Source organism: Lissotriton helveticus, chromosome 6 (genome assembly GCF_964261635.1).
Source record: "Lissotriton helveticus chromosome 6, aLisHel1.1, whole genome shotgun sequence".
NCBI classification, from domain to species: Eukaryota; Metazoa; Chordata; class Amphibia; order Caudata; family Salamandridae; genus Lissotriton; species Lissotriton helveticus.
In genome coordinates this window covers 2050865381-2051009559 of record NC_136067.1, presented here as the reverse complement: position 1 = coordinate 2051009559, position 144179 = coordinate 2050865381, and the positions used below count along the sequence as shown (strand labels likewise).

The 144179-nt window shown below is 46.3% G+C and overlaps 1 protein-coding gene across 2 annotated transcripts; it reads left to right on the top strand.

Moving 5' to 3' along the window:
* Positions 1–30120: 30120 nt before the first annotated feature.
* EIF2B4 (eukaryotic translation initiation factor 2B subunit delta) lies at positions 30121–123850 on the top strand. Of its 2 annotated transcripts, none has more exons than XM_078650101.1 (13): positions 30121–30343; positions 63496–63536; positions 66232–66382; positions 68876–69079; positions 74030–74112; positions 78470–78561; positions 84231–84345; positions 85118–85194; positions 107613–107715; positions 112415–112542; positions 113102–113279; positions 122530–122710; positions 123584–123850. In XM_078650101.1, the coding sequence occupies exons 1-13, from the start codon at positions 30277–30279 to the stop codon at positions 123781–123783; spliced, it is 1620 nt and encodes a 539-aa protein (XP_078506227.1). In that variant the 5' UTR covers positions 30121–30276; the 3' UTR covers positions 123784–123850. The 2 variants fall into 2 exon arrangements, with proteins under 2 accessions (XP_078506227.1, XP_078506228.1); XM_078650102.1 differs by having other exon boundaries at positions 30166–30343; positions 66238–66382.
* The last annotated feature ends 20329 nt before the right edge of the window (positions 123851–144179 follow it).

Below are 144179 nucleotides of genomic sequence, written 5' to 3'. Positions count from 1 at the left end.
TTAATAACACATATAGCCTCTCGTATAGCTAATGATCAACACATGCAGCAGTTTACAGAACAACAGACATAATGATGCACAAATTAAGACAGTTTAGTCACTAACCCATGCATTCAGTGAGACACATTTAATCACTCACTCATACAGTCAGTCATGCACCTACTAAATCCTTCATCCAGACACTTATACATCCACTCAAGACATATTTTAACTTTACAGAAAAATACAGTCACTGGATGTTGTCATCAGTGATGTCATCAGTGATGTCATTTGAGATGTCATCAGTGATGTCATCAGTGATGTCACTGACCATGTCATGAATGATGTAATATGTGACATGATCAGCAGTGGATTGCGGGTGCGCGATATATAGTTAGTGCAACTAACTATATATGGAATTTCAATGGTTTTGTGTGAGTAAAATAAGGTTTTTTAAATGCTAATTCCTAACTATATATGGTCTATAACCTATGGTTTTTTCAGTGAATTTTCAAGGTTTTGTAAATGCTAATTCCTAACTATATATGGTCTATAACCTATGGTTTTTTCAGTGAATATATATATATATATACACATATCTATATTAGTATATATGTATGTAATATATATATGTATACACATACATATGTATATGTCTATATATAACTATATATATATAGACATATATGTATCTGTATATAAATTATTTTTTTCACTGAAATAATCAAAGGTTAAACTAACGTTATAAGTAGGTGTGAGAAAAATATTGGTTAAAAAAAAAAAACTTAGCAGTTCACTGAAAATGCCAACGATTAAAGTAACTTTATAGCTAGGTGAATATATCAGTGACAACATTAATGTTTTGAACTAAACAAAACACAGATATTTACCATAATTAGCATAACTTACGCCCGCCATGCACTGCTTATGACTGCACGTATTAGATTACTCATGACATGTTCTATAACATCATTGATTACATCACTGATGACATCATCCAATGAGTGTGTTAATTTGTTTTATAGATTACATAGTGGCGGGTAACAAACCATATTACTTTTCTACCTAATTTTCTACAGCCTGTGGGCAGCTAATGGGTGTAAGTGTTACCAAAACCCATGTGCTCCTAATGCACCATAAGTGTGTAGAGGTGTTGACCGCGTTGTAAATCTTTGTACTGAAGAGTAACTCTGTGTGCAGTTGACACTTGATGACATGTGTTCATTATCATTCACACACGTTTTTTTGTACTGCAGAAAATGTTTCCAGCATGGCCAACATTCTACGCATGACATACTAAGTATTGTAAGCAACCTTGAGCTATTAGAGAGAATCGCCTCAGCATGGTAGAATTTCTACCTGACATAGAAGACTGTGTGCGCCAGGTACTAACCTATGACATGTGCTGGTTTTGCACAATGAAAAAATTCCCTCGCAACCTACATTTCTTTTTTACAATTCAAATTTGGATTCAACATAGGCTGTCCATACAATTAAACCATAACCAAATCCAAAAACAAATACAAAAAGTTTTTTTTTCTTAGCTCTGTTTATTGATTTTCTTTCTTTTATCAAAATTACTTTTCTATTATTTTTTAACAAATGGACATCTCAAATAATTTATTATAAGCATATCTACATGACTTAACAATATAATAAAATCATCACGTCTCAACATCAAATACCCCCAGGTAAAGAAACACCCACAAAATAGCATTCCAACAGGCTCTCATACATTCATACCTTCTCAACTACATTTATACTCCATTCGCAACTACATAACTCTGGAAAGTCAGAGACATACACATGATTACAATCTCCTTGACCACTTAAAGCAACTGCATATAGCAGGATCTAAATAGCATTGGTCAACGCGTTTCGGTGGTTTGAAGAACGGGTGAGCACCACCTTCATCAGGATCCGCCAGATAACAACCAGAGTCTCTTTACCCAGGGGATACTATCACTACTTCTTCAGTATTAAATATACAATTGTATTAACCGACCCTTTAAATACTGACTACTGTTGCGTTCTCCTCAGTATTTGTGATGTGCATTACCCTTGATACAACTGCAGGTTTTGTCGTTAGAGAGATACTCCTTATGTATTCGCTTTGATGGGACCGCAAGTCCTATGTGCTGGTTTTGCTTCAGAAGATGGTTTATTTGTAAAGGTTTCACCACAGTATGAAGGCTGCAGGTACTATGATCTTTAGCACGCTGAGATCTTGGTTATTTTAAGTAAATAGTAACTCTATGGACAAGTTTTGAGTAGAGTGTACACAGTTCTTAGTAGATACTTTTTAATACTCTGTGGTATATTTCTCATGAGAGTTTAACTGTCTGCAAACAGTGTGTGCTACAGAGTAAACTCTCTCCAAAAAGTAAACACAGTTAAGAGAACCAACTTTTCTACTCATATCCACTTCATTTCTCAATGTAGGTTCAGAGACTTTCATGGGGTTTGGTACAGTTAAAGACTGTCCATAGTAGGGCATTGTAAGGTTACAGGGCTTGAGTATCTGGAGGAACTTGTTAGTCCCTGAACAGCTGTATACAGATTGAACACTGTGTGCAGGATAGGTTATCCTTTCATCTGTGGTTCATAGTCAACATGAACTTGGTTACCCATGAAGCGTATGGGGTCAATATTGCACTTAACCCAAGTGTGCTTTACCTATGGGGGTTGTATGTAGAACAGCAGTAAAAATGCTTTATATTATTCCGAGCTATTTTCCACTTACTTTCATAGCTCTAATGCTATACCTGCTTATAGAACAAAGTGCACAAAAGAAGCTTGTATGATGTCATCAGTGATGTCATAAATGATGTCATAGAACATGTCATGAGTGATGTAATATGTGTGGTCATAAGCGGTGCATGGTGGGGCGCAGGTTACAGTTAGCTCTGCTCATAATAACTGTTGAATTTCTAAGGATTTTTTTTAGTTCAAAACTTTAATATTGTCACTGACATATTCCCCTAACTATAATGTTAATTTAACCTTTGTTTTTTTCAGTGCATTTCTAGGGTTTTAAAAAAAGATCTTTTTATCACACCTAGTTATAACGTTAACTTAACCTATGTTTTTTCTGTGAATTTCTAGGTTTTTTTTGGATGGAAATTAAAATAGTATTACCATACTTACAGCCAATCCCCTGCCAGGCATGGCAGAGGAGGGGCACCTGCCCCCCCCCCCAGCCTTATTAGGCTCTGAGGACTCCATCCCCCAGGGATCTTTATTTAATTCATGGGGAGGGGCCGCATGTCCTCTGAGCCTGATTCGGCCCTGGGAAACCCATCCCCTGGGGGCATTTTTTAAAATTGAAGGGTAGGGGGGCCCTAGGGACCTCATCCCCTGGGACCTGCATTTCTTAAAGGTGGGTGCCCTGCTGCCCACCCAGAGCATCCATCATATAGTCATTGGGGGCTGCAGGGTGAGGCCCAAGGCCCCTGCGGCACCAGACAGCTCCCTGCATCCCTGGAACAAAAATCTTTAACAAACAACAAATTAGGCCATTTTTCTTTAGCCTTCCATTGATGCGCATGACCTGGATTTGTTAGAAGAATTGGTTGATCAATTTTTTTGTTCTGGGAATTTGAAGGACTTGTGTATATGAAGTTCTTGGGAGTGGTGTATGAGTGTGGGATAGCGTTTGGTGAGTGGGGTGATCTAAGATTATATTATATTGTTGCGTACTGAACTGTCATGACTTTGTATTTATTGCAGTGTTGTCTGTGAATCAATAGATACATTTTAAGCATTGTATTTTTGAGAAAATTCACGTAAAAATGAAAACAAGAAATTGTCCCAACAATATTATGCAAAATTAAATAAAAATTAGAATACATTCTTTTGATGTCTCTTCAAATAGAATTAAGTCCATTGATGAATGTAGATAGGTTAAGCGGGAAGTGTTATTATTGACTGCCGGTGGGTATATCCTTTGCAACGGCGATCCACAGCGGCCCTTAAAATGGACAATGGCTGCGCTAAACCAGAAGATCCTGTAGCACTGCTGGTCTCTGAGGCAAAACTCTTGCCTAACCAATGGAAGACTCTATGTCTTGATGCCCCCACAGCTGCAGAATAATATAGCAACAAAGTAAGTGGCTTACTGGCATGTCCTCAGGCTATCCATCCCTTATTCAGAACACACTGAAACCAGATTGTTTGCTATCTATGATGTTGCCGAAGGCTATAATGTATTGGCACGATTATTCCTACTTGTTTTTTCCATGCAGTTTCAACTAAGGCGTCAGTCCATTGTTGCTGAAATGTTGTTCAGTCTCCTTAGTAGTGATAAAACCCAGCCACAACCACCCGTAGTCAGCAGCACACAGAGTTCTGCTCTAAAAAGCTGAGTCCCTCAGATCGGGCGCCAGAAAATGTCAAGCATCACTATGAGCTCTTTTAATTACTCAGAGTCACTCAGGGCTTTGCTCCCAGTGAAAACCAGACGCAACCAGTCACTGTTCCTGATTATCCAGAAGCTCAGTCAGAGCTGTTCATTATACCAGAACTATCTCAAAGTTTGCTGTCAATAAGAGGAAAAACTCACACAGAAATCTGCTTAAATCTTTTATGGATATTGTCAAAACAAGCAGGACAGCCACCTGCCCTTCTGATCCTTGTCTGCCACAAATCTTCGAGACCACTCTTTTAACTACCTCTGCTGCCGCTCCAGTAAGAACAATCATCAATAATTCTTTAACAACAGGAGTCTTTCTAGAAGACTTAAAAAAGGCATACAGACATACATTCTCAACGAAAACAAACCTGGACCCACATGACCCAAACAACTACAGGCCGATTACAAATGGACCTTTTCAGGGCACACTGATAGAAAGAACAGCATTTACCCAGATGTCACAATTCATTGAAAATAAATCCATACATTCCGACTTTCAAACAAGATTCTGTCCAGGAAGAATCGCAGAATCTGCCCTCATCACCATCTGGGATTACCGTAAAAATACATTTGACCACAACAGGGTCGCAGCACTACCGCTCCCAGACCTTTCTCCTCCGACACAGTTCATCGGGACAGTGTAATCCAAAGACTTCAAGAAGTCAGCATAGAGCAGACTGAGCTAGACTGGATCACATCTTACCTTCAAAACAAAACAAATGTCATCCATGCCTTCCCTTTATCATCCAAACCGTACTTCGCAAAAGCAGGAGTCATTCAAGGCTCTATCATCTCACTGTGCTTTTCAACATCTACATGAAGTCATTACCAGCAATGATCAATGCCTTTCAGCTCACATGCGATAACTATGCAGCTGACACACACATTCTTCTTAAACTTGAAAGCCCCAAAGACCATGGAAACTCACAAATATTCAGTTGCCTCCGGGCGGTTGAGCAGTGGATGACATGGAGCCATCTCAAATTGATTGTGTCCAAAACTGAAATACTAAGAATTGGCAATTGGAAAAATAATAACCCACTGTGCACCTGTCTGACGATCTGGGACCACCTTCTAAAGTATCCTAGGAAGTAATAAACCTTGGAATTATCATGGACTCCAAGCTATCAACGAATGCCCCGGAGGATAAGTTAGCAAGATCAAGCTTCATTACTGTGAAAACTCTATGACGCATCTTCCCGCACCTAGCATTTCCACACAAGGTCCAAGTTAGTATCTCTTTTGTACAGTCTCAACTTGATTATGCCAATTGCCTCTACCACGGATCATCCTAACAACTATGAAAAGACTATTACAAATTCATAACTCAGCTGCCAGACTACTCCACATGTAAAGCCACAAGTCCACATCTCCTCTTCCTTTATGGCCGTACATTGGTTACCCATTGCCAGACGATCCACATTCAAGCTGCTTTCTATCACACACAAAGCAATACATGGAACAGGACCACTTTTCATCAGGAATAAAATCACCAAATACATACAACAAAGGAACCTCCTCTCTAGATTGGTACCCCACCTCAAAACACTAGCATAGAATTAAAACCACAGGTGGTACTTCTTTCTCTGATCAAACAGCCAAACTATGGAATTCATTACCCCCAAACAAAAGATCCACAGATAACTATCTTATCTTCAGATGACTACTCAAGAGTTGGCTCTTTTTTATATGATCACCATACTCAGAACACAAATGTACAGCATATGCTTGTGCATGTCAACATGTATAATTTGATAACATGTATATATTTAGATATTTGCATTTTGTTGCACAAATGTATATACTACTTATGGTTTACATATACATAGATATTCTTATAGGACTGCTTAACAAATGTATATAATACATATAGTTAAATATATACATATGTACACATATACATATTATTTTACGCTTAACATATATATAACTCACTACATAGTTAACATATAGGTTATTTGATTATATGCTCATGGGTCTCTGTTTTTAATTTCTTTTATCTATCAGGATGTGTAATAAGTTATATAAGTTGTTTGATTATATGCTTATGTGTTCCTGTTTTATTTTATTTTATCTATCACAATGTGTTAATACGATCATAACAAATGTATCTGTAAGTGCTTCACTATTGAAATATTGTGTAAAAATTTAAAATAAATATGAATAAATGTAAATAAGTAAACACATTTTTAACAAACATAAAATTACCGAAAATAAATAAATAAATAAGCGTTATGTACAGCAACATTTGAAAGGCTGAGTTACTAGTTATTTATCCATACATGTACATATGGGATTTTATATAATACAACTTTATATCTCTTTATTATTTTCCATATACTTGTATACCTTTTTATGTACTTATGTATCTATATACTTATTACTTTAATCCCACAGTAGAAAAAACCCCAAAAAAAACATTCAACTCTCCTCAACTCACTACTCTGTCTCATCCTTTACCTCTTTCAATATATCCTCTACCTCCACTCCCTGACTCATCCCATACCTCATCTTACTACTTTGATCTCCCAAATAACACCATCTAGACCCTTCTCTCTTCTATCCCTCCTTTATCCTATTCAGTCCAACTAACAGACTCACATGCCCACTGCTCCAATTCACAATTTATAGTCCCCTATACTAACCCACCACTAATCCACTTTGTGTTCCGGAGTAGCGTGAAAAACGCTTCAATCCCTCATCGGGGGTAGTAAGCTCTATATGAATACAATAATGACAATCATATTGATTCACTTCTGGCTCTGATCTGTAAAATGCCAAGATTCATTCAAACCCATGCAACTGTTAATAAACAGATTAGTTCATAGGCCTACAAATGCATGGAAACACCAATGCTTCTCTAAAGATTTGCATAGCTGTGTGAATTCTTTATGTTGTCAAACTAATGCTACTGTTGTTATAATTGTTGTTTAAGCATACGTTGTAGAATCAGCCGACACATGTTTCGCTCAGGTCTGTTAACCCTTACACGTTTCCTAGGTAGTATAATAAAGTTCAAATGTTTTTAATAAGCCTAAGGAGTGTGTGAGAAGTACTTCATAGAGACATACAGATATAGAAGCGTTGTCAGTGCAGTTTAAATGCTGCACTGTGTGGTCCTTACGCGGCCATAGATCTTTAATGTTGTATGAGGGCCCTACTCCGAAGCTTGTATTATCATGCTTGCAATGCTTCAGGCCACGTTCGCGAGAAATACAGCCAGCTTGCATATGTTGGATGAGAGCGACATCTAGTGACACAAAAGAGTACTGCACGTTGTGGTGTGTTTCACTGTGTCGCGGAGAGCGAGAGCTTTGCAGTTCATAGAACAAGTGACACATGACAGGATGGCGTCACGTAAGCTATATCACATACCCATAACAGATTATTAACGAGTAATGCTTGACCCAAACATGGTTTCCCTTGTTTGTATTCAATCGTCACAGCGTTTAGAAATAAGTTACAACTGATGCGTACAATAAAACAATTGAATATAATATACTTGAAGGGGGTATTCTATTTTAGCTGCATTTGAAGCATAAAACCACGCGTGGCTGAACCCAGCAGGATGGCTTATTTTGATTCTGCCCGCACACTTCAGTGGTTGTGGGTGCCAGCCCTGTAGATCTGGCATCCTAGCTCAGACCGAGACTGGTCCTCACCACCTTGCATCGTCACCTGTGCCAGTAGGAATCAAAAAAATGCCGTAAAGAGCCCATTCTCAACAAAAAACTAGCTGGCAGATGCATCAACGTAGCCTTTTGCTGTTCCTAAATAGCGATTTTTAAGGAATCGCTATTTAGGAATAGCAAAAGCCTATGCATGTAGGAATCGCTATTAAAATACCGATTCCTTAACATTCCTTAGTTGCTACTCGCAAATTAATTTTCGGGGTGAGGAATAACACTCCCGTAGAGAATTAGACCGCCCGCAGTCTCTTTTCAAGTATAGCGTGGCGGCGTATGAGGGCATCCGTGCCTTGTTTCAAAAGTGCATGGATACAAGAGCCAGGAGTGCCACGTTAATATAAACGCGTCGTATTCCGGCCGTTTTTTAGAATCAATAACGCTTCACTATCGTTGGCTTGTCCTGCAATGTAATCAAAGAAGACATTATATGCGACCAGGAATTACCCAATAGATTTACCATAATTTGTGGGAAATTATATTTTAATCCTGAGGAAGGTGCTGGCTTTTAATGAAGTTGCCAAAACCGAAACGCGTCGATGCTATTCTAGAATTGTGACACATAGAGTCATTGGACCAAATAACTTTCTCCACCTAAGATATTTGTACAATTTGGAGTTGGAGTTGATTATGTCTGACCATTGTGTCATTTTCTCTTTTAATTAGAATAATTTTTTATGTTTTCATTCCCACTGTGTTAGAATTTTTAATGTAATTATTTCATTGTGTTGGTAAACATGCAAAATCATTTTACTGTAATTTCTTTTTCATGTATGTTGTAATAAATTGTACACGTTTTTAATTTCAACTATTTGCATCATCCTTGCTCTTGCTGTGCTGTAGGGATTGTATCAATTATGTTTGTAATGTTGAGTTTGAAAGTGTAGTATTTGATGTATAATTCTACCCAAAGGGGACACTTTATTTGACTTACAGTCTTTTGGAACCCTACCCCTTTGGTTGTTGGGGTCCCTCTCTTTTATTAGAGAAATGAGCGAGCCTTACCATAATAAGAGGGTTTCAGGGATAATTCTGACCCTGGAAAATTTTTAGAAAGAAGAGGGCAAATAGTGCATTTTCAAGCAAATTTGAGAACCCCAAGAAGGTTTATAAAGAAATATTGAAACACATAAAAATACTCCATATGTTATTGAATTAAAATTGTTCAATGGTTAGTGTATTTTGTAAATTCAAATTGCACAGTACGACAAGCAACGTTTGTACTTATCTTACCTGGACACAGGTTTGTCTTCGCACTGCATCTGGTTGGTAATTAAAACTGAGAATCATTTGCTCACCATACATCGATAAATTAAACAGTCTGTAGCGGTTACAGAGACAGTCACATTGTGCGATCGACATTTGACCAATTTACAGTGTTACATCACAGTCGGGTGATTTGTTCATAGTTACATCTTTAAATAGCAGATAGTCAATGTATTCATCATTTATATTACAGCAGATCTATTGAAGGGCCCAGCACCGTTTGTGTAGTTGTCCTCATCCCAAGTCCAGTGCACAATATGTTTGCCAAGGTATCCATATTTTTTCCTATATTTTAATGCAGCCCCTACTGCGATATACTATTTCATCCGCCCTCTGGCACCAGTCTAGGTCCTTCTTACAGTCAGCCACCGGTGATATGAGCCTTGATCCCATTTCCGTGCAATATTCCTTTTATATATCCCCCCGGCCAATGCCAACAGTATTCAAGCATGTCTGGGCCAGTCTTCTTCCCCTTGTATCAACAGCAGCAAGCCCTTTGCTTCAAGCAGGACCTCCACTGAGAGTACCCGCGACATGGTAGAAGTTACTGCCTCCCAATATCCGCAAATCAGCGGACATTCCCAGAGGATGTGGAAAAAAAGCCCTCCTACCCGCACCCCCCCAAGCACAGAGGGTCTCCTGCCCTTCCCATTTTGTGTATTAGACTGCGCGAATAATATATTCTGTGGAGAATCTTACGTTGTGTGAATAATAAATCGCGCATGGATCGCTATTCCTCTGGGACCCTGAAGGGCTTCCATCCATTCCTCGTCCGTAATGTCTCCTAGGTCCTCAGTCCACTTCGCCTTCAGAGGTCCCAGTGGGTCCAGTGAGTTGTTTAGCAATTTTTTATATATCACTGAGACTCCCTGCTTTTGGACAGGGTCTAGTAGTACATGATCTTCCAGGGTCGAGTTGGGGAGAATGCTTCTCTCCTGGATGTGCACCCTGAGTGCGTGACCCAGCCTGTAATAATGAAGTGTTTGAGACTTTGCCAGATCAAACTCTTGCTTTAGGGACTTCAAGGAAATGAAGGCTCCACTTCTCCACACATCCCCCAAACGCTCAATGGCTATTTTTGTCCATCCATAGAAGCCAGTCCAGTTTGAGACTTTTGTCAATCTATCACTATGCCAGAGGGGAGTCGTAGCTGTCAATATATCACGGCTTCCTACATGGGTCTCAGCTTCTGTCCAGCACTGGACCACAGCAGCCATGTGAATGAGAGGAGTCCCTTTCTTCTTCCGGTTGTACAAAATGGCTTCATAGTTTTTACCTCTCTTTAAAACCCTATAGACAGGTTCATCTCAGTCGGAGTACACTCACTAATTCACTGATTACAAACATCTGTGAAGCCCAGTAATATAATTTAATGTTTGGTACCGCAAGACCCCATCATAGACTCCTCTCTGTAGCTTCTTTAAGGCGATCTGTGGGGTACCTCCGCTCCATGGCAGCGTTCAGAGCTCTTGGCTAAACAAGGTCGGGGGGACAGGGTACGGGGTGTTTTGTAGCACATACAGAAGTCTTGGGAGGGACATCATCTTGTTTAGGGCTGCCCCGACCATTAAAGGTAAAGGGGGATCTACAGATGCACCACATCCGACCTGAGTCGTTCTATTTGAGGAGCAAGTAGACATTTCGGAAACAATGGTTGATACCTAGTATGACGGGGCGGGCCATACACCCGAGGGACCTGACATAATAAGGGAATGGTGGTCCGCCGTTCCCCTCTCACCCGCTTCTGTCCCCTTTCAACAGCAGTCTGACCCTCACCGAAGCGCTGAATGGTTTCCTGACGATCAACCTTTATGGAGTTGGGAGGAAGGAAAAGACCCCGGCGCCTTTAACTGGGGATATCAGCCGGACGAGACTCCTCCCAGCTTTGCTGATGTCACGCAGGACCCGTCAAAAGAGGACGGAATCAGGAAGAAGACGGACGGCGTTTCCCTGGAGGCGGAGGAAGGGCAAGAACAGAGGAGAGCGGATCGAGAGAGAGCGGAGGAAGAAGCAGACGAGTTAGCCAAAGGCCGGAACAACAGTGGCACTGACGGCAAGCCAGGAGGCCAACGACTCCACGCGTCGCCCCGCCACGTTCCCACGGGAGGAGCATGGCTTCAACAGGTACGGGCAAGGTAGCGGGTTGGGTGGGACAGCATTACCCTCCTGCTCCTTAAGCACGCCTGTTCGAGATACATACTTTGTACATAGTTGTACATAGTTCCTAAGAGTCCGCACGCCCCCCTCACGAGCACGTATCGCACTTCCTCTATAAAGTATAGACACCAGTGCACTCGGTTTCCTTCACTCCCGGCCCCTTTTGAGACTTAAAACCCGGTCGACCGTCCTAATACCTGTGTTTGTTCCTTTTGTTTTTCTCTTCTCTGGTTCCTGGCACCATCCGCTGTGGGAGAATCCTGCTTCTCCGGAGAACTTATACTTGGGGGCTTAAATTGTCCAAAACGGTCACAGACTGGATCCCTTAAAGAACATCAAAACTGACCCAGCGGCATTCGCCAGAGAGAGACTTACAAGCCGACAGAAAAGAGTTTTTATGAAAATAAAGCCTTCACTTAAAAGCACACTTAAGGGCTCGGTGTCAGTTCCTCTTGCCCCTCCCCCTGTCCCGCCTACCCCGCAACACCTAGTCACAAATATGCCCAGGTTTTTGAAGCCCACTAGTTCGATTGGAGCTGCACACTGTGATGGCAATCTTGGGGGGATGGACCCGACATGGGAAAAACCACTCATTTGGTCCAGTTGATTCTGTAGCCCAAGTAACTACCAAACAGCTTGAAAATGTGTAGTATCCGAGCCACTGAATTGTACGGCCTTGATACATATAATATGATGTCATCAACGTATAGAGAAAAACGTTCTTCCCAATCGTCGCTTAAGGGGATTCCCCATATCATCGGGTCGGCCCTGATCTAGGCCCCCAGCGGCTCCAGTACAAGGGCAAAGATAAGGGGAGACCATGGGCATCCCTTCCTAGTGCCTCGTCCGAGCGGGAAGGGCTCTGATAATGCTCCATTCATCCTCACTCTTGTCAACAGGTCTTTATATAGGAGCTTTACCCAGGTACAGAACCGTGGCCCAAAGCCCAGTCTAGCCAAGACAGTGAATAAGTATGGCCATTCAATACTGTTGAATGCCATAGAGGCACCCTGTGCCATCAGTGCTGTTTGTGCCATATGTGGCTGGGTCGTCACGTGTGGCACTCCGAATAGCCTCCTCAAGTTGTAGCAAGTGCTTCTGCCTGGCATGAACCCTGATTGATCAAAATGAATAAGTGAAGCTAGAGCCTGCGTCAGTCTTGCCGCCAGTACTTTAGCGAGTACTTTTGCTTCCATATTAAGCAGGGAAATAGGCCTATATGAGTTACACTCCTCAGGAGGCTTGCCCAATTTGTGAATTACAACAATAGTGGCTGTGTGCTGGCCGACTGGCAACTGTCCTGACTCTCTTGCTGTCTCGAACATTTCCAGCATTGGCCGGGTCACTGTCTCAGTTATGCTTTTAAAAAGTTGAACCGGCAAACCATTCGGTCCCACCGCTTTCCCTGACTGTAGAGCATGGAGGGCCGCTGATATTTCGTTCACTGTCAGATCTGCCTCGAGGGCCTCCAACGCATCGGTGTGAAGGGTCCGGAGGGTGAAATCTTTTAAGAATTTGTCACAGTTTGTTCCTGTTCTGGTCCTGTGTGTATAGGGTCGGTCAGTAAGTGGCAAACGTAGTGGCTATGTCAGCATTTGTGATCCGCAGTGCCCCAGTTTTGTCTCTAATCCTGACCACCCATGCCCTATGTCCAGCTCTCTTTTCTAGCCAGGCCAGGAGTTTGGACGCCTTATCCACCACATCGTAGTGGCAACAGTGGGTCGCCAGGGTATGGGATCTTGCTGAGCTCTCGGCTAGGGATCTCAGCTCCTGTTGGCCCAGTCGTAGCCTATGTCGTGTTTCTGAGCTTCCTCCGCTCCCTACCTCATTTTTTTTCAAGGGCCAAAATGTCCCTGTCAATATCTTTGCACTCCTGTGAAGTATCTCTCCTTCCCCCCCACCAAGGCCTGGACTTGTCCCCTTATCACGGTCTTAATGCTTACCACAATATGATTGGGGATGAAACCAAGCCCTGATTCTCCTCAAAGTACTGTTGTGCGGCTGTACATAGTTTATCTCTTAATTCCTCATCTCGAAGACGCCAGGGATCTAGTCTTGGAAAGGTCAATTGGTTAGCATTTGGGCCCACAACAGGACTCCTATTGGTGAATGATCCGATATCCCTGTGGCATAATGCTTAGCATCCATGAAGTAGCCCACTTGACCCTGAGAGGCAAACAGGTAGTCCAGACATGACATGGAGAAGTGAGTGGCATATAAGAATGTATATTGGGTGCGACTGGGACTGTGGAGTCTCCACAGGTCCACCGTTCCCATTGCTTGGTCAGTTTAATAACTTGGTCCTCTATTCTTTTTGTTTTGGATTGTAAGCTACCTATATTTATATTAGCCAGGGCTACTTTCTCTGCCATTCCCAGAAAATACTCCTGTAGGAGGTTCACTTCCTCAGTGACCGCATCCAGCTTGGGTTCCAGCGTACTCTTCAAGTCTCTGATTGCTTTCATTACATCCCTGAGAGTAGGGTCTTGTGCTGGGGTCATTCACCCAGGGGGCCTCGACTGTCCAGGGGCTTCCGCTACCTCTTCCACTGATGCAAAAACAACAGGTGATGGACAGAATGTAGAAAAATGTCATACATTCACCCCAGTACAGAGATCTGGGCCTAAATCCATCGTTTTTTTGCTCACCATGCCATTCCAGTTTGAACCCAGCCATATGCAAATCAGTCTTGACCCTGTGCCTCATGGGAACAGTCAAGTGGCATGGAGGCAAAGGGTCAAGACTGATTTGCATATGGCCAGGTCTAAACTGTGGTGACATGGTGAGCAAAAGAATGATGGATTTAACCCAGATCTTTTGACTGGGGGTGAATGTTTTGATTTGTTCTGCATTACGTCCATCAATTGTGTGTCTTTTGACCTCTTCCACTGAGCCCAGAGATACAGTGTACTTGTCTTTTTGGTTAGACTGTCCAGGGTGGGGGCCCTTTGTGGGTATCATAGTTATCTAAAGTGAGGGATTAGATGTAGGGTATATCGTGTGTGGTTCACAGAATTCTCCAGACCTCCTTTGTGGTCGTGAACTATATTCTTGATTTATAAATCCAGCCTCTTCGCGCCGCAGTATGCCCGACTTTCTCTCCTTCTGTTTGAGTAGGATTTTGACAGCCTCTGAGTTTGGAGCTGGCCCCCGTGCTTTGAAAGATTTTCGGAGGGATTTTAGGGACAATGTTCCTTTGTGCTGCCCGTCAAGCAGCGCACCGGGGCCACGCACACTACACACAGCAGAGGATCCCCAGAGCTCTAAGCTCCTTCATGGCTCATCAGTAGAGTAATTCTAACCTGTCTCACGATAGTCTAAACCCAGGTCACGTTCCCTATTAGGGGGTGAACAATCCAACGCTTGGTGAATTCTGCTTCACAATGATAGGAAGAGACGACATCTAAGGATCAAAAAGCGACGTCGCCATGAACACTTGCCAGCCACAAGCCAGTTATCCGTGTAGTAACTTTTCTGACACCTCCTGCTTGAAACCCAAAAAGTCAGAAGGATCGTGAGACCCCGCTTTCAAAGTCTGTATTCATACTAAAAACCGAGATCAAGTGAGCATTTGCCTTTCTGCTCTGCTGGAGGTTTCTGTCATGCCTGAGCTCTCCTTAGGACACCTATGTTATCGTTTTACAGGTTTACCACCCAAGTCATATTCCCCACCAGCCACTGTCCTCGGATGGGGACGCGATGGCAGGCACCGGGCCCTTGGAGCCAGAAGAGAGTGCCCAATGGGGCTCGCCCCCCCTGTCTCACCGAGTAAGTGAAAACACAATGAGTAGTGGTATTTCACCAGCGGCCCGAGGGCCTCCCACTTATCCTACACCTCTCATGTCTCCTCATAATGCCAGACTAAAGTCAAGCTCAACTGAATCGGCAAAGCCCGTTCCGTTGGCTGTGGTTTCGCTAGATAGTGGGTAGGGACAGTGGGAATCTCATTCATCCATTCTTCCGCATCACTAATTAGATGACGAGGCATTTGGCTACCTTAAGTTTACAGATATTTTGTTTACACAAAATAAAGATGTTAATGTACAGGCTTGCCTATAGCTGCACTGAAAATACAGACCTATAATCAAAAGTATCAATTATGCATTATTTTACTGTTTATGCCTTTTATGTTCAACTTTTTCAATACCTTATTCATTCTGTAAGTCTCTTCATAACACTGTTGTTTAAGGGAACAACTCAATTGAAGGCTGGAGCTGCTGACTGTGGAAATAGGGAGACAGGTTTGAGTCTTGTGTTGATTCAACATCCCGTGACTCTGGAGAAATCACAATCTCCATGTACCTTAAAAAAATAATATTGAATATGTATCTGGTGATCATATAAAGACCACCTTTGGGTTGAGTTTACACATATAAAATTACAAAAAAAGTCCCTGTTGTTATAGCTCAAAAGACTGCTTTGATGGGATTTGCTTTACAAAATTGCACAGACAAAGTTTACCCAACTATTACCAAACACTTTCCTCACATTTTTATATTGCTGTTCCATATTTAATAACAGGTAGACCTATTGGCTTTGACAATGTATCTTTTGTTGTTGCAGTTTTAGGTAGCAGAACTGTACCCAAAGGTATTGGAGCGCATGAAATTAGCACTAGCAGTCCTGCCAAGTAGCACTATTCAGGAGTTAGACTTACGCATTTTAGTGTGGGTGTCTGCATCAGCGCACTAAATTGCTTAGTCACGCATTATAGCGCCTCCTTGCAGAGCCAAGGGGCGCTATAGAAGTAGCACACAGCAGCCCAGGCTGCCTGCTGGCTGCTTTGGCAGAGTGTGTGAGGTACTGCGGTAGTACTGGACACTGTGCAGTGCTGCCGCTATGTTAAATTTAAAGTTTACATAATCTAGGTAGGTAGGTTAGGTTGCAGCCTGGAGTGTGGGTTCGGTCACACCGGCCAGGCCACCTGGTGGCTCAGCTGCGTTTGCTAGATGCAGCATTTACAGCCATTACATGGCGTCATGTGACTGCAACAATATACAATGTGTCAATTTGTCGAGAGTGGAGACAGGAAGTAGTCACTTGTGAGGCAGGCCATGGCACGAAAGAGTGGCAGTTATGCTCCTTTACTTTGTGTGCCGCTACTCACATTGCTGGCTGTGCCGCCCGTTAATTGGTGCCTCATCATGCTGCAGCGACTGGACCAATGAGAGGTTCCACAGTTTAGATCACATAGAGACTGTACAAACAGTCTTCATCACAGAGAGACTGCCGGAGACTCATCATGGCCGTGGCTCACTCAGGTCTGTATTACTTATTGAAAATATCATTAAATACACAACCTGACTGAGCCTGTAACTCTGCTCACTGGCTGCTCTCATCAGGCTGGGGCCATGGCGGGCCGAGCTCTGCCATTTAAATAGCACTGGCTAATTGAAAATATTTATTTTACTGCCCTCACTGAGCCTGTATAGCTTGCTGCTCTCGGTCCCCTAAGGCTTGTAAAGAAATCTAAAATGTTATGTATTAAAACGGAAATCCCAAATATAAATTGTATTGATAATGGTTATGCATCAGAGGGGGCACAGCGGAAAGAGGCACACTGGAGCCGACTACGACATGTTCAAGCCCTGGTATGATCATGTGAGGTGTAGCTGGCGCTGCCTTTGTTCTGCCCCAAGTATCTGTTGCTAGCACGTCTTTCTCACTTAGTGGTATGATTCATGCTCAGCTGTGTTTGGATTTGGGCCCCGCTTCTACTAGGATGTCACCTATGTCCACAAGTGTAAGTTGCTCCTCGGTCCAAGCGATGCAGTCCATCAAAAGGTGTGTGGGCTGATTTGTTTGGGCTGCCCTACCAATTTTAGTGACAAACAGATGTGACGATGCACTTTCTGTAAGCAGGAACCACTTGTGAGGCCATATGAGGGGAACAAGTATTTATTATATGAAATATATCCAGCAGGAGAGTTCCGGGCATCCGGTGCTCTTCGAGTTTCCCCCCCGACTAGCGCTCGCGCTGCGAGCCCCCAAAATGGCCGCCACGCATGCTACGTCATGACGTAGCACGCATCAACTAGAGCGCGACTCTACATATCTCCTCCTTTTTGCTTAACAACAGAAAACCTACAGTCTCAATGTGAGGTAATTTATTTTGCTGCTCCAAGTTCAAAGTCTCGAAAATGAGTAGGCTCTACCTGCTCGTGTGCGCCTTACCGGAGTAGAGGGAACTTCGCTGGGACTGTTCTCTGCTGGGCTCACCACCTTATCCCCTTGAGTACCGGGCTTTTCTCTCCTCGGAGTCTCTCTCCTCTCCTTGATGTTCTCCTGCCCAGGGGATGCCACTGTCTCCCAACTCCTCACTGCGTCCACCTGCTCCAGGATTTCCTTCTTTTTCTGGGGCGATTTCTTCATTCTCCTGTGGCGTCTAGTCTTGTGATGTCTTCTCACTTTCTTCATGGGACCATTGTAGAATCTTACTACATTTGGACATGCGGTCTTGGGACCACACATTTCCATCGGTGAGCAGCGCCGCTTTGTCGTATACTTCCTTTACTTGTAGAGGTTGGCTGTATTTGCTGTCCCTTCTCCGCAGCACCGCCAGTTTGACTCTGACCCATTCCCCTCTCTCCAAGGCCGTTTCTTTCACGTTCCTTCTCCTGTTATAATGCTCAGCGTATATCCTTTGGGCTTTCTCTAGATTATGCTGCACCACCGCTGGAGACCACTTGCTTGTTACTGTCTTCTCCTTCCACGCCAGGTTGTCTTTGGTGAAGGGGTCTCTTCCTCTCAAAATCTGGAAGGGGTTGTACCGCGTGCTCGTGGGGGTGATGCGGTAGACCCACATCACACTTTGAACCTCCTTCTCCCAATCCTTGCCCATCGTGATGGCAGCTTGGATGGATCCCATTATGGCCCTATTAAACCGCTCCACCTGACCATTTCCGGCGGGATGGTATATGGAGGTGTGTTTGGTTTTGATGCCGTTCCTCTCCATGTACTTGTACCACTTCTCCGAGGTGAACTGTGGTCCATTGTCGCTCAGTATGGATCTGGGAATACCTTCTCTGAGGAAGAAGGATGTAAGGAATCTGAGCACTGTTTCGGTGTCTATTTCTTCCTGAATGTGCACTTCTGGCCACTTTGAGTAACTGTCGACGAGGACGTATAGGTATTTTGGCGTGCCCTGGGTATCTAGTACAGGTCCCAGAATGTTATGGACACCTCCTCCCAGGGATTTATCGGGCTGGCAAATTTCCCTAAAGCTGGTCTAAGGGTTGTCAGGGTCTTGTCAGCCCTTTGACACTGATTGCAGTCCCTCACGTGTCTTTCTACTTGGATGTCCATTCCTGGCCACCAGTACATTTGCTTTGTTCTCATCTTAGTCTTTACGATTCCCAGGTGCCCCTCGTGTAGTACTGCTAACAGGTGGGGTACCAGCGTTGTCGGCGGGACTACTTTGTCTCCTCTGTACAAAGATATGCCTTTATCGTCTATGGACAGTTCCTCTCGCACCTCATAAAACTTCCTAAGTTCTGTCCGTAAACGTTTCTTTTCTGGCCATCCTTGCAGGATACATTCTTTGACCTCTGCGATGTCCCGGTATTCTCCATACGCTTCGGTCCACTCCTGGTTGCTTATCACTTTCTCTGGGTTTTCCGTTAAGGCCACCATCTCTTAACTCTCTCCCGCACTGCCGGAGGCTTCTTCCATTGCTAAAGCTCTACTAAGGTAGTCCGCTACCTTATTTCTAGTTCTTGGGATGTACTCTACAACGCACCTGTACTCGGGCAGTTTCAGCGTCATCTTGGCGATGCGTGGCGTGACGCTCGCATGTCCACTCGATGTGAGGACCTTGACTAGGGGTTTGTGGTCTGTCTTGAGTTGTAACCTCGTGCCCCATAGGAACTGGCGGAACTTCCCCATGGCCCACACTACCGCCAGCATCTCCTTCTCTATTACACTAAATTTTTGTTCTGTGGGAGATAAAGCCCTTGACGCGAAGCTGAGGGTTTCCATTGTTCCATCCTTCCTTTCCTGCATGAGGACTACTCCCAGTCCTTTTTCGCTGGCGTCCGTTGTCAACACTGACCGCCCTTGGGGGTCATAGCCTTGCAGAGGTATAGCTTGGCTGATGTCGTTTTTTAGGGCATTAAATTCCTTTTATGTCTCCTCTGTCCATGTGAATACTGTTTTGTCCCTAATGAGTTGCCTCAGATGGTGCGTCTTGGTGGCAAAATGTTGTACGAATTTGCTGTAGTATTCAGCCATCCCTAAAAAGAATCTCACCTCTTCTTTGCTGTTTGGTGCCGGGGCGTCACAGATCGCCTTCACGTTGGCCCTTTTAGGCGTAATGCCGTGTTCTCCAATCTCATGTCCCAGGTATGTGACAGAGGTCATTCCGAGACGCCATTTCTCGCACTCCGCTGTTAGGCCGTTACCTTCCAGGACTCGAAGCACCTTGTCCAGTTTCTTATCATGGTCCTTTAGATCCTTTCCCATCACCAATATATCGTCTTGGAAGTACTGCACACCTTCAATGTCTTTGATTAGGCGGTGCATTAATTTCTGGAATACTGCCGCTGTCGACGCAAGACCGAAGGGCATGCGGCGGAATTGGTAACATCCGAAGGAAGTTATAAACAATGTCAATTTCCGGCTCGCGGGGTGCAGAGAGCTATTTGGTGATATGCTGACGTAAGATCGATAGTGGAGAACCACTTTACTCCTTTAGTCTTCGCTAACATCTCTTCAATGCGTGGTAGCGGGAATTTTTCCACAACTATGCATTTATTCAGTTCCCTGAAAACCACACAGAGGCGGACCTTTCCGTTAGGTTTCATTGCTACCACCAGGGGCGCCAATTTATTGGTTTGACAATTCAATTTTACTCCAATCCGTGCAACTCCTGCTGTACTGCTTCTCTTACTGCTATAGGTATGTTCCTTACTTTGTGGCAAATTGGTTTGGAGTTCTCCTTGAGGTCTATCCGGTGTGTGAGTTTTTCTAATTTGCCAACCTTCCCGTCGAATACCTTGGGGAAGTCACTCTTCATCCTCTCAAAGTCCGGCCAACGCTCTGAGGCTGTCATTAGCACTTGCGTGTCTCCTCCTGGGTCCAACTGTATGCCTAAGTCACCTTGGTCCATCCATCCCAGGACCGACGGCCCCTTCTCTGCTACCTACAATTTGCACTCGGCACTCCGCCCTTTGAACTCAAAGGTTAAGACTCTGTACCCGACCATCGGGATGGGTTCTCCTGTGTACGTGACTGGTCTCATATCCGGTGGTTCTAGTCGTGGGCCTAGGCTGGGTCTGAAATTCTCATTCCACACTGCTCTTTGGACGATAGTATACAGGGAACACGGATGTGAGAAAGTGACTGAAATAAGACAGAACCATACCTTTTCCAAACATCAAGGCGGCCTACAACAACCACGATCCTCTGCTGTTTTTCCTCAGACCCTCGAACGCGGTGGAAAGAATGACCCGGAAGTACAGGAGGAATCACCCGGAAACAGCAATGCAGGACGAATAGGAGACGCCTACAAAGAGGCAAGGGCGGGACAAACAGTGGTGCACGCGGAAGACGGAGGAAGGACTTTTTCGGCAGAGACGGAGAGAGAAGACGCGGGACCCGTTGAAGAGGCAGGAGCCCTTGGAGATTACGCGGACCCGGTGCAGGAAGACGCGGGACCCGTTGAAGAGTTCCAGCCAGCCCACGAACCGGACCTCGACGAAGACAGCTGGTGTGAGGACTGGTGGTGTCCGGTGGATGCTGGAGAGCGGCCGAGACTCTGGGAAGAGTTACGGCAGGGTCGGTGAGTGCATCGACTCTAGGGAAACTGAACGGGTAGCGGGTGGGAAACTGAGCGGGTAGCGGGTGGGAGGAGGGACTGTTTAGAGCGGGTGTATGTTGCTTTGTTGTGGGTTCACAGTGCTAGAGCGTGATAAATATAGCGGGACACACTCGAAACAGGTCTGCGCAGCGCACTGTTCTTTGCATTGGGCAATAGGCGAACACCCGTAATACCTCCTCTTAAGCACATGGTGAGCACTCTGTTTGTTCGACCCCAGGCACCATAAACCAAGTCCTAAAATCTACTGTAAAAGTTCTCTATTAGTGCATGCTCCAACACCCTTCTAATGACTGATAGTGACACAAAGGTGTGGTGAAGGGACACGACGTCTCTCCGAATTCATTACAGTTATTCTCACGGACCCCTCGTTTGTTCCTTCTTTCTCTTATGAGCCACCGGGGAGACCTACCACGTCCAGAAGACAAGGAGAAGACCACACGGGACCCCTCATCACCTGACACTTCCCCAGACACCTCAGAAGAAGAAGACCATTTCGAAGAAACCTTCAAAGTTCCTATCACACCATCCTTTTCTTTAAATAAACCTTCTTCCTTTAAACCACCACTACCACCTCCACGCCTGTTTATCAGACCCGCCCTCTTACAACGAGTCAACTACAATTTTAATCTGCACTCCTCCAATCACCATGTCACATTGTGGTTTGCAGGAGCGTCTGCAATCAATACCCAGTACTTGAACGTCCACACACAGCACGTTGTCTTCTTCGTCTTGTTCTCTATCTTCTTTCTCCTCCTGATCTTGCGCCACGTACTTCACCGTGGGTCTTCTCATCTTTCGGCGGCATACCTTCTCGTAGTGTCCTACTATGCCATAGAACATGCACTTCGCTCGGATCGCCAGACACCTTTTGTCGTGGGCCGGGTGGGACTGGCTTCCACATCGGTAGCACGTGGTCGTGCTTTCCCTGTTCTGCTTCCTTTGCTGTACGGGTTTTCCTGTCCATCTGTTTGGTCCTTTACTTTCTGCCGTCATGGCTTTGTTCCTTCCTGTTGGTTCTGCATCATCTACTTTGTTCACCATGGGCCTCAGGACAGTTTCTCTTTTTGCTGCGCCGGCGCACCTTTTTGACAGTTCGGCCTTTTTCACCATGGCTATCATCTCCTTAAGCGTGGCGTCTCCATTTGCCCATAATTTGTCTTGGACAGTCTTATTGGTGGTGTGCATGACTATCTTGTCCTTTATCAATTTGTTGTGTAAGACGCCGAATTTACACGTTATCGCCAGCTTTCTTAGCGCGGCGACGTAGTCGTCTATCGATTCGCCAGCCTCCTGTTTCCTCTGCTGGAAATTGTATCTATCAATGGACCTGCACGCTGCTGGTCGATAGTGGTTGTTCAGGTCTTCTATTGCGTGTCTGAATAGGTCGTCGTCTGCGGCTTGCCTGGGCGTGGGCACCAGATTCTGGAATACCCTGATCCCTTCCGGGCCTAAGTTGTGCAGAAGTATCCTCCTCTTCCTTATACTGGGGAAGGCTTCTCCATTCTCGTCTTCTAGAGCTTCTATGTAGTTCATGAAGTACTCTCTCCAGTCCTCCCATTTCATCAGAGACTCTCCTGGTTTGGGCAAGAACGGAATCGGCGTCGTAAGTGACGATGCCTGCGCACTCATTTCGGCGCGTCTTACTGGTTCCGCCCCTTGACGTCTCGGGCTGCCCGGCGCGCTTGCTCCCTCTCCGTGCGCTTGGTTCGGCTGGGGTCGTTCTTCGCCCCCTACTCCGCTCTTCACTGACTCCGCCAGGGCCTCAATCTTGTAGGATGCTTCTCCTGGATTAGCCTCCCCTATGGTGTCCCTTCCTCTGACTATTTCCCTTGTGCTGCAGGGTTCACGGTAGGGTCAATTCCTGATTCCCTTCTCAGGTCTCCTTCTGTCCCCTGTACCTGGTACTAATGTGTTCCTTCTGCTGTTCTTCTTCGTGGCCCTGTGCCTCTGCCACGCTCTCCTGCTGCTTCCCGTGTGTTGGTTCCTCCTTGCCCCTTCTGTACTCCTGTGGTGGTCCTCTAGCATCTGTGTGCTCCAATCCTTCTTGTGCTGGGTTCTTTTCTAATGGGTGTTCTTTGTTTTTCCTTATTTCCTCTTCCTTTGGCCTCCCGGCCTCGTCGCCACTGTAAAGATGCACTTTCTGTAAGCAGGAACCACTCGTGAGGCCATATGAGGGAATCAAGTATTTATTATATGAAATATATACAGCCGGAGAGCGCCGGGCGTCCGGTGCTCTCCGAGTTTTCCCCCGACAAGCGCTCGCGCTGCGAGCCCCCAAAATGGCCACCACGCGTGCTACGTCATGACGTAGCGCGCATCAACTAGAGCGCGACTCTACAACAGAGGCATGTTTTTTCTTAATTTCATTACATTTTCCAGTTCACTGGTTTCTAAAGTTTACTCGGTGACTGTGGCACAGTATCTATTCAGGATAGATGTTTTGTCAGGCTAAACATAGAAAGAGATTGTAGGTCAGAACCTTCCATTTCAGGGGTATTGCTTTAGTTTTATGGGATTTTCGAGTTTCCCATTGCTCAAAAACTTGTAATTTCTGCTATTAAGCTTCTTTTCAAAGCACTTCATTGCTTGGTCTTTCTGGTGAGAAAGTGTTGCTCTAAGTGTCATACTTTTGGCACTTCTTAGATTCTTGTTGCTCAAATGGGTGTTATTTTTGATATTTATAAGTTCCCCATGTCCTCATTTCTTGATTTTTCTCGCGAGAATTTGTAAAGATGCGAGTTCCACACCGTGAGATAAGTTTGGGAATCTTTATTAGGAGCGCCGGGGCTGTGCTCTGTCTTTGCGGTCGGCGCCAGCAACAATCATGGCCGCCTTCCGCTTCCTGCCTAACTGCTTCCTGTTCCTGTATCGGAACAACTAGAACGCTACCACATATCTCCCCCCTTTATGCACCCAACAATATTTACAAAAAGTCTTACTTCTAGTCCATTACAAAGTCTTTGAATCTCTCCGGTACCTTGATCCTTCTTCCTACTCGAGTCTCCATTCCCTCGTTCCTTCTCTCTCCTTCTGTAGTCTTGTCTTCCTTACGCTCTCTCGCACTCTCCCCTTCTCTGATCTTCATTCTCCTTTCACTGCAATCTTCACTTCCATTTCTTCCTTCTGTTGATCTCCTCCGTTCTCTTTCTTCACCTTCTATTCGCCTTTCTGCGCTCTCGACGTTCTCTCCTTGTCTCTCTCCACTGCCTCCAACACTTTCTTCTTGCCTTTCTCTTCCTTCTGATTCTTCTTCCTCGACAACCTGCTCCACGCCTTCTTCTACTTCCTCTTCCCACTTTACAATCTTGCTGCACCTTGCCATTCTGTCCATCGACCATACCTTTCCATCGCTCAGCAGGGCAGACCGGGCATAGGGCTCCACTACCTTGAGGGGTGGGGAGAACTTGCTTTCCCCCTTTCTTTTCCTGATGGCGAGCTTCACCCTCACCCAATCTCCCTTGTCTAATTCCGTACTGCGGGTGTCCCTTCTTTTGTCGTAATGAGCCGTGTAGACATCTTGTGCTCTCTCCAGATTCTTTCTGACCACCGCCGGGGACCACCTGCTCTGTACAATCAACTTCCTCCAGGCTGCATTGTCCTTGGTGAATGCTTCCCTACCTCTCAAGATCTTAAAGGGGCTGTAGCCAGTGCTCCCTGGTGTGATGCGGTATGCCCAAATCATCTTTTCTAGCTCTCTTTCCCAATCTAGACCGTCTTCAATGGCTGCTTGTATGGTGCCCATTATTACACGGTTGAAGCGTTCCACCTGTCCATTGCCTGCCGGGTGGTAGATCGGGGTGTGCTTCACCTCAATGCCGTTCCTGTTGGTAAATGCGACCCACTTCTCAGACGTGAATTGAGGACCATTGTCGCAGATGATGATCCTTGGGATGCCTTCACTGACGAATGTGGTGCGCAAGAAACGTATTACTGCCTCCGTGTCCACTTGTTCCAAAACTTGCAACTCCGGCCATTTGGAATACTTGTCAATTGCCACCACCACATACTTCGCAATGCCCTCCTTGTCGAGGACTGGCCCCATTATGTCCACAGACAACATTTCCCATGGACCATCCGGAACAGGGAATCTCCCTAATGGCGGCCTAAGCATACTCTGGGATTTGTCCGACTTTGCACATGACTCGCAGGCACGCACGTGCCGTTCGACTTGTGCATCAATGGCCGGCCACCAGTAAGCCTGCCTGGCCAAAGCTTTCGTTTTCGTGATCCCTTGGTGCCCTTCATGGAGTAAGGACATCAGCCGCTCCAAGATGCTCTGTGGTGGAACTACCTTGTCTCCACGGAGTAAGAACACTGGGTTGTCCGCTATTGACAGCTCCTCCCTGACTTCCCAGTACCTTTTCAGCTCTTCCTTCAGATGCCTTTTTTCAGGCCAGCCGTGGATGACGTATCCTTTCACTGCATCCAGATCTGTGTCTTCCTTGTAGGCACACTCCCAGTCTTGGGCACTTATCACTCCCTCGGTGTCCTGGATGGTGGCTACCACATAGCCTTCCCACTCGTGCTTCTCTTCGTCCTTTGCCTCCTCCATTGCTGCCGCCCTGCTAAGAAAGTCAGCCACTTTGTTCTGCGGCCCCGGAATGTGCTCAACTTCATAGACAAAGTCCAATAGCCGAAGGGTCATCTTGGCAATACGGGGTGTGGCATGATCATGCCCGCTCGACGTCAGGACACGGACCAAAGGCTTGTGATCCGTTTTGACTAGGAACTTGGCTCCCCACAGATATTGCCTGAATTTCTCTACCGCCCAGACCACCGCCAGCATCTCTTTCTCCACCACGCTGAACTTCTCTTCATTGGGAGCCAACGAGCGAGAGGCAAAGCTGACGGTAGATATCTCTCCGGACTCCTCTCTCTGCATCAGGACCGCCCCTAGGCCGCGGTCACTTGCATCAGTGGTGAGGATGGACTCGGCTCTTGGGTCGAAACCTTTGAGGGGGATGGCCGTGCTCATTTCTTGCTTGAGTGCATCAAATTCTGTCTGTTCCTCCTTTCCCCATTGGAATTTATTTCTTTCCTTGAGTAGTTGTCTAATGAAGTGTGTCTTTGTCGCGAAGTGAGGAATGAATTTGCTGTAATACTCGGCCATTCCTAGGAATGACCGGACATCCTCCTTCCTTTCTGGAGTGGGTGCTTCCACGATGGCTCTCATGTTCGACTTCTTAGGCGTTATACCCTGCCCACTCACTTCATGGCCGAGGTAAGTAACCGACTGGACTCCTAAGTTGCATTTGGTCCATTCAGCGGTTAGCCCATTGTCTTGCAGTCTTTGCAGCACCTTGTGGAGCTTCACATTGTGATCTTGTCTTGACTTCCCCATCACCAAGATGTCATCCTGGAAGAAGAGTACGTCCTTCAGATCCTTCAAGAGTTTGTGCATGATCTTCTGGAACACAGCCGCTGCCGAAGCAAGGCCGAACGGCATCCTCACAAACTCATAGCACCCGAATGGAGTGATGAACGAGGTGAGGTGGGTGCATGAAGGGTGAAGTTTCACTTGGTGGTAGGCCGATGATAGGTCCACCGTGGAAAACCATGTGACATCTTTGGTTTTAGCCAACATTTCACTGATGCGCGGTAGGGGGAATTTATCTATGACAATGTTTTTGTTTAATTCCCTCAGGTCCACGCAGAGACGGACTTTACCGTTGGGCTTTTGGGCCACGACCAGGGGAGACAGCCACTCCGCGCTCTCGATCGCCCTGATGACTCCCTCCTTTTCTAGTCTTTCCAGTTCTATTTGCACCGCCTCTCTGCTGCGGAACGGGATGTTCCTCACTTTGTGCACCACTGGCACCGCTCCGTCTTTAAGCTTGATCAGGTGAGTGTATTTACTCAATTCACCAATTTGCCCGTTGAATACTCTCGGATACGTTGTCTGCCACAGCTGTACATTTTCTTTGACTTCCATGTCCATGAGAAGAACTTTCTCGATGCCTCCTGGGTTGAGCTGGATCCCCAATGCTCCTTGGTCCTTCCAACTCAGTACGGACGGGCCTTTTTCCGCGACATACAGTTTGCACTGCGCGTGTCGTCCTCTGAATTCAAACATGAGCGGGCAGTACCCTAACATGGGAATCTTCTGTCCTGTGTACGTCACCGGCCTCACGTCCATGGGTAGCAGAGAATCTTTGATTCTAGTCGCGAAGTTGTCTTCCCACACTTTTCTCTGAACGATGGATATGGGCGCTCCACTGTCCGCAATCATCTCCAAGGGTACTCCACCTATGTGCATGTCTAACCTGGGTCTGTCCGAGCTGGATCTATCCATCGCCAATATCTGTACGTCAATGTACAGAAATTCCTCCTCTTCCACCGTATCTTCCTGGTCGCTGGAGTCGTCTCGTTGCTCCTGGTCCACCAACCTCACCATGGCGTTTTTGGGCTTCCTGCGACATACCTTCTCATAGTGTCCAAAGATGTTGCAGTAGGAGCATTTGGCTCTGAAGGCGGGGCATGCCTTGTCGTTTCCTAGATGACTGCTGCTGCCACACCGGTAGCATTGTGTTTTCCCTGCTTTGTGTGACTTACTGTCCACCTGTGGTCTGGACGCGAAATCAGCTCTATCTCCACCTTGGTTCCTCCGCGACTCGTTCTGTTTCCATCGGTCATTTCTATTTGCCGTCATCACTCTGCATACCGTTTGCGACTCCTGGGCATCTCTCTTCGCTGCTTGCGCACACCTCTTCGATAGCTCGGCCTTCTTGACCATCGCCCAGATCTCTTTGAGAGGGGCGTCGCCGTTAACCCACAACTTCTCCTGTATGTGAGAGCTGGAGGTATGCATAATGATTTGGTCCCTGATGAGTTCATCGTGCAAGCCTCCAAACTTGCACGTGAGGGCCAACTTCTTCAGCGCAACCACGTACTCATCTACTGACTCGCCGTTTTTCTGCTTCCTCTGAAAGAAGTTGAACCTGTCAATGGCGACACACACCACCGGTCTGTAATGTGCGTCCAGGTCCTCGATGGCATGATCAAACACTTCAGGGTCTCCCGCGTTCCTCTCACCTTTAACGATGGTGTCATATATCCTGAGCCCTTCTGGGCCTAAGTTGTGGAGCAAAATTTTCTTTTTTCTTTTGCTAGTGAACGGGGTGTCTCCCTCCTCTTCTTAATTTACAACAAGAGGTGGTGATGGACAGAGTCTCTGAATTAAGCAGAGTACTCTCACCCAGTCAAGAGATCAGGGCTAGATCCAACACCGTTTTTTAGCTTGTCTCCTTTCTGGTGAAGAATTGGCTTGGTAGTTTGGTCTGCCCTGTTCCCATGATGCACTGGGCCAGGGACAGACTAATTTGCATATAGCCAGGTTCTGAGCTGGGATGGGGCAGTGAGATAAATAACGGTGATGGATCAAGCCCTGATCTTTGGACTGGGTAAGAGTGGTCTGCTTAATTCAGACACTCTGTTCATCACCACCCCCTTTTCTGAATCCCTCCTCTTCTAGCGCCTCCAAGTAATTAAGAAAGTACCTCTTCCAGTCTTCCCATTTTCTTTCTGGTTCTCCGCTCTTCGTCAGGAAAGGTACCAGCTGGGTGAGAGACGTGCTTTGGTTTGCCATGGCTGGTGTTTTCCTCCTGACTGTGGCTGTGGTAGTTGGCTGTCTGGCCGGACTGCCTGGAGCGTCCTGTTCCTCTCCGCCGTCTTCCTTGTTCTCTCCTTCACTGTCTTCTTCTTGAGTGCTCCTAACGAGGACGGCTGTCGCCTGCGGCGCTCCTCCTGTACCTGGACGCGATGGTCCTGCTGTCTCCGCCAGTTTGCGCCTCACCGCCTGGTGCCAGGACCCAGTGTGAGGTCCCTAAGGTTTGCACTGAGTTTGTGTGCCTTTCTGTCCCACTGGATTGTCCTTCTCTGCCCTTCTGTTCCCTCTGCGCTGTGTGGGCGTGATACTTGCTGGGCAGGGTGGTTTATGGGGCTCTGGTGGCTTACTTGGCTTTATTTGGCTGGGGGACGCAATGTGTATATTTTCGCGCCAAAACGCTGCTTGTTCCAGCTCCTCTGCCGCGCTCCGGTGATTCTGCTGTCTCTCACGCGTAATGCGGGTGTTCGCGCATACGTCGCGCGTGTGTACGGGTCTTTATGGATCCCGACTCGTCGCCATTGTAAAGATGCGAGTTCCACACCGTGAGATAAGTTTGGGAATCTTTATTAGGAGCGCCGGGGCTGTGCTCTGTCTTTGCGGTCGGCGCCAGCAACAATCATGGCCGCCTTCCGCTTCCTGCCTAACTGCTTCCTGTTCCTGTATCGGAACAACTAGAACGCTACCACAGAATTAAGTGTCACTCATGGTTGTTGAATCTCTCTCATAATTAATAAATAAATAAAAATAAGCAATCTAAACCCTTGGCAGCTATGCACTAGTTACATTATCCAAGGAACACGTTAATTATTTTATTAGACAGGGAGAGATTACGTTATTTGCTCAGACTCAGAGGATGTTTAGGTGACGCTGAGACTCCAACCTGATTTCTCAGGTCCAACATCGGTGGCTCTGGCCGTTACGCCACATCCCTCTGTTTATTTCCGAGTGCGCTTCCACGAGGCTGGCTAATGATGCAAACGTTTCATTCGCTTGTTAAATGGCTCCCCAGTTTGCATGATAAAATACGGTAATTTCACTTCACTAAGCAATGTTAAAACAAAGAAAGTGTTTCTAAAGCTCTGCCCTTCTTAAAGATGGCGACCGGTAGTCACTCGCTGTCCTGTGCCCGGACTAGAAATGGCAGGCGGAAATCACCTGCAGCGCCATGCCTGGACTAGCAATGGCGACCTGCGGCGCCGTGCCTGGACTAGCAATGGCGGGCAGCAGTCGCCCCGCTGCAGTGTTCCCCTCCAGCCGCCGGGGGTCGCTGTAGCGGTGACTGTGGTGGTTCCTGACAGCTCCCCCTGGAGTCGGGGGCCGGCTCCTCCTCGGTACCGGCATCAGGACCAGCAGCATGGCGGAAACAGGAGCGGCGGAGGGGGCCGGAGGCAGCACCCCCGGGCGGGCAGCGTCATCCCGCGGTGAGAGAGAGGGCCGCACGTGCTGGGAGAGGAGGGCCCAGGGAGGGAGAGGCAGGCATGGGGGGGCAGGAGGGCTGACAGCTGGGAGCAGGGGCAGCACAGGCAGACAGCCCTGAGGGGGACAGGCAGGTGGAGGAAGAATGGAGGGTTAGAGGAACACAAAGGGGAGCCAGGGGGAGGCAGGGAGTGGAGAGCAGGAGATACCGGGAGAGCCTGGAGGAAAGAAAGCATGAGACTGGGGCCAGGGAAAGGGGGCAACCAGGGAGACAGTGAAGCAGGGATCCAGGGATAACATAGCATATTAGTTACTAACTAATATGCTATGTTATCCCTGGCTCCCTCCATGACATGCTTCTCCCTCTCAGTGCTCTGTGGCTCCCTCAGTGACATGTTGGTGCCCTGCTTCTCTGTCTATACCTTTATGCAAGTGCCACACTTTCCTCACTACTGCAACTTCCATGGTGAGTGATGCTGAAAGAGTGACCACACTCCATAAAGGTTTGATCTGCGCTTCGGAGTAACATTGAGAAAATGCCATGCCATCACAATTTCAAATGACACAGAATATGCAATATGCTACAGATCTGTGAGCTCCAGTGTTTGGTGCTGGGATCTGGAAGTCAAGAAGGCAACTGCTAATTCTGGAACCATTTAAGTATAATTTCAACTCTTGTGGTTCTGGGTGAATTGCAGTTTTAAATTATGATTGCACTGTAAACGTGTAGTCCAGTTCCCACTTTGAATTGTGGACGCATTTGGGTACAGTGGGTGCCCACAGTCCCATCGGTACCCCATTCATTTGCAAATGTTGATTGATTTTATTTTCCTTTTCCGGTTACTCCCCCTAAAGTTTATAACCCCCCCCCCCCCCCACCATAGGATAGGAAAGTTAGACCAGTTTGTCATTCATTTGTCTTCTTAACAGGTAGCACATTTGAGCTGGAAACAGACTCCTGGAACCTTAAAAACGTAACCATTTACTTTTAATTTGGTCTGCCCCTTCTTTGAATAGTGGGTTTAGGGGACAAAAAATGTCCCGTCCCTCTCCCTCCAATTAATTAATTTTTTTTACAATTTATTACTTGAAATGAAGCAGTTGGTGATTTGGTCTACTCAGTTGTGCAAATTTGCCGGTATGGTTTTTTAACCTGACAAGGGAATCCATATATTAAAGGTTTAAGCAATATCCCCTAATTGGTTATAACTCACTCAACACCAACACGTCACACCACCCCACCAAGGCATCTCTTGCACTCATCAAACGACATAAACCAAAGATCTCTGCTAAAGTGACCCTTCGGGGGACCCATAGGGCATTGCAGCGCCAGCCCGACAAGGAGCAACTGACAAGGAGCAACTGCCCTATTATGAATCATGTAACAAACAACAGGAGCGTGACCCGTCAACCTTGTTGGGATTGGGGTGAAATGTAATACAAACAAAGGATATCCCAACTGGTATGATTCATAGGCGATTATTAAGGATATGCATGCAACATTATCCACAAGGAAAACAAGGAGACTCCATTTAGTTATAGTATGTGCTCTTGGCATCATTTATATAAGCAATTTGAGGTAAAATTGGGAAGGAAACAAATAAATAATACAGTTGTAACAGCACTGTAATACATAAATGAAAATAATTGGTTTAACCCAAGTGGCACATGGTGCTCGTGGTTTGTGAGTGAAAACCAAGGTAGCAGCTCAAGTGACAGTGTGAACAGCGTGGGCGGTGCAAGGTGACTAGTGTAGAAACATATACAGTGAATAGTTGTCACAGTATGGTTCCGAGTAACTGAGAGAGTATGTTTCTACTTCAATTCAATTTCATTGTTCGTGAACCACTATGTGAAAAAGCGCCTATGGTTGCGCTGGTGTGTCGACGGCGTTTCGATCCACAAAAATCGGGATCATCTTCAGGACGAGGATGGGTTGAAGACAGTGACAGTGAGGATCCGCTGTGGCTACCGGTGACAGCGAGGAATTCGCTGTAATAAGGCCGGTGCAGATGTCAGGAACCTGTCAGGCCATAGTTGCCGGACGGAGCGGTTGAAGTAATTGCGGTCCGTTGGTTACAGTAGGCCGATCTCGAAGGCGTAGAGCTCGATCACGGCTGGCATTTCCTGCACGCCAGCCGTGATCGAGCTCTTCGCCGATCCCACGCTCCAGAGAGATCCTTTCCCTCAAGACCGACCACTTCGAGATCGGCCTCGATTTTTGTGGATCGAAACGCTGTCGACACACCAGCGCAACCATAGGCGCTTTTTCACATAGTGGTTCACGAACAATGACATTGAATTGAAGTAGAAACGTACTCTCTGTTACTCGGAACTATACTGTGACAACTATTCACTGTATATATTTCTACACTAGTCACCTTGCGCCACCCACGCTGTTCACACTGTCACTTGAGCTGCTACCTTGGTTTTCACTCACAAACCACGAGCACCATGTGCCATTGGGTTAAACCAATTATTTTCATTTATGTATTAAAGTGCTGTTACAACTGTATTATTTATTTGTTTCCTTCCCAATTTTACCTCAAATTGCTTATATAAATGATGCCAAGAGCACATACTATAACTAAATAGAGTCTCCTTGTTTTCCTTGTGGATAATGTTGCATGCATATCCTTAATAATTGCCTATGAATCATACCAGTTGGGATATCCTTTGTTTGTATTACTATTGTGAATCATGACATCCTTCGGGATGTGCGATGGCAACATGAAACCGTCTTGACTGTCCCTCACAGTCTGCCCAACTCTTAGATACTCCTTCTTTCCTTTCTCTGCTCAAGAACCCTGCCCTATAAATTGACAGCACCAGTATGGATCAGAGTTATTTAAAAATCAATTTCTGAAACTTTATAGAAATGTTCCCAGTTAGATCTCGCCCCAGAACATGCAAAAAACACAAGCTATTGGCTTTGCACATGTAAAAGTAATACGGCGGCAAAACAACTTGCATTTTTTTAAATTCACTTTTGTAACAATGGTGACACGCTGCGATGCGTACTGCCATTACTACAAAAGTCAATAAATTAAAAAGAAAGTACATTTTGAAAAAACTATTTGCCCACTGTATTACTTTTCCATTTCCAAAGCCAATAGGTCTGCATTTAACTGATGTAAGACCTATTACATTGCAAATGCTTATACTGGAAACAATGCATGCTCGGGAGGCTGCGCACAGGCTGTGAGTTGAGTGGGAGAAGAGGAGCTGTGGGAGGGAGAAGGGGCATGAGGGAAACGGAGAGTAGGAGCAGGCAGCGGAAGTCGGACAAGGAGAGAAAATAAGCAAAAAAATAAATAAATACCTTATCTCGGCCGGCCGCTAGTGCTGTCTTCTCTCCGGCACTGATATCGGGAGAAGCTTTCAAGTTGACAATAGAGCGTGCGAGCAGGTGTCAGGAAACAAAAAAATGCGAGTGTTGCCATTATAGCTCAGACGTGGCTCGTCAAATTCTCCCTCCCCCCAATATTTTATGCTTTTAGAAAGCAGCGCTGTATGCTGCCCGTGCTGCTTATTAAAAACATAAAATATTGAAAAAATAGAGCTTGGTGAGCGGCGCCTTTCGCTGGAGTGGTGCGAGGTGGGGCTTGCAGAATACCCAACCAGAGTTTGTTGAGCAGCGTGAAAGAAAATAAAGGTACAGCTTGCCAAACTTTCGTTGGATTGGGTCATTGCTTACAGAGACGAAAAGAAAGATGAAAGACACACTTTTGCTGCCCCCCCAAAGAAAATAATGGTGCAAAAATAGGGTTGGGCGAACTGCGCACAAAACAAAAGTCGCACTACCGCCATTGCTAAAGTCTGAGCATGCTTCATTACAAAAAAAAATAAAAAATTAGATTGCGGGAGCCGGCAGCAGCAGGCAAGCAAAAGGGCATGTAAGAAAATAGTGCTAACAGACTGTAAATAAAGCATACGGAGTAACAGCACATGTAAAAGGGCCAGTCCTTCTGGGAGGTAACAAAAGAAGACAGAAAGGCACTAAGGCAATACTAACAAGCTTATTAACATATCAAAAGCCAACATTTACAAAGGACAGTGACAGCAGCCAATTAAAAAGATGGCCGGAGAGTGTGCGCAACTTCAAGCCCATACCTGAAAACCGCATGTCTCGTAGAGACGGCGCAAGCGCTGCCTAGTCGTGACCTAAAAATCCCAGTCTTCAGAAAGTTTGTGTTATTTTACTGTGTCATGCTCTATGTGAGTTTCTGAGCCTGCTGTACTGCTCATCTTTTCCACTGCTGAAGAGTTGAGCAAGTTTGCTATTGACTTGGATAGTGATAGTTCCCTGAGACATCTGTCGGAAGTACATTACCCATGGAGGATGCTGGCAATAACATTTGACTGCCCAGAACCCAAAGAAAATGGTAAATGGACACATACAAAAGTCCCATATATGATGATAGGCAAGCACCCCTGTTACAGGGGACTGGGTAAAACTGTACAGTGTCGGAGGAGTAAACTGCCTACCCACCAACCACAACTGCCAATCACCTCATAGCCTGGTAAGATGGGGTAGTAGTCACCCTTACTATGTCGTATACCTTCTTTTAACAGAGCTTGGAAAAAAGTGGAGTTTCTCCAATGGGCACACTGAAGTTTGAACACAAAGTAGGTCATAAGAAAATGGTTAGGTCTGATGGTGCGGGTCTACAAGCCATGGAGACGTGTTTATTTTTATTAACAGTTTTTACTAAGCATTCCAAGTGTTATAAAACTATCAACATAGCATTAAATAACCCTTCTTTTGTCATAATCAAAGTGTGAATATACAGAAGCCATGGAGACGTCTTCTGTTACAGTACCATGTGATAGGTCTTCAAGGTGTACAGTTTTGGGGAATCAGTGTTTCAGGATCGCTGTTTCTGAAGATGGATACTTAGAGTTGTAGGGCATAACGAAGCCAGCCTATTGTTGTAAAAGAAAGCCGCCCATTCCTTCGCCCCTTTTGGCTTGTGATCTTTGCTTGAAAATGAATCTCTTTATTTTTTTCTTCAACACTCTTCACCCATCAGCTTCCTGTCTTTCCCTAATTCCAACTCCAGCATTTTTTTAAATTCACACTTTGCACTCCACATTTGTTCGGTCTGTAAAGAGGACACAAAATGGCAGCAATGTACTCCATTGCTCTTCGGTTTCCACTTAATGTTGGTGGAGTCATTTGGCAGTCACTGATTCGGAGAAGAAAGGGAGAGTTTCAGGAGAAGAAGATGCAGTGGTATGGAGCTTAAAAGGACTCTGGGAGAAAACAGGTGAGAGTGGGATGCTAAAGTAAAGAGTTGTGGGAGGAGGAGACAAGTGTCAAAGTGGCAAGGGATAGCAGCTGCTGCTCAGGCAGTGCACCGGGACCCAAAACGGAAAGCTTTTTCACCACAGAAGATTGAAATTCGAAAAATGAAGTGCTCTACACCTCTGGGCTAGAATAGTGTTTTCAACAGTTCTCTAGGAAAAGGGAACGGTAACACATGGTAGCCGTGTGTGATGGGCAGTACTTTTGGAAGGCAGCATTCCAGGCAGGATTAGAGACACTGGTGAGGCTGAATGTACTAGGCTGAAAATGTGTGGGAGCCAGACGCACTAGGACTTGGTTTTGTCCAAAAACCAATCATGGATTCACTTGTGGTATTATGGGGAAGATACTGAGAACTTTAATATGTCGCTAAAAGCGTGTACATGGCAAGAGAGGACTCCAGAATTGGTTCACTTGTACTGTGGAGAATTAGTTCTAGAAAAAGCGATAGATCTTTCATTCTCTTGATACACATCGAAACTGTACATATGTGAACATTGTGAACTTTATTCTACTTCAGAGATAAAACGTGTATGTGTGTGTGTGTGTATATATATATATATATATATATATGTGTGTGTGTGTGTATATATTATTTGGATGGTGCAGTGGTATACAAACATAAACATATTACACAGGAAACGCTGAAATATAAACAATATGTCATGGTTCTCTGTAAAAAACAAAACAAAAAAACCTTTTTGATCATCATTATGACAACCCCCAAGCCACTCTGTAGAACTCTCCAATTGTCAGGACTACTAGGACTATTCGGCATGGAGGTCCGAAATATGTGGCAAAATTATCTAAATTGGCAAAATTATGTGGAACATTGGCAGTATTATTTGGGTACAGTTTATGCTTTACAATATAGAGCTAATATGAAAGGTTGTATTTTAGAACACTGACGATAAAAGGCCGAAGTATTTTACCTTCCTGGACTTCTTTGGACGGTAAAGAGTGGAACGAGTACGAAGAAGCAGTTCCGCAATCTTGAACAGCATTTTTCATCACAAAATAGCATAATTGGTTTTTTTTTCTCCCCGAGAACAACGCACGGACTGGAGTGTGAAATCCTGTTTCACTTCACTTGGGATGTTGGTATCATCTTGTGAATTTGAGATTTCACTAAGCAGTTGATTAGGAATTAGTTGTTGTTATAATACATTATTAGTATGTTATTATAATTTTAAAAAAATCAGGAGAAGCTCTCTTCCTTGTAGAAATAATTGACCGTAGAATAAGACATTTGCGTACTTAGTATAGAATCACCCCTAGAAGAGGCAGGAACTCTTTGCAAAATGCAAACTGGCTCCTTGCTCTTGTCAAGTCAAGCTCAGTGGCATAGCAAGGGGGGTGAGATCCGCCCTGGGCAACATGAGTTTTGGGGATGTCACCCCGATCTTACCTGCAGCCTTCGAGGGGTGGCAAACGGATGCAGGAATCGCCAGCAGCCCCCCACCCCACTTCTAACCCGTGGCCGCCGGGCGGCATAGGGTCTAGCTACGCCACTGGTCAAGCTACAGCCAGAGGCCTTCAAACTGGGGGCCGGGATCCTCTGGGGAGAGGGCTCAATTGATCTGGGGGGAGGGGGTGGTATGCTTGGCAATTGTGCATTTGATTGCATTTTTAAAAGGAGAACTGAATTTGACTGCACTGTTTAAATATGCTTAGACATATTTAAACATTGCCAATTTGTTAGAATACTTGTGAAAACGTCTGGGGAAGGCCAGATGTGGTTTTTTTTTACCCTATGTTTGGGGTCGCAGCGTTAAAAAGTTGAAAGCCCACTCACCTACACCAATTGTAAATCTTTCAATACAGAAAGGAAGGACAGTAATAGGTCACTATTGTAGAATATGAACTGTGATAATTGTTACTGATGTGAGTCTTATCAGCCTTTGGCTCTGTTTAAGAAATCACGTAGCCATTTTGCTAGGGTATGCCTGATCATCAGTTGAAAAGCCAATGACAGTGCTGTGTCGTCTGATCAAAATTATTTACTAAGCAATCTACAAAGTCATGTTCTGAAGGTCAATAATGCCCGGACACATTTTTCTAAAGATGCACTTAACCCCTTCGACGATTGTAACGGAACGGTTCCGTCACGAGCGTCGGTTGAGCTGTGCTGGTGACGGAACCGTTCTGTCACGACCACGCCCGTTTTAGAATCTTCAGCACAGCGCGAAAATTCGCGCCGCGCTGAAGCGGTTAAGGGTAAAGTGTTTGGAGACCTACAACTTGATCTTATTGATTCAGTTGCACACATCATAATAATTTTTAACAACACGTTGGTGCAAATGAGATGTTATAAGAATGTGATGCCAGAATAGAAGTGTAGAAAGGAACCTAAATAGATGTCAGTGGTTTCTTGGGTCTACTATTTCTTTCAAGGGATCAGGGATTTCTGGAAAGTTTATGTGGCATTTAACAGCAAAAAAAGTATTGGTTGGACACACCGGGGAATGCTTGACATTATGCTGTTACTTGGGAAAAATACAAGCCATTAGAAAGCTCTAGGAGTTATTTGATGGTGGTCTCCAAAGAATGTGTGTCACGTCTTTTATATGCTGTTAGAATTTTCAGAGTGGTTAGGAAAAGTGAGGTTTCAACAGTGTTGTTCTCAGTTGATAATTTGATTGCCAGGCATAAGGACACTTTTTAAGATGTGTTGGGGATGCTGCAAGATTTTGAATTCACTGTTAAGCTGAGAATTACCCTTTTTCCTATTGATCACAAGATGAGGACAACATTCCTTTTAGGGTCAGGTAGGAGCTTGAAAACACGAGTCAAAGGGCTTTATTAGAGGCCTAGATAGTCCATTGTGGTTATCCCCTATTGGTATAGTGCACAAAAGGAATAAGGAGTTCAGGCTGTGTGTTGATTTACACTTGCTTAGTCAGGCCATCTGGGCCAATGCTCCTCCGCTAAGCAAAATTGATAATCTTTTCATCCATGTCAGTGGAGCTAAATTGTTATGCATACTTGCTTTACATTCTGTCTACCATCCAAGTGTTTATACCCTACATTATCTCACCCCTTATGGTTCTTGCCACCCCAGATGATGTTTACCTTTAAGGACCTGTTCCATTCATGCTGGCATCTGCCTCTGCTGTTTTTCAATGCACAAATCATTGTTTCAGCGTCTGATGGAAATCCTGGCGTTCAGGTCGACTTTCTCATGTTTGGCAGAAATTCAGGAGAGCAAAATGTTATGGGGTGTTGTCATCTGGTTATGTCACTGTTGTCATTGTGCCCAGGAATGTGATGATGTATTGGAATCCTGGACACCGGCAACAGTGACAGTTGGAACGGGTAGGCAGGGAAGCCTCACCAATGTAGCTGGACTCAAATAAGACTTGCAAATTACAGAAAAGTATCATGTATATTTATTAGCAAAACAGTAGACTTGGCATGATGTTGCATTACTCTAAGTGAGTTGTTTACTCCTTCGAGTTGATATTTGCCTGTTTGTCAAAAAGCACATAGGGTGTTTAGGTCATGTAAACACTGCATGTGGAATTAAACCCATGCCTGGTTTAGTAAGAATGGCGGTAGATGCTTCATCTCCTCCTAAGGATAAGGAAAACATTTTTTTTTCTCAGCCACTGTGACGTTCATTTTAAATGTAGTCCCAATTTCGCAATTTAACAAAACACGCTTACTAGATTACTAAAGAAGAGAGTTGTATTTAAAGGGAAAAAGAGCAAGGCGAGGATTAAAAAAAATCAAAATGGAGTTGGCTAATGCTCCATTCCTTCTACCTTTTCCCGCTGGTTTGATTGTGTGTTTACTGTGAATACTAAAGAATATGATTTGGGGGCTATTTTTACTTAAGAGTACAATCGTTGAATATATTGTTGCTTTTGCTTGTCTTATTCTCAAGGAGGTAGAATAGCGATACTCTCGATGAGGAGGAGATGCTGACCTGCCACATGGGTCATTTAAGAAGTCAGAATGTTAGTACACTCTTAAAGCGGATTGCAAACCTATGTTCTACATGCTAGAAACTCCTGGATATCCGTGAAGCAGAACTACGGCTACGTTGTCTAGATTGGGAACAAAGTTGCTGGAGCACAATTTTGATCTGATGCATATTCCGGCGGAAGCAAAATGAAAGTACATCATTTTTTATCAAGGCTTCTAGTGGCCGGTTTTGAGGGATCTGAGACTTATTAAAACAACCTGGAATTTTTGATGGCAGCCATCAATGTTGAGGGAAGGAAATATGACTCAGAGGTACAATGGAAATGCAGGCAGTTTCTGTGCTCCAGAGAATCTTTAAGTTTGCGAGAGAGGGTTGGCATAAAGAAAGACATTTGAGTAGGTGTTTGCAACGTTTCACAAAAGTTGCTCCTGAATTGTCTATTGAATATGGTATCCTTTCAGGAGGTTAAAAATGTGTTCCTCCAACAGAGTTGACAAGCAAATTGGAGGATCTGGCTCCTATTGGTCATATAGGCATCATCTTGAACAAGAGAATATATTTGCGAGAATGTTTTCGAAGGATGTCAAGTGATGTGAAACAGATGTGTGACGTGCAGTCCCATTTGAAATTCCATGAAAGATATGAGTGATTTTTATTTATTTATTTTTGAAAACCTTTATTGGCATCAACAGGATATGCATGCGTGGGCCCACAACCAATCCGGCCGGCCACAAGTCAATTAAATGATCAAAAGTCAGAATAGGCGACACAGGCCAGCTGGCAGGCAGGCAAACATATTTAAAACAGTGCTAAGGAAAGGACAAGCAACATTAACGGCCCAATATCAGGAACAATGAGGTCCATTTTATAATAAGGGGACAAGGCTTATGGCAGACACATAAAAATACGGAAAAAACCAATAAACAGAAATATACCCACACAAAAATGGGAAGAGGGGGGGGGGGGAGGATGTGAAGACACGAGTCGATCGCAGCACAAAACAAACGCAAAATACATTAGATAAGCATACAAGTACTACCAACATCTCATGCCCCCCACCCAATAACACGCTAACAAATGCAAGGGGAGCGGATAAACTGCACGATTCAAACCTACTCTCCATACTAGCCTGGGGGAAAAAAAGGGGGGGGGGAAGGAGAGGGAGGAGGGAAAAAGGGGGACAAATAGGGGGGAAACTGAGGGAAGGAAACCAATAAGGGCAAAAACAGGGAAAGGGGAAGAAGGAGGAACAAAGAAAGGAAATATAAAAGGAGAAACACAATCGTGCAAGAAGGGCGCCACCCCGGGCCAAGCATCCCGCGGCTAGTAATATAGAAGAAAGTAGAAAACTGGCGAGGAGAAGGGTATGGCAGTCTGGACGGAAACACCGAAACTGAGAAAAGTGGCATAGCAACAGACCCCAACCCACTCATGCCAGAGAAGCGAGGACAGAAGCGGCACCTCTATAAAGGGATAGAAAAGGGCCATAGAACCAAAAAAGAAACATCTGAAAGACCCCGCCCACCCGTCCCACCCCGCACCCCTGCAGAAGGCTACGGCCTACCCTCCAAACAGCGTGCCTGTCGCCCTAATCCGAAACCCGAAATATAGTAAAGAAAGAAAGTAGAATAGGGAGACAAAAAGGAGGAGGAGAGGGAATATGAAACAGAAATAAGATGAGAGGGAGGAGCCAGAGGATACGAGCAAACACACTCGGCTGCGACCCTCCCCCGACCATCAAATGAATAACCATCAAATCAGTACTACACCTTCACATACAGCAATAACCGCAGGGGGGGGGAGGGGGAAAATTTAAACGTTTCACAATGTCGAGAATGTAAACATCAGTGCAACGGACAGGTAAACCAGCAGTCTATCAGTGTTGTGCAACTTACCCCCAGCCCTTCCTAACCACGAAACCAACCCAATAAAGGATAACATGAAGCGGACCACCCAGCTCAGAATAATCTGGATGTTGACTAGGGTTACGGCAGTGATGAAGATTAGGGAGAGCCACCAAACTAATGGAATACAAAAAGTCAGTGAAGCAAGTCAATTGTAGTAGCAACGACAGGGCAAGCAAAAGCAAGCCGGAGTCCAGTGTCACAGTTCGACAATGCAAAGGTACCCCTCCAGGACAAAAGCTCAGATCCATCGAAGCGGGAGCAAACAGCGGTCCACCATAGTTCCCAGTTGTCCGGGAAGAAGCAGATCTCCGCGTCGTGTGCAAGTCATCGAAGCCCGGATGGGGAAAAACCGGAGGTTCAAAAGCCACCGGCCCATCAAGCGACAGAAGAACAGCGGCAGCAACTCCTGGCGCAGCCGAAGGGGGCAAAGCAATGGAGGCATCAGGACGATAGGGGTGCATGAAAGAGCGGCGACCCAAAATGGCGGCGGGCCGCATGGGGTCGGTAGAAGCACCGGGGTCCAAGACAGCATGTAAGGACATCAAGGCGTCCAGGACATCTCCGAGCGTGGGCGCTCGAGCACACGCCCAGGCCCCCGCGCAATCCGGCCAGCAAGGTCCGCCGACACAGAGCGGAGCACCCCCCACGTTGTTGGCAGCCATTTTGTGAGTTTCGCCGCCCCGCACTCCACCGCGGGCCCCCAAACAGATCCCAAACGTAGGACTTTACAGACCTCCAGAGGTTCCCAACAACGGCCTCACCGGCACAGAACGGGCAGGCGCTCGATTGGGGGGGGGGGCCCCACCGAACAGCGGCGGGCCCCACATGCGAGAGCTAGGCGCGGGGTCCAGGGCCGCCGGACAGAACAAAGGCGAAGGGACCCCTTCACACAGTCAGCCCCCAACACATCTCGTCCCCCTCCAGCCGCACGGTCCACAAATCGGGGCCGGTTCAGGATCTCCGGGGCACACACACAACGGCTCCCACCAGTGGCTCTCTCTCGCAGCCGGGGCCGGCAATCTCAGCACCGCCGGTCTGGTCCCACCGGCGAGGTCCCGGTCTCGAGCGCCCGGAGGCCAAAACTTTCCGAGGGCACAACTGCGGACCCACAGCACGCAGGAGCCTCCGGACCAGATGGTGAGTAAGAGTGGGTCGTTAAATTCCAAAATCTGTAGTGAAGTATCGTCGCAGTGCAGGATAAATTACAGGATAGTCGAGGTTGGCCGGAGGGCCGACGGAGCCAAGCTAAAAGGCGGCCATTACGCTCTCGGGCTAGGCTCCTCCCTATGAGTGATTTTTTAACGTAAATTCTGAGAGAAATTTGAAATTTCAGGAAAGCTCAGAGAGAAGTTTTCCATTGGCCTTTTCACGGCTTACAAGTTAATCTTGGATTTCCTATGACTGTGGTTTATTACCAATCTATATGGGCAGAAGTTAAATTTGTAAGACAGCCCGATATCCAGGACGTTATTCATTTTCTAAGAGAAGTGTTTGTGCTTGAAGGACATGAGGTTTTGAAGGATACTGGGACAGAACGTTGGAAAAAAATTATGCAGCATCCCTATGAAATTGGCGTTTTGGAAAGGGCCAATGGATTGATAGGTGGTTGTGTCAGATAATCTTTGGGAAGGAGGTTCTCAGTTTCTAAAGTCATTCAAGAAATGCTGTGGTCCTGTCTTTCAACTTCGCACTACCACTGGCGTTGCTCGCAACGGTTGAATCCCGTTAGAGCCCGAGTGGTTCAATCTCAATGTCAGGAAACCTGGGGGCGATGTCTGCAAAGATTTGGTAGTTGATTCCGGGTGGGCCCAAGTCTGATCCCAATATGATGCCTTGTATGGGGTTAAGAGAAGCCATTTTAAGTCACGTTGAGTAGTTTGGGTGAAGCATCCTCAAGGCATTTGAAAAGCTAATAGAAGAGGTCATGGAAGAGGTGCCCGAGTCTGCCGTGTGTCTGTTCGAGGGAAAGTGGTCTTTATTTGTGCACTCTAGCTGTTTTCTCAAAGTTGGGTTTCATTTGTTGTGTAGCTCAGTTTTGTGTGCCTGTTGGTGGTCTGTTCAAGAGTGCAATTTGTCCTCTCTGTCTCCTGTTGTGTCTGTCCCTCTGTCTCATGTGCTGATGTCTCCAGCCTTGTGGTCACTTCGAATGTTGCTCCAGCTTGTGGACAGCTGAGATGAGCTCTTGAAGGAGGTGGATGCCTTTCTCCTTTCCTGCCACAGTGGAATGGAATAGGCCCTCTTGACATGTTAGTGTCTTTGTAACATTTACTTGCCTAGTTCAGGTTGTCGTCAGCAATCGGGTGACTCTAGTGAGCAGGTGGTTGCTATTTCATCAGGTAACAAGGAGCTCTGTGGGTCGGGGCAGCGTATCCCAGAAGAGAGGGGGATGGAGGGTACTTGTGCGGCATCTGCTTGTCTTGGGTGAGAACGGCTCCACCTCTTGTGATTCCCTCAGTCACCGGGGGAAGTGTGTTGAACCAAGGAGAGAACGAGCCCTGCTCATGGCACCTGTGCTCCCTCCAGCTGTCTCTCTGGTGACCTTGGGATGGTGTGTACACAAGGCGCCTGAAGCACGGGTGCTCCCTCCGACTGTCTCTCTGGTGACCTTGGGATGGTGTGCACCCACTACACCTGTGCTCCCTCTGTATGTCTCTCTGGTGACCTCTTGAGTTGATGTGCACTCTTTGTACCAGAAGCACCTGTGCTCCCTCCGGCCATCTGTATGGTGACCTCTTGAGGTGCCGTACACCCAAAGTATGGGTCTCTGTGCTCCCTCCGGCTGTTTCGCTTGAGACTTCTTGAGGTGGTGTGCATGCCACTAGTGTCATGAGTTAGACTTTACAAGATAATTACTGTTGGCTGGTCTGTGCTTCGCCTTAGAGTGGCTCATGGGCTCTGTACTTTACCAGAGAGCAGGAGCACACTGCTCTGCATGCACCCACCACTCCCATAGGGAGGAGGGAGGGCTGTATGTGTGTCAGAGATGTTGAGCTTTATCTGTTCTGCTCACTCCAGTCCAGCGAGCTCTAATTCTGGAGCTGATGCAACGAGGGCTCAGGAATTGCATCATGTCAGCAGCTCTGCAGCAGACTGCAGTGGACACGCTGTTGTTTTCTGCGAGTGTTCATTCTGGCCCAGTGTTTCGGCTAAGCTTTGTTATGTGTAGCAAGCCCAGGGTTGGGTATGCCAGTGTTCCATGGGGCACTAACTTGCTCTCCTTTGGGCAGATTAAAGTCACATGAGACAAACATAACCCACTGAAATATTGTTGAGAATGCAGACATTAGAGGCAAGCAATGCCCATTTGATGTGCAAGTAATCTAAGCCTATCCTTTGTATTCGCTTCATACCCTGGTGCACCTCCAACAAACCCTTGCAACCTTTGTCTCCAGCTTTACATTGGTCTTCCCTCAAACAGCCCTTTAGTGTGTTTCTTTGCTGCTCTGAGTTTCTCCTACTGCCCCCTGTCGACAGAGGCCATTTTGGAGTAGATTTTCCAGCGATGTGCCACCAAATGTGTGTAATCTCCTTGCGGCAGGTTATCTGTGTCATGTGGGTTTATTAGCTTCATATTCAAAGGGAGGAGACCATATATCCGGAAAACCTAGACTGTGCCTAGTGTGTAGGATAGCTGATCCCCAACCTAGAGAGGTTCAGAAGCTACTATTGTAGTGTCGCTTCACCAAAGAATCTTAACATATCCTTGTAATCGTGCCTCAGTGACCTGATGGTATTGACTGACATTTTCTTCATGTTCACTGACCATAAAAAGGCACAAGAACTATAAATAGCAAATTGGCAATAAGAGTAAGAGTACTAAGATTAATTTGCCAAATATGAACTCCGGATATATTTGTGTTCATCCTGAATCGTTTTATTCTGTTTATTGGATGCTGGGGTTTCGGGAATTTTATATCGCCCAGTTGATAGTGGATATATCATGCGATGTTGAAAATAAGTCCCAGCTGCACCACGAGTACTGCTAAGCCTAAATATGCTCTGGCAAATTTGTATTAAAAGCAAATGATGATGTTGTGTGGCCATGCACATTAAGATAGACGCGATTGCTTTTCTACCCCCAAAGGAAGCGGCATGATCTGATATAGTATATGTGGGTAGAGCAGGTATATGGCATCCATTGATCGGAGAAGAGGTAATCCTCCTCAGTGGTCGCACACATATTCCTTGCACTTTTGTGACACTGGAGGAGCGAATGGCCAGACACTCTTCGTAAGCCTTGTATTTAGGCAGTAACTGACTGTGCACACATCCAGGTCCTCATCAACACCCAGGCAGGCTGATTTGGGGTCTCGCACGGGCATGAGTCCCATCTGAGTAGAGTCCGGCACATCTTTGGAAGCAGGTGTCGGAACGTTGTATAGCATATGTGATCTAGTTGTCCAGTTTTATCTCTTAGTGCTTTGTCAGTGTCTAATTATATCTCTTGGCACTTTGAGGTCCAGGTATTTCTTTGGTGCTTTGCCAACATGTGTTTCAAGGCCTGTGTCACTTTCTCGGGACAAATGTCATCTGTGAACTATAATAAACAAAAGTGGTTGTGCTCAACTTGTGAATGCTTCTGTTCTCACTTTACCTCTTGGCATTGGTCGGTAGCACTGGAATGGAACACAAATTGTATTCTAATTTGAGTTTGATAGATTGATATTTTTCAATGGAGTACAAGAATTAATACTATTTTATAATTACAGAGTCCTAATTACAGAAGACATTCATGAACAACAGAAGGTCGTTTAGCATTAGCCAACTTTAAAAAGAAAGAACCCTGTTCTTGCTCTTGTTCCGCCACTTTGTGTAAATGCTTCTCAACAGAGGTGCTTCTTCCTGGGTGTTTCAGCGCCTCTTGAACCCTCGAATTGGGCCTCCCAAGTTCTCGGCTCTACCTTTCATCATTGTAAGGATAATGTTGAGCACATGCAGCTCCCACTAGGGATCAGTGACCGGTCCAAGGCACCACCAAAGAATTCCTTTATGAGCCTTTAATCTGGTTTAAGGCAGCCCTCGCTCTCCTAGTCTGAAGTGTGTTTGCGTCAACTTAAACAGCCCTTTAGAGCTGTGGGCTTCTGCACGTAAGTTCCTTATAATTACTACATTGTCACTGGTATCTTGGTTCCATGTACCTCTTTGAATAAAGAGGCGGCATCTGGCTTCGGGTGGACACCACACCATGTGATGTCTTTGCAGTTCTGACCTCTCCTTAGTGGCTTCTGCCTAACAAAGGTTAGGCAAATGTGGCTGGTGAAAGTCAACAAGTGTCTGTGAACGGGGAAGGCTGCAAAGTGACTTTAGAATTAGGAGAGGAAGGAGTCTTACAGGTTTTATTTATTTACTTTGGAAGCACCACTATAACATTAGCTCAGACATGTTTTACAGCGGTGTTAGTAAACATGCCGAATGTCTGGTATGTGGTGGGTGACAGTAATCCAAAGACTACATTTGACAATGGATTGCCGGCTTGCATCCGTAGCATAGGCAAAACCGAGGCGACTCCACACGTGTTCTGCCTCTACAAGTGGGTATACAAATATGCAATGTATTTATTTACAGGGCTGTGAAGTGAACAGAGCAGCACTCGCTCTTCTTTCAAGGTGCAAAAGATGGCCCTTCAATTTTTTCTTGAACTCTTGAAGAGAGAGAGGGGATTGCCCAGATGTAGAACTATGAAAAAGTGAAAGGTTTTATGCTACTTTAACAAATTCGCTCCCTGTTGCTGTGCATGCTGACATGGATGGGGGAATAACAGTGCTTTAATGGTAAAATAGCTGTATTGAATCAAGAAGTGTGCTTCATTTGAATACGCTGAGCTGTCTGGGTCCAGAACAAGTTCGCTCGGTGAGGACTTTTTCCTGGGTCCAGATGCTGTCCCTGATCACCATGGGGCGCCCTCTGAGACGACTGTCATTTACAACCTGTGTATGAGACAAACGTATCTTCCAAATGGATGACCAAATAACTCCTTTTTGGCAATTGACTGAGTAGCGAGGGCCAGCAGGAAAGACTTATGCAAGAGCTGGAGAGGTCAGAGACTTATATGATATATTCAAATATCTCAATGATATCAATGGCCAATCATTGCTTTGCTTTAGATTTCTTTTTTCTCTTTAAATTAGCAAGTAAGTATTATAAGTTAAAATGTACATATAAAATCAAAAGTTGTGAGCACCTTCTCAGACTGCGATAGTGCTAGAGATCGCGGGTCACCCGACCAATAATTTCGCCACTTCCGGCTTCGGGCCCATATATTTCAAATCACCAGATACATTGATCGGATGACGTCACAATCTACTACCAATAATTGTGAGTTCCTTTCGATTATTTCTAGTGTACCCAACTTACCATCCACCGCTACGGGTACCTATGACCACAATGGATCAGGGAGCTAGCTGTAAAAGGAAAGGCAGCAAAAATAATATACTCTTCTATAAATGACTTTACTTTTCATAAAATGACCACGGACAACTAGAAGTTTTATAAAGTTTATATAAAGTTCAAATCAGTGTGAAAATCCAACTTACATTGAGCAGATAGTCAGTAAGCAAAAACACATTGGGATTCAAGAGAAATGCGACTGGGAACCTGCTAAGCTAGAAAACTAACCATGACAGAGTGAACACGGGAGATGAAGAAATAACTAGGGCAAGAATCATTTATGCTATGGAATGGGAAAACTTAGAAATCTAAACAGTTCGGTTAACGTGGAAAATAGGACACGCTATAACTGAAAATCTCTTCATTCAGTTTAGTGAGAAAATGTATAGAACCCATTAAACAAGTTATAAAACTGTAAACAGGAAAAATGATTTTGTAAAAGGAAGGGTAACATAGGAACACGCTATGAAAATAAGTGCATACGTTTCATGAGATGCAATGAGTTGCGGAAAGCATGGAAAAACTTATCATATGCAAAGGTGTGTCTTTATTGAAGCAAAGACAGAAAATAGAAAGGTGCAGTTTCAAGAGATTTAGAGCGATATTTACCTAGACTGGTGTGAAAAACCAAACCCTGGCCACGGGTCAGTTAAGGACAGGAAACCCTCAAGGAAGGATACCCCTCAATGGACAGCAGGTGCAGAATGGACACCCAGGACAGGACAGGAAACCCTCAGATTAGGAATCAGGACAGGACCACCAGGACACGACCAGCACCCGCAGTTTGGAAGCAATGCCTGCGCTCCACCCTCTCTGCAGCTTATCGATCAGAACCCCGATTGGGTCAGCGAAACTCCCAGCAAAGTGCTCCGCCAGCACTTTTAAGGTTTAGTAAAACCTTAGTCTATGGTCAATTTCGGACAGAGTGCTCCGCAGCGCTCTGTATCAAGTCACCTATTGAGTGCGTTGGGTCAGTGACAGGTCAGCTATTCAGACAAGTCGGACAATTTCCCTAGGTGAACCCAGGGTAGATATACTGTTTTGGGACAGGGTACCACCTCCCAATGTTGCAAAGTGTCAGAATCCCCAAATTTTGATTGGTCCTAAGGTAGGATTTGGTTAACACACCAATCAGAACAGACTATTGTGAGCCCTACTTAGCATCCTAAGGTGCCGCCTAGCAAGATTGGGGTTCCCATGAGAAAGTCGCACAGAATACAATTCAAATGACTACAATTGTATCAGACTAGGAACATTGGCTCCATCCTCCTGGGTCAGAGGTAGCGCTCTCAGGAGCCTCTTGACTGTGGCTGCCAGCTGGCTGTATTCCACGGTCCATGGTCGACTCTGGCCTTGCATCTGGAGCATGCGCAGAAAGGACCTTCAAAATGGCTCACGACCCACTCAGACCCCCATTTCCCGTGATACATGAAAAGTAAGCGAAAACAAATTGATACATAGAAATAAATGGATGTATTACATGTCGTGACTTTGTACTTCAGTTTTATCATAATAAAAATATACTATGCAATTAGACATTAGTAATATATACACTAACACGAGAGCAATTGCACGAGCATCACCATGTTATCACGAAAGCTGCGTATTACGCATGCACCCCCTTTCCCTCCAGAACTACCTCTACGTAGAGTCACGTGAGTGTGACTAACGCATGCGCAAAAGCGAAAAGGCAAGCAGCGGCCATTTTTAGGGACACGGATTAATCGTATTAGTAAAACACATAGGCAAGCTTCTATACTTTTCACGCGTATCCAAAATAAAGATATTAATAATAACGTACGTTGGTTATGAGGTTATGACAAAATCGAGGTTCATGAATCGAGCAAGTCGCGATGCGAAATCTTGCTCTATCAATAGGACCCCCCAATGTTATAGCGTCTTAGGCAAATATCATCACAAACATAGCTTCTAACCTTGACAGCCACTGTTACGTATCGGGGAGGGGGGTTTGTTCTGATCTGCTTGGGCTTTTTGGAAGCTTTTGGGTTCTGCTTTAGAAACCGCTAAATATTTGCAAAAGGGTCTAAAAGGTGGGTAAGGGCTATTAATGTAGGAACTGAGGACCCAACTGTGGCCTGGGCCAGCCCTGGCTACCACACTGTTACAAGTGCTGGTATAAAAAGCTGCCACCCCTAAAAACAGGATGGGCCTGGAGTGAAGAAGTATCACCCCAATAATATATATATCCCAAAAACCAGTCACTCCCCCACTCGCTTACGTTTCAGGACCCACAGGAGTCAGTGACCCAACCACCGCCACAGCATCATCTGCATTCCACTGGAGGCTAAAAAGATGGGTCAAATGGCTGCACGATTAGGATGACCACCTCCACCGAGCGGAGCTCATCCTGCAGAATGGTGAGAGGACTGACTACCTGCTGTTCCTTTGTCCAGAATCCAAAGTAAGACCACTGTTTTCTAGTGGAGGTGTATTGGTCTCAGACTGAGGCCCACACCTGCTCCCACTTCCAAGGGAGACGAGCACCAAACAGAAAATGGGGGATGTTTCATCTTCGCTAGGCAAAGTAACGTGCTGGATACCTTCCTTAACCATCAGGCATACAAAGATGTGTGACGGACTGGAAAGGTGAATATAGCACAAGAAAGTTGGGTTGTCAGAGATGGCAATCACCAACTCAAATACAATGGAGACCACAAGCTTATGCAGCGCACTTGGGGTCCAAATGCAGCCTCTTCACACATCGCAGGCCCGACGGGCATAAGGGAATCCACTTTTTGGTATGGAACGGACCTATACTTGTGAAAACTAGCAGGCAGACTCCACATTGTGGGTACGCGCAGAGAGGCTTTTGTCTTGGGACATGATCTTTATTGTCTGTCACAGCATAGCTAAGGATGAGGGGTCAGGGCACACACACATTTTGAAAGAGGGTACAATTTTGGTTCCCTCTGTCATCAGACAATAGCTCTGATTTATGTGAACAAATTCCCAAAAACAATGTGGAGTGCGTCTGGTGGGCTCACATGATGCTCAGGTCACTGACAAAACCGAGGGAGCATCTGAAAAACAAGGATAAGCATGTTTCTACAGCATTTTCAAGCCAGGCAGAGGGCTGTCGTCATCACACTCATTTCCTGGTTTTGTATGCTTCCATCCTGTATCCTGCCATACCTGGCATTGCCTCTATTCTCTCTCCTGTTAACCTTTTTGTTCTCCTTCTTCTACCCTGTGGCCTTTTTAGGTCTTACCTACTCGGTGCGCGCATTGTGCTGCGAAGGGTATGGTTTACAATTCAGTGGGCTTACAATCCGCCCACAGCATTCCATCATTTGTTATCATTATCACTCTTATTTCAAGTATTTCAGTTGCTTAGCTCTCAGATGCTTCACTTCCATTCTTGTGTTAGCTCCTCTCTGGAGTATCTACCAAGTACATGTTCTTCCTGGACCAAGTAGTTCTTCATCGTCTTTGTTCTTCCTCGTCTTTTTGTAACACACTTTTCGTCTTTTCTATTGAAGCTTTAGTTGCTTACAACCACAATTGTACTACTCTACCCCACAACATTCTACACCACTCTACTATAATCCACTCCACCGTACTCCACGTCGGTTCAGTCCACGTCACTCTATTCTATGCCACACCACTCCACTCCACTCCACACCATTCTACGCTACTCCTCTACTGTACACCACAAACTCTGAGCTACTCCACTCTGCGCCGTTCCATTCCACACATTGTGTGAGAAGTTGGCCTGATAGGTGATGTTTCCAATTCTGGAACCACCTTGTATCAGACCAAACAATCCCTTATGGTGTCTGGTTGTAAGTCAACCTTATTAGACAAGCTATCCTAGGGGTAGCATGGACTAAGCAGCCTAAAGGCTTAACTTAAGAGGTCGTGTTAAGCGAGCTGTTTTACCACATACAATCCTGTAATATCAAATGAAAGGACACCACACAAGTATATATTATAAAAATATATGTATTTATTACTCACAATATCCCCAGTACTCTTTATGAATAAAGGGGCACAAGCGTTAAATCAAAAGCACAGTTTAAACATATAAAGTTGCACAAATATGGATGAGGGCGGAGGGCCACTCAAACCATATACTAAACAAGTGGTATAAGAGATACCAATCGAACAGTGGTTAGGCCTAGGGCCTAGGGAATCGCTGGGAGCAGTCGGGACAAGCAATGCTGAAGTCTGGAGCGGCCCACGGGATTCGGGAGCAGTGCGGAAAGCGCACGCATGCACCAATGTTAACCAATGGTGCGTAAAAGTTGTAAAGTTAAAGTTTAAGGACACTTCCGCTGAACCTAGAGGAACAAAACTTAAGACACAGACCCTAGAGATGTGTACCAGTGTGGGAACACCGGCGGAGCAAAGTTACCTCACCCACAGGACGCGGGTGCACAGGGTCGAAGTTGAGTCGGGTTTCGTCACGCAGGCTCTTGGTGCTTGAAGCTGAAAGGGCTGCAGGCGGTGTGAAAGAGAAGTGTCCGGTGGAGTTCAAGGGTGGACTCAAGTCGAAAAGTACCTGAAAGCAGAGCGGACAGAGTCTGGGTCACTCAGCAGTGACCAGGGTGGAACCAGGACGGAACCAGGCAATGTCGGGCGCAATCAGGTGGTCGTCGAGGAGCTTCTCTCCGCTGTCACGTGGGCTCTGGGGCATCTACGACATCCAGGAGCAGGTCACGATCTGTCCCACGCAGGCTCTCGCCGTCGGCGCTGTCGGCTTCAAGATTGGAGCAAACAACACTTGGCAAAAGCAATCCACGCGGAACCGGGAGATTGCTTCTCACTCGAACCAGGAGGGTCAGAGTGGGGGCTCCTTTTCAGGGGAGCTGGAGCAAATCTGGAGCAACCAGAATCGCAGGTCGAATTTCAAGTTTCGTCGGCACAGGGGCCACAAGCCGGCTGGCAAGTGACCGGGCCAACGCGTTGAGCCAAAAGAAGCAGAAGGGCCCCACGCAGCACTCGTCGAGTGTGGACGGCTGAACTTCGGTGCAAGTGTGGCTCAGGGTTGGGGCTTCTCAAACCCCGGTGTACAGCTTCGAGGGTCACTCGTGGGCTGCACGGTCAGCGTCTCGTGGTCTTTCCAAGATGGCGTGCCCCACGCTTCCGGTCGCCTCCACGGGTCTCAGCTCTGCAGGGACTGTGGATCGGGCTGTTAGAAGGCAGGCAAGCTTGATCTCGTCGATCTCTGTCGCTCGAGTTCCGGCGGGAACTGCGACAAAGCAGACGTCGATGGCTGGATGGTGCCTGTTTGCACAGGGTGGTCACTCCTTGACCACAAGGGAGATTCTTCGGGCTTCTACGTCGAGTAGGATGGCGAAGGGTCCAGAGTTTCGTTTCTTATGTTTCATCAGGATAATCTGCAGTGCATTGGCACTGCTCCCAGTCTTATACTAATTTTGGGGGCTGGATTACCTGCTAGGTCCCCTCCTATGGGTGGGACCCAGGAAGTGGGTGGATACACCCCCTTCCTTTGATCCAGGCCGCCCTGGCACGAGGGCTGGAGTGCCCCAGAACCGGTTTGGCCGGATTATGCAAGGGGCAGCCTTGTGCGCCCCAAGCAGTGTCTGGTTTCTTTCAAACCTCCCTGCTACAATCCACTATCTCCTGTCTGGGGGGGGGTAACACCTCCCTGCGACAGGAAACCCTTTGTCCAGGCCCCATTTGGCTGAGCTTCGGTCAGCTTCAGGGGGTCAGACTCGTGTCTGTGGCAGAGGCATCCATTTTGTGGATCCAAGGTCCTTTTTGAAATTAACCGCATTTAAGTAAAGTAACATGTCTTACCCCTCTAGAGGGGTGGAATGCTATCCCCGTCGCCAGAACTGGCGAGGGGATAGTATTCCAAATCGTATGACACCTTACACGACATGTTTTGATAAAGCCAAACCAAAGTTACTATATAACCGCGAGGATTATAATGCACTTAAGAGTATATGGTATGGCATTATCCTGAAACAGCTTAGGGAGTTGTTCCCGACAGCTGCAGACAGGCTCAGCTCATGCTAGAGCTCCATCTCACATTAAAACACGCACTCTGCCTCCAGGATTGATGAGGCCTTCCATAGGAGTGGCTCACAGGTTCATATGTGTCCAGATATAGGTTTAGATATAGGTATACTATATCTAAGCAAGGGGTGATTACACCACCTTACCCCAGCTGAGTGATCAGCCAGTTGTGTCAATTTAAGAACCAGCCAGGGGTGGCAAAAGATATGCTGCAGCCCCTGGTAGGCCTTGGTGGCCCCTATGCCCTGGGCACCTATAGTGCATTATACAGGGGCTGACAAGGAGTCCATTTCCAATTGTGGTATGTGCCTGTAGCACATGTATCATTAATTTAGTGAGAGAACAGCAGGCTGGGGGTCTGATCAGCAGGCCCACAGCCTCAGTAGTCGAAAACCAGTGAAGCAAAAAGCAAAAATTTGGGGTGACCATAGGATAGCAGACCCTACTCTCCTACACATTGCCACTCTACTTTGACTCTCTGATCAGCCTCCCTCTTTCTCTTTTCATAATCAAAGGTGCGCACGTTAATCGATTTTACTGTCCTTTCGACCCCTCTGTTCCAGATTCCAGCTTACCCCAAGAAGCAAAAGTGACCATTTACCACAATAACTACTCCTTGCCCTAACCATGGATTGCCAGGAGCTAACTGATGCACTACAAGGCGCCACGCACACAATAAACGTAAAGAAGCTCAAATGATCATCAAGCACAATTACTGGTCTATCTGAGGAGTCAAAACGCAAGTGGGCAACAAACTTGGACAGAGCAACCTCTGCCCTTTATGGCTTGGGAGAAGTTCGTGAAAAAAATTATTGGATACCCACACAGGCCAAGATGGTAAACCTAAACACTAAAAAAATACCTTTAGGCTGCCAGTAAACCAGAAACCAGGGCATTAAAACGGAGTCTGAACCAAGCCCTATGACTGCACCAAAGACTCCCCAGTGACATCGCCCTAAGAGCACGTTTGCTCAAGTCCAGGACAGCATAGAGGAGCCTCGGCTAGTCTATCTGCCAAGCTTCTATGCGATATTAAAGAGAACAGACACACAAGGTTTTGGAAGCAGGTGAACAGTTTAAATAACCTATCACAATCAATAGTCACAGTCAACCTCTCAGAAGCGACCTGGCACCAGTTCCTCACTCTGCACTTTGGTGACCCAAGCTCTGTCAAGCCAGAAGATGAGTCCTATCGGCCAAACAGCCATGACCAGCCAAACTGAGGCATCAACATCGGGCATGACATTATTTTGAGCAATGGCAGTCGAGCGGAGAATAACCAAAAGTCAGAGCGGAGGGGCCCTAGGGCCTAACGGCATCCCATCTGTCCTTTTCAAAGAAGATAAATCGTTCTGGGCAGCTCACCTGGAAACAGTCAACGAAGGCGTAATATTCAATTCCATTGCCCATGCATGGAAAGGCTCCATTATTACCCCAATCTTAAAAGGGGGTTCAGTGAATGACCCAGCCAGCTACCGGCTAATAACCCTCCTGCACGTTGAGTCCAAGTACTTTGTAGGTTTATTTATTTATTTATTTTACAGGTTTAATATAGCGCTGGCTAGACCCAGAGGTATCAGAGCGCTTCACAGGTGCCCAAGAGTTGATCAAAAACACAGTATATACAATACAATAAAAACAGACGTTCCATTGAGGTCTGATAAACAGGGTCACTACAAAAGCATATAAATTTGCATATAAAGTGGCTGGTGAGGGAAACGCACTTCAGGGCTGAGCTGTGGGTGAGGTAGAAATTTGCCAAAGGATAGGCGAGGGGAACAGATTTAGGGATTGTTAAAAAAACATAGTATAAACGATAGGATAACAACAAACGTTTCATTGAGGTCTGGTAGACATATACATAACAAAAGCAGGTACATGTACGTATAAAGTGGTAGATGGGGGGAACAAGCTTCAGGGGAGGTGGGAGTAGGATGGGGAAATAGACGGGGGAGGGGGATAGGGGAAGCGGAAGGTATGAAGTAGAGGAGGGTGGGGACGGAGAAGGTCAGAGTTCTGATTAAGGACCCCAGTATTTGCCTAGGAGGTGACGTTTCAGGTCTTTTTTTGAAGGCACTGTAGGAGGGGTTGCAGCGCAATTCTTTTGGTATGGCATTCCAGATGATTGGCACGTTTCCAGAGAAGGAGTGAGATTGAGTGGTTTTCTTTTTGAATAAGGGGGGGATGAGGAGGAGTGAGTTTGCGCTCCTCATTGTTTTGGTACAGCCCGCTTTAGTAAGTTTGATCACTAGGTACAGCGGGGCATTCTGGTGTAAGGCTTTGTGTGTGATGCATGCTGTCTAATAGGGGGATCTACCTTCAGCTGGAAGCCAGTTGAGAACCTTCAGGGTTGGGGAGATGTGGTCAAAACGTTTATAGCCTGTGATAAGCGTTACTGCTAGGTGGAGCACCGATCTGAGTGGGGTTGGTGGACTTTGGGGGTTCCTGTGAGGATAGCGTTCCCATAGTCAATTTTTGAGAGTACCTGGGATTTAACGACCCATTTGAAATCTTCGGGAGGGATGAGGGGTTTGATTTTCTTCAGGTGGCGGAGAGCGAAAAGAGCTCCTTTAGCCGAGTTCTTTATGTGGTCGTTGAGGGTAAGATTTTTGTCAACGGTGAAACCAAGCGATTTAGCTGAGTTGGACAAAGAGAGCGAGCAGTTGAGCGCATTGAGTTCAGAGATCCAGTTTTGGATGGGAAGTCCGTTGGTTTTAGAGGCGAAGAGGATGATTTCAGTTTTCTTGGGGTTGAGTTTTAGATGGTTGGTGTGAAACCAGTGTTGGATCTTGTTTAAGGTGTAGTTAAGATGAAGTACATCAGCGTGGGACCTAATCTTATAGTAACGTTGTGTGTCATCGGCATAGAGGTGGTAGTTAATTCCAGCGTGCTTCAGGATGAGCGCAAGTAGTTCCATAAAGAGGATAAAGAGTGAAGGGGGGAGAATAGAGCCTTGGGGACAACCAGGGTGACCGGAGAGGGGTTAGAAAGACAGTCGTTCAGTTTGACTTGTGTTCTGTGTTGGAGAAAAGAAGTGAACCATTTAAGGACCTGGCCGTTAAGGCCAAAGCGGGACTTGAGTGAGTTGAGAAGGTAGTTGTGGTTGACTGTATCAAAGGCAGCAGAGAGGTCAAGGAGAATAAGTAAGCAGGCTTCACCGTTGTCAAGGGAAGAGTGGATGTCATCGATTATATTTAGCATGGCGGTTTGCAGGTTGCCTCCTGGAGGAATTGGTAGCCTGGGAATCGGACAAAAACTTAATCCTGTTTAATCAAACAGGATTCTCCAAAGGTGCTGGTACGTCTTCCAACCTCCTGGCCATATCTCTTCTGTTTAATTACAGCAGGGTCACTAAACAACATCTACAGTTGTCATTCATAGACTGCAAGGCCGCTTTTGACAGGGTAGACTGAGGCAATCTGTGGACCAAGCTAACTAACTGGCATATTCCGTACAACATGCTGAGAACAATAATCCTTCTGCACACTGATACCTGGGTAAGGGTCCACCTTGGGGGAGGTGCCTACCTCTCAAGAGATTCCGACTCACCCGGGACTTCGAAAGGGGTGAGTGTTGGCTCCAACTCTTTTCAACCTTTTCTTGGTTGACTTGTGAACCTGCCTAGCACACCTAAACTCCAATGCCCGAAACTGGGGAACACCACATTACCCTGCCTGATGTACGCAGACAACCTGATTATTCTCAGTTGAGCAAAATCGGACTTCGAAGGCTTCTGGACACTACAGCTGAATACTCAGTTGCCAACGCCCTGATTATTAACCTAAAAAAGTAAAAAACAATGTCTTTTAGAAAGCCTCAGAAGCACTTGTTTCAGTGGTACTTGGGTACCGAGAAAGTAGACGATGTGCAGGACTCTGGGAGTGCTTCTGGGCAGCAAAGGAACCTATAAACTATACCTGGAGCTGATATGCTGGAAATCCCTCTCCCTCACAACCACTTTTAAACTCATTAAAGCAGCTACAGGTTTCTCGACTTACCTAACTTTTGCTGAAAATAATTCCCCCCACCACCGTAAACGGTAGTGAAACTCTAAGCGAAAGGTACGTGGTTTAGCTGGAGAACATCATTACCAGGCTGTTCAAATCGCTGTTCTCCCTACCAGCAAACACGTCACCAGCCCAGCTATGCCCTAAATTTGGCCTAGTCAGACAAACCATAGCGAGGAAGGTTGTCTTTATTAAGCTCTGTTATAAACTAACAGATGCAAGTTCAGCTACGCTGTGGTCCTTCCTCTGGACAGAAATTAACAGGAAGACCCACTCGCTCGCCAGAACCTACCCACTCGCTCGCCAGAACCTAGCTCCTTGGCATCTCTAGGTCTAACGGATCAATGGGGATCCTTCAGCAATTACCATAAAGCTAAAGCAACAGTTAACAAACATATCCAGGTTCATTCGCTGCATCTAGACAGGGAGCTTTTGCTAAGAGACAGCACGCCTAGCTTACTCTGTCATCCTATACCGAATTAATACCCCAGCCATATCGTGGTATGGGCATTAAAATCGCAACTTAAAGCAGCTTTTATGAGATTCCGAATGGGATGCTTCCGATCATATTCACATCTTTTCCCGCGGAAGCGTGCAAATATGATAGGGCTGTGTAGACAGGCTTTGTAGACTGGCCCAGAGACATTGATCCACCAGATATGTATCTGCAAAGGTAACACGGAAGATCGGAAAAGAATACTCTGACCATTTTGGAACCAGAAAGGCCTCCTCTGATTCAGTGGGAAGGATATACAGCTTAGCTGCACACTTGCAAAGTACCTGAGTAAACTTGACTGTAAGATCTCAAGCTCCTCTGGTATTCAAACATATTAGATCACGTAGCTGGAGAACGATAACCTGGCCGCCCGATGCAACAACTAACACCAGTCGCAAGTAATAGCACAAGGGTCTGCAGCTGGTGTTTTTACAAAGGACACATACTCACTCAGGTCATGCACCTAAGTACTTTACTGCAAAATTGTATGGACATTTTATGACATTCCGATAATGAGACTGTTTTTCTTTGTAAACTGGTTAAATGAGCGCATGTTTTTGTAATCATAGCCTTGTCAGCCCTCAATCTTTTAGTACTGTAATGTATTGGCTTACAACACATAGCACTTTTTGATTTTATCCAGACCATTTATGGACACTTGGTGCAAAGGTTTTTATATACTATGCACTAATGAACTTGAACTACTTTGTACCACTCTACTGTGTGCCAATCTGTTCTGCATCAGTCTGTTCTGTGCCACCTCCTGCTACACCATTCTCCTCTATGCCACCCCACTAACTTTTAGGCCATTCTGAACAATAGTCATGCTGCTGTGCAACATGGCTAACAGACATTGAAAGTCAATAGCTCTCACATAGGCACGACTTATGTGCTTTGCCAATGCTTGTTCTATTTTGTCTGCCCCACACCTCTACTCCATCCTTGCTCCTTTTACCCAAATCCTGCTCCAGACTTGATGCCTCTCTCCCTTGTGTCACCTTGGTAAGCTCCTCATGTGTATTGGTCCAGCACGCAAGTCCTCAGTGCTGAAGCAGTACGGAGACGGCACTCTTGGAGGTGTCAGAGGCCATTAAGGAGACTCTGGATTCAGGTGGCAAGGCCATGCTTGTCATGCTTGATCTGTCGGCGGCCTTCGACACCGTCCCCCATGAGGGGCTCCTCGCCAGACTTCATAACATCGGTCTGAGGGGGACGGTGTTCAGCTGGTTTACATCTTTTCTTGCTGGTCGTCGACAAACGGTCTGGGCCTCCCCGAGCTCCGCTGAGATGCCGCCATTGGGAGTCGGAGTTCCACAGGGCTCTGTGTTGAGCCCGACTCTTTTTAACATCTTTATGACTCCTTTGGCGGCACTGGTGGAGTCCTTTAGGGCCCAGATCGTCTCCTACGCTGATGATACTCAGCTTCTTTTCACGTGTAGGAAAGATCAGGACTTTGACGGAGAGAGCATTCGGGACTGCCTCGGGGCGGTTTTCAATTGGTTTCTGCAGAACAGCCTCAAATGCAACTCCAATAAATCGGAGCTGCTGTTTTTTGGCTGCTCCTCAGATCCTGATTGGCAGGCATGGTGGCCGGTGGATATGTTCCCCCCTGCACAGGCGTCCCAGTTGGCAAAAAATCTGGGAGTCAAGATCGACAATGGTCTGACGCTGAGATCGCAGATCCTCGGTCTGATGGGCACATGCTTTGGCATTCTTAAGATGCTCCGGAAGTTCCTGCCTCTGCTCACAGAAGAGCACAGGAGGATTACGGTCCAAGCCTTAATTGGCTCGAGATTGGACTATGCCAACGTCCTTTATCTGGGTCTTCCGGAATATCTTTTACAGCGGCTGCAGGTTGTGCAGAACTCTGCAGCTCGCGCGATCTTTGGCCTTCACAGGCGAGCCAGAGCGTCCGGCCTTGTGCAGTCGCTCCATTGGCTGCTGATCCGCAAGCGGATTATTTTCAAGGCGTTGACCCTGGCCCATAAGGTGCTTTTTGGTTCTGGAGCTAAATATCTGCAGCGCAGGCTTGTCTTCTACTGCCCGGCCCGATCCTTGCGCTCGGAATCTTCATTTCTGGTGACGGTTCCTCGAGTAAAGAGGGCCCGTATCGGGGGGCGCTCTTTTAGACTGAGGGCATCACAGCTCTGGAACACTCTCCCTTTGGCCTTACGCGGTACCTCCAATATTCTGTCTTTTAGGAGGGGCCTTAAAACCTGGCTTTTTACTCTTTAGTGTGCCTCCTGCTTGCTGTTTCTTTCTTGTTGTCTTGAATGTTTTTTATGGTGTTATGTTTTCTCTCTGAGCTGCCAAACAAAGCGCCGGGACACTCTACTCGAGTAGCCGTGCGCTATAGAAATTAAATTTAACATAACATAACAACATAACAAGCAGTACCTCTTCTTCGACTTGACCTGTCTTTTCTTAGTCTCTTAAGCTTGTGTCTGTGGTTTAAAAAGTTCAGGAGCTGTTGTGTTTGTGTGTTTCGCGTGTGCATTTGCAGAGCATAAGCCAGATTCTAAGGGAAGGAAAAAGTTCCTTTTGGAGCAATGGCTGCATTTTTAGGCGGGTTTCAAGGTTTGAGAGTGACTCATTTGCTGCCCATTTTGCCTAGAGCTGGCATAAACCAGTCATGGCACAGTTTGGGTACAGTGATGAGCATTGTGAATGAGCGAGGACTCCAACTTGTACCATGAACATAGATGGTACTCGTTGATTATACAGGGGAGGGATCTTCAGTAGACTAAAGTGATAGTTTGAGAACAGTCCTGGTTTCTGGAAGATGAAACTTTATTATGTTTAACTTTGTTTTGCCTAAGGAGCAATGTAACTTCTAAAGGAAACAAGCATTTACAATGCAATAGGTCTCCCAATATTAAAGTTTGAGCTATTGGCATTGTATATTACAATGTGTTACATTAATTTGTTATCAAGCTCTGAATTGTTGTCTAAAGATGATTTGTGTCACGTGACTTCCCTACCATCTCCTGCATGGCCTGCTGCCTGCAATGTCGTAATGCAGAGGCACGTGACTCTGATAACAGCTGCATGTAGGCTGCTTAAAATATAGCAAGTTTCAAACGTATACATTACATCACATGCCGAGACCTAGCACAGTGTGCACACCACTCGCCAGGTAGGCCCGAACAACACAGATCTTCTTTTCTCAGCTACTAAGTGAAGCCAGGCGGGCCGGCAGAAAAACAATTTAAACAAAAATTACCTTAAACCAGAGTTTGTCTCCTGGGCCACCCTGCTGCTGCCAATCAATCAATCAATCAGATGAAGAGCATCAGTGTGGACTCCAGGCCCTCTGACCCACGTGGGACCCGGCCTGATGTGCGGCCACAGCAACACAGATCTTATCTCAGCAGGTGCCTAATTAAAACTAAATAAGGCGTCAACAGTTAGCTGACTCACGGACTACAGCTCCACAGACAAGCTGGGCATTGGGCAAGCCTCAGGCTGGCCGAGGCACACAGTGACCTAGGTCACAGCTGGCAGCCAGGGCGATATAGTGTAATTATTTAAAAAACGAGATGTCAACTATAATAAAATTACTCTGGACTCTGTGACGAGCGCGCTGAAAACGGTATGGTTGAGCAGACATAAGGTGGGAACATGAATGAGCGTGATCACGCACATTACATTTTTTTACTACTAAACATGAGTCAGTACAAACATCACTCCAGGCAGGCACTTACTTTTTGTAGCGAGCCTTCACAATCACATGTGCTGGTAGCTGCTTCCCGCAAGTTCCGTCGGACTTTACCTGCAGCCGGGCATGATTGATTTTGAGGGGCTGCTGGCAGTCGTGTGCTAGCACTACAGCTGCCGGAATGGTTTAGGAAAGGCATTGGGGGGTGTAATCGGCAGCCCCTCTCTTAATTACACTTCCTCTGCCGTGTGACTCGACCTCTCCTCGGGCCCGACTCTGTTCATGAGGCCTGGGGTGCTGGGCTGCACTCTCCATGCGCGCAACACGTCTCCACGCATTCCCATTTCCGGTTGGACGTCATTTCCAGGACCAGCCAGCCAGGATGTAAGGTCACATAAGCGCTTTCGTGCGCTACCTGAATGATTGCTCTAGGACCTGGCCTGCTTACGCGGCGGCCGCTCGGCACTGATGGCCCATGGTGGCGGCCTTTATAATTCATTTGTGGACACTGTGTCAGTGTCTGCAAATAAATTATAAAGGCCGCCACCATGGGCCATCAGTGCCGAGCTGCCGCCCCGAAAATAGTGCCGAGCCCCCCTCGCCCCCCCCTAGCTACGCGGGTGATCTCAGCGAACCTGCTCCTGTACTCCCCAGCTGGTCGTGTGCGCGTGAGGAAAACTACCGTGGGGCGGGACTTCCGTTTCCTGCTGGAAGCCGCGCCCACGGAGTGCCTGCCCAGGAGAGGAGCGGTGGCGGCTGAAGTCCGGAGTGGCGGTAAGTGGGGGCGGGGGGGCGCTCGGTGCACTTGTGGGTGTGTGTGTGCACGCGTGTGTGTATGCGACAGCGGGGGTAGGTTCTCTGTATGTGTGGGTGCGTGCGTGCATGGGCGCTTGTGTGTGTGTGTGTGTCTGTGTATGCGTCTGTGTATGCGCATGCGTGTTTGGTGAAAGAGCTTCCCGGGAGACAGCAGCTGAGCGCGTTCGCGAGCGCGTGCCCCGCTCAAATAGCCTCCTTGAAGAGGCAATGCGCGCGGCCAGCCCTGTCTCCTGGGAAGCATAGTCACTGACAAAAGATCTCCTGGCGGACACAACGCCAGGAGACCTAAAAAGGCAGTCAGAAGTGTTTGAGCAGTTAAAAGCGATTACAAGTCAGCAGCAGGCCTGATGACTTGGAGGAAGACCCAAGAATTTCTGTAGATTATGGCCCAAGTATGTGTTGAACTACTAATCGGAGTGTGTTTGATGCAGTCCTTCCTACACTGCCAAGGAAGACATCTAGGGCATTTGTGGGAATGTTTGGTTGTCTTCTAGTATAAACATAGAAACTAAGCAGAACATCCCAATTCTGTGCCATAGGTTTTTTCAAAATATTCTGTCATAACATAAAATGGTACTCCATCAAACATGTGTAACTGGCATAACTCAAAATAAATCCTCATTTTTTTCTGTTTTTGATTTTAGATGGGAGCAAAGGAAAGAAACATGAGACCCATCAGCCAAAGGTGAGCAGTAACTTGGCATTTTATGTAGATGTGAAGGTGTACAACGTTTGAGTTCCTTACTGCGGAGTTGTGACTCAGAGCATCAGTAAGTAGCCTGCAGGGCGTGGACGTAGAGGCTACCTCATGGGTGTTCAGTGCTGCACTCCATCTCTGCTTTCGATAAACCAAGATGCTGGGGGTGAAAACAAAGAGAATTCTCACACTCCTCCTTCTCCTAACCTTCTAGAGGTGGTACTAACCCTCCAATAGCAACACTCCATTAGCCTCACCTTTAGAGTACCCTGCTCCTTTGGGTCCTCTTTCTTGCTAACATGCTTTAGCTCTTCCTGAGTCCAACTTGGGGAATTGGGAGCTTAAACAAACCAGGAGTAATAGTCATTTGGGTGGGTGGGTGGGAGGTTGCTATAAGGGAGCAGATCTGGGTCCTTCGATGCAAGACAGTTTATCCACACCTTGGTCAGTGAGCAGATCTGTTTTATGCAGTTCTCAAATACTGTATTTTGGAGGGCTTCAAACTGGGTTCGCTTTCTTCTGGGATAATATCAGCCGGTCAATCTGGGAGGAGGGTTTCTTGACCATGGAACATTGGTGCTGGGAGTTTGTGTGTGCCAGCAATTGATAAGGCTAGTTCTTCTGTGAAAACAGAAGACGCGAACTAATGGCATTAGAAAAGTATGTAGGGGTGGGCGGAATTCAGAGTTACATGAAAACTCTGAGAGATTCCACAGAGTTTCGTAAATGGACAGAAATCCGCTCATTGCGGTGCTTGCACTGATTTTAAGTGCCAGGAGCTTGTTTTGCGCTACAAAATCAGCAGAAATGGCACCATGCAGCGTGACAGAGGGCACTGCTTCTTTGCTGCTGCTCGAGTAGATTTTCTACTCGAGTGGCAGTTTAATCACCGCGAGCGGTCGCGACCGCCTGACTTGGGAAAATCTGACTGGGTGCACTATTAGCACCTGAAAATCATACTAAGGGACGCCTAGTCTCGACACACACTCGCAAACTTACTGCTAGAGCGAAGCACGCGATAAAAAGCTCCACGCGTGGTTGGCGGAGTTTGGCCAGAACGCCGCTTTACAATCTTAACTCTGCGATCTCCCCGGCATAGCAGAATTTTATCGCCAACCATAAGAAGTATGAAGGGTCGGGAGATGGAGAATGGTGCTTGTTTATTTCTTTTAACAGTAACTCTTACTGTGGTAAAAAGGCATGCATACTTCAGTGACTATCCTCTTTAACACCATCAATGCTGCAGAGATTCCTCCTCCATGCTAATCATCGATGAATCCCATTGTTCATGACGAGCTCAGCTCGTCATGAGCACACAAGCAGTGTACTGCATGACGAGCTGAACTCGTCATGAGCATGGAAGGGGTTAACAAAAATGCTAATTGCACCTCCCCATTAATGACTACCTGCTCCCCGCTGCGTTGTTTGAAAAAATTGATAACTATCCAGTCAGTGGACAATAAATGTCAGTACTTGATATGAGAACCAAATGAAATCACTGCCTGCAGATTGCCCACATGCTGCACCCAGGCCACCAGCCTCAGCAAAACTCATCCCCCTCCTGCAGCGGTGTACCGCCTGCAGCTGAGCCGGTGTATCCCAGACCACTCAGCTACTCTCTGCTGCCCCCCCACACTGCAGTACACCCCCCAACTCACTACACGGCATGAGAGGAGGGCGCTACCAATGGACCACTGTGTAGGGGGAGCACATTTCAATGCAGCACCAACTGCCAAAGGAAGGAGGAGACAAGGACGCCGTGATGGTCACCGCCCATGCACCGGGCTGGTTCTGTGGGTTCACAGGGACCGCCCACGGCTGCTACCTTCCTATTAAGCGGTACTGGTGGCTATTGGCTTTGGCGTGGTACTGTGTTTACTGGCAGGTCTCTACCGTCTTAACGAGGGACCTGCCTCTGCGTCACCTGCTCCGCTCCGGGTTCTGCGAACTTGTGCACTCCAAGTACGCAATCAGTGAGTTAGAATGCCACCAGTGTATGCCAGGCCCTCACTTGACACGTAAAGTTCTCCACTACTTTGATAATACTTGATATGGATATACCCAGAGATGAATAAATAAATATTTAGTTGGGCAAATATGTGAGACTGGTTAGGTGAATACAATTATGCACGGTCACCTAGCAGTTTCCAATAATCCTGTGCTGTTGCCCTTCCCTGGATATGTGAATCCACTTTACGTCGGGTTTGACCATTAGTTGGAAGTACAAACACATATTTTAGAATGCAACAAATGGGCACCATAAATATTTACATTGTAACATGCATCACTTTTTAGTTTTCCAGTTTCCTCAATAATTACAATCCATTTAAATGCAATTGTTTGATTTTAGCCTGGTTTTTCCGATTGTACTTTTTGTAAATGTTAACAAATGCAAACTTTTTTATATATGAAAGTTGTACCACTTATGTTTTTTTAAATCTTTTACTATGATGTACACATGCAAAGTCTTAATTTGCACTTCTAATTTTACTTGCTCGTCTTCCACGGTTTTGTTTCCCAAATGTTGGATGTTTTGTTTCCCAAATGTTGGATGTTTTGTTACCCAAATGTTGGAAGTTTTGTTACCGATTATGACCTGAAATGGTCTGGCCATCCATTTTTTATTTGAAGACCTGTTTGAATTAGAGAGCCTTGTTATTAACAACACACTGTCTCTTCTCAGTCCCAGCTGGATGGACCTGAACTCTCAAAGGAAGAGAAGTTACGCTTGAGGAAAGAGAAGAAGCAGCAGAGGAAGACTAAGAAGGAAGAGAAAGATCCCAAGGAGCCGGAGAAAGTAATTCCAGTTGCAGTCGTGGAAGTCCAGCCACGAGGTCAGTCTGGCAGAAGAGGCCGAATGCATTAGGCGACAGTCTGAGGTTTCTTCCATTGTATGAGAGGTTGGTGCAGAGGGAACGTATGTGCAATAGTCACAGTATGATGCTTTCAACCTCACAGAGGGGTTGCAGCTTTAAACCTTTGCTAGGTCCCCTGTTTGAGATACATCTCCTTATGGCCACTGCTTTCACCTACATGGGTATGGCCAGTGAGCCGTGGCTAGAGTTAGAATAGCATGTTGGCCAGTTTATCTTCAGCCCATGCACAACATTTAAGATGCACCTGATATCTTTGTGCAGCTGCCAAGTAAAGTTCAAAAAGACTTTAGTGAGCTTATAACATGTTTCTCATTTTGCAACTTTCTCATCTCAGTTTGCACAACTTTTTGCAACCTTTTTAGCTGACTTAAGAGTGCTTTTCTGTTCACAGAGATGTGATATAAAGAACAAATTACTTACAGTAGTGTCATTCTCTATGACGGTTAGCCTCTTTGAATTTATAAGCATTAGAATACATAGGCCTTTTGTTTGATCCCTTAATGCATTTAAACTGAGAATGTGACATGGTGCTCTGCTCTCTCAGGAGAGTACTCACTCTGCTGCTTGAAGGCTGCAGGGAGCTCCACCGGGCCACAGTGCTGAGTAGTGTCAGGTGGACAGTTCATATTTCTGCCCTGTGGAGTGAATGTCTCGAACGCTGGCCTGTTTCACTCCTATTTTTTGAACAAGTGTAGTCTTCTGGCACAATAGTCCACATTCTCTTCCCTCCGCCCTTGGTTTGAAGGCTTTAAGTGGTTATGATAACTTTACAGGTTAATTCCTTTCATTACAGTTTTGGCTACTTGTGTTGTGCTAGACAATTTTTTATTTCACTTTCTTCATTATTACATATAAGAGGACCTCGAAATACATGATTTTAGGATATGTGCTGTACAAAAAAATTTATGTTTGATTTAATAAGCTATAATTTTGACCATGCATAATAGCAACCCGGCCACCCAAAAAGTGCCTCTTAGTACACCTTTGGCATTGTTGTCAAGGTGTGTGTGGGGGACTGGGGGGGTTATGAAAACGATCACTTAATAAAAAATAAAAATTCAATGCATTTTAATTAGTACACCATCTCCATCTTTTTGTAGGCATAGTTTTGTCCCTCTCTATAGCCACACAGTACCCCTCAGCCAAACTCTCCTCCCAGTATGGAGTTGTTGTACTGAGCAACTCCGTGGACGGGGGTGCTGTCGAGAGGACCCCCGTTCATGGAGTTGCACCACTTAACTCTGTGACAACAATAGAAAACGGCCATAATAGTCATCTGTTTGTTTATTCTTGATTTTATTATTGCTGAGTGTCTTGAATGATTATCTGGTCCTGATGAATGCCTATAGAACTCGGATCAAGTCTAAATATAGGCAGAAACATGTTGACCATGAAGGGGGTATATTTGTTTTGAACCCCCAGTTCTCTTGTTTTTTAATCCTATCAAAGGGTACCACCGAATAAAGTTATTGTGCCCCTGAGATAGTTTTAATCATTCACTATTTTTGGGTGTGTGCACTCTGCCCCTCATTTACCTTTTTGCTCTCTGGGATTCCCTACCTAAAACACCTCAGCTCCTCACCACCTGCACTTTTTGGGTGGGGAGTTGTAGCCCACATTTGGGACCTTGCGGTCCCAATGTGAGGAGGGAACCCAGTGATGAAGCATGTCACCCTTGGGTGAATGAGTGACCTTGTCCTTAACCGCATGCGTGCGGCCGTTTTTCCCGCGGCATGCGGCAATTTGGGAATTACCGCGTTACATGACGAGCTCAGCTCGTCATCAGCACACGGTAGGTAACGCTGCTGACGAGCTGAGCTCGTCATCCGCATGGAAGGGGCTAAAAGGATCACTTAGGTTCCAGTTTACTTGTGTCAAGAATGACCCTGGTTACTAAGGGGACATACCTTTTGTGAGTTTCATTTGCTGGTAAATGCCTGGTTTGTCCTTGTTAGGATGATCTTCTCGCAAATTGCTCTAGGTAATACATTTTTACACGGTGATGCGAGTACGGAAAGACCTTCTTAGAGCCACCTTGGCTTCTTTCATTATCCTTGAGGAGGGTATTTGAATCTTGCTTCTTGGTCCTGAAGGATATAGTTCCTTTCAATGAAGGACGGTGTCACTCCCAGTTCTGACATGTGTTGTCTTGGAGAATGTTTTGGGTGGGAAGCTTTAGAAGAACTTTTTTTTTGTACTTCCTTGACTTAACAATTCCTGTGGTCTATGGACGTTGATGCTTTAGTGGACTGGGTTGCTTTTTCTGCCCTGGGACCTTAATGTGATCAGGTTCCAAGGGTGCTGCTTTTGCTATGAGCTGGACACTTTTGTATCATAGAATCCTAGAGAAGGATGGCTACTGATCCGGCTAGAATTTATTTGATTGTACTGTTTTGTTTAAAAGTGTCAAGGTATTTATGGCAAATTGTAAATGTTTGTGTTTTAACGCAGTGACCGCCCCGGCAGCCCCTCTCAATGATGTCATCAGCGGAGGGGAAAAGACAGCAGGAGGCAAAAGCAAAGCCGAGATGCGAGCAGAACGTCGTGCTAAACAGGAGGCTGACAGAGCCACAAAGCAAGGAAAGAAAGTAGAAACTACTACTACTGCACCTGTCCCAGGCAAGCAGAAGCCTGTCACCAGTGACTCACAGTCAGGTACATGGCTGGTGATGTGATCTTTGTGATTCAATAATTTGTTTTAGTTCAAAGAATGCCTGGCAGCAGCACACACTGTGTCAACTCCCTGTATGTGTCATGCTGCCTATCCGTGTCATGCTCCCTGTTCATGTGCTACAAAACACCTGAATTTGGTGAGAAATCGCATGAAAAATTGAGATACAAGAGTAGATTTTGAGGAGATGTGGAAATAGAACAGAGTCAAAGATGATCAACTTTAAAATAAGATCCTTCTCCCCCCCCCCCCCCACCCCCCCTTGCCCTCACAATTGTTTGAAGGGATACTCCTGAAGAAGGACTCGTCTTGTGTGCAAGATGAAACGTCTCCCATCTTATTATCTGGTGTGTAGACAAGATCTAGAACCATGGCAGTATGCAAGACATAGACCCAAATGCATTGATCATCACTGCTCGTTGCACAGCAAAGCAGAAGAAACAGCCAGTTTCTTCAAAATTTGCACTTACAAATTGCGATAATTATCTCTTCAGGTCAGGACAATGGGAGCAAGATCCAGAGGTCTTCTTGGACTGCAGCTTTTCATTCAAGGTTAGCTAAGTGGACTATCAAGCATTCTATTTGCACACGTCTATTTGGGAAAGGAGTCTTGTGTGGAGTTGACAAAAAATGTTCAGAGTCTAGAAATCATGAGATTGAAAGTAGATTATTAAAGCTTTAAGGATGGTCAACTCAAGTTGCTTACTGGGACGGTATTCGCAACCTTTCTGGGACATAGTTGGTGGGATCTTGCCAGCGTTCCCAGAAAAGTTTGGGGTCTCCCTGGCGTAGATTATTCAAGATGGTCAGGTGCAGCCAAGTACATGGTACATGATACGGGCTGGCCTGGACACTATTGATTGATTGGGGAAAGCAGTCAGCCCTAGTGTTGTGCTCCATTGATACATGGATGAGGTCCACAGGCTTTTCTGGGGATGTGCAGTCATCCCTTATGGATATGCCTTTTGAAGAAACCTGCCTTGTTGGTGAAATAGCAGATTCCATCCTAGAGCAATTCAAGGAACGCTGGACCACAGCACACTATTTGGGCCTTTCAACACCTGCCATACAAGTACCTCATCCATTTCAACTCTTCTGAGGCTACTCCACAGGTTTGGTGAACAGGCAACAACCAACACCTCACACCTACCCACCCTGACACCACACCCCTATTTCCTTGCACCACCCCAATCTCCAACAGCACACCACACCACATTCCCCACCACCTTCCAGCTCCCTTCACCCCACCCCCTGCTGCAGTCCTCCCAGCCTTCTCAGACATCGTACAGGTTACCAGGGACCTTCCCATCCCCCAACCCTGCAGCGTAACCTCCACGCCACTTTAGTTTACCCTTTACAGCCCATGTCCACCATGTGGGAAGCAGAATCAAACTGATTTGCATATAGCTGGGTCTGTACAGAGGTGGCAAAGTGAGCTAAAGAATGTTGATGGATTCAACCCAGATCTGTGACTGGGGGTCAGTGTCTGAAATGTTTCGGCACTCCCTCCATCATCTCCTTGTGTTTGCTTTGCACTGTCTAAAGGAGCCATTGAGAGGGTACCGGATTCGGAAATGGGGAGTGGTTGTTACTCTCTTTATTTCCTCTTGTTGAGGAAGGGTGCAGGCCTTTATCCCCTTAACACCCTTCTGCAGAAGGACAAATTCAAGATGCTCACACTGGGTCAGGTTATGTCTGACCTGATCTGGGCGAGTAGACCGTAGCCTAGGACCTGCAGAACTCCTAATTTAATTTGCCCATCCTGCAGCCCCACCAGCGTTGCCTGCATTTCAAGGTAGGCCAGGAGAATTGTCAATTTACTGTGCACCCCTCCCTAGTGCCCCTCTAGTGTACACAAAAGTGATGGAGGTGGTCGGGGCACACCTGGGGCGAAGAAGGATAAAGATTGTGTAGAAAAATACTTTGTCATTGTGGATTTATTTTGCTCTTTAACCAATACCTAGCAAAACTTAATGCAATCTCGGGAAGTATGCAGGGCCACCAATGCGTTGGCACACAGAGAGCCTGCCCTTGACATTCAGACTTAGAAGAATTAGTAAATCTCTTGGAGAGAGCTATTGGCCTATGCTCTCTGGGCAATGCACAACACCAAAGAACTAACAAGACATTGAGTTATATTCATCCAAAAATATTCCTCCTGTTTTGAAATAACAAGGAAGGTAGATACTACAAAATAAAGTGCAGTGCACATGAATTGTGACAAAAGGGATCATTGGTGCACTTGTGATATAAAACCAAACCAGAATATATATATACTAAACTATGGGTTGGTGGGAGAAGGTGATAGCCTGGAACACAGAGTACAGCGACGCTGTAGAAAAAATCGTACTGTGGACCAGATACATAGACGATCTGTTCCTAATCTGGAATGGAACCAAGAAAGACTTTGTCAAATATTTTGATCAGCTAAACAACAATGACATTGGGCTGTCCTTTACCTATAAAATGAGTCGCCAAAAAATGGACTTCCTGGACATCTGTGTATACATAGAACAAGATCAGATTCAAACAACCCTGTATAGGAAAAAGACTGCAACGAACAGTATTTTACATGCCAAGAGCTTTCACCCCCAATCAGTAATTCAGAATATTCCATATGGGGAATTCGTGAGGATGAAACGAAACTGTTCAGATGACAAGAATGTGAAAAAAGAAATTGCAGAAAGCACAAAAAGATTAAGAGGAAGAGGGTACCATGAACATGTTCTGAAAAAATGTACAAATAAGATTGAGAGAATATCACGAACAGAAATCCTAATAAACAAAACTAGGAAACAAGAAGAGAAAAAAACTCTACAAATTCCAAGATTAATACTAACATACAGCAAGGAGTCTCACAAAATACGTCAATCAGTACAAAAATACTGGCCCATCCTCAAACAGGATACAGATATGGCTAAGCTAATGGGGCCGAATCCTCTGATCACGTTCAAAAAAGTACCATCTATAAAAGACAAAATAGTTCAGAGCCACTTCAACCAAAGCAAACAACAAAAGAGTAAGAATCCAAACTGGCTGGAAAAACAACAAAAGGGATTTACCAAATGTCAAGTCTGCAAAGCCTGTAAAATTGGCATTAATAAGAAAAACATCAGAGACCCAGAAGGAAGAGTAATTGAAATCCAGAAAAAAATCACATGCTCGACGCAATTTGTGGTATATGCCATCCAGTGTAACTGCGGAATGCTCTACATAGGCAGTACAATCTGCAATCTGAAAAAAACGAATCCTGGAGCATATCAGGGCAGTCAAAAATAAAGATATGGCTTACGCAACAGCAAAACATCTTTCAATCTGCCAAGGGGGAGACTGGAGAAAAATGTCCTATTTTGCAATTGACTCTGTGAAGGAACATGAGAGAAAGGGAGACCGAAAAAAGAAACTCCGACAACTGGAATCAAAGTATATTATAAGACTCAGAACCAAAATTCTTGGAGGCATGAACTTCGACGAGGAGCTTTATGTGCACTTAGAGTAACAAGCAGAGACAGAATGCCCTGAAAAAATATCTGCCCTCATAAGAGATAAAGACATGAAACATGGAACCATCATGTGAAAGCAAATTGATATGGGTACTATACCATAATGCAGGACATATACATAGATGCAAGTTGCAATGAGCTGGTCTCACATACACAAAAATAGTTGAAAAATGTATAAATGCAACACAGCTACATGTATGAGAAATGTTATTAATAGCATTTAAATATCAAATTTTGAAAAGTTTGCAAACATGTCTGCTCAAATACACACTTGTTTTTGAAATACATTGCAAAAAAATATCCCACGAAATAACTTTGAGAACATTGTCTAACAGAAAGTGTATTCTTGTATGTAAATATGGACTACATATCCCAGAAGTCTATGGGAATAGTAGAAATCAAAGAAAGTATAAACAGTTGCAAGAAAGTAATTGCACTTACCGTGAGCAAGGCCGTCAGGCTGAAACGCGTTGGTGTTAGACTGGGCACTGAAATAAACCGATAAAAAGAAGTTGCTGTGTGCGGCGTCCTTTGTGCAAAAAAAAAAAAAATATATATATATATATATATATATATATATATATATATATATATATATATATATATATATATATATATATTATATATATATATATATATATACACACACACACACACACACACACACTGTTGACTGGCAGAATCATTTAGGTACAATAAAACACCATTAATGAAATTTGTATTGTACATTCCATCTGTAACACTCTTTCTAACCACAGGTTCCTCACTACCTTCCACCTCACCATTCTATATAGTGGTCTGTTTTTACCATTTAACAAGGTCACAAATTGGAAATCTGCACATTGGTACCTGCTGTTTTTTGTGCTCAGCGGCCAAGGGCACTTAAGGAGTCTAGAAAAAACTGACAGCAGCGTGCAAGGGTGGTGCTTATATGCTGCTCCACTTAGTCACGTCTGGGGTGGAATGAAGTTACCTTTGGGCTGCACGGTTCCACTATTGGCGTTCAGGAGCAGTGGTGGGAAAGCGCCAGGATTCAGTCTGGCGCATGGGTATATTCAAAGGTGAGGAATCTGTGGTTAGATAAAGTATTCACCAGAAAGAGTATTACCGAAGGTAAGTAACTTGTTCTTCGAGGTCATCTGATTTGGGAACTCACAGATAATCTAGCACAAACGTATGCAAGGCTGTGATCGGTCACAACTATCCTTTATGAAACAAGTGCACATTATGTGTGGGTACGCACCTTTGTGAGAGGCTGGAAGCACGTGCTGCTGCTTCTGATCGTCCTGCAACTTTTAATTGTGTTATGAGAGCTTTCACTGCTGGTCATGTTGGAGATGTGCTTTGTGCTAGGGCAACTTGATAAAATATATTCACTAGAAAAAAAGCTTTATACAGTTGGTTTTGTCCATGCTTTTTTTGAATTGACAGTGGTGAAGAGACTTCCCGAGCACGTCCAAGTGGACGATCCAGCAGCACAAAAGAAATTGGCCAAAAAGCTGGAACGTCAGCAGGTAAGATACCTAGAGATGCAGACATGATTCCTTAATGCTTCTGCTCCATAAAGTCACACACGGGTGGACACTGCTAACTTGGCACACTCTTGCTGAGTGTGGTGTTGCTGATCATGTGCCCCGAAGGAGTCTAGGGTCCTGAGCAACATGATAGCATGACCACACAGGGGACGGGGATTGTAATAGTAATGTGCTGGGCAGCAGCCCAGTGATAGACCGTGGTTAAAAGCCGATAAGCTCCGCATAAACATGGAGTTTGTAGCATGATGGCCTCATGTTGAGTGGCTTCTCCCGGCAGACGGTGGGAGGAGGTACTTGAGAGGGATAGTTGAGTAATCTTTAGAAGATGTACTAAAAAAACAGTCTACGCTCTGCATCATATGTGATTTCTACCACAATTACTATGGGTATACAATATCTAAGCATAAAAGTCTCTTTAAACAGATATATAAACTTTGGCACTCTTGTTCAGTTTTATATTAATTCATACAGTTGTTCAAACAAGTCAATTTAAAGTACCAGCAGGACATAAATGTAGTTCTTGCCGTATCAATTTAATATGAATATATAGTAGAGTCTTGAATCACAAATTTAAAAAACAGTAACTATAATCAGGAGTAAACAGCTTGGTGTGACAATCCTCTTTTTAAGCATTGAACCGGCAGCCGACACGTGTTTCGTTTCATAGAAACTTTTTCAAGGCTTCGATCATTGATTACATAGGCGGCCAAACAATTGTATAGAAATGTCCAAGTCTTGTAGTGGGGAATAGTATGTCCCTAAATATATTTTAGCTCTTTGTCAGAACAGAAGACCGCGTCACGTATTTTTCATATAAATCTACTGGTTTATCACATGCGATAAACTCGAACCAACTGCGCCGCAAGAGAGTCTTTAACACAACTGCGCCGCGAGAGAGTCTTTAACACGCATATCATAGCCCTAGACTCTGTGACTACTAAAACTATAAAACAACCAGTGGATTTATACAAAAAATACGTGACGCGGTCTTCTTTTCTGACAAAGAGCTAAAATATATTTACACAACAAACTCCTGCATCCATTAGCATCTTACTTGTGCCTTTCATTTCACCTGCTTACTACAGTACCCACAACAGTGTGTGCGGAGCAATGAGCCGCAGTGCATGGTCTTGATATGGGGAAGAGTAGCAGCCCTCACTCTGGGAGCCAGAACTGCAGGTGATGGTTTTGGCCCCATACTAGGGCAGGGACCCTCCATCCAACTGTGGAAGAACCAGTCTCCTTTCTGCACCCTCTGAAAGAAGCCTGAGGGACTCAAGCCCCCAGTTGAGGGATCCTGAAAGAAAAGTGCTTGTTTTCTTTCGGTGTCACGCCCTGCCTCCAGATCTTTTGCCTGAAAAAGACTTTATCCATTCCACCTTTTTGTCTGTATTTTTCATGTTTAAAGTGTTGGTGGACAGTTCGTAACAACGGTCATTGTGACGGCTGAATGCATAAATGAAGAAACCATTATTTATGTGGAGTACCCTCCACTAAATTGTCATCTTAACTCAGACCATAGTTGAAGTTCATACCCGGTTCAGGGATAATCCTTTACTGACACTTTGAAGGTAAACACTGCCCTGGAATTATTGATTGACATTTGTTCAAATTTCTCAACATCATTAAGGGGTTTAAGGTCCGAGTTCAGGCATTGGGCCACTTTTGTTTATAATGCCTAGATAGAAATTGATGGCGCCCGAGTTGTGTTTAGAATATAGAGTTTACAGTGTTGTGTCTGGTACTTTCAACATCTTTGAGGCCGTGTGTGGTGTCAGAGTGTCACATTAGTATTTGGTATCTGGCTGTCACTGAGCTAATTAGTGTCTGTTGGTTGCTGGTCTAGGTTTGGATTTGAGGGTGGTTGAGCTTCTGTTCACATGGATTTTAGCTGAAGTTTTGGTCACTTCCATCGCCGAGCTGTACTTGAGATTTCGGACCCCGGATAGTATTTGCCATCTGAATGTCTTTAAGCTCTGTTTCGAAGGGGTGGATGCTGATAACCGAAATGTATTTGTATTCAAATCACTGAGACATGTTTGACATCCTGCAGCAAAACCTGTGCAATGTTATTAACCCCTTCCATGCTCATGACGGAACGGTTCCGTCATGAGCGTCGGTTGAGCTGTGCTCATGACGGAACCGTTCCGTCATGACCACACCCGTTTTTAAGAACGTTCAGCACAGCGCGAAAATTCGCGCCGCGCTGAACGGGTTAATACATGAGCATACTGTTTTCTTTTTAAACAACAAAGTATTAATCCCTTAAAATCTAGTGATTACCAAGCTCTGATTAGATTGTAGATTTCAGGTATCTCTGTTTTATTGCCTGCCTGTGTGCATTGTGTTGTTTGTTTCATTGTTGTTTTACATGTGTTAATAATGTGATGCTCTTGGTGAGCCAACTCTGCAGCAAAACTAGTGCGAACACTTGGGCGGAACTTGCAGCAACACTAGTGTTCAAATGGACCCTAGCTGACCTGCAGAGTTGCGGTAGTTTCCTGATCAGTCTTCAATATCCAAGCTGCATTTGGAAACTGTATCTAGTGTCTCGGAGCCTCATATCCAACTCTGCTTCTGCAATATTAATTGAATCTCCCATTGTTGATAAGCTGTGATAGAAATCTGCTTGTGCTACTAAATTGTCCATGGAATCTGGCCTTCTTTGGGATCTGAGGGCTCTACAAATTCTGCAGTAACATTGAGCCGTCTTTGACATTTTACTCAGTCGCTGAGCGTTGTGTGAAATTTTGAGGAGGTGCTGAGGTATTATTTTGCTTAAACTCCCCACTAAGCCATGGTTTGATTTATCAGTATCGCTGAGCCCTCTTTAAAACTTCCTGGGTTGACAAAGCTATGCACCGGATCACTGAGCGTTGTTTGGAACAAGATAAGACAACTGACACTTGTTAAGGAATTGTGATCTCACTGCACCCCTTTTTAAAAAATTTTTTATTTACTTTTTTAAAGTGCATAAACATTACAGGCATGTCGCATGTAACCGTCTCCCATACCCCGTCACCTTTCCACCCTCCCGTCTCCCGCCATACCCACAGTCCCACTAGTAACACGGCATATCTATAGAATGATGCTCCACCAGTCTCTGTATTCACTTCACCCCTTTTAATATTTGGCTGCATCACTTTTTTTTTGTTTTAGGTACACTAATTTATGGAATATAGCAGCTTTTATGTTTACTGTAAGTGGAATTTGTGGAGCTTATTAGCTGTGTTTGGAACTTGAAACCTCCTATCTTTTACATTTTCCTGCCTCACTGGACAGCATTTGGAATTGAACTGGAAACTTGAGCTGTTCGAAACTAGGTGGCATCGAGGACCTGTGTTCGTCATAATTTTTATGGGTTTAGAAATGTGGTGACTGTACCTTATTTTGAATTTGAAGCATCGCTGAGCTTGGTTTGGTATTTGTATGCACGGCTGAGCTTTGTAAATGTTTATTACTATTTGAGCTGTGGTCGAAATTTGACTCTATTACTGATCCTTGTTAGGAATATGGTGTAGAGTTTGTTGAACCATAGTTGACAGTCTCTACGTTTTATTTGTAATCTGGTGTCCTATCGGGGTCACTGAGCCCATGGCTTGACCTGGATTGGGGCATGCGAGTAGAAGATCCCTGAACTGTGTTTGAAATCCGAGCAGACCAGGTGGATGTTTGCTTTATCACCTGGTTCCGTTTGGAATTTCCTCGAAGTCCTGGTTGGAGTTTCGTGAGGTCAATGTTAATAGTGCGAAGCTGGTCACTAAGCAACTAGTGTGACGTATTGGTTACGGGTTCAGGATATGTTCATCTTGTCGCTGAGGATCCTTGTGCCATGAAGACAGTTGTCATTTGTTGGATCTAAAAGATCAGCTTACAAACATTCATAACCGAGCTCCTTTCACAGTCACTATATGATTGTTCACTACAACTCTTTCTGTTTCTTTCAGGCTGTGTTTAGCAGTTGCTTTAAGCATGTCCACCCAATAAAGGTTTGCATGTTGCACTTTCTGAAATGCTACCTAGTTATTGCTTTTAATAGAGTTGTGTTGGTGTGAGTTGTTTGTCATTCATCCAGGGCCATTCTGGATTGTATTCTTTCTTTGCAAATAAAATGACGCCTTCCCATTCTGTGTTGGGTGACTCCAGCTTCCGTCCTGTGACCAAATTAGTGTTACACAGAGTGGGTAACGCTCATGTTGTGGGGAAGCACAGCTTATGTTTTGTTTTTATTTGCTTGCTGTGATGTCCTAACAAGTGGTTATGTGTAGTTTACATTTTCATTGAACTGTGCCTCTCCTGATCTAACCATTTCTTTGTCCGGACATTTGCCTTCCAGGTCCCTTTGAGGCCGGATTATGGAACGAAGGTCAACCTCTTCTCCCACTTGCATCAGTACAGCCGGAAGATTCCTCTGACACAGCAGATGAGGTGCGTAGAACTAATCATGCCTGTTGCTGAGGTGGTCTTGTTGTTACTGGTGTGGCAGCCCACAGAGTTCACCAGAAAATCATGGATTACATATGAGCGCAAGTCCCAAAAACAAAACGGGTTCCTATATATTAGGGAGGCAATCCCAGTGGCTGCTTGTAAGTATTCACTTTACCACTATTCCTTTGCCTACATTATCATTCTGTGGCTGAAACTGGGATCAGATTGATGTTCATTAGAACAGTGGAGAAGGTTTGAGGCAGGCACTAGTGCACTGTTAGTAGATCTTCTAATGCTTCGCTAAATTAACAAATTCAGAGACCAAGTATTTGGCCATTTCCTCCTACTGCCCCAGAAAAAATAGTTGTATGGCATACATAGCAGGAGAGCTGTAGAGCTGGGGAACACAGGCAGGAGTCTGACAGACCCTTCGTAGGGTAAGTCACAGAGCTTGGGTCAGTATTGATACTATTTCTGGCCCACCAAAAACTCTTGCAGGGTCACTCATAAAAATGGGTCTTTGGAATATGGAAAGTAAGGATAATACCATAAAAATAAAAAAAATACCAGTATTTGTAAAGCGCACAGCTACCTCCGAAGTGGTGTCCCGGCGCTAGGGGCCTTCGGGAAGATTAAGCGAGCTGTTGCCCAGAGTCACATGGTGCTGGGCTAACCTGCCGCCGGCACCAGGGATCGACCGCGAACCCCGTAGTCCTGAGTCAGGCACATTGGCTGCTGCGCCACACCTCTTCCACAAATGTATACCGGTAGTTAAACATTTTTAATACATAGCCTAGAGCATTGGAAAAGACAATTATGGTAATTTTAATTAAACCATCAGTAAAGATTAGAAAGGTGAATACAGACTACATCCATAATATTTTAGGCAGGGGATAGTTCAGTTCTGTAGTATATTTTATGCCCCTTTCTAGACCTGTAGTCCAAACCTCCACACCTTTCCTCTGGCTAGCCAGGGAGAGCACAGCCAGTCTGTTGCCAGCACTCATAGTTCAAAGGCAGAGCGCCCATCATGCCAGCATTGTGCCCCCCGACATCCTGTGTTATTTTTCTTGAGTTGCTAAAACTCTGGGTTTTGATAGTGGAGGTGGGGGGGGGGGAAACCCTAGCTCGCTTTACCACATTTATTTAAAAGGATGAGTAAATGTATGACTGAACGTTCTCACAGTTGCAAGAATGTACATGGGGAATGTACCTGCATGATGCAATGGCAAAATAGCAGGGCTTTACATTGAAATATAATGTATACAGTGTACCCTCAAGAGACAAGTAACAGTTATGAATTACTCATGTAAAATGAAGAATATAAGCTCAAAGCATACTCAGAATTCGCCCACATATGTTTGCATGTAGACAGGCATATCACACACAGCATTATCCGTTAACCACTGTTATATGTAATGTCTCTGAGTAAATCGTGAGCACTGTTAATGTGTCGTAACATTAGGCTACAAAATGTTCTAAATATATTAATAAAGTAACAATGTAACTTGCTCCACATCCCCAAAGCAGGTGCCTCAAGACTTGTGACAACATAAATCTTTCAGTGTAAGCATCTGACAAATTTAACCAGGAGCCAAACATCATTACTAAATTATGAAAAAAACCTGTAAGAAATATTATAAGCATAAGCATCATTTGATAGATTCTGTTTATGGTGTCCTCTGTGTCAGTACCGTATTTAAAGCTCCCCTAATTTTTTTGTCGTGGGTAACTTAGCTCTTGCATTTTAAATGAAAGGGACTTATTGATGGGTGGGCGAAAGGAATAATATACCATAATGTCAAACCTCATATTTAACGTAAACTCCTTTCAGACAGTGTCTCAAGAAGCTACTACATGCTGTGGGATTCTGCAGAGTTCTTTTTTTGCCATCTGTGCTATTGAATATTCACTTGCCCTTCCATCCCCCAGATGAATTATTTAAGGACATGTAAGTGAGGGGGACAATTGGGCATTGGCGACATGCTAATCTCTCTCTATTTTTTTTAATGGAGTTTTATATAGCGGGAACTTGACCCGAAGGTATCCGGTATCAGAGCGCTTTACACGAGCACCAGTTGCGTTACATGAGGACACATTAATTTTTGTTGGGCACGGGGGGATGAAATTATTTTCCCAGAATCAAAGGATGTTGTGCATCTTTGCAGAGACTGAAACCTGGTTCCCCAGATTGGAGGTCGACCGCCCTAGCCGTTAGGCCAACTCCTCTCCCCTCTATTAGTTTGTTCTGGATGGTACCTTACTGATTGAACTCCAGAACTGACTAGCAAGCATTTGAAATTGAATGCACACCAATTACTTATCGCTTCGCAGTTGCAGGACTGACGACATCCTGTTTGGCGCCACAGTGAGCCTTGCCTTGGGGCTCTATTACAAGTTAGATGGGGATATGTGTGGAAATTCCAAGTAGTCTGAATTTCAGTTTTTTGCAGTTGGTATTTCTGAACATATAGAGTTCAAACCCACAGAATGCGGAATAACTGTGTGGAATTGAATTTCCCATAGAATCCCAATTTGCAAGAGATGAATGCAGCATTTACCACCGGCTTAGCACAGGTGGTAAACATCTGCAAGGCAGCTGATGCAGGATGGTGGGGATGGTTGATGAGAGAACGGGAGGGTGTTGTCTGGCATCGGCACTGCATACTCCTCATGTCTTAGACGGGGGCTTGGCTTCGCTGCTGTCCTTTCCGAAAGCAAAATTGCTCAATGGATTTTCCTGCCAGTACAATTTGGCCTGGTGTACCTGTACCAGTGCAGAAACATCGTCCCACTTATATTTATGGGGAGCGGAATGTCTCCAGGGACTTGCGCTTTGTACAGTTCATAACTGGGACTTACGTACTATCCCCCTGCCTAACTTCATTGATGGAAAATGAGTAGCTTCCTATAGGGTTAAAAAACGTTGGCTTATTTTTCTGAACACTCTGAATGCCCAGTTAGGACCGATCGTAGGAGGCTGTTTTCACCATCTGGCGGAAGTCAAGCTTCTATCTACAATGCTGTCTGCCACCCATGAAACCATAGGGGTAAGAGCAACAATTAGGAGTGCAGACTATCTCAACAATCTTTATTCAGGTTTGCCAACCTTCCCAAGTGATTTTCTCTAAAGAGCTCAAGATGTGGCTTTTACACTTGTCACAGAGCTATGCTGCTGAGATCATGGCTCCCAGGTAAGACGAGCAACACACTGGCTGTGGCACAAGGACCATATATGCGTTACGCTGAGCTGTTGAATGTTTACAAAATATAAAAACTTTGCTTCATCATGCTTGTTGTAGCAGATTTCCCTCTTCCATCTGCAGGCCTGGAGAAAATCAAACACCCCTCAGCCATATGATGAATATGACAGACAGATGTGTTAATGTAAGCGTCTGATACGCAAAGAAAAAAGATCCTTCTGCTTTCAGAAAATTCTATTTTCTCCAAATAGCTGCAGGGAACTTCTCAGAACAATGGGAACCATGTGTAACTCCCAACCAGGGATGGAGGACCTTGTCCCCTGGCGACAACATATTTACAATCTTGGATCTTTCATCGAGGAGAATATCCTTAAAATAGGAAACAACCTTTCTTGCATCATTCCACCATTACCCTCCCTTGGGGACACCTACAACTACAGACAAATGTCCTTTCACCACCCTTATTGAGTTTTATTCCCATGTCTATGGAGTCCTGCATTCAGCTCCTCCAGATGAGTAAAGTAGAAGGGTCATCCTGAGATATGTCCCCACCTGCTCCCCTTAAATCCAGTGGGACCACCCTTGCCCCTCGGTTGACATAAATACTCATTGCTTCTTCACTTGATGAGGTATTACCCGCCAAATTAAAGTTATTGTGAGACCTCTGGTTAATAAAACGTGTGCTAGACTCGGACACCTTGGCAAACTTTTAGGCCTATCTCTCCTCTCTCATTCTTATAAAAAATACTAGAGAAAATCATGACTAAACAACTTAAGCCATTTGCATGATTTGACAATCTTTTCAGCTGTCTCTAAGCAGGCTGGTTAATCTCTCAGCGGTGAACAATTTTCACCCACTAATAGATAGTGAAGGCTTAGGAATATTGCTGCTCCAAACCTCTCCACAGTATTTAACACCATTGTCCATGGGATTCTCCTTGTCTCATTCGGTAGTAAGGGCATGGCCCTTAAATGGATGTCCTCATTTCCTACAGGTGGATCCTAATCCATCCAATCGGGTGCCTCACCTCCCTCTCCTCCCATGTTAAGTGGCGTGTGCCTCAAGTATCCTTTCTGCTGCACTCCTGTTCAATCTATGCATGACCCCTCTGGTTGGGCAGCTTAGGCATTCTAGTACTAAAAGTATCCTACTGCGTCTACATGGATGATGCACAACTTATCAACTTGCATAATGATCTCCAGAACCCCCAAAGAGGAGTCCACACAACCATGCACTTTGTGAGTTGGATGTGGGCTGCACTACCTCAAGATCAACCATTCCTAATGAAACATTCTACCGATCATCTGTAACTCAATCTGTTGGACAACTGTCTTTGGCCCTCCAACCGAGGTTAATACCCATCCCCAATGCCAGAATCTGGTCTCCTGTTACATATTAAAGTGAACTTTAAAGCTCAGATCTCCCTAATAATGAACACGTGTGCTCATCAAATACGGCTACTCGGAAGAGTCTTCCCATGTCTATCATTCTCTCACAGAATTATGGCAGATAATACTTTTGTCCGAACCAGATAAAATTGAAGGAACGTGGACTATAAGGTATTCCTAAATTCTCAATCGAACGTCTCTAAAGGATCCAGAACTCCCTAGTCCGTTGATTTCACCTCTAGCTACCAATGACCGCTTCATTGGCTGCCTGTTAGGAATATAATTCTCTTCAAATCCACTCGCATAGTGTTTAAAATCTTCATGGCGAGACAGTCCTTCCCATCCTCTCAACCTTCCTGACCCCCCCTAAAGTTACAAATTTTAGAAATACCGGCTTAGTGGTGCTAAGGTTAAGCAACAAAATGATGATGGTTGTTCCTCGGTTCAGGTTTTCACATTGGGGAGATCTTTCCTTTAGGGTACAGGGCCCAAACTTTGGAACTCTATACTGGTTGAAATCTGAGACGCATCAGAAATGCTTACATTCAGGAAAGCCCTTAAAACTTGGCTTTTCAATCAGTGAACTAACCATTCCTGTTTAGCCTTTCAGAGCACACTGTCACCCAGAGACGAGAGACTCCGCTGTAGTGTTTGTTGTGCTTTGTAAATCCCCACAAAAAAAAATATTTTTTACAAGAATCTACCGGAGCCTACTTTGTACTCCGTTTATAACACTGTTATACAGAGGGTTGGGGTTTGTGTGTCTTGTCTTGTGGAAGTCTTTGGTACAACAGTTCACACTGCTGTCCATCTTGACCAGCTTTTAATAAGGCTTCCAAAATATAGCTTTATTAAAGCTCAGAAACGCCTTCATCAAGAGACCTACATGCTAAGGGGTGTGTCCATTATAAATGTATTTATTTGTTATGTATGGGTCTTTGGCACTTTCGTCAGTTCCCTTTACACCGCATTTCATTGCTTTGCTACTCAGAAGAGAAGTGAATGGAAGCCGCTGTCAGTGGTGTTGCTTGTATTTGTTCTACCGAGTTGCTAACATTGGTCCCTGTCTTTCTTCAGCATTCCCGCCACAGTCATTCATCCATCCGTGGTGCGGCTTGGGCTGCAGTACTCAAACGGCATCATCACAGGATCCAATTCCCGTTGTATAGCTCTCCTGCATGCATTCAAACAGGTATGTGATGAAAAGCTATGTGCATGAAAGACCTTCAGTCCAGCATTGTCTTCTGCTATCACTACACATTTCTTTACACCGGTCTATCCTGCACTGCGCTGCTGCACTTACTTTCATCAAACATGTACACAATGAACAGAGAGCTGCTAAAACCTTCCTCTCCTCCTGATGTTTTCCTCTCGTTCACTCCTATCTTTATATTCTGGGCTAGTGAAACAAATGATTTAATCTAACTCTTGGAACTTACTATCTCCCGCCTCTGCGTTCCTGGTCACTGCCATTAAAGGAATGGGTTTTATTTCCATTGGAGACCATTGGGCATACGAATATAGTGATAGGCATTAAGGACTTTGTACCAGAACGTACAATCACTTTCTGGTCTTTGTGGTGTCTCCTAGATTTAATTGTCCCGGTACCTGCTAATTGTAGTTTATAGCTCCTGCCTACTAAACTACTCTAGTGTATGTGATGACCCATTTCCACAGATCTCTGACACCATACCTCATGATTTTGCTAGTGTACGTCTCTCCCACACTGTCCCATCACAAAGTGTGCTTGTTACAAACCCTGATATGCTATTTTTGCCTTGCTTGATGCTTTGGATTGTTCTTGTTTGATACTTGCAAGACACTGATCATATAAAAAGTGCTCTGCCGCCCATTGGGTCTTCTTCTTGCTATATACAATTGTTGATGATAAACAAATCCTACCCTATGCATGAAATTACTTGGCAGATACTGAAATGTAATCGGTTTTCTTGTCCAAATCTTAGGTCATTCGCGACTACTCCACACCACCCAACGAAGAGCTCTCCCGTGACCTGGTGAACAAGCTGAAGCCCTCTATCAGGTGAGTGACGACTGATCTACTGAGAGGAGATGGGAAGCAATCTGGGGTGCTGGATGCTGGTCTTGACCCAAAGTGAACCAAGCTTCGAGCTACAGAGCGAGTTGCTTATGAACTTCCAAAACAAATTAAACGTGGTTACAGCTCTCAACACCACAGATATTTTAAGAATCTCCTGATTACAGAGTAATGTTGCTTTTCATGAAAAATACAGTTAATGACTAGCCGCTTCCGGTTTCCGTTTTTACTGATTTTTACAGATAAAGACGGACAGAAAACAATTTATTTCCTTTCTGTATTTATTTTTAAAAGCGGGAAAAAAACTGAAAAAGGTGCTTCTTGTGACAAACTCCATGCTGTCTTTCATGAATTCTAGGCAACTGCTGAGCAGGCAGACAGCATGGAGTGTTAAAATACAGGATGAGATTCCCTTCAATACAGGCATATGTTAACATATATTTGTAGTATGATGCTATATGTACTTGTGAGTGTAGTCCTTTGGTATAGGTGGCTGCTTAGTTTGCTTAAACGTGACAGGCATCCGTTTTTGAGCGCAAGTCGAGGAGTTATATAAGCGCAGAAATAAACCATTTTACAGCTACATTTATTCTTGAAACACAAAATAAATATGGGTGAATACCAATAAGATGGCCAAAAAATAAATATGGATAAATACAGACTGAAATGTTAAAAAAAAAATACCATAAAACCAAGAGTTATATTTATAACCCACTGTCCTTATTCCCTTGGTGTAACTATTGGGTCACATCTAGTAGGTGTAGCTATGGAACATACAGAACTACTGTACGAGATGGGCTCTTGATCATGTTTCAAAAGGGACTCGTGCTATAATATAATGTTCGAGGCATGTGGGCTGCTGAATTTATATCTATGCATAGATCGCCGCCTAGTGTTGGGTCCGGATGATTGCACATTGTTGTCCTGGAAGAGTCTTCGAAGTATCACGAGATAGGTGGCTCCTCCCCTGGACTACAGTGCGCATGGGCATCCCCTCCATGCTCAGATTGTTTTTTCCCGCCATTGGGTTCGGATGTACTTCTTAACTCACGTTCGGAATATATATTAGTTACTCTTTTCGAGGCCAAAAGGCCTTCGGGGCGTCGGTATTGTCTTTCGTTCGGTGCCTTGTACCTCTTTTCAGTTCTTTGAACTAGACTTCGGAAGACTATTGCCTTTCGACACCAAAGGACCCTCGACGATCGACTGTGGAACGGAGCCCGTTCAAGCGCTGCCCCGTTTGCAACTCGAAATATCCCCACATCGACGTGCACCTGGTGTGCAACAAATGTCTGGCAACGATGAGGAGAATGTACAAGAAGAGGATTCCGAACACTCGCATCCTGCGTCGGAGCCAGACTCCACCAACAACGAGGACGAGGAACAACTCTACGTCCATGATGAAGACATCGTCGAGGTAGGAGACAACGTACAACCTATCGGAGCCGTCGATGACGACTCAAGCGAGGAGCTAGGCCCAACCGCAGTAGCGGGGCCCCATAAAGACTCTTCCACGGCTCAGGTCGAGGCATCGCCGGAAGGCCTTAGCCAAGATCTTCGTCAACGTTCTATAGTCCCGCTTCAAGGCCCGACTAAGAACATTTCCAAAGAGCCATCGGTCGATCGGCCACACTCAGTGGAAAAATCGAAACCGAAACAAAAAGACACGAAATCGAAACCGAAACTGGTAAAAACAACCATCGGCTCGACGACTTCGGAACCTACCAAGTCGAAACGTGTGCTCGACCCCTCAGGGTCAAAAGGGGGCGTCGAACCATAGATCGGATCGACTACGCCCGTGTCTACAGTTAAACACGTCACGCTCACGTCGACGCCGACGTCCGGCTCCAAAGATGGCGACTCTTCCAAAGGACTCGAGGCCCAAAAGACCATCGATCCGAAAATCAGGAAGCCACTGTTAGTCAAAGCCTTCGACCCAAAGCCTAAACTCGGACCGAAAAACCAGGCCGCGTCGAAGCACAAGAGCGTTCCTGCTGCGCAACAACGGCTCAAATCGACGCAAGGCCTCAAACACACTGAGCTGTCGAAGTCGGTCGGATCGAAGACAACGCCTCCATCGAAGCAAGTCAGTCCGTCACCGATGCTTCCGGCGCCGATAAAATACGGACTGCCCCCGACAGCACGGCCTAAAACTGTTCAATACCCACAGGCTACCGACTCTTCCAAGTCACCATCAGTAGCCGCAACCACTCAGCCTCGGACGGAAGACGTTATGTTCCAGCCACCGTCCCACGACAACCAGTCGAAACTATACATCGACTCCGAATCAGGTCGACTCACCGTTTATAAGCGTAAGATCATGCCTGAAACGCCTATGGAACATTATAGGATACCGCTAAAGAAAAAGAGGGACTCTACCACCTCTCCTATTCTTTTTGAACCCATTCAAACATATGGTCAGGACTATACCTACTCTCCCACACATGTCACTGAGGATGTGGAGGAAGGGGACAATGAGGACCAGTTTAACTATCCCATGGATACGGATCAAGATGAGTCCCAGCCATGGGCTGACACTGTGGACCCTGATGAACCACACACCACCCCTGACACTCATTCATATGCTATCAAGCCTTCCCCTACTGAAGATACTGCTGCGTTTAACGCACTCATTGAGAGAGCGGCACATAACCATGATGTCGACATGCACGCCGACCCTGTGGAGGAAGACTTTCTTTTTGATACATTCTCAACATCAGAAAGGTCTATAAAAACTCTGCCTATGCTCAAAGGTGTGCTCAAACATGCAAGTGACATTTTTAAAGCGCCCACTAAAGCAAGGGTGGTGAACCCAAGAATTGAGAGGAAGTACCGGCCTGCGCCCGTGGACCCTACCTACATCAAGGGCCAACTCCCACTGGACTCCTTAGTGGTGGCTAATGCTTGCAAAAGAGCGAACTCTCAAACAACGGGTGATGCTCCTCCTCCAGACAAAGAATCCAAGATCTTGGAAGCCTCTGGGAAACGTGTGGCAGCTCAAGCTGCTAATATTTGGAGGATCTGCAATACCCAAGCCCTGTTAGCAAGATATGACAGGGCACACTATGACACGTTAGAGCAGCTAATGCAATACCTGCCAGATACTTATAAGGAAGGAGCAGAAATGCTTATACAACAGGGGAAGTTGATCTCCAACGCGTCCATTAAGTGCGCGTTGGATGCAGCTGACACAGCAGCTAGGGCCATAAACACTAGCGTTATGCTCAGGAGGCATGCCTGGCTCCGCATCTCTGGATTTAAGTCGGAAATCCAGACTACCCTACTCAATCAGCCAGTTAACCCTGACTTCCTGTTTGGTCCAGAGGTAGACACCACTCTGGAAAAGATTAAAAAGGACACTGAAACTGCGAAATTCATGGGAGCTCTGCAGTCTCAGCAGTTCAGGGGTGGTTCCTTTCGTCGCTCCAGTAACAGGGGAGCTTCCAGAGGACAAGCGTCGCAACAAGCCCAATACACCAAGGGAGGCACACAAACCACCTATAACAAGAACAATAGGGGTGGATATCGTGGGAACAGCACCAAGGGCAGAGGACGTGGAAATAATAATGCCAGATCCTCCGCCACTAACAAACAGTGACGTCTTGTCACTGCCCCCCGACCATACATCACCGGTCGGGGGAAGACTCCAGCAGTTCCTGTCAGTCTGGGAAAGCATTACCACGGACAGGTGGGTGAGACAACTTATACAACACGGTTATTGTCAAGAACTAACCTCCACTCCACCCAACATACCCCCAAGGCACCGTCCTATGTCCGCCGAGCACATGCACTTATTGCAGCAAGAAGTCGTATCCATGCTGCAAAAAGGGGCCATAGAACTCGTGCCTTTAGAACAACAGGGTACAGGGGTGTATTCACTGTACTTCTTAATCCCAAAGAAAGACGGGTCTCTCAGGCCCATTCTAGACCTCAGACCTCTGAACCAATACATCCTATCAGAACACTTTCACATGCTCACTTTACAGCAAGTTCTGCCATTGCTCAGTCAGGGAGATTTCCTAGCAACCCTAGATCTGAAGGATGCCTATTTCCACATTCCCATTCACCCCAGTCACAGGAAATATCTCAGGTTCACCATCAACAACCAGCATTACCAGTTCAAGGTCCTGCCTTTCAGGGTCACTACAGCCCCCAGAGTGTTTACGAAGTGCTTAGCGACAGTGGCCGCGCATCTTCGGAGGCAACACATCCATGTCTATCCGTATCTGGACGACTGGCTTGTACAGGCAAAGTCAGCCCAGCAGTGTGCCAGCCACATGTCCCGCACAATTCACCTCCTACACAGTCTGGGATTTTCGCTAAATTACCAGAAGTCCCATCTTCACCCCGCACATGTACAGCAGGACCTAGGCGCAGAAATAAACACTCTCGCTGCCACAGCGCAACCAAACTCAGCGAGAGTCAACAGCATGCAAGTGTTGATTCAAAAATTCAGGCCACAACACTCACTCCCAGCGCAGGTGTTCATGCAACTAATAGGCATGATGCCCTCCTGCATCTTTATAGTCCCTCACGCGAGGCTACACATGCGTCCGCTTCAGGAATGCTTGGCACGCCAGTGGAACCAGGCTCAAGGACAGCTAAAAGACCTAGTGTTGGTGACCGGTTGTGCATACAACTCTCTGCATTGGTGGAACACACAAAACTTTTGCAGGGGATGACCGTTCCAAGAGCCAGTACCACAGGTAGTGCTAACAGCGGACCCATCTCTCCAGGGCTGGGGAGCTCATGTCCTCCATTATACTGTGCAGGGACTGTGGACTCCACGGCAGCAAAGGTACCACATCAACCTACTGGAGCTGATGGCAATCTTCATGGCAATGAAGGCATTCAAGCTGCATCTCTGCAACAAAGTCGTGCTGATCCGGACGGACAACATGACCGCGATGTATTATATTCAGAAGCAGGGAGGGACACACTCTCCACAATTGTCACACCTAGCCCAGTGCATGTGGAAGTGGGCCATTCAAAGAAACATGTTCCTCATGGCGGAACACCTTCCAGGCAGGGACAACCAGATGGCGGACCTGCTCAGCAGACACAGCCATCAGATGCACGAGTGGGAGTTACATCCCTCAGTGCTACAACCGTATTTCCAGCAGTGGGGTCATCCAGAGATAGACCTATTCGCCACACAAGAAAACGCAAAATGCCACACCTTCGCCTCCAGGTTCCCACACCCGCAGTCTCAGGGCAATGCGATATGGATGAACTGGTCGAACAGATTTGCGTACGCTTTTCCTCCAGCACCACTCATACCGCTGGTAGCGCGCAAACTAAGGCAACACTCCATGACCCTCATCCTGGTTGCTCCAACGTGGGCGAGGCAAGCATGGTACACCACGTTCCAGGAACTTTCAGTGGTGCCCCACCAGCGCCTAAAACTCACACCCAGTCTCCTCACTCAGAGCCATGGAGACATTCAGCACCCAGATCCGCAGCAGTTGAGCCTTGCAATATGACGCCGTCTTATACTACTTGTTTCCTGGTTGTATATTGGTATGTTCTCTGTACACTACTGTTTTCCTATTATGTTTAGTGACTATTATACTGTTCCCATTAGTTCTGTTCAGTCCTGTTGCCCCTACCCCTGTCTCTGTGAAGCGCTCTGATATCTGTAAAAATCTTGTTCGCGCTATATAAAACTTTGAATAAATAAATAAATAAATAAATGGCTCCTGAGGTCATAGAGTTTGGCTACCTAAACCTGCCTCCTGACTGTATGGACATCATCAAAGAGGCTAGACGACCTACCACCAGGGCCTGCTATGCGGCGAAATGGAAGCGTTTTGTTATCTATTGCTCCAATAATAACATAAATCCACTTGATGCTTCCACGCAAAACATCATATGTTATTTGCTGCACCTATACAGGTGTAATCTAGCGTATAGTTCCATCAGGATACATTTAGCTGCAATGGCGGTTTATCTTCAAAATAGACAGCACCTATCCCTTTTCAGAGTACCAGCTATTAAAGCTTTTCTGGAGGGACTGAAAAGGGTCATTCCTCCACGACACCCGCCTACGCCTGTCTGGAACCTCAACATAGTCCTCACCAGGCTCATGGGCCCACCATTTGAACCTCTTCACTCTTGTGAGATGCAATTTCTCACATGGAAAGTGGCTTTTCTGGTGGCAATTACGTCGCTACGAGTTAGCGAGCTCTCACTATTCAGGAGCCTTTCATTCAAATTCATGCTAATAGGGTTGTGCTGCGCACCAACCCTAAATTTATGCCCAAGGTAGTGTCACAGTTCCACATTAACCAAACTATTGAACTGCCTGTATTCTTCCCAAATCCTGATTCAGTGGCAGACAGAGCACTACACACACTAGATGTTAAAAGGGCTCTCCTGTATTACATAGACAGGACTAAAGATTTCAGGAAAACTAAACAACTGTTCGTTGCCTTCTCTCCACAGCACAAGGGCAACCCAATTTCTAAATCAGGTATAGCCAGATGGATTGTTAAGTGCATCCAGATCTGTTATCAAAAGGCTAAACGCACGTTAACAGTTCCCCCAAAAGCGCATTCCACACGCAAGTTGGGGGCATCCATGGCTTTCCTAGGTAACATTCCTCTAGAGGACATATGTAGAGCAGCCACATGGACCACCATACACACATTCACCAAACACTACAGCGTAGATGTACACTCAAAACAGCAAGCTGCTGTAGGTCAGGCTGTTCTCGGAACTCTTTTTCAGACTGCTGCAGCTGGCACGGGCAACCGCCGCTAAGGAGGGTACTACTATTTATTCTATGCATAGATATAAATTCAGCAGCCCACATGCCTCGAACGGAATATGCTACTTACCAGTATGCATCTGTTCTTGGCATGTCGGGCTGCTGACATTTATATCGCCCGCCATCCTCCCCGGTGCCTGTCGCAGCTGTAGCACTCAGAATTATTCTCATGCATGGTCATCACTTACTATATCACACTCCATCTCTGCCACAATGGCGAAAAACAATCTGAGCATGGAGGGGATGCCCATGCGCCCTGTAGTCCAGGGGAGGACCCACCTATCTCGTGATACTTCGAAGACTCTTCCAGGACAACAATGTGCAATCATCCGGACCCAACACTAGGCGGCGATCTATGCATAAATGTCAGCAGCCCTACATGCCAAGAACAGATGCATACTGGTAAGTAGCATATTCCACTTTTCCATCGAGAACTATTGAAAGGCCGACTGTCTTTTCTTTTCCCATTTTGTGTCACATTTTTGTACTTAAAAGAAGGCAGGGGCAACACCATACACCTGTCTATACACATCACTGTTGCTGTCTGAGCAATGTGACCTGATGTCTCACTTAGTCATATGTGACCCTCATGTGCCCCAAAACTATACTTCTGTGTTGGATATTCGCTTCCAGTTCCGTGGCGACGAAATTCATATCAAACAAGAAATAATCGTTCGTAGAAGAACTTCAATATGGAAAATGCCTATTTGTTCAAGTTTCAATTTTACCGTTGCATGCTACCTTTACATGGACTCATTTGGCTAATAAACTTTGTACCTAATGATAATAAGTAAAAGCTCTGAGGAAAAACGTCTCCTAAACGGATCAAAAACAAACTATGAAGTAACTGGATTGAAGATGAACCAGCTATTGCAAATGGCAGATGAAGTTAGACATCTTGATTTGAGGATTGTGCAAAAGTCCAGATTTTGTGTTCGGAAGGGATAGGACATTTAGGCTATATGCAGATTTTGAAAATTTGAAAAGCTTTTTCGGAAGTTCTGATTTACAGCAGAAGTGTATCAAAATCTCCTGGCAGCTGCGGCTCTGGAGCTGTATTTTCCAAAGAATGGAAATTACAGGATCTCAAAGAAGAAAAGCTAAATCACCTTTAGCTGTTTATGTGACTAACTGTGCCCAATCCCTGCATGCTTTCTCTGCTGAGCTGGCCTGCCTGGACATCAGTGAGTGAGCCATTGGTCTCATCAAATAAAATCAAACATCTCAGATTCTGTTGTGCCTTTCTGCAGACATACTGACACACTTTAACTTTTTAAGATTATGTCAAAGCCAATTGTTGAGGGCTTTATAGCTTAATAAATCAGGTGAGATGACTGTAAACTTTAAACGGCAAGCCAAATGAAAAGGTTACATTATACATTCTTTGGATGTTTAATTTTGGTGCAATACGTACTAAAGGGGGATGGCAATATAGTTTATCAAGTTGAACTACAAAAGAAGCAGATAAATGAAATGAAATGTGTAACAAGCACTGGGGAAAGTGAATATCCGATATGCAGGGTGTTTTTAATTTACACCAGCTGGAGGTGGTGTGACGGGGAAAAATTAAAATAGGGGAGGAGAAAGTCCAAATACAATTTACAGAAAGCCTGCTATTTACTATCCTATTTTTTTTTGGATATAATTCCAAGGATAGTATAGTGCACACCATTTTTGATGTAAGAAATGATTGCAGCTGCTCAAGAAGAAGGACCAACTTTGTAGATGTGTATACAATAATATTTAGTGACCTCTGTTAATGCTGCCTTCGGCGTAAGGGAGAACTGCTTATAGCAAAAACTGGTGCTGAGTTTTGTTCGTGCATGTTCTGTGTAGTTAAGCTTTATGCCTTTTGCCATTCAGTCAAATGATCTTTCTTTCACAACAACCCTTGAAGGCAGCATGGGAATATAGGGCTAACTATTAGGCTGGAAAAGTCAAATGTACGAACCAGAAAAATAGATGCTTTCAGTTTAAAACTTAATATAATCTATGGAGTTGATAAGTAGTTTGAAATTCCATTTTTTACATTTCTCGAATACTACATCTTTTATTTGCAAGTATTCACCCATGTTTTAAATTACCTTAACACTACTACTCGCACCTCTTTATCCCATCACTTACCCATTGCTGCTGTGTTCTTTAACCCACACACTATACACTTCACTTGCCCTACCCCCTTACCTAAAACGAAGACTCTCTCCCCTCCACTTCAACACTGTACATTAACCTAACCTCATTTTGAACAATTAATTTAATCTTCACCCCTAAGACTAACCCAATTTATGTGTTTTAAACTATTTGGAACTTTTCTTAGACGGTCTACTTTTTTCAAACTTGAAATGTAGTCGTTCCCACATTTTTTAAAATCTAATACACATTTGTCTTTCTCCCTACCTGTCCCGGGTGGTCGGGACGTGGGGGTGTTCGACCACTGGACTGACGGGCGGTGTAGGGGAAAAGAGGAACACAGGCGCCTTCAATAAAGGAGTTAAAGAGGGTTTAATGGGTATATACGTCTTTTTCTTCAGAGGAACAGTCCGTTCTCTTGTACATATAACACGGTCCAAAGTAAAGAGAGCTTTTTCCAGCTTGTGTAGTCCCGATGTCTGGACAGGCGTGGTCTGGGTCCGACCGTGGACTTTTCTCCCTCTTGGTTCCACTCCGTTACCAAAAATAAAAGAAAATGGGGGTCAGGTACATGAAAGGATCCGGGAACAATCAGGACCGGGAGTGAGGGAAAACAACAACTGTGCTTAGGTGCGCACTTCTCTCATATCAGGGTGTGAGGGGGAGTGCTCGTGATGAGGTAGGGGAATCGTAGGGCGGTGCACCTTACACTCGGGGCTGCCTCCTCCGTCCGACCCAACCCGCTACCCGGCCCCGTACCTCTTGGAGCCATGCTCCTCCCGTGGGAACGTGGCAGGGCGAAACGTTGTAACGTTGGCCCCCTGGCTTGTCGCTCTCGATGTCTCTCTTCTCCTCCGAATCTCTCCGTCCGTCCTCTTCGTTACTCACAGCCTCCGGGGAAACGCCGTCCGATGACCCTTCGTTACTTCCTGCTTTTGACGTCGTGGCGTCGTCGAGGGGTGGAGCTTCGTCCTCCGGGTTCTTATCCTTAAAGGGACCCCACGAGTTGTTGTCTTCCGTCCAGCGGACTCGGGTTCTTCGATCCAAGTACATTGCGGAAACTGTGGGGACAAGGGGCATGGTGAAAGGGGGGTGGCGGACCACCAGTCCGTAGGAAAAGTTAGGTCCGGTCCGCCCGCCCCGTCACATTCCCCCCCCCCCTGGTTTCTCCCGTTCGGGGAGAGGGAACACGCGGGAAATAAAGTCCGCATTACCATTGTCTTTACCTTTTCTGTGTTGTACTTGAAAGGAATACGGTTGCAAAGACAGAAACCATCGTAATACCCGTGGATTATTGCTGCTGTTCTGGTGTATCCACTTCAAGGGGGCATGGTCAGTATGAAGGATGAATGGTTTACCCTCCAAATAATATCTTAAGTTTTTCAATTGCCAATTTTATGGCCAGGGCCTCCCTCTCAATGGTTGAATATTTACACTCCCTCGGAAATAGCTTCCGGCTAACATATAATACAGGGTGCTCAACTCCTTCCTTGCTGACCTGGGACAATACCGCCCCAATCCCCACATTGGAAGCATCGGTGGCTAACACGTAAGGCTTAGTGTGATCTGGGGATACCAGGACTGGAGCCGTGATCATGGTGGTCTTCAGGTACTGAAAGGCCTTCAAGGATTCCGGTGAGGGTTGTCTGTATTCATGGGTCTTCGTGTCCTTTCTGAGGAGGTCGGTTAAGGGCGCAGCCACCTCGGCAAAGCATGGTATGAACCTGCGGTAGTACCCTACCAGTCCCAGAAAGGTTCGGAGATCTCTTTTGGTAGAGGGAAACGGAACAGCAGATATGGCTCATACTTTTTCGCTTTGAGGAGCAATCGTACCCTCCCCTAGTACATACCCCAGGTAATTCCCGCTATGGAACGCTGCCTGGGATTTGTTTGCTTTAATGTGGAGTCCCGCTCTACGTAGCGCTGTGAGAATGGTTTTCAGATGGTGTAGATGTTCCTTCCAGTCCTTGCTATAAATGACGATATCGTCCAGGTAGGCTGAACTGAACGATATGTAAGGCTGCAAGACCCGGTTCATTAGGCGTTGAAAGGTCGCCGGGGCCCCGTGGAGTCCAAAGGGAAGTACCGTGAATTCATAGGCTCCTTCATCCGTCACAAAGGCGGTTTTCTTTCTATCCTCCTCACGAAGAGGCACCTGCCAATACCCCTTCGTGAGGTCAATGGTGGTGATGTATCAGGCGTCGCCTATTTTCTCAATTAAATCGTCCACCCTAGGGATAGGGTAGGTATCGAAGTGGGACACCGCGTTTAAGGCTCGAAAGTCCATACAGAACCGTTTGGATCCGTCGGGCTTGGGTATCATCACGATCGGGGATGACCAATGGCTCTGGGCTAGCCGGATTACTCCTAACCTCAACATGTCTTGGACTTCCCGTCGTACCGCTTCTTTTCTTGCTGCTGGAATCCGGTACGGTCTTTGTTTCACGACTTCTCCGGGAAGGGTCTCAATACGGTGTTCTGCCAAGTTAGTTCTACCGGGTAGGTCGGAGAATATGTGGGTGAATGGTTTCAGCGTTTCTGATAACTCGGCCTTTTCTTGGGAGGACAACCCCGGGTTTACCACCAGTTGACTCACTGTGGAGTCGTAAGGGTTGCTCGCTTGACCAACGAAATGACCAGCTCGGGGTACTGGGCCCAGCCATTCTTTGAGAAGGTTTATGTGGTATATTTGGGTTTTATTAGGGGATAGGCGTAGTCTGTAGGTGGTTTGTCCGATGGTTTCGACTATCTGGAACGGGCCTTGCCACTCATTCTTGTTTTTGTTACTCAAGGCAGGTAACAACACGAGAGCCCACTTTCCGACATCAAGCTTTCGGAGCTTCTTTCCTTTATCATACGTCCTCTTGTACCTTTCTTGTTGATGTTCCAGGTTGGTATATGCTAGTTCTTGTAGCTTCCCCAGTTTGGCCCTCAGTTGCGTTGTGTATTCCAACATGCTTTTTAGGTCGAGCAGACGTACTCTCAATGCGTGTCAACTATTGTTGCCCGTTAATGGGAATGTGGACACCAATGTGCACGAGCGTTCCCTTCGCAGTTTTCACCGCGGGAGGGCGCGTCTCACCCGCGCATGCGCAGAGTAACTCCGCCATTTTTTTTTTTTTCAGCCCGAACCGAATCAGGTATCAGAGCGCTTTACATATAGGCAGCCCCCACCCCTCTGCATGCGCGCACACAGGCGAGCGCATGCACACGCAGGCACACACATACAGGCACACGGCACTCGCTCACACACACCCCCCTCCCCCACAGTCACACACACACGCACTCCAGGGTAGGCTCCTGCCAGCTCCGGTGCTTCAAACGCGGCTCCGGCTTCTGCCAGCTCCGGTGCTTCAAACGCGGCTCCCATCGCGGCTCTTCCGTTGGAGGCGGGGTAGGCTCCCGCCCTCCTACTTCCTGTTTCCTGTTGTCGCGCCGGCCTGCCTGACTTCCTGGTCGCAGGCCGGCACAGTGACGGCGGTGATTTGCGGTACTAATTAATTTAGTTATTTATGCATTTTTATATAGCGCGGGCTTTACCCGAAGGCGGGATTTATTTCTTTATGTATTTTTATATAGCGCGGACTTCACCCGAAGGCGGTATTTATTTTTTACTTATGTTTATCTGGTTACAATTGGGTTATAGAATTTTGAGTAACCCATGAGTGGTGTTTCTCCACAGCTCCAGGTCTCCTGGAGACGTCTTATATCAAATGATCTTAAGTGGGTTTCTGATTCAGGCTCTAATGCAATCTTGCCTGCTCCTGCGATGTTCCACGGTGTCAGAGTAATCTTACTGTGGGGCATACAGTAGGCGCTCTTGTTGATAAGTGGATGCTAGGATCGCTTGTGAAAAGCTTCCATTAGCCCGTTGGTGTTTAAGTTACTTGGTGTTACTGTTACCCGTCCCTTTCCTCCCACACGCGTCTGAATTACAGTGCCTTAGACTAGTGTTCCTGACACACATTCTTGACACACAGGTGCACGGGCTGCAGACACGGCCTTGTGACGCGCTTCGGGAATCCCGACGTGCCTCTGAGCTTGAGGCCTCTTCCACCCCCTGGTGTGCAGTGATTCTATATGTGGAACGTCAGCAGGGATGATGGAGTGGATCGAAGCTTGAGGCTGGTGCGCGTCAGCGCCGTTCCAGGCTCGTGCGTCTTCCTGCTGCGCGCGCTTCGTGAAAGAGGGGAGAGCCGCCTGTATGCTTTCAGAATAATCCATCACTTGATCCATATCACACAGCAAACGTCCTGAAAGAAACAACGGCTAGTCTGGACTCAAGAGTCGTCAACAAACCATCTTGTGTTGCTCATTCACATTGAGCCTCAAAAACACCACATAAAATCCGGATCACAGAGCATCATCTCGGCGAGAGCACAGAGCATACCAAGCTACGGAATCACAACCTCAGTGCACGTGACCTCTCTGCTACTGCACAGAACATCTCAGTCATTTTAGGTGGCTTTATAGCCTGTGCGAGCCATATCACGACTGTTGTTCAGGGCTCCTCAACCGACGCAAAAGCCACTGAACAGTTAATCTCTGCAATGTCTGCAACACCTCAATTAGTGCGAAGAACATCCGAGTGGAGCACTAATGAGCGCAGTCAGAGCAGAGAGGGTCTCAAATATTGCACCACATATTTCAAACACTGAACATAGCGTCGCTGCCATTGCAAGAGCCTCTGAACCAAGCACTTGACCTCTTAATTAGCGCTCACATCTCAAGCAGTGCATAAAGCATCTGAACCAGCACAAGGGGCCTCGCATTCAATACAGCAACTCAACCACCGCACATTGCAGTGCATTTGGCATCACAAGGAGTGCACAAGGAACGACAAACAGTGCTCATAGAACCACAAGCAGTGCACATACCACCACGAGCAGTGCACATAGAACCTCAAGCAGTGCACATGGCATCACAAGCAGTGCACAAGGAACCACACACAGTGCTCATAGAACCACAAGCAGTGCACATAGCACCACAAGCAGTGCACATAGAACCTCAAGCAGTGCACAAGGAATCACAAACAGTGCTCATAGAACCACAAGCAGTGCACATGGCATCACAAGCAGTGCACAAGGAACCACAAACAGTGCTCATAGAACCACACGCAGTGCACATAGCACCACAAGCAGTGCACATAGAACCTCAAGCAGTGCACATAGAACCTCAAGCAGTGCACATAGCACCTCAAGCAGTGCACATAGAACCTCAAGCAGTGCACATAGAACCTCAAGCAGTGCACATAGCACCACAAGCAGTGCACATAGAACATCAAGCAGTGCACATGGTATCACCACAATTCCATTGAGTACTCTAACCTTTAAAAATAGCATCTGAACTATTACACAGGACATTTCACCATTGCACAATTGTAAATGCACGTTGCACTGATCACATGTGCACAAGGCTTCTCACCGTTGCATGGATCTTCCTGATCATCACACAGAGTAGTTAAAGCACAGTGCATAGTTTCTCAGCCAGTGCACAGAACATCTTGACAACTGCACAGATCCGACATTTATTTGCACAAGACTTCTCAACCATTGCACTGAGAATCTTAACCCTTGTACAGTGTCTTCTGATAATGGCACATAGTATTTAAATCATTGCACATAGCGCGTCAGCCGTTGCACGTAACATTACAAGCAGTACACATAGCATAACCACCATTCATGGAGCACTCCAAACTTTACGTAGCATCTGAACTATTACACAGGACATTTGACCACTGCACATATGCAGTTGCACGTTGTACTGATCACCTCAACATGTGCACAGAGCTTCTTAATCATTGCACAGAGGGGTTCAACCATTGCACAGATCTTCCTGATCATCATATATCATATTTACATCACTGCGCTTAGTTTCTCAGCCAGTGCACAGAGCATCTTCACAACTGCACAAATCTCACATTTGCATAAGACTTCTCAACCGTTGCACTGAGGATCTCAACCAGTGTACAGCGCCTCCTGATCATGGCTCAGACCATTTCAGTCATTGCAGCTCAGCCAGTGCACAGAGTATCCTTCTCTAACTCCCTGTTCTATTCTCTTCTCCTGTGCTGATCTGCTGCTCTCTTCCACCCGCCTCCTTCTTTAACTCCCTGTTCTTTTCTCCCGTGCTGATCTGCTGCTCTCTTTCACCCGCTTCCTTTTTTAACTCCCTGTTCTCTTCTCCTGTGCTGATCTGCTGCTCTCTTCCACCCCACCACCTTCCTTAACTCCCTGTTCTCTGCTCTTCTCCTGTGCTGATCTGCTGCTCTCTTCCACCCGCCTCCTTCTTCAACTCCCTGTTCTGTTCTCCTATGCTGATCTGCTGCTCTCTTCCACCCGCCCCCTTCTCCAACTCCCTGTTCTCTTCTCCCGTGCTGATCTGCTGTTCCCTTCCACCGCCTCCTCCTCCAACTCCCTGTTCTCTTCTCCTGGGCTGATCTGCTGCTCTCTTCCACCGCCTCCTTCTTTAACTCCCTGTTCTCTTCTGCTGTGCTGATCTGCTGCTCTCTTCCACGTACATCCTTCTGTAACCGCACACACACATACATACAACCACGCACACACACTCATCCACACACATACAACACACAACTACGCACACACACACACCACACACATACAACCACACACTGATTGTTAGCCATTGTTATTTGTAATATCAATACATCTAAGTCACGTAAATACAAAACATGTTGCATTACAAATGCTATAGGTGTCACATTTGCAAAAGATAAAAGTATTGGCATTGTAAATGACAAAGCTATTAATTTCGCTATTTTCAAAACCAACACATAAATAAAAAATGTCATTTACAAGACCAATAGCTCTAACTTTCCTAATGCGAGACCTATTGCATTGCAAATGCTTGTTTGTTCTTGTGAAGCCTCGTTTTCCCACATTTCCCTCGTGATGTCAAGGAGGGATCGAGGCTGTCTTCCGTACAAGAGCTCGAAGGACGAACACCCTAGGCTGCTTTGTTTTTGGGCCCGGGTGACATACAGGGCGATAGGTAGCAGTCGGTCCCAGGTCGGTCCTTCGGCGGTCAACATTTTCTTCAGGGTCAGTTTTAGGGTCTGATTGTACCTTTCCACGAGGCCATCGGTCTGGGGGTGGTACACCGATGTTTTCATATGTCTGATATCCAGTGAGGCACATACTTCCTTCATCAGTTTTGAAGTGAATGGGGTCCCCTGATCCGTCAGCACTTCCTTGGGGAACCCAACGCGAGAAAACAGCTCTATGAATCTCTCCGCGATGGCGGACGTTGTGGCGGTTCTTAAAGGAAAGGCTTCCACAAATCTGGTCGCGTAGTCAACTAACACGAGGGCATATAGGTGACCTCCGCCTGTCTTCGGCAAAGGACCGATTATGTCCATGCCGATCCGTTCGAATGGTACTCCAATGAGGGGCATCTTCTGCAGGGGTGCCGCGATAGGACGGTGGGTATTTCGTCTTTGGCAGACCTCACATTTGGCACAGTACTCCTGTACGTCCCGATAGATCCCCGGCCAAAAGAAATGTCTGACTATACTGTCGGTGGTTTTTTCCTTGCCGGCGTGGCCGGCCGTCAAATGGGCATGTGCGAAGAAGAGAACCTGTTCTCGAAAGGACCTGGGTACCAATAGTTGTAGCTCTCCGTCTGGTCTGGCTTGTCGGTAAAGTAGTTCATTCCTAATCAAGAAACGCGGATAGGAGGGAGGTTGGGGTCCGATTGGGGCGTGGGCGTGTTCCCAGGCGGGGACAGAGTCCTGTCTTCACCCTGGGCAAAGCGAAAGCTCCGGTCAATAACCCACGGTTCGGGGGAGAGGTAGGCAGGAAGGCTCTCGCTCTGTCCTGGTCTGGAAAGGGTCTCCCTAAACAGGGAGAGGAATTCGGGATTGTCGGTACCCAAGATCATGTCCTCGGGCAGGGAATCCACCACCCCTACCCGGACCCTACAGGGATCCCTATCCGGTAGCGTGATGGTGAGGTAGGCCACAGGGTAGGGTTTTACATCCCCCTGTACACATCGTATGTATACCGGACTCTGGGGGTGCAACTGTTCTTGTTTGACAAAGCGGGTTTGGATGACAGACTGTCTGCACCCGGAATCTAACAAAGCCCTTACCCTATAACCATTCATCCTCATACTCACGTAGAATGTGCTGCCCATTTACCGCGGAGTACATCACTGTTCTGGGGAGGTAACCGACCTCCATAGGCTCCTCTTGGGTCTTTCTTCTGGGGCACATCCTCGCGATGTGGCCCCACTCCCCACACTCGAAGCACTGCGGCCCTTTATTTAGGGTAGGCATCGTTCCTGCTGGACGAAACAGTCTGGGGGCCTCGTTCCCGGTCTTAGGTCTTTTGTCCACCTTAGGGGGAGGCAGGGGTTTGAGGGCTTTCTCGTGCTCCCAAGAGGGGGTCTTGGGTTGTGCCCGAGCAATTGGGACGCCATTTCGATGGCCTGTGCAAGCGTAATTCCCATATGTTGACGCAACCAGCGTTGGGTGGCATAGGGCAACGCCTCCATGAATTGTTCTAAGTATACTTTGTTCAGGATGTCTTCCTTACTGCATAGGTCCGGACGCAGCCACTTATCTGGGCCATCTTTAATCTGAAGAAAAGGGTCTTCGGGTTCTCCCCTTGAACCCCTCTCTCTTTTCTAAAGCAAACACGGTAGGCTTCCTGGTCCAGACCCAAATGATCCAGGATAACCATCTTAATGGTTGCATAGGGGGTTGTACCCAGGGGGTTAGCGGCCTGATAAGCCGATTGGGCTTCCGCTGTGAGGAGGAGAGCCAAAAAGAACGGCCATTTCTCTCCCGGCCAACTCATCGCACGAGCGGCCCTTTCAAAATTCAAAAGGAAGGCGTCCGGATCTTCTCCGTGCACGTATTTCTGGAGGGCCATTCCTGTGGGGTGGGGGCTGTGCGGGCGTATCTCTCCAGGGAGGACCTGCGTGGGAGGCGGCACATTTCTCAGACTGTCCAACTGGGCCGTTCTAGTTGTGGTGAACATGTCACGGTCGGCCTGGGCTGATGTAAGCTGGCTTTCCACGGCCCTCTCCAATTTTTCTTGGCCTTTAATGATGTGCTCGATAAGGGCCTCCATCTTTTTGCTGCAGACGGATGGTGGTGGAGATCCCACTTCTGACACCAGTTGTCCCGGGGTGGTCGGGACGTGGGGGTGTTCGACCACTGGACTGACGGGCGGTGTAGGGAAAAGAGGAACACAGGCGCCTTCAATAAAGGAGTTAAAGAGGGTTTAATGGGTATATACGTCTTTTTCATCAGAGGAACAGTCCGTTCTCTTGTACATATAACACGGTCCAAAGTAAACAGAGCTTTTTCCAGCTTGTGTAGTCCCGATGTCTGGACAGGCGTGGTCTGGGTCCGACCGTGGACTTTTCTCCCTCTTGGTTCCACTCCGTTACCAAAAATAAAAGAAAATGGGGGTCAGGTACATGAAAGGATCCGGGAACAATCAGGACCAGGAGTGAGGGAAAACAACAACTGTGCTTAGGTGCGCACTTCTCTCATATCAGGGTGTGAGGGGGAGTGCTCGTGATGAGGTAGGGGAATCGTAGGGCGGTGCACCTTACACTCGGGGCTTCCTCCTCCGCCCGACCCAACCCGCTACCCGGCCCCGTACCTCTTGGAGCCACGCTCCTCCCGTGGGAACGTGGCAGAGCAAAACGTTGTAACGTTGGCCTCCTGGCTTGTCGCTCTCGATGTCTCTCTTCTCCTCCGAATCTCTCCGTCCGTCCTCTTCGTTACTCACAGCCTCCGGGAAAACGCCGTCCGATGGCCCTTCGTTACTTCCTGCTTTTGACGTCGTGACGTCGAGGGGTGGAGCTTCGTCCTCCGGGTTCGTATCCTTAAAGGGGCCCCACGAGTTGTTGTCTTCCGTCCAGCCGGACTCGGGTTCTTCGATCCAAGTACATTGGGGTAACTGTGGGGACAAGGGGCATGGTGAAAGGGGGGTGGCGGACCACCAGTCCGTAGGAAAAGTTAGGTCCGGTCCGCCCGCCCCGTCACACTACCTCTCTCTCATATTTCTAGAATTTTAAATATTTTCCTAAAATGTCAATTTGCAAGGTAGCCCTCCAAGCCAGCTGTAAGGTGTTTTGTGTTTGAGACAAAACACCTTCTCAGCTTTAGTGTGTCTATGCCCTCTAATAAAACGATATCCATACTAAACACTAGTAGAATGCTTACATATTAATTGTTAAAACAGCACCTTGATTTCTGAAAGTGAAAGGTATCAAAGTTATCAAACATAAGTGCTAATTTTGTTGGCTTGTAATTTAACTTCGGTAAACCGTGCTTGTGCAATTCCTAAAATAACTGACCTCAGTTATAGGCACATATATTTTGTCTCAAATTGAAAAGGTGTTGGTTCAGTGCCAGCCCTCAATTGCACATAAATAGTCTGTCCTAGTACTTGGACTTTGCGGTGATGACTTTGTTTAAAGATTGCTCTACAGTGTGTAAGCATGGAGACTTCAATTTTGTATCTTTTAGTCTAAAATAGCAAAAATCTGAGAGCATGCACAGTACAAAGGGAGATGCATGATGTCTAGGTGTGAGCTCTTTGCATGCTCGAGTAGGGCAACTGGATGATGGAATGTGTGCTGCATAGTTGCCAGTGTGAGTTTATCATCAGGAGTCAGCCAGGAACTTGATTAGGGGAAGGGTTAACCGTACTTTAACATTGAAATAGACTGGTCAACTGAACCGTCTAACGTGCAGACGGTTAATCTTCCATTGCCTAGTCCTCCTGGCTGAGTATTCCAAGAGTGGGCACTGTGTGATTTGGAAATAGAGGTACAGATGTTAAAGCTATATATTTGTTTGCACACATTGTATGGGGATGGAGGCCACGGCTCCACCTGCCCTGGATATATACACAGCTGACTTCAGTTGCTCCTGCAGTGTGCGGTTGTTAATTTGTTACTCAGTGTTTCATGTTCGATCCTTTGTGTTATTATAGTGTTGACTATGGCGATTGTGCATTTCTGAATGGTTCAACTACATTTTCATTGATAATGTTATTAGGGCGAGGCCTATCAGACAGCGCAGCTGTCTGGGTGCAAAGACATACTAGGGACATGCTGAAAACATCTCTAGGAATGCATTAAACCCATTGGCTTGGTGTTCTGTAACTCACATTTGCATGCTTCCTATTTGCTGGCTTTATTTGTTTTTGGCTGTACAGCATGTATTTGTTCCTCCCACCTCTCTCGCTTTCTAGGAACTCTTTTTTTTTTTTTCTTTTTTGTGAGGCTCTTCAGGAGAGTACACGTGTTTTTCATTTGTCTCCTGTGTGGTAGTTCACAGCAGTAAACATTCTGTATTTCTTTGAAAAGGTTTCCTGCCTCCCATCTTTCTGCCTGACTGATCCTGCTCATCTCTGCCAGTAAATCAATCTGGAATGCCTGTGAGGAACAATGTTCTGTCTACAAGCGTGTTTATTTTGGTCAGTTCTGTTTACTAATAGCATAACTTAAACAATCCTCTTCCTCAATTTCAGCCCATGCCGTTGGCATTGGACGTAGGGGAGTGAAGGGTGCTGAAGCACCCGCAAAATAACAATGCGGGACTTCAAAAGTTATTGAGCAACAAACGGGCCTTTCAAATTTTGTTTTTATCTGGTCACATTTGCTGTGCAAAGACAGGTCAAATGTTAGGCGAAGTCTTCCAGGTAGCTTGGTGTTTACTTTTCTTTCTCTGGCTGCAAGGGGAGAGGATTTATGTGATCATCTTGCTTGGTACTGGGGATGTGAAAGGAAAGACTTTTGGATTTTTTTTTTCTAGCACACAGCAAAATTTTATATTTGCCAATGCTTGTTTTTTGGGCCCTGTTTGACAAACGTCCATGACATTTGGCACACGTCTAGTGAAACTGGCTAAGTTTTAGCTTGCCAGCCTTTGTGATGATCTGTGTATGGGGAAAAATGTTAAGGGGGAGGGAAGGCCGAAAATGGGCATTTTCTATTTTAGCTTCGTAGGAAACTTATCTATTGGCTACATTAAAAACTAGTGAACTGAATTACACTAATTTTGGCATGAAAGTAGAACTTCACTCCTATTTTTTTATTTTATTTATTAAATTGGAATAAATCCATACAATAGTTTTTGACATTTGAAAAAGTGGTTAGTGAGCTTGAAAGGATTAATTCTATTGTGTATTTTGGCCGTTAACACTTTCAATTAAACACTTGACTTCTGTCAGTCACATTTACATTTTCATAAAATGTGAATGCATGATAACAGGTTTGAATTTTCGTTTGTTTTGATCATTTGAAATTCACAAATTCAGCCAAACTTGCAAGTTTTGCATTGTGGAAAACAATTCCCATAGAAAAGAGGAGACTCCCATGATCCGTTCCAGGTCACAAAGGGGAGTAGGCAGGTAAGGGTGGAAAAACACCACAATATAGAGCGCAAGCATTGGGTGAAAATTCAAAGAAATTGAGAATATTCATCCACCATTTTATGTTCAGAAACTGGTGCCATTTACCCAAGCTTGCAGTGAAATTCTGACTTTCACAAAGTAAAAAAAAAAACATATTTAGGAACCTCTTGAGCAAGATTGAGAGGCAGGTGGATATTGAAAAGCAGAAATCTGTCATTGGGATTCAATAAAAAACACTTGGATGCAGTATGATGTTGTGAATAAATCAAATCTGCAAGCTTGAAAACAAGAGTTTTAAGAAATATGCTATCTAGATCCTTTGAAAAAAGCAAGTATGAAATGCGAAGGTGATTGAAAGCCTGGATGAAACCTAAATATCAGAGATAAGTATCCAACTGATGGAGAAGGCATCTGTAGCCAGAATAGACAGGTGGGCAACAGATAGTGTGTAAGAGAAGGTTTTCAATCAGGGATTTTGGATTTAACTTATCTACGCTGCAGACATTGGGTGCCCAATGTATGACTAGTAATTTTGTCCCACCCGCTCATCACTGCACTCGTCTTGGCCTCCAACACTGGTGAATTTTCCACTTGCAAGCTGTTCACATTCTAAAGTAGAATTGTGTAGTGCTTTCCAGTTATTGGCGATTTTCTAGATGGCGCCCAACACTTCATACGACTACAGATATTCATAGGTGTAAGACCTGAAAACAAGTGCCAGGAACCCCAGAACGTGCCGTTTGGCGACAGCCATTTCAGCTTTAAAATTTAAGTTCAGGCGTTCACTTGAACGGCATTGGGTGTGTCCAACAGGTTGATAGGTTGTGATACAAAGAGAGTCGTACACAGCCTACATGTCAAGTAAATGGTTTCGCTGATGTTTTTGCAAGGGCCTATTTGTTTAACCTAATTAAAGCAGCAATGCAAAGAAGAAACATCCTTTAATAGTTTAACAGAGATTTATAGTAAGTATTGAATAATAGGCGTTTTATACCAAGTTGCAGAAAGTTGCAATACAATGAATTGTAATCTATTGAACAAAAATATCTTCTGGAAGATCTTACTGGTATGAAAATTCTTTTCTATTTGTATCTTGCGTGCAGCTTCCTGAACCAGTGCCGGCCACTGTCCGCCAGCATGGGGAATGCTATCAAATTTGTGAAGAAAGAAATTTCCAATATCCCGAGCACCATGAAGGAAGAGGAGGTAAAGTGGGCAGAGTATGCGTGTGCATCCATACACTTCCAATAAATGTAGCGATGAACGAGGCTGCGGTTAGGCTGATAGATATGTGCATGTGCTGATAGATATGTGCATGTGCTGGATCATGGAGCTGTGAGCATGAATACCAGTTCCTACCAGTTACAGGCCTCCTTGTAAGAGAAATCTCTTTACTAAAATGACATTTTGCCCTGACTTCAAAATGCACATTTAAAAGGAATCACCCCACCATACGTTTCAGGCTCTGTTTTCATCCAGAAATGACCACCATCCACTCCCACCCTTTGTGGAGGAAAGACCAGTGTTACAATAGAAAGTGATATATTATGATATACTTTTTGTAACTGAATGAATGGCAAATAGAAGAGCAACATAATCTGTCCGAATGCTTGCAGAACCTTGAGGACACACAGCAAAGGAAGGTGATCCAAAATACAAACACCACTTACCTTGAGTTGCTCTGAGTAAAAGAACATATGGCTGCTGCAGAAACCTATTGATGTTGTGAAACACAACCTATGATTGCTCAGGAGTCAGGCATCCTCTTTCTACTCCACATTACTGCTAAATGGCTAACTTCCATTGAATAGTCCATTCAGGTTCCATTCTGTCGGAATGCTTCGATTTTATTTCTTCACTTTTCCTGTTTAAGGGACAACATCAGAATTGAAATGCAAACTATTGCATACCTCTAAAGACCCACAAAGAAGCCTTTTTAGGTCTCGCCTACGCAGCGTGCATGCGCGCTGCGTAGGAGGGCAGTTAGCTGTCGCTCTTCACTTTTTCAAGCACTGCACTCGTGGCGGCATCCACCTTGCGGGAGCGAGCAACAACGCGCCACAAGCACGAGTGCAGTGCTTGAAAAAGTGAAGACTGCTCTCCCGAGCACGCGCGCACACCACTCGTGGGTGCACCCATCTGCCTCTCTCTCCCTCTCTGACGTCCCTACTGCTGCAGCCTGCACGCCTTTATTTATTTATTGTTTTAACTTTCAGCACGAGGCGCGCACACTTATTTCAAGCGCCAGAAAAGTTTTACTTTCAACACCTTTTTGCTTTGTGCTACTCTCAATGCGTTTATAGTTTTTTATAGAGATTTGTCGTTCCACTTACTCTCCTGTGCACTCTTTAGTTGTAAAACTTTTCCTGTAATGCACTTCATATACTTCTATGTGCAGGTTTCATTTCTAACCATGAATATCCTAACTGTAAAAAACACAAACCACACTTTTCCTAAGCATTCCAAGAGTGCATATGTGTTGACCATTCAGCGTTTATCCCCTTCTCTCAGCACATTTCTTTTCATAACACAATTTTCCACAACGTTGTCCTTCAAGCCTCTCTTATGTATGCTATCACTTTTATACAGCTTCTCCATTTGAGCTGCCTTCCTGGGGCGCCTTTCACTCCGATTGTGCTCTCCATCATTCTCTCTACCCCCTCCATGTGACTCTGAGTTGCCCCCTCACCCGTGCCCCGTGTTGCTTCCTATCACATACACCCCTATTGCTTCCACCTGCCCTTCTTGATGCTTCCCGTGCACTTCTGCTGTTTCCACACCCTCCTTGATTACGTCCTCTGTATTGCTTTTCCAACCATATTCGCCCCCTCATGGCGTTCTTATCACCATTGGCTCATGTTACTTACTTTTTTTTTTTTAACTGCACCAACTCTAATCTGCAAACAAAAAGAAAAAAATACGTTTGTGTCATTTTGTAGGCGTGTGTGTGATCGGTGCGCACTCCTACAAAATGACACAGCTGGTGGCATAGACTTTTTTCCCTCCTCTTTATTTTCCATGGTGAGCGGTATCTGAGAGTTTGAAAGCATTGGCAAAGCCAATAGGTCCCAAAAGCGAGACCTATTGGCTATGCCACTGTTTGTTGTTGACATAATGTACATATGTATCTGAACTCTGGCAACTTGATAAATGGTGGCATCCCTCTTAATTATGAGCTTGATGGCAGCGCCACTCAACAGGGTGTGGCCATGGACGATTACTTATAAAACGTGCGTCTCTTGTGATGGTAATTTAAGAACGACCTTGCCTTTTCTATGTTTCTTCTTCCTAAATAGGGAGAAGAAATAATTGCACAGAAAACAGACAAATTTGTTAGGATTGGTGATATACTGGAACCAATATGCAAGAGTACGTTAGGGGAGTCATGTTGACAACATTTGGACGTCTGCTGGGCTTTTGTGATAAAACCATTACAAAGCATACATGCATAGTTAAATGTACATCCTTTATGGGACTTGGGTGAACCTTCAACAACCATTGGTCTATTCCAGTGTCATTAACATTTGCTTCTGCCCTCCACTGCATCCAGCATGGAGCACAAGGAAGCCCATTTAAGCCATGTGCTCTCTTGCTGAGTCAGTGTTATGCCTAAACGGGGTTCCCTTCACTGCCAGGCTTCTGGTTGAGTCCTTTTATTTTACATTTTCTTATAGGTTTCCTTTAATTTGCTTCTTTCTCTTTATATTTATTTATTTTTGCCTCATTCGTCAGCATCTACTGCTGGGTGCACATCCCACTCCTTAAATGTTTTTATTGACATTTGGGTATAAACAACGGTACAACAATATCCCCAGTGCTTGGGGTAGGGACAGCAGGGAGAGAGAGGGGGAGGGGTTGAAGAGAGAAGCGGGAGGAGCACGGCACAAAGCATTAAAGTTCATAACAGTAGTGTGCTCAGTTCTTGTCCACCCATGGCCTCAAGTATCACAAGTGGGACAATGTTTTCCCCATGGTATGAGTGCCCCTCTTGTCGGACCACTGATATCTGGGCGGGGAGTGCCATGATTCTAAATGGTTGCATCGTAAGTGCCAGGGCGCGGGGACTCCGGACTCACCAGAGCACATAGTACATTCGTACTACTGGGTGCACATTTACCAGCAGCCCTCTGTATTTCCAGCCAGCTGCTCGGCCGCTCTCTCTACATCTCTCTCTCTACCTCTCTCTCGCTCCCTCTCTCTCTCTCTCCCTCTCTTTCCCTCTCTCTCTCCCTCTCTCTCCCTCTCTAAATCTCTCTCTACATCTCCCCTTCTCTCTCTCTACCCCTCTATCCTACCTCTCTCTACCCCTCTATCCTACCTCTCTCTACCCCTCTATCCTACCTCTCTCTACCCCTCTACCCCACCTACCCCTCTACCCCTCTCTCTACCCCTCTACCCCTCTCTCTACCCCTCTACCTCTCGCTACCTCTCTACCTCTCGCTCTACCTCTCGCTCTACCTCTCGCTCTACCTCTCGCTCTACCTCTCGCTCTACCTCTCGCTCTACCTCTCGCTCTACCTCTCGCTCTACCTCTCGCTCTACCTCTCGCTCTACCCCTCTCTACCCCTCTCTACCCACCTCTCTCTCTACCTCTCTCTCTACCTCTCTCTACCTCTCTCTACCTCTCTCTCTACCTCTCTCTCTACCTCTCTCTACCTCTCTCTACCTCTCTCTCTACCTCTCTCTCTACCTCTCTCTCTACCTCTCTCTCTACCTCTCTCTCTACCTCTCTCTACCTCTCTCTACCTCTCTCTACCTCTCTCTACCTCTCTCTACCTCTCTCTACCTCTCTCTACCTCTCTCTACCTCTCTCTACCTCTCTCTACCTCTCTCTAACTCTCTCTCTACTGCTCTCTCTACTGCTCTCTCTACTGCTCTCTCTACTGCTCTCTCTACTGCTCTCTCTACTGCTCTCTCTACTGCTCTCTCTACTGCTCTCTCTACTGCTCTCTCTACTGCTCTCTCTACTGCTCTCTCTACTGCTCTCTCTACTGCTCTCTCTCTACTGCTCTCTCTCTACTGCTCTCTCTCTACTGCTCTCTCTCTACTGCTCTCTCTCTACTGCTCTCTCTCTACTGCTCTCTCTCTACTGCTCTCTCTCTACTGCTCTCTCTCTACTGCTCTCTCTCTACTGCTCTCTCTCTACCTCTCTATCCTACCTCTCTCTCTACCTCTCCCTCTACCCCTACCCCTCTCTCTACCCCTCTCTCTACCCCTCTACCCTACTTCTCTCCCTACCCCTCTCTACCTCTCTCTAACTCTCTAACTCTCTCTCTAACTCTCTACCTCTCTCTACCTCTCTCTACCTCTACCTCTCTCTCTACCTCTCTACCACTCTCCACTTCTCAACCAGTTGAATTCCGGGAAGCCCAAACTATCAGTATTTCAAGTCTGTGTGTGAAACGTGGGTAGGATGAGCCGTGCAGCTCAGAAAGGGATGTTCTTCTTACATAATTTGTATTTAATAGAATTGGGAAGCAGGAGAACAGTCTCACAGTTGAGATAAGGATTCACATACACTGGCGACCGCTTTTGAATTGGCTTTAAAACCATTCAAAGATGGCGGCAGTATCTACGCGGGATGTGGTGGATTAAGTGGCAGCCGGAGCTTGATAGCACTGCTTGTCCTTTTAAAAAAAACAAGCATTATCATAGCCAATAGGACTCCCCTTTGGGAACTTCTAAGTGTTTAGTTATCCAGTACAATATCCTTGGTGCAACAACTTTAAGTGTTTCATGGCTAAACACTTATAAGGTCCCAAAGGCGAAACCTATTGGCTATGCCAATGCTTGTTTGAAGTATGCGCCCAGAGAGGTTTCCAAATGTATAGAGGCAATGTGGAAATTGTCAGGGCTAGCGTTAGTCCTTGATAGCTCCCAAAATTTCTTCTTCCTTTTTGTGTAGGCAAAAAGAATACTTCAAGAATCAATCCAAGAGTACATCAGGGAGAAGATTGTTCTAGCATCAAAAGCCATCTCTAAATATGCCTTAGAGAAAATCAGTGACCAAGATGTAATCCTGGTGTTTGGTTGGTAAGTGTTGTTCAATGTGTGGGGAATGACTGCTCCAGCCCCTAAAGGCGCTTGCTGCTTCTTTTCTTAGGCGCTAGGCGTTCCTAGATGTAGGGTGAGGGATTGACTCCGATAAATATGGAAGCAAATGAGGAAGAAGGGACATAAAGAAAGATTGAACGAACATGGAGTAAAAAACATGAGGCTTTTAAAGTGCAGATTGCCTCCGGGTATGGATCGGAACAGTAGTAAGATAGGAAGTGCTCGAACATGAACAGTGATGGAGCAATGATTGACGAGAGAGAGCTTACACAGAGGTTTCAGCTGGGGGAACAGAGCAGGGACTGTTCACATGACTGAGTGAGCATTACTTATCACAATAGAAGTGATAGCTGGATGAAATAAGTGCTGCAAGAGAATATATGGATTAGAGCTCTGCTGTGAAGGGTGTGACGTGTGACGTGGCTGAGCATGCTATTAAGCAGGTAGGTAAAAGTGGGTAGAATGAAAGTGTAATGATGAAGCTCAATAAGATTTTAAAGAGTGAACACTCCTTTCACACTAATCTTGTCCTGTCCAGCTCATCCCTGGTGAACTATACATTGTGTGATGCTCATTCCCAAGGACGGAAATTCCGCGTGATTGTGGCAGACAGTCGGCCACGTTTGGAAGGGCGAGAAACACTCCGCAGACTCGTGCGGCAAGGAATCCATTGCACCTACGTGATGATTACAGCCATATCATACATCCTGCCCGAGGTGAGTGCAATAACACAGGGCACATGCCATATGTTTTTCTGAGCTGTGCAAGGCAAGTTATGTTTCTGAGTTCTGTTAATGGTGAGGAAAATTGTAGTGGAGTGTGGAATTTTAGTGTGGGTGTTCTATTTCCTGAAAGTGCTTTTGCACTCACAACAAGGACTACAATAACCTCTATTTTTGGACATGGCAGTTTTTCACATTTAAAATAATGCATTGTCTACTGTCCCCAACTAAGCCCTCCACATTCTTGTCCCAAAAGTGAGATGGCTTGGGCAGGGAAGGCCGTCATTGTTGTTTCATGTGTTGTAGGTGAAATCTTTCCCAGTTCTGGTAGGGACAGAAGTATGTTGTGGCCACAGTCTGTGCTAGTGGCTACGGGGTCAGAAGCACAAGCTACTTACCTTTGGGAATGCATTTTCTGGTAGAAACACTAACTGCAGATTCCTCACATTGTGAATTTCCCCAGGTGCGAGACTGGATCTGTAAGCCTTTTGGTAGCAGTTCCCTTGCACATCGGCAGGTGGTGTTATGTGGCTCTGTATTGGATGCATCCCACCCCAGATGTGATGTCAGGCCCCCATATGTGCACCACCACCAATTTGTTTCTGATGTCTGCCTGTGCCTTCGGACATGGAGCCAATCGAATCAGAATATGATAAACACATTGCACCCCCTGACAACAAGGCAACCCAGAGTTGAATTCGAAATACTTCCATTGAGCACCTGCAGAGAAAGAAAATTAGTTTAAAAAGGAGCCTGTCTGCTCAAGAGTTCACTGACTGTAAGAAAAGATACATTTTTACTTTGAGGAGCTAGCACCTTCCCTTCCCAGCAAACACTGCACTGGCAGTTTGCCTCACAGCCTTGGTTCTTTTTGAAAAGCGGTACAATGTGTAGAAAAAAGGTCCATATATAACAAGTGTATTGATAACTGGGGAGGAGGGAGGGTTGTTTATGACTTCAGTGAAAATACCCACAATTCACAACTAGGAATATAAGTAACTTATCCTTCTGCATCGTAGGCTCCTCATTGATACTCATAAACACAGAATAGAATAGCACGCATTTCCCTAGCTCGCTGAAGTCAATACAATGTGATATGAAAGTTAACACCAATTATGGATGTAGAAAGCAGGTGTGAGGCAAGAAAGAATTGCTCTAATTAAATAGATGTTCGAAGCATGTGTGCTGTAGATACACATGCTTTGCATACTCCTGCCATCTATTGTTGGGTCCGGATGTTTGCAACTTGTTTTTCTTCGAAGAAGTCTTTCCAGTCACGATTTAAGGGGACTCCTACTTTTGGTGCGAGTGCGCTTGGGCATCAAATCCATTGTTAAATAGTTTTTTTCCGCCTTCGGGTACGGACGTATATTTCTGCGCTCTGGTTCGAAAACCGTTCTTCGGGGTTCCCCTCGGTGCGCAATCCACTCTACCCTCTATGGTATTGTTTCTGTATGCGTTTCTACAAACTCTCCATTTTCAAGGGCAATCCGACTGGCGCGCTCATATTACTCATGAATATGAAATTGAGAGAATGGAGGGATGCATGCTTACTGCCTGATGCCGAATATCGGTATCTAATGGTAGGACAAGGAAGATTTCCATGTATTTATATATTATCAAAGGTCCCTTCAATGCTAACATTTATTGAATCCCATTATACATGACGAGTTCACCTTGTCATTAGCACTGAACAGGTTAAGGGGGTTGTCTTCCCCCCAGGTCGACCAATTGTTTCTGGTGTAGGGTCCCCCACTAAAGAACTTTCAGAGTTCGTTGATATTCGATTACAAAGACATGTGAGAACTTACCATCGTACATCAAGGATAGCTAGGACATTCTAGTGAAATTTAATGAATTTCCCTGGACCGATGAGTTACAGTTAGTGACATTTGATGTGACTAGTTTGTGTGCATGTAAACGAAAAGATTTTGGATTACTGGCAGCTCGTTACTTTTTGGCTAAAGAGGGAGCTGACCATTATGAATATAACTGCATGATACTCGACATGATGGACTTAATCCTCTCAAAAATTACTTTTTACATGACGGCCAGTGGTACCATCAGTTACAGGGGACAGCCATGGGCTCCAGGTTTGCTCCTTCTTATGCCGGCCTGTAGGACTACCCTTAAGGAAGCAAGACGACCATGCACAAGAACATCATATGCTTTTAAATGGAAAAGATTTGTCATCTGGTGCCTTCAAAAAAATAATGATCCAATTAAATGCCAAGAAAATATAATCTTGCCTTTTTTTTACTTAATCTGGCTCGATTCAAACTACAATTCGACTCTATAAGAGTGCATCCGACAACCTGCTCCTCCATTGGAATTAAACTTGGTGTTATCTAAATTAATGGCTTCTCATTTTGAGCCCATACATAAAGCCTCAATGTAGCATCTGACTTGAAAGTTAGCTTTTCTTGTAGCTATTAATCGGTGTGAAGAGTTAGCGAGCTGCAAGCTCTATCTTCTGTGGAACCATTTACTAGTTTTCACAAGAATAGAGTAGTTTTGAGAACCCATCCTCCTTTTTTGGCAAAAGTCGTCTCAGATTTTCACATTAATCAAACAATTTACCTCCCAACATTTTTCACCAACCCTTCTTCACCAGCAGAAAGAACTCTGCATTGTTTAGATGTGCAGTGAGTTCTAAAGTTTTTTTGGGATAGAACTAAAGAAATCCGTAAAACTAATTTGTTCAAAAAATTATGGACCCTTGAAAACTAGTATGACTTCATCAAAACAAACTATAGCCAGATGGATAGTATCCTGCATAACCTGTAGCTATCAATTAGCTTACAAACCTCTTCCAGCTAAATCTAGAGCTTGTTCTACACGTAGTAAGACTACATCGGTCACCTTGATTAACATTTTTCCAATTACAGAAATTTGTAAAGCAACCACATGGAAATCAGTTCACATGTTTACTAAACACTACTGTTTGCATGAATACGTAACAGCAGATTATTTGCTAGGCCAGGCAGCTCTGAAAAATATCTGTTACTTATCCAGTAAGCATCATGTTCTTGACATGTAGAGCTGTAGATTCACATGCTTTGCCTACTCCTGCCATCTAGTGTTTGGACCGGATGTTTGAAAATTGATTTTCTTCGAAGAAGTCTTTCCAGTCCAACGCAAGAAAAATCCATCACCAATTTATATCAATAGGAAATATTTTTATCTTTAAATTTATACCAATACGAAAAATATCCACTGTAGGGAACTAGAGTGATGAAGTTTTAAAGATTAAATACTTTCTAGTGCTTAGAAACCATTAGTGGACATTTGGTCGCCTCTGACCGGGACAAAGTCAAGTTTTGAGGCTGACTGCGATGGAGCCCTAGTCGGATACACTAAGTGGGAGGCCCCGGTCAAGAGTTTACCTTTTCTGGAGATTTTCTCACCAGACATCGTGCAGCCTCCTCCAGCAGGCCGAATTTAGGGAGTGTTCAAAGTGTCCAAAACACAGTCCAAAGGTCTGGAATCTCCAAGATGGTCCTTGAAAGGTTGGGAACACAATTCTCACAATACACATTCACAGCACCCTTAAAAGTCCACTGGATACACTTAAGGCAGGATACTCTTGGTAAAGTTGATGCAGGTAAGCCCTGTTAACCTGTAGCTTCCACGGAGCCCACTCTTTATTCCTGGAGATCCTGATGTTGCAAATCAAGTTTCCAGCTTAGTGTCCCCTCTTTCCTTTGAAGAACATTATTTACTACTTCTTACCCTGGCATTCCTAAACCTAGCACAGTCACCTCCCAGAATGGCTCCCTAACCCCAGGGATCATTTATCACCTCTTCAAAGCAGCCTGGCTAATCCACTGGCCAATCAGGTCCGAACACTAAAAGGCTGAATTTTGGCTTACAAACAAGAAAGTCTTATAACTTCCTGTCAATACATTTTAGGATAAATTCAACAAAAACATATTGGATTTATCAATACCATTCTACTGAGTCCTTGAATTGTATTTTAATGACACCCCTTCCTTTATTTATTACTCAATAACTTCTTACCATGTCAACCTGTGTGGCCGGGGATCTGCAATAGGGAAATTGAGCTGGGCAATTACTCCACTACCAGGGTTTATAAAACATCTTTTTTATAAGGACCCTGCATAAATATACAGACCCCCTCCCCCCTCCCACCCCTGGAACACCTAGAGCACACTTAAGGGGCTCTGAATATGTACAAATATTGCAGATCCTCACTCCACAGGGCTGCTAGCACAAAAGTCGATTTTGGGAAGCACTTTACCAAAATGTGGGGAGTGAGATGTGGAATTTCACTAAACCCAGGACATATATAACTTATTTTATAGGGGCCCTTTTTATAAATACCTGACCCCCCACTCCTGGGACACCTGGGGGTACCTAATATGCCAAAGCATTGTAGTTTTATTAATTTTTAAGTGCCCCAAACACAAAAGTTGAGTTTGGGCACAATTTGCATTTTAAAAGCAGTCCTGCAACTTACGACTGCTTTTAATCTGACTTCAGGGCTCAGCAGTGCACACACGCAAGTGCAGAAAGGACTGCGGCCTCTAAACTGCCATGCCCTATTATATACTAGGGACTTAAAGGTCATTTTGATCCCCCTGCCCTATTATGTTCTAGGGCCTTTTAGATGAAGTCATGCCAATCATAGGAGTACCCTAACCCATAGTGTTCCCTAGTGTATTTAGGTGTTTTCACTGTATTCCTAGTATCTTTTCAGTATAACACTGGCCCAGGGACAGTCCGTCAGTTACCACTAGAACCTGTCAGCAAAAAATGGGGGGTGGCAAGGGCACAAGTATGACTTTTGACCAACTTGTTTGCCAGCCTTCGGTTGTGTATAGGTCTGAATTCCATTTGTTTGCCTTTTTTGGGTACCAAAAGATATCTGGAATAGACACCTTTCCCTCTTCATGAAAAGGGAACTGGTTCTTTAGCTTGTTTTTGGAGTGAGCATAGCACCTCCTTTTTTAAATTGGTGTTTTGCTGCTGATTTTGGAAGTATTGCAGGAGGCGGATGTTTAAATTGGATGGAGTACCCATTTTGAATTTGTCCATGGTTATTAACTTCCATTCTGATTAGTGATGCGAGACACTCCCTCCAACCGGAGCAGGCTATGGAAGAGAGAGGGATAGTGATTTTCTCTGTGTTGAAGCCGGTTTAGTTTTGGAGGAGAATTGCCGGTGTGTTTGTTGTCCTCTGTGGATGTTATTCCTAGATTGGAATTTCTGTTGCTGATCTAGTTGTTGGCGACCTTGAGGCTGGGAATGGAAAGACCATTGAGTGGATGGAACCCTCTGTCTGGCTTGAATTCTGTAGTCCCAGCGATAGTAATGGGGACAGTAAAATATTTTCCTCTCCTCCAAACCTAGTTTTTAGTGTTTTGCTTCTTTTTTCATTCTTTCTATTTTTTCTTCAGTGTGTGGATCAATCAATCAATCAATCAAGGCATTTATAGAGCGTACTACTCACCCGGAGGGTCTCAAGGCGCTTGGGGGGGGGGGGGGGGGGCGCTACTGCTCGAACAGCCAGGTCTTGAGCTTCTTCCTGAAGGAGAGGTGGTCTTGGGTCAGACGGAGGTCGGTAGGGAGGGTGTTCCAGGTCTTGGCGGCCAGGTAGGAGAAGGACCTTCCTCCTGTTGTCGCTCTTTGGATGCGGGGGACGGCGGCGAGGGCGTGGTTGGTCGATCGGAGGTGGCGTTTGGGAGCGTAGAAGTTGAGGCGGTTGTTGAGGTAGCTCGGGCCTTGGTTGTGTATGGCTTTGTGTGCGTGGGTGAGGAGACGGAAGGTGATTCTCTTGTTGACGGGGAGCCAGTGCAGGTCTCTCAGGTGTCCGGAGATGTGGCTGCGTCGGGGGATGTCGAGGATGAGTCTGGCTGAGGCGTTCTGGATCCGCTGGAGTCTCTTCTGGAGCTTGGCGGTGGTTCCGGCGTAGAGGGCGTTGCCGTAGTCTAGTCGGCTGGTGACGAGGGCCTGGGTGACCGTCTTCCTGGTCTCGGTGGGGATCCACCTGAAGATCTTCCGTAGCATGCGCAGGATGTTGAAACAGGATGCGGAGACGGCGTTGACTTGTCTGGTCATGGAGAGGGAGGAGTCCAGGATGAAGCCCAGGTTGCGTGCGTGGTCTGTCGGTTTGGGTGCGGTGCCCAGGGCGGGGGGCCACCAGGAGTCGTCCCAGGCGGAGGGCGAGGAGCCCAGGATGAGGACTTCCGTCTTGTCTGAGTTCAGTTTCAGGCGGCTGGTCGTCATCCACTCGGCTACGTCTTTCATCCCTTCGTGGAGGTTGGTTCTGGCGGCTGCGGGGTTGTTGGTCAGGGAGAGGATCAGCTGGGTGTCGTCGGCGTAGGAGATGATGTTGAGGTTGTGCTGGCGTGCGATGGCCGCCAGGGGGCTCATGTAGACGTTGAAGAGGGTGGGGCTGAGCGAGGAGCCCTGAGGAACGCCGCAGATGACTTCCGTGGCTGCAGATCTGAACGGTGGTAGGCGGACTCTCTGTGTCCTTCCAGCGAGGAAGGAGATGATCCACTCCAGTGCTTTCTCTCGGATTCCGACGTTCCTGAGGCGCTGCACTAGGGTGCGGTGGCAAACAGTGTCGAACGCCGCGGAGAGGTCTAGGAGGATGTGGACCAGGAAGAACAGCACTGGTGAAAAGGAGGTTCATAATTTTTGATTGTCTGGTTTAAGTCAGTCTGGGCCATGATAATCTACAGAGAGATATTCAGTTACAGAACCGTGTAACCACCAAATCTGCCTCATCTATGGCTGCACTGATGGATTGGTTTGAAACAGTTTGGCCACCTTGTACGATTTCCCTGAAATCCCGTTTCTTGTCCTTTGGTGGATCATCTGCTAACGCTGTCAATGATTTGCTTAAGGCTCTGTCCTTTCTAGCCAATAGGGCAGACGCACTGGAGTTTTTAAAAGTACCAGCTGCAGAGTTACACATTTTTCTCCCCACTGCATCCAATCTTTAGCTTTCCTTTTCGGGAGTGACCTAAGTCTCTGGACCCGAAAGATGTTTCTTCCTAACTGCAGAAACTATGACTGAATCAACCTTAGGGTCTTGCCTCGGATATATATGGTCTTGTTCTTAGGCTCTGTATTTCTTATGAAGCAGAGGAGTTGCCCCTTTAAATGTGAATGGAGAAAGGAATTTTTCTTCCGCATGCTCTGCAAAACCCGAAACCAAGGGTAAGGTGGGTCTTGATGAAGCCCTTCGTTGTAGTATTTCCACTATAACAGAAACTGAGGCTTGTGGCGTTTGTAATTGTGTATTCAGTTTTAGATCCTCTGACTAAAACATCTTGAAATGTCAAAATGCCATCTACTAGAGATGTTCTTAAGGGTGATACTGCTGGAGAAGTGTAGGTGGGGTATGAATCGGAGGAAAAAGTTCTAGTCCGCGATGGAGCTGAGAACATGTTCTTCTTTTACGTTTCGTTAGCTTTGCATGTCTTGGTGTGGAATACTGTGGATGGCCTTCAGTACGAGGAGAACCCTGTTGGTGTAGGTCTTGGTTTTGATGTTACAGGACGAGGTATCATACTTAAAAGGTGAAATAGGTCTTGGAGGCAAATCAAGAGGAGGATGGTGTAGCAGAACAGGATCATTGTGACGAATTATCAAGGTTGGTCTAGCTCCTCAATTGTCATGGCTAAAGCAAGTCAGAAATCCAAAACATTGAAACTTTTGATTGTCTCAAACATCTATCTTCTTGACGTCAAGTGTCTCAACGGCGACCCTGACGTCGACCTCATAGAAACTGATCTTCTCGAAGTTGAACATTGCTACATCGGTGTTTAGTGCTCCGCAGTCGACAATCTCACGATCTGAACAGGAAATGATGCCGAAGGTAAACTCAGTGGTACCCCAGGAGTCATTGTCGGCGGGTGCTCCTTTAACGGCGCACGCTGGTGCTAACGGCTGTCTCGACGTCGACCAGTGTTCTCTAGAAAGATGAGAATGACCAGAATGATAATGACTGTGTTTTTATGTCTTCTCTCACTGGATCTTCCTCTATGGGATTGTTTAGAGTGAGATGGTCTTGTTTCAGAAGAAGGAGGCCCTTCTCTGTCCTTTTCCTTGTTTTCTACCCCCACCCCCTCCTCCCTCTCCCCCCAGGCATAAGTTCTCCAATTTGCCTCTCAAGCTGAGGCCCTCTCGATCTTTTTGGGCTGTAAGACATTTTTTGACAAAATTCACACACACTTAACAGTGAGAGGCAGGCAGGCTACACACACCGAATGTGGGTCTGAAGAGGCCTTTTATCGCCCAAATGCAGGGCACTTCACAAAGAGTGAAGGCATGCTGAAAAATAAATCATTCGATGAAAAATGGTGAAAATAAATCACTACTCTTGATGAAAAATGGTGAAAAAAATGTAATATAACCTCAAAGATGTTGCAAGAGGAATTAACTTTCAGACTGAAAAGTTAAAGAATAAACTGGATACAGTAACCCAGAGAGTGTTCTCAGACACTTTAAGCATGAGCCGGAAAAAAGAATTGAGGCTGTGACGCAAACTGCCAGTACAGCACATGCTATAACAGAGTATTTTATGTCTTACATTCTGTGAACTCTTGACCTGACATGCTCTGTTTTTTACTTCCATTTGTGTCTCTGCTGGTGCTCAGTGGAAGTGTTTCTAATTCGGTTTAGGATTGCCTTGTTGTCTGGTGTTGCAATGTGGTTGTTTTTTTTTACATTGATCAGATAATTTTATAAGACAAAAAATGTCAGTCAAAAAGCAGGCCCGCCATTCCATATTGGAGGTAGCTGTACACTATGAAGACTGAGGTTTTACCTCCCACTAATGAGTTTTTCAAGATTTGAAGATAAAGTGTTTCGGGGCCCCATCGATGCATGGGAATATTCTGTGTTTAGGATTATCAGCGAGGATCCTACGATGCAGAACTTTAGGTTCCCATTTCATAGCTAATCTGAAAAGGTGAGATACAAGTGTGTTGGATCTTCTGACACAACAGTATCCTTGAAGTAGGTTCCTCCATGAATCTCTTTCCAAACACAAAACCAGCAAATGCTGGTTCTTTGCTATTCAAATATTTTCACTTGCATTGCAACATGCATAGCCTAGAATATAAATGGAAACACTTTAATAGGAATAGCTGCATACATATCCTAAAAATGTTTTGAACAATTTAATTGCTTGTTTAGGAAAGGAGCGCACAGTTGTTCCCATTAGGAGATTATTTAAATAATGATGCATTTCTTTCTCTTTGTACAGGTTTCTAAGGTTCTCCTGGGAGCACATGCCCTGCTGGCCAACGGCTATGTTATGTCTCGACTGGGCACATCCCAGATTGCACTGGTGGCCAAAGCACACAATGTCCCAGTCCTAGTGTGCTGTGAAACCTACAAGTTTTGTGAGCGAGTGCAGACAGATTCCTTCGTCTCCAATGAACTTGGTATGGGATCCGTGTGATCTTTCTATAACAATAATAGGGGAATGCAATGGGGCTAATTCACTAGGACTAATATTTATACGTTGTAGAGAATTGATGATGTAAGCGGAGTAGGTGCTCTGCATAGTTGTCGTGGCCTGTAGATGTTAAGATCTAGAACAACCAGCAAAATGTTTAATGTTGCGGTGGCGACATAGTCTCACATTTGTTCTATTTGCAGTAAGTGTGGATCCTTTTTGATAATGTAAATGTGTCTGCTTTGTAATATAAGGTTGTTTCTCTTCAGAATTTGTAGACTTCTGCTTCTCCTTGGTATTTAAGTTGAAGCTGGACCTGGACAGGTTTCAGTTTTGCATGTTTCAACCTTTCTAACAAAGAAAACTTTCAAGTCACCAAGTTTTCAATTAATTTAATCAGTTTGTCTAAATGAATGGAGAGCCAAATCCATGTGCCTGAGAGAGAAGCTTGAAGGGCTAATTTTATGACACAATCGTGAATTATTTTCCCATAGGATGTCTACTCAACTTTGTGTTTGGCGATGGACTAACACTGAAGTGTGGAACTTTAGGTTGTGATAGACATTAATCTTGGGTCGTCTGCTGGAAGTTTAAATGAACAGAAATGAAAATGTATTACGGGTTGGAGTCGCAGGCAGGTCACTAGTCTCTCCCAGCCCTTCACACAATACTACTGCCCGAATACATAAATGTGGGTCCTAGGAATAGTTTACTGTTGATCTTTTACAAAGACAGATTTTCATCAGCCCACAATATAAAAGTAAACTCTCCACATTTTCATGACAATTATGACTGTCATTTTGTGAGGATCCTTCTAAAATCAGAGAAATAGTTCTAATGGTATATTTCTTTTTTGTAGATGACCCCGATGACCTGATTTTGACCCGGAATGGGAAAGCCCCCCTGGAAAGCTGGAACAGTAACACATCCTTGCACCTCCTGAATCTTGTTTATGACGTAACGCCACCCGATTTTGTAGACCTTGTCATTACAGACCTGGGGATGATTCCATGTACCTCGGTGCCAGTGATCCTGCGGGTTAAGAATGTGGAACAGTAGTAGGAATGATGGCAAGGGGAAGAGGAGTATTGTGTATTTTACCTGAATAAACTTATTGCATAAAGTTTCCTATCTGTCTGTTTAACATCAGTGAAGAGCTTGAGCTAATAATGTTCCCCCACACATCTTTCAGAAAGAACGTTCATACCCATCCTCTTAGGCCTTGTACCCAATGGGCTATGAAATTTACTACAAAGGTTTCTAATGCTCTACCCACAGCAATCCAGATTTACTAGTGGGCTGCCTGCTGTACACGAAAGCAATGAGTGAAATGGAGTACTTTAGTGCATGCAAGTTCATGTGCACTGAGGAACAGACTGATTTACCAAATAGCTATGTACAAGTATCTAGGAGTATGATGCTCAACATTCATTAACATATTTGTAGTCCACACAAGAAAAAGGACAAGTATTTTCCATTGGAAAAAAATAATTAAGGTATGCCTAAAAAGCAAGAAGGAACGATATAGACCTGCTAGTATTGCTAGTAAGTAAAAATTATAGATGTATTTTTTTGGAAAAGAAGGAAGAAATGAGCAGGATTGTGGTATTGCATTTAAATACAAAATCTTCCTTGGTACATCATCAATCGCATTTAAGTTTAAACGCTGAACTACTCGGTACAGAAAGAAAATATGGTACTAAAATGTTTGTAGAGGGCACGTACAGCATACGGTCTCGTGGCGCTGGTTAGAAGGAATATCCTGCAGCTCATTCATTCATTCATAAGCTTGGGAGAACAACCAAGTTTTTCGAAGCCTCCTAAATTGAAGGTAACACGATGAGACTCTGATGTTGGAGGGGAGTGAGTTCCAAAAACGAGGGGCCAGAACAGCAAATCTAGAGCCACCTAGTCTTTTCCTTTTAAAGGTGGGGATGACCAGGAGGATAAGATGGGTTGACCTCAGGTTCCGGGCAGAGGTATATCTCTGGATGAAGGTAGATACACATCCCAGTCAGGGGCCATATATGAATTTAAAGATGAAGCAACTAATCCTAAAAGCACTGTGTTGTGTTACTGGTAGCCAGTGTAGCTTCCTCATTAGAGGAGTGATGTGGCACTACCTCGGCTGCTGGTTGATCAGTCTAGCTGCCTGGTTTTGTACCATTTGTAATCTTCTTGTTAAGAGAACCGGAAGGTCAAAGTAGAGCGAGTTTGCATAATCAATGTGAGAGATGACCGCAGAAAGAACGTCCTGGCTAAGAGCTTCAAAAGTTAGGAATCTACTGGTTTTCCTGATCTTCCGAAGCTGAAAAAAACATGTGGAGACTACAGACCCGATCTGTGACTTCAAAGACAGATCACTGTCGATTGTGACTCCGAGGCTCTTTGCTGAGGTCGAGGGTGAAGGTGACATCCCCAACTCAGCAGGCCAAAAATTCGAGTTCCAAAGGTTTCGAGAACCACCATCTAAGACAAGTTCCGTTTTGTCTGGGTTTAATTTTAAATGGTTGTGATTCATCCAATACCTTATTTAGTGTAAACGGTGTGCACAGGTATGGCATCACATTTCGTTGACAGTAGGCAGAGGAGCAAGACCTCTGACCTTCTGGTCAGAGTAACTGCCTTTCCTCGCACACCTCCGCCGTTAAGGCATTGCCCTTAGCGCGTTCGTGTTATCCAGGTAGGTGTTTGAGGCCCTCCTCCACCGGCAGGCTCCTGCCTGCGCCTCATCCCTGCTGGTCTAGAGGAAGAGCCTGCTCTTCTGCTAGTTCGCTATGTGTGTGCCGTCCTCTTTCTGTTTTTGCCTCTATCTTTTTCCAGTTTTTTGCCTGTTTTTGCCTTTCTTTGTTTCTATCTGATTTGCCATCCTGTTTTGCACTGCCTTTTCCCCGGCGAAGTTATACGTATTGCAGTCTTTCTGATTCAGGGAGAGTAAAATCTTCGCGCAATTGCTGGAAGGAGATCACCTCAGTCTCATCCATCATGTGCCCCATCGCCTGAAATTCCGATCGTCTCCATTCCGTAAATGCCTTACGATGCAGCCCTGGGGTGAGGTCAGGATTATCAAATAGAGGTTAGGGGAAAGAGATAAGACCACATTTGATGTTTGTTTGGTCCAGTGCTTAATTTGTAATAAAGATACGAGCCGGGGTCCTCGTAAGGTGGCCTTGCTACTTGCACCACCCACTGCCCCTTCTTGTCAATGACCGCACCAACACAACTACTAACCAATTACGTTCCTGCATGTGTGACAAACCAGACTATCTGTTCCAGGGCCCCAAAGCTATAAGAATAGTGTGGATGGCAGGTATTAGTCATATTTAATGTATATTGAAATTGCAAACAACTGCTGTTGTGCTCACCTCTATATCCTACATATATCGCTTCCATGTGGCGGTGTTGACAATTAAGTGCTGGTGCCAAGCACTGGAAACCACTGGCTCAAATTAACCACTAGTTTAGTCCCATGCCTTCATACTCACTTACGTGATAGGGGAGAGATAGAGGTTTCTTGGTCTATTGGGTTTCTTAAGGAAGGGAACCTTCCATAGGGAAGTAACTGCAGCTGCTTTGTCTTGCAAAAGCCAGTGTTTTTCAGATTCTGGTTGGTACCATTCCACTAAATACCGTATCTGTGCCACCTGGTAGTACTTTTGGAGATCATGGATACCCAAACCTCCATATTTGGCTGGGGTGTAGCACAGTTCTTTTCGCCTGCAAGGTTTCTTTCCGGACCAACGAATTAAGAGATCTCTGCTTGTAACTTGACAAGCATTCTCTTGGGAGGGACTAGAGGCAGAGTTTGGAATAGATAGTGTTTTGGGGAGTATGGTCATTTGGACCGCTGCAATTCGGCCTAATCAAGAAATCTGGTGGTGTTTCCAGTTAGCCATCTTGTGTCTGACCTGCTGTAAGAGATTTTCGTAGTTTATTGTTGAGGTTTGTTGGAGTGTTGACACCAGTTTGATTCCCAAGTAGAGAGGCACAGTGGGTAGCCATTGTATATGATCTTTTGTTTGTAGTCTCGTCGCTAGTTCCTGGGGAATCGAGAGGCCTAGTGCCTGCGCCCTATCCATATTAATTTGAAACCTGAAGCACGGCTATATGCCAAGAGTCCTTCTAGAAGTACTGGTAAGATGTGGGCAGGGTTATCCAAAGTGAGCAGTTTATCATCTGCATAAAGGCTTAATTTGTGATGCGCCCCCCCTTACCCCCCCCCCCAAAAGATCGCACCAGTAATGTAAGGGTCCTCTCTTAGTTGCTGGACTAGGGTCTCCATGCATTGAGCAAATAAGAGGGGGGACAACGGGCAGCCTTGTATCGTGCCTCGACTATCTCGAAGAAGTCTGAGTTGTGGCCCTTCACCCACACTGATGCCCTGAGGGGAGATAAGTCATAATTTGCGCTTAAATATTTTTGCCTAGGCCAAAGTGTTATAACCTGTTCTAGGAAAGGCCACTGCACCCTATCAAAGGCCTTTTCGGCATCTATGGCTAATACCATAATCTCCATTGGGGTCCGTGTGGTGTTTCGATAATGTGTACAATACGTTTGGTGTTATCTTCCGTTTATCTGTGTGGAATAAATACAGCTTGGTCTGGATCTATGGTTACGGGCAAGGGTGGTCCCAATCTATGTGCTGAAATTTCGGTAAATAATTTAAAGTCCATATTGAACAAGGAGATAGGTCGATAGGAATTGCACTGCTGTTTATCCTTTTATGGTTTGGGTACTGCCGAAATAAAAGCAGCTAGCATCCATCGGGATTTGCACCAGGTTGTGTGAAGGAATTGAAGAGTCTTGTCATTATAGGGACCAGGGCATGACAGAATGTTTTATGGAGGATGGTGGGATATCCATCCGGTCCTTGGGATTCGGAAAGTTTTAGATGAGAAATAGCTGAGATTATCTCTTCAGGACTTCTATTTTCCTCTAGCTCCTATGTCTCCTCCTGGGTGAGGCGAGAGGTATGCGCTTCTTGGAGGTAAACAATACTGTCTAAATGGTCCAGGTTTTGTCTTGTGTATAATTTAGCAAAAAACTCCTTGCAGGAGTTTGCTATGTCACTGTCATCTGTGATAAGCTCGTTTTCTGGATTGTAAAGAAGAGACTCCCTTGCATAATTTATTGGATAGGAGTCAGCCACACTTGTCCCACTAACATAGTAGGCATGCTGTGTCACCGCTGAATGATCAGAGTATTATTGGGAGAATGTCTGTTTCTGTGGTTCAGTATGGATAGTTCTCGTGTCCAGGAAGTAATCTAGTCTTGCGTATGTTTTGTGTGCATGAGAGTAAAAGTTGTATTCACGTTCTTCAGGGTGGAAAGCCCTCCATATATCACGAAGCCCCAGATCGCTAACACACTTATGCCCGCTCTTCGAGAGTGTCCCAGTCTGACCATGTTGTTGTGCTGATCTGTCAAGATCTGTGTTGAACACTAGATTAAGATCTCCCTAAGTAGAACCTCAGTGTCTTCTGTGGAAAGTGCCTTTGTTAATACCTTATGTAAGAATGGTTCTTGGCTGTCGTTAGGAGCGTGTAGTGATCCAATTATGAAAGTTGTTTTCCCCAGTGTGATCTGGTATGTGAGTAATCTGCCTCTCAGCTCTTGCCTCCTTATGTCCAAGTGTCCTCTTAAAACAGTGGGCGATTAGTATAGCTACATCCGCCGTTTGGAGGGAGCGGATAAGAAGAATTGTTGTAGGAATGCCCGTGACCGGAGACTGTGGCAGTCCCTGGATAGGAGTTGTGTTTCTTGAAGTAAGCATATGTCCACTCCGGAATTCTTAAGGTAGGATAACATTGCTTTACATTTAACTGGGCCTTTTACATCTAGGTTTAATATTTTGAGGGTGCTATCTTGCATCACACTGTAGGAAGGGGGTGAGTGGCGTTCGTATGGGCATGTGAATTATGGAAAGGCGAGACTATCATCTGGGCAGGAGTATTGTGCGAAGTGCAGTCATGGTGAATCTAAATACAGTCCCCAACAAAAAGGTCCCCAAGAATGTGTTAACTAAAGTATATAGTGTTTGTGACAGAGTTCCTGAGTCAGACTTCAGTCTTCCAGGTCTGAAGTTCAAAGAAAAAGGGGTCCAAAGTGTGGCCGGTGATCCCGTCCCTTGCCCCACTCCTCTCAGGCTGTGTGCACAATAGATACTCATCTCTGCAAGGATCTTATGAGTCATCCATTTTGGCCAGGACCTCTGGGATAGATCAGAGTGCCGCCTGTTGCCCCTTTGCTATTTCGGCCCAGTCTGGGCATGTCGGACTGATCTTCCCATAATTCTTGCCTTGGTTTCTGAGAAGCCTTGTGGGGGAAGGAGATTTTGTTGATGGTTGATCCTCATGTTTGGGGTCAATGCCAAGGATTTGAAAGGTTTTGGTCTAAGAACGTAGTTGGTGAAGCTTTCCTCCTAGGCGAAATATAATACGGAAAGGGTGGCCCTGGGAGTAGCCCACTCCCTTTTCTTGTAGGAGCTGGGTGACCGGCCTGAACTCACAACATCTTTGTAATGTAATCACTGCTATGTCTTGAAATAGTATAAGTGTCTAGCCTCGAAAATTTAGTGGGTACTTCTCACACGCTTTACGAAGTATGTCGTCTTTCACAGGGAAGTCATGGAGACACAACAAAATGTCCACAGGGGGAGCCCCTTCTGGGGGTGCTCTCCCAACTCGATGGGCATGGTCTATTTTGATAAATCTCAGGTTGTTCCCAGGATTATGGGGAAAAAGGTCCCATACATATGCAAACATGTCTTCTCCTTCAACCTTAGATGACACTCCCCGTATGCGTATGTTGCTGCGTCTAGACCTGTTTTCGAGGTCTTCAGTGTGAGCCCGGAGTGTCATGTGCGGCTTTCCGCAGTCCGGGCGCCGCAGGATACATGCAGAGAACGGGAGACCCGCTTCCGGACGGAAGTGGTGTCCCGTTCTAGACCTCACCACAACAATGGGATACTCACTTCCGGCCGGAGGTGGTGTCCCGTTCTAGTCCTCACCGCAACAAGCACTTCCGGGCCAACACTTTTTAAAGTGCGTGTGGCCGCCGGACCGGTGCTTCTGATTCCTTCAGTCAGACGCACATGAGCCCAGCAGACGCCGAAGGTTTCTACAGGTCACGGTAACGCTGTCAATGCTCACGCGTTACGTGACTGCCTGTACCTGTTCCTGTCCGCCGCGCAGGAGCGCTGCGGGAAACTCCGTCCTGAAGCAACTGCTTCTGGCACACGGCTACTTTCAAGCCTCAGTTCTTTTGTCGGCAGTAGCGCAGGAGCGTTACTGCTTGTTTTTCTTCTTAAGTGCAGGTGCACTATAACATTTTTTCCTCTGTTGTTTTGTCCGAGGCGCAGGAGCGCTTATCTCATCCATTGAACCTTGCTTGGCAGTGGCGCAGGTGTGCTACAGCTTGGCTCCTACACGCAGGTAGCTTGGGAGCTTTGTACATTTGGGCCGCGCTACAGCGCTTACCCGGGAGTTCTAGACATTGCCTACTGTGAAGCGCAGAAGCGCTTTTTCTTTGAGTTCTTTTTGGTTCCTTGGGGGTCCAGGCGCAGAAGTGCCTCATTCTTCATTTCCTTTGCCATGGACGTGGGACTCCTGGACAACACAGCACTGGCCTTTTATGCAGTCAACCCGAACAAACCTTGTGGTGAGTGTAAACAGGGGCTCAGGTCTGCATGTGTCTTGTGGGGTGTTGGACAGCACGAGCGTAGTCACTAGCCCTAATCTGGTGTTTCTTGTTCCCTCAGCTGTGCCAAGACCCGTCCCAACGTCCCTATCACCAAAGCCACTTCCTTGGTTCCTTTTGGCCCCCATCCCTGGTTCCACCTCATCCTTGACGGGCGTTATTCCCCGCGGGGGTTTGTTGGGGTCAGGGGCGGTGGTAACTGTCGTCTCTGCGGGATAGCCTCACAAGCCCAGGTGAGTCTTGTGGGGTACTCGACAGAATCAGAAGCCCACGTTCTTATATCCTGCCCAGACGACATGGGAGAAACAGAGGTCACCCTGCAGGACATAGCAGCCTTGCTGGCTGCCATGCAAGCAGAGAACCTCAGCTTACGCCAAGATATGACGGCCCTACAGGGCCAGGTGACGGCGGGTTTCACCAACCCTTGGGGAACCACTCCTAGCCCCAGAACCCGAACAGAGGGGTTGCTTAGACCACCTACGTTCTCCTTTGGAGGGTCCTCCTCTGCCACCGGTCAGGACACGGCTATTCAGGTCATCACGCCCCACCCGGTGCAATTGGCTCCACCCGAACGCTTCTATGGAGACAGCACCAAGTATGGTGTCTTCATCCACCAATGCCATCTGCATTTCATGGCCAGAACAGCCGCCTTCCCTGATGATGCCTCAAAGGTGGCGTTCATACTATCCTACATGGGCGGGGACGCCGCGCAGTGGTCCATCTCGCTGGTCGAAAACGACGACCCCATGCTTAACCACTTGCCAACGTTTAAGGAGACCATGCGACGGATGTTCGCTCGCCATACGTTCGTACAAGCCGCAGATAACCAGCTGCTTGGGTTAAAGCAAGGCAACAGTGATCTACTTCACTACATCACGACCTTCAGCCGCCTGGTCATAGAGGCGCAGTGGCCGGAGGACAAAAAGGTGTCGGTGTTTTATCGAGGGTTACATGACGATCTGAAGGACCTTATCGCCCAACACCCCGACCCTCCGGACATGATAGGGCCATTCATCGACATGGTGGTCAAGATGAACTTCCGCTTACAAGAGAGGAAAACCGAAAAAGGGAAAAACAGCGACAACCGTTTCCTTCCCTTCTCTGAGAAGGCCTCCGAGAAAAGCAAGGCGGAGGCTCCCTCGTCAAGCGACACCCAGGAACCCATGCAGATCGGCGGCGTTAGAGGGGCCCTAACCAGCCAAGAGAGAGAAAGAAGGAGGAAGCAGAACCAGTGCCTCTATTGCGGAAAGAACGGTCACTTCGTTAGGGAGTGCCCGGTGAAGCCAAGTCGTCCACGGAACAAACGGCCTTTCGCCTTGCCCATCGAGAAAGGAGACAAGGCGGGAAACGAGACAACCCAGTAGACAAGGGGGTCCGTCCTCTGGGTTTTTCTTCCTGCACTACAGAGATCCCTGCAGTCTTCCATGGCAACCATCACATAGGCATGGAAGTGACCTTGCGGAACCAAACCGGCGCCTCTTGGAATGTCATCGCGATGCTTGATTCCGGAGCCACCGGCAACTTCATCGACACAGTCTATTCGCAATCCCTGGGAATGAGGACGACACCCAAAAAACAACCAGAAACGGTAAAAGCCGTCGACGGTACTGATCTGACCTCTGGTCTTATCAGGAATCAGACCGAAACCTTGAAGATGTGCTTCACCAACAAGCATGCCGAAGCCATCAGCTTCGACGTCATCGACGCACCACAATTTAAGGTCATCCTGGGGCTGCCATGGCTGGTACACCACAATCCCCGAGTCGATTGGGTATCGCGGGTGATCAGTCTGGATTCCGAACTCTGCTGTAGCACCTGCTACGAAGAGGACAACATGCAAGGAATCCGGTCCATACAAGCTCGGTCGTTATCAGGGCAAGGCATGGGATTGGTGTCTCAAGCCGAAGTACCAGAGGATTATCAGGACCTGGTAGACGTGTTCGACAAAAAGGGAGCCAACACTCTACCACCGCATCGTTCCTTCGATTGTCGGATAGACCTGATACCCGGCTCTACCTTGCCCTGTAGCAGGATCTATTCCCTTACTGAAAAGGAGAACGTCCATTTACGTTCCTATCTGGATGAGTACTTGGAAAACGGATTCATTCGCCATTCCAGGTCCCCAGTGTCATCTCCCCTCTTTTTTGTATCGAAGAAGGAAGGGGACCTGAGGACCTGCATCGACTTTAGGGCGATGAACACCATCACGGTAAAAAACCGATACCCGCTTCCGCTCATCTCCAACCTCCTGGACCAAGTCAAGAACGCCTCAGTTTATACGAAACTGGATCTGCGGGGGGCTTACCATCTAGTCAGGGTCCGGAAGGGAGACGAATGGAAGACCGCCTTTCGGACCAAGTTCGGCCTCTTCGAGTACCAAGTCATGCCTTTCGGACTCTGCAATGCCCCCGCCGCGTTCCAGTACTTCATTGATGAGGTATTGAGGGAGTTCCTCGACGTCTTCTGTATCGTGTACATAGACGATATTTTGATCTTCTCCCAGACCATCACCGAGCACGTACAACACGTGCGTTCGGTTCTACGACAACTTGGAAAACACAGACTATACGTGAAACTGGAGAAAAGCGTATTCCACGTTACCTCCGTGGAATTCCTGGGTCATGTCATCACCCCCGCAGGCATACAGATGGACCACAAGAAAGTGGAGGCCATTCTTCTTTGGCCCACGCCGGACTCCGTGAAAGGGGTGCAACGGTTCTTGGGGTTTGCCAACTACTACCGCCGTTTTATTACTGGATTCTCCGGGTTGGTGGCACCTATCTTGCGCTTATTGCGCAAAGGACAGCGTTTTTGTTGGGACCAGAAGGCAGACGACGCGTTCCAGGAACTGAAGAGGCGGTTTACCACAGCACCAGTGCTGATACATCCAGACACCGAACAGCCTTTCGTGGTAGAAGCAGACGCCTCGAAAGACGCCTTGGGAGGCGTGCTGTCACAAAGGGATGCCAACACCGGACTGCTGCATCCGGTGGCCTTTTATTCCAAGAAACTGCAGCCGGCAGAAAAGAACTACACCGTGTCTGACAGGGAGCTCCTGGCCATCAAGACGGCATTCGAGGAATGGCGTCATTACCTGAAGGACGCTAAACATACGGTCACCATCTACACGGACCACAGAAACCTGCAGTTCTTACGCTCAGCACGCGCCCTGACCGCCCGACAGCTACGATGGACCCTGTTCTTTAACGAATACAACTTCACCATCACCTACCGACCCGGAAAGGACAACGCCAAGGCGGATGCCCTCTCAAGATTGGACGAGTCCGAGGAGGCCACGGAAGACACGGAACCACGTCCCGTCATCTCGGATGACCACTTCCAGGGAGTAGTGGCCTCCACGGACTTCATGACCCAGTTACGAAAGGACTCGGACGGTATTGATCCAGCCGTTCTAGTGCAGGAACACAAAGGCGTGGTTCGAGAAAATGGTTTCCTAGTCAAAGGGAACAAGTTGTACCTACCTGGGGGACCCTGTCAACAACGAGCGATCCAGATGTGTCATGACCATGTCATTGCGGGCCATCCGGGATACCACAAAACGCTCGACCTGATACAACGACAGTTCTGGTGGCCGACCATAGAAACCGACACAAGAAACCATGTCTCCCGTTGTACCATATGCCTGCTAGGCAAGAACAGATCTGAGCCCCCAGTGGGCCATCTCCGTCCCATCCCGGTGCCACCCTATCCATGGCACACCATATCCATGGATTTCGTTGTGGAGCTACCGCTGACCAAAACCGGCCATACCACGGTGCTGACCGTGGTGGACCACCTCACCAAGATGGCTCATTTCGTACCGCTGCCCAAAATCCCCACGGCAGCTGAACTGGCATTGGTGTTCGTGAACAACGTGGTTCGCCTCCATGGTGTCCCGGAGGTGGTGATAACGGATCGGGGGTCGCAGTTCGTCTCCCGGTTTTGGAAGGCAGTGTGCAAACTCATGGAGATGGAAGTCCGTCTATCTTCTGCCTACCATCCCCAGACAGACGGGCAGGCGGAAAGAACCAACCACACCATGGAACAATACCTGCGCTGTTTGTTGCTCTCTGTCGAGAGGGAGTGGTCTGAGGTGCTATGGATGGCAGAGTACGCCTACAACAACAGCAAGCACTCCGCCATAGGGATGTCCCCCTTTTTCTGCCTTCAAGGGAAACACCCCCGCACATCGGCGTGGATCGTTCCAGCAGTGAGTCCATTACCCACGGTTCGGGCTTATCACAAGACTCTGTGTCAACTCTGGCAAGAGGCCAGATTCGAGTTAGCCAAAGCAAAGGACACCTACAAGTCACACGCTGACGCTCACAGGCAGCGAGAACCCGAGTATCGCACCGGCGACAAGGTGTGGCTCTCCATCCGTCATCTCAACATGCATGGTCCCAAGAAGTTGCTGCCTCGGTTTGTGGGTCCTTTCGACATTGAGAAGGTGATCAATCCAGTGGCCATGAGACTATCGCTCCCGGCCCACATGAAGATACACCCGGTTTTCCATGTCTCTCTTTTACGTGCGGTCCATCCCGACTGCTCCGTCCCCTCTCCTCCTTCTCCGGTGGTAGTGGAGGACCATGTGGAATACGAGGTCAGGGCCATTCTGGGATCCCGTCGTTCCAAGGGGCGGTTGTTCTACCTCGTAGACTGGAAGGGTTACGGTCCTGAGGAGCGGTCCTGGGAACCCCGATCCCATGTACGTCATGCCCCTGTTCTGGTTCGTGCTTTCCATCTGAGCCACCCTCTGAGCCCGCGCCCTGCTTCCTTTCTCTGACTCCCCGGGGGGGGTTCTGTTTTGAGGAGGGGGTACTGTCATGTGCGGCTTTCCGCAGTCCGGGCGCCGCAGGATACATGCAGAGAACCGGAGACCCGCTTCCGGACGGAAGTGGTGTCCCGTTCTAGACCTCACCACAACAATGGGATACTCACTTCCGGCCGGAGGTGGTGTCCCGTTCTAGTCCTCACCGCAACAAGCACTTCCGGGCCAACACTTTTTAAAGTGCGTGTGGCCGCCGGACCGGTGCTTCTGATTCCTTCAGTCAGATGCACATGAGCCCAGCAGACGCCGAAGGTTTCTACAGGTCACGGTAACGCTGTCAATGCTCACGCGTTACGTGACTGCCTGTACCTGTTCCTGTCCGCCGCGCAGGAGCGCTGCGGGAAACTCCGTCCTGAAGCAACTGCTTCTGGCACACGGCTACTTTCAAGCCTCAGTTCTTTTGTCGGCAGTAGCGCAGGAGCGTTACTGCTTGTTTTTCTTCTTAAGTGCAGGTGCACTATAACATTTTTTCCTCTGTTGTTTTGTCCGAGGCGCAGGAGCGCTTATCTCATCCATTGAACCTTGCTTGGCAGTGGCGCAGGTGTGCTACAGCTTGGCTCCTACACGCAGGTAGCGTGGGAGCTTTGTACATTTGGGCCGCGCTACAGCGCTTACCCGGGAGTTCTAGACATTGCCTACTGTGAAGCGCAGAAGCGCTTTTTCTTTGAGTTCTTTTTGGTTCCTTGGGGGTCCAGGCGCAGAAGTGCCTCATTCTTCATTTCCTTTGCCACGGACGTGGGACTCCTGGACAACACAGCACTGGCCTTTTATGCAGTCAACCCGAACAAACCTTGTGGTGAGTGTAAACAGGGGCTCAGGTCTGCATGTGTCTTGTGGGGTGTTGGACAGCACGAGCGTAGTCACTAGCCCTAATCTGGTGTTTCTTGTTCCCTCAGCTGTGCCAAGACCCGTCCCAACGTCCCTATCACCAAAGCCACTTCCTTGGTTCCTTTTGGCCCCCATCCCTGGTTCCACCTCATCCTTGACGGGCGTTATTCCCCGCGGGGGTTTGTTGGGGTCAGGGGCGGTGGTAACTGTCGTCTCTGCGGGATAGCCTCACAAGCCCAGGTGAGTCTTGTGGGGTACTCGACACGGAGATCCAGGTGTTGCTCTTGGAGTCTGAGGACCTTCTGTGTTAGGGAGTGCATCTCCCCATCATAGCTGTCTCCATGTTCCTCTAGTGTTACAATGCTGTCTCCCATGGACTCTATGTTCCTTCTGACATCTATGGTATCCTGTGATAGGTCTTGCTTGATTTCCTGAGGATCATTTGCAAGGGAGGAGACAATCGCATCAATGGGGCCTCCCTTCGCTTGCTGTATTATCGGCTTGGAGTGTGCGCACTTCGGAGGCTTTAAGAGGCTGTGTCCTCGGTTCGGGTGGCAACCGTTATTCCAGCCTCGTGCCCGCAAGGGCTATCTGTGATGGCGGGCAGCTGGTGGATCCCAACTGTGGTCGCATTTGGGATATCACCCTGTGTGCTGATCAGTGTAGTGACTCCCACCTGTGAAGGGCACCGGTTCGAAAGCGTCTTGAATGAGGGGTCTCTCCTCTAGGCTCTCTTGGGAGAAGGCTCAGCACGGCTTATTTCGCAGCTGATTGTGGTCAGTCTACTAACCGTGGAGGCTTCAATGTAACTGTTCTCCAGCCGGTCTGTTCACCCTTGATCTCCCTGATCTTCTGCCCTCCGAGGTAAGGTCATCCAGGGTAACTCTTTTAGGGATCTGCTGCTACTGGCAACTTTGCGACTTTTTGGTGTGTCAGGGCCACGTTGGGCGGATGAATGTGTGTCTCTGCGTTTCCACTTTTCTCCTATCGCAGACAGGTGGCAAGGTCGGGGCTAAGGTGCCATGGTCAGGTTCCAAGGTGCCATGGTCCGGATCTGTGAATGCACGGTCATGCTTGTGGCCCATTCCAGATGTCCGTGGGTTGACCTGTATGGGTCCGGCCTCCTCGTTGTAGCTCTGTCATCTCTGGGCCCAGGAATTGCAGTGGGCGGGGCCCTTCTACTCTTCGCCTCCACTGGTCTATGGAGTCGTGATCTGGCTGCTGCAGTGAGCCTACCCTGATAAGTACCGCCCCCGCCTTTCGTGAGTCAGAGACCTCCTCGGTTCGGCTCCTCCATGTCTCCAGTCGCTGTGAGCCTGCTCACTCGGTCTCCCAGGGCCCGCCTATATATTTTCGCTGACGTGTGTTCTCTCCTGCCCACTGTGGGTGTCCGCCTTTCCTTCCTCCCACCTCCCCCGCCCCGGGGTGGCTGCTCTGCTCACTGGTGGTCCCGTTCACCATTACCAGGTCTCCGGCACATCTCTCTACTCCAGGCCGCCTCTCCTCCATTGCTCGGGCCACTCGCCTCAGTTTGCCATGAGCGATCGCCTCTCTCCACCCCAGGACAGACACACCGCTTGTCGGCTGCTCAGCTTGCTGGTGTCAGGTCTGGATTCACCAACTCTTCTGGTGCGGTGCATCAGTCCATGCTGAAGGCCGTTCCATCTCCGCACCAGGCACTCGCCTCGGTCCGCTGCGGGTGCTCGTCCCGTCCCTTTCCCATACAGCCGCCACGCTCACCAGGAACAGGATCGCTAACACCTCTGATGTGGTTCACAACTCTCACAGAGGTATTTATCGGCTAAAAAACAGCTAGACTGGCGACTGGGACGGAGAGACGGGATCAGCGCGTCTTTCCCGTCGGCCATCTTGACCACGCCCCCACAATATGGCTTTAGAAGGGGCATGGGTACATCTGAACAGTGCCTCCCCTTGTCCTTGATTGTCAGCAAGCACAGTAAGTCAATGAAGAGCTCTATACATCTGGTCTTCATGGACTTATCCAGTGCATTTAATACAGTCAACCAAGACAAACTGTGGACCATGATGGAAAATATGGGTGTGGAAAAGGTGTTAGTCCTACTATGGAGGCTTCACACAAACACCTCGGTCACCATAAGATATGACAGCAAGGGGACAAAAACACAACACATTAACTACTGAAGGGGTTGTCAAGGCTGCATCTTAGCCCGGTTTTTATTTCTCATGTATACTAAGGAGCTTGAGGCTTTTTTACTAAAAAGGGTGCTTGACTTTCCAAGAATTGACAGGAAATGTTTACTTCTGCTCTTATATGCAGATGATACAGTTTAGTTGGGGAGGACAGCTATGGGTCCCTCGATGCCTTCGCAGAATTTATGACATCCCTTGATTTAAAAATCTGAAAGAGACACGTTAGTGATAGATTCCTTACCTTCAGAATATCCCCAGGCGTCTGACTGGATCCAGAAATGTTTGCGTTGCAGTACCCTTGCGCGTCGGTAGGCGTAGTCTGCGGCTCCACGTCCGTCGTCGGCGCCGTGATGACGTCGTAGGAGTACTTAGACGCCGCCTCCGCGTGCTGACGTCAGTTCTTTTTTCCGCGCCAGCAGCGCAGATCCGGAAAAAGTGGTACCTTAGTCTTTTTTGACTAAACTTTTTTGATCTCTTTTGATCTTTCTTTTTCGAGTCTTCGACTCCGAACGGTGCCGATAGGGATGCCAGGTTTTACCCCTGTGAGGACTGCGACCGACTGATGTCGGTCACCGACCCTCACCGTCGGTGTCTCCACTGTCTCGGCGTCGGCCATGACGACAAGACCTGTTCCGACTGCCGGGCCCTGACTTCAAAAGCTAGGCGGGAGCGGTCCCGCAAGCGACTCGAACTTGGGCAGTCGGCCCCGCGCCAGGAGAGGTCCCGATCCGGACGGAGGTCGAGGGACCGGTCGCGGGAGCGGAGCCATCGGAGCTCCGGGAGTCGACATCACTCCTCAGGGTCGAAGTCGTCAGGTAAGCACAAGAAGTCGAAGAGACGTCATCGCTCTTCTGACTCCCCCCGACGCTCGCACGACGCGGCCGGGGGTTCAGGTGGCACTGTCCACGCGGCTACGTCGGAGTCGCAGGCGTCGCGTCCGGCCCCATACCCTCCGGTCCCTGGGCCGCGCGCGAAGCCGGAGATCGAGCGGTTCCTCATGGCCATGAGGTCCCTCACTCCCCCGGCGGGCTCCGCGGCGCCTTCGGGCCCAGCGGACCCATCTGGGGGCCCTAGCGGGTCGGGCGGCTTCGGCCTCGACGCCGTCGGGTGCTTCGGCCCGGCGCCGCAGGCCCCCCTGGATCTGGTTCTGGATCCGGGTCGTCTCCGGTGGACCTAACGACCTCCCCGGCGCCGGTCCCTCAGGTGTCACCCCCGGCGCCGTCTTCGGACGTTGCCGTCCCCGATGCCTCCCTCGATCCGGTTCCGGAGTTTCATAGAAAAAGTTAAAAATGTTTCTTAATTGGGTAATCTATACAACACTCAGTTGAAATGGGATCCCCTCCTGGATGCGCTCTTTCGGTTTGCATCTAAGTTGGGCCAAAACCTGTAAAAGACTTCATAACACTCTATAAAGCTACATGCCTCCCTGTTGCCACCTATGGGGCAGGGGTATAATAGATGCCACCAGCTTCAAGTAATAGAAAACAATTTCATTAAAAGACCTCTGATGGTACCAAAAAGTACCTCTACAACATTCTGCCATACAGAATTGGGCCTAGATCTTACAGAGAACCGTATTGGGCTTGCCCCATTGTCCCTATGGGTTAAGATTTAGCGATCAGGGGACTTAAAGTTCTCGATAGACCTCACTATAGATAACCTTATGGCTCATAGAACTGACAAGATCCCCTGACTTTACTTTTTGAAAGAGGTTTTATGAGCTAGGATTAGGTCACTTTTTTGAAAACCCCCTTTACATGCCTCAAAATGCTAAAGACATTAAACAGGCTTCCTTCAATATGGGCAACTTGTGTAAGTCACAGCCTTCAGCTCGTTTGGGAGCCCCCCCCCATCCCGCTATGGCCATCTCACAGTTTTATTTAACCTTTACCACTAATGTCCAGACTAGATTTTATCTTACGAGGTTATGCGCTGGCACTGTGCCCATTTTGTGGTAGCGCTCCCCGTCCAGGAGGATGGTCAGATAAGCTCACGCCATGCCTCGGTGACAACTTATCTAAGCAATGCATGTTGCACTTTGTTGTGTTCTGTGCACTTTACAAGTCTGTGAGAGTTAGATTTTTGCTACCATTGAGAAACCTTTGACCATGCACATATAGCGAGGGTTTTAGCTATCTACTCTCCTTGGCTTCTACCCATACCTGTGTCGCAACATTTTTTAGGGGTGCAGCTGTGATCTGAAAGCAATATATAGTAAAATTGTATCTAGTTTTTTCTTTTTCTGTAGGAATTTTAAAATTATGATGTCCCATGTGAAATGTAGGTGCAGAGAGGGAGATAAGGACTGGTTTAGCGGTTTTGATATCTAGCGATGGCCTTAAGGTCTTTTATTGGTTTAGTTGTATCATTGTATTTTTTATTAATTTAATTTATTAATTTTATGTACCTTAACGTCCCTTCAGAATCAGGCCAGCTATTGAATAGCAACTCGGGTGACTGGGCAGATGCTATATTGGCCTTCTTCTGGCTTTTACACTGAGATTCCTGTCCCCCGGGTGTTGATTGCAGTAGTAGGGTCTCATCTTACATCATAAATAAGGTGCACCTTATATCTCGTGATGTTCTAACTGGTATGGAATGTCATTATGTTCAACGAGGTCTTTTTATTGTAAACTTTATTATGTGCACTTTTATGGTTCATTGAGCCGAAATAAAGCTTATTTGACCTGACCTGTACAAGGAGACTAAAAGACAACTACATCAGCACTTGAAACTAAACCACCTCTTGCATGACCATCAATCCGAATTCAGACAAGGTAGTGGCACAAAGTGCGCTCACTAGTATTCAAAGCGGAAATACAGCTGTCCCCTGATGAAAACTGAAACTTCAACCGTCTAAGCAAATTACGGAAACGTAAAACAAGGCATCTTCCTAAGAAAACTTTAAGATGTAAGTGGACAGGTCATAGCTGAGTTCGATTTGATCATTGTTTTCAAATCTCAGGCAACAGTTGTGCTTTAGATCCCCTGATTCCTCATCAAGCGCTTTATACTGCCTGAGGTTTACGGTGTATGTGTCAGGTTTGCCCCACAAGTCTTACCTTTGCTTGTGGCGCGATTCCGCAGAGGCGACAAGAGCACCCGTCCCTGTACCCACCTGACCCTCGTGGACGATTATACCCAGCAGGGATGAGATGGACGCAGGGATGGGAGCCAGGGTGTAGGGTTAAGGATGGCGTGGAGCTGGTGGGGCGTCCTGGTGTCACTGGAAACCAGAACAAGAAAGATCAGAAAGTGAAGCAGACCCGAAAAGGAACCACCCCACATACACACACACAGGACCAGTTACCCTTGAGGACTCACCAAGGCTCTTGAAACGAAGGGTCCCCGATGAGTGCAGCTCCGGATGTGAATAGCGAGGAAGGCGCTCCTGCGCGATATCGCCAAGTGCAAACTAAAGAAAGCGCCCCTGCGCGTTCACCCAAGCTAAAACAAAATGAAAGCGCTCCTGCGCGGGTAGCTGAAAACCGGAAACAACCACCCAGGTTGTGGTATCCCTGGTAAGGTGACAGGGTCTGTAGGCAGAGTTATTCCCAATGGCGCTCCTGCGCGGTGGGAAAACTAAAGTGTACACCCAAAACACAATCCTAGGTTCAATGTACACCCTTAGGGCGCTCCTGCGCACCAAGGGTCATGAAAACAAAAAATGAGCTTTTCCTGGAACCCCCAGGTGAAGAATTGCACAAGCGCTCCTGCGTGGCGCTTTCTGAGACAAGGTAGCGCTTCAGCGCGGCTTGCCTCCTAGAAGTGTAAGAATCAAAGTATCCCTTCAGCTCGGCTCTCCGGGAAGGCAGCAGAAACAAAGTATCTTTTCAGCGCGGCTCTCCGGGAAGGCAGCTGAAACAAAGTATCCCTTCAGCGCGGCTCTCCGGGAAGGCAGCTGAAACAAAGTATCCCTTCAGCGCGGCTCTCCGGGAAGGCAGCTGAAACAAAGTATCCCTTCAGCGCGGCTCTCCGTGCAGTCAGCAGAAGAGAGCTTGGAAGGGCATGCAGGTCTCGGCAAACGAGTGTTCCAGCAAGGTACTGGAATCCGAAGCACTCAGCCGGCGGGAAACGCGAGGTTTATGCGTTTTCCCCCGGAAGTGCTTCTGAGCCTTGCTGCCTGGTGACTAGACCGGGTACTCGACTTCCGCCGGAAGTGAGTATCCTGGCCTCCCGTGTGTGTTTGCGGAAATGGCCGGCCGCGGCAACGCCGCGAGCCATGACAGTATGCCCACCAGCACAACTCTTCGAGCAACATCAAGTGACTTTCAAATTTATGCAAAAGACATACATTCTTTTCCAGCTAAAAACTGAAGCACCCCTACTTGTTTGGATCACATTTTCCAGTGGACGAAAGAGTTTCCTCTTCCTGAATGGAGCACTGTACAAGTTCCTAGTACTAGAAGAAACAGTATACACCCCAATCCCCTTTAAATAGCCTTTAGTCTTGATCAGTCACCATGCACTGCCCTGTAAATATGGAACATGGGGATTATACTTAGCGATGTAGTTTGCTCTCAAAGTCAACAAAGTGGTCAGTGACATCAATCGACAGCACTCTCCATCTGAAAAACCTTCCTGCAGGTCCGTGCTGACCACCAAATACAGTTAACCAGAACCCTAGTGATGGCACACCTGGCAGATTACAACATCATCTACACTGGGCTCCCTAATAAGCTTGTTTAGAGACAATCCGAATTCCAAAAATCAAGCAGACCGATTATGTTTACATTTACAAGCAGTTGTTGACTATATCAAACCAACCTTAAAAGTGCTTGGCTCACTCCCAACAGACACAATGATCCCCTTCAAAACCCTGTATACCATACGCAAGTCCTGCTATGGAAAAGGACCAGGATCCCTAAAATAATTACACCACATTAAACTCCCAACAGAAGTCTTCAATCTTTATTAACCAACAAACATTCACGAGAGAGATTGCTGAGAATCCTGTGCCCCAGACCTATGGAATACACTGAATCTGAAGGCTGGTTGAAACACGATCTGGTTTCGAAAATGAATACAAATTGAACTGTTCCAGACCACCTTCATCTGAATTCCTTGCCACCGGGTGTAGCAGCTGAAGTAAATTGGACTGAGAAATCACTGGTGCTGAGTGCACTTGAACTTCACTACAGACTAAATATCCAGACACTTACTGTCCTGCAGACTTACTCTCCTGGGTCCTTCTCAGACGAGAGCAGTGAACTATCTGAATTGTTTTGTGTTTGAACGCTTTATTGAAAGGCAAAAGTGATAAACAACAATAGACATCAGCAATAAAAAGAGAATATAAGCAATAAAATCTGAAGGGAAATTCTGTAGTAGGGGATCTCTGTGTATAGTCAGAATCTAGTGAGTAGTCCCGCCCATGTGCGTGGACCCCGGAGCAATAAAAAATAATCTCTTAAGGTGTCGAAAAATGCAGAACTGCACAGACACTTGAGAGAATTAAAGACAGATAATGCAGCCTATATCCTCAGGCTACACTGGCCAGTACTTCAACTAGAAATTCCACCAAAAATCCACAAACAGCACAGCCTGTCCAGATTTCTCTTGCCTTAACAGCAAAAACCCTCTGGAATGATAGAGAGGAAGACATGGACATTATGTGGCTCAGAACAGGATACTGTGCCTTTAAGAGAACTTTCCAGAAGTCTTACAGTGGAGTTCTGGACTTTTTGGTTCCGTCCAGAGGTGTCAGGGATAACACCCGAAGACCCCGGAGTTCCACCTGTCTCGGTGCACAAAACAAACAGAAACACGGGCTTCTCGATGGTGGCGTCAAAGACCAAAGGTTTATTACTGCAGGGACACAGAAGTCACAGAAACTACACATGGGCAGTATCTAGGAGCCTGTTCAATTTGTACAAAGAGGGTTGCTCCTTATATACTAAATATTGGGCTTCAGGCAAATTCTTTACAT

Bases quoted from the DNA above. Each gene is read 5' to 3' on its own strand.
- EIF2B4 (XM_078650101.1), top strand. From the start codon at position 30,277: ATGGCGGAAACAGGAGCGGCGGAGGGGGCCGGAGGCAGCACCCCCGGG. The intron at 63,537-66,231 runs GTGAGCAGTAAC...GTCTCTTCTCAG, and splicing joins ATGAGACCCATCAGCCAAAG to TCCCAGCTGGATGGACCTGA. The intron at 74,113-78,469 runs GTAAGATACCTA...TTTGCCTTCCAG, and splicing joins AAAAGCTGGAACGTCAGCAG to GTCCCTTTGAGGCCGGATTA.